The 119,701-nt window shown below is 42.3% G+C and overlaps 1 protein-coding gene across 12 annotated transcripts; it reads right to left on the minus strand.

Annotated features, from left to right (window-relative positions):
• Window positions 1–9,822: 9,822 nt before the first annotated feature.
• Window positions 9,823–108,659, minus strand: LOC121294709 (myocyte-specific enhancer factor 2A-like). Of its 12 annotated transcripts, XM_041218735.1 has the most exons (13): window positions 108,564–108,659; window positions 105,885–106,091; window positions 93,922–94,030; window positions 63,672–63,850; window positions 55,068–55,271; window positions 31,440–31,571; window positions 31,234–31,368; window positions 29,473–29,689; window positions 19,626–19,810; window positions 17,098–17,157; window positions 13,727–13,850; window positions 12,277–12,403; window positions 9,823–11,704 (listed from the first exon to the last, which is right to left on the minus strand). In XM_041218735.1, exons 4-13 carry the CDS (start codon window positions 63,723–63,725, stop codon window positions 11,380–11,382), a joined length of 1,563 nt encoding a protein of 520 aa, XP_041074669.1. In that variant the 5' UTR covers window positions 63,726–63,850; window positions 93,922–94,030; window positions 105,885–106,091; window positions 108,564–108,659; the 3' UTR covers window positions 9,823–11,379. The 12 variants fall into 12 exon arrangements, with proteins under 12 accessions (XP_041074669.1, XP_041074668.1, XP_041074670.1 ...); XM_041218734.1 differs by lacking the exons at window positions 105,885–106,091; window positions 108,564–108,659 and adding an exon at window positions 103,525–103,693; XM_041218736.1 differs by lacking the exons at window positions 93,922–94,030; window positions 105,885–106,091; window positions 108,564–108,659 and adding an exon at window positions 103,525–103,693.
• Between the last annotated feature and the right edge of the window lie 11,042 nt (window positions 108,660–119,701).

Raw genomic sequence — 119,701 nt, forward strand, 5'->3', positions numbered from 1 at the left:
TTGTCTGATCAGAGTGATTCTCTCATGGTGATCGCAGTGGTTCAGTGTGTGCAGTTTTGTCTGATCAGATTGATTCTCTCATGGTGATCGCAGTGGTTCAGAGTGTGCAGTTTTGTCTGATCAGGTTGATTCTCTCATGGTGATCGCAGTGGTTCAGAGTGTGCAGTTTTGTCTGATCAGATTGATTCTCTCATGGTGATCGCAGTGGTTCAGAGTGTGCAGTTTTGTCTGATCAGATTGATTCTCTCATGGTGATCGCAGTGGTTCAGAGTGTGCAGTTTTGTCTGATCAGATTGATTCTCTCATGGTGATCGCAGTGGTTCAGAGTGTGCAGTTTTGTCTGATCAGATTGATTCTCTCATGGTGATCGCAGTGGTTCAGAGTGTGCAGTTTTGTCTGATCAGATTGATTCTCTCATGGTGATCGCAGTGGTTCAGAGTGTGCAGTTTTGTCTGATCAGATTGATTCTCTCATGGTGATCGCAGTGGTTCAGAGTGTGCAGTTTTGTCTGATCAGGTTGATTCTCTCATGGTGATCGCAGTGGTTCAGAGTGTGCAGTTTTGTCTGATCAGATTGATTCTCTCATGGTGATCGCAGTGGTTCAGAGTGTGCAGTTTTGTCTGATCAGGTTGATTCTCTCATGGTGATCGCAGTGGTTCAGAGTGTGCAGTTTTGTCTGATCAGATTGATTCTCTCATGGTGATCGCAGTGGTTCAGAGTGTGCAGTTTTGTCTGATCAGGTTGATTCTCTCATGGTGATCGCAGTGGTTCAGAGTGTGCAGTTTTGTCTGATCAGATTGATTCTCTCATGGTGATCGCAGTGGTTCAGAGTGTGCAGTTTTGTCTGATCAGATTGATTCTCTCATGGTGATCGCAGTGGTTCAGAGTGTGCAGTTTTGTCTGATCAGATTGATTCTCTCATGGTGATCGCAGTGGTTCAGCGTGTGCAGTTTTGTCTGATCAGGTTCTTTCTCATGGTGGTCGCAGTGGTTCAGAATGTGCAGTTTTGTCAGATCAGATTGATTCTCTCATGGTGATCGCAGTGGTTCAGAGTGTGCAGTTTTGTCTGATCAGATTGATTCTCTCATGGTGATCGCAGTGGTTCAGAGTGTGCAGTTTTGTCTGATCAGGTTGATTCTCTCATGGTGATCGCAGTGGTTCAGAGTGTGCAGTTTTGTCTGATCAGATTGATTCTCTCATGGTGATCGCAGTGGTTCAGAGTGTGCAGTTTTGTCTGATCAGGTTGATTCTCTCATGGTGATCGCAGTGGTTCAGAGTGTGCAGTTTTGTCTGATCAGGTTGATTCTCTCATGGTGATCGCAGTGGTTCAGAGTGTGCAGTTTTGTCTGATCAGGTTGATTCTCTCATGGTGATCGCAGTGGTTCAGAGTGTGCAGTTTTGTCTGATCAGATTGATTCTCTCATGGTGATCGCAGTGGTTCAGAGTGTGCAGTTTTGTCTGATCAGATTGATTCTCTCATGGTGATCGCAGTGGTTCAGAGTGTGCAGTTTTGTCTGATCAGATTGATTCTCTCATGGTGATCGCAGTGGTTCAGAGTGTGCAGTTTTGTCTGATCAGATTGATTCTCTCATGGTGATCGCAGTGGTTCAGCGTGTGCAGTTTTGTCTGATCAGGTTCTTTCTCATGGTGATCGCAGTGGTTCAGAATGTGCAGTTTTGTCAGATCAGATTGATTCTCTCATGGTGATCGCAGTGGTTCAGAGTGTGCAGTTTTGTCTGATCAGATTGATTCTCTCATGGTGATCGCAGTGGTTCAGAGTGTGCAGTTTTGTCTGATCAGATTGATTCTCTCATGGTGATCGCAGTGGTTCAGAGTGTGCAGTTTTGTCTGATCAGGTTGATTCTCTCATGGTGATCGCAGTGGTTCAGAGTGTGCAGTTTTGTCTGATCAGATTGATTCTCTCATGGTGATCGCAGTGGTTCAGAGTGTGCGGTTTTGTCTGATCAGGTTGATTCTCTCATGGTGATCGCAGTGGTTCAGAGTGTGCAGTTTTGTCTGATCAGATTGATTCTCTCATGGTGATCGCAGTGGTTCAGAGTGTGCAGTTTTGTCTGATCAGATTGATTCTCTCATGGTGATCGCAGTGGTTCAGAGTGTGCAGTTTTGTCTGATCAGATTGATTCTCTCATGGTGATCGCAGTGGTTCAGAGTGTGCAGTTTTGTCTGATCAGGTTGATTCTCTCATGGTGATCGCAGTGGTTCAGAGTGTGCAGTTTTGTCTGATCAGATTGATTCTCTCATGGTGATCGCAGTGGTTCAGAGTGTGCAGTTTTGTCTGATCAGATTGATTCTCTCATGGTGATCGCAGTGGTTCAGAGTGTGCAGTTTTGTCTGATCAGATTGATTCTCTCATGGTGATCGCAGTGGTTCAGAGTGTGCAGTTTTGTCTGATCAGATTGATTCTCTCATGGTGATCGCAGTGGTTCAGAGTGTGCAGTTTTGTCTGATCAGGTTGATTCTCTCATGGTGATCGCAGTGGTTCAGAGTGTGCAGTTTTGTCTGATCAGATTGATTCTCTCATGGTGATCGCAGTGGTTCAGAGTGTGCAGTTTTGTCTGATCAGGTTGATTCTCTCATGGTGATCGCAGTGGTTCAGAGTGTGCAGTTTTGTCTGATCAGATTGATTCTCTCATGGTGATCGCAGTGGTTCAGAGTGTGCAGTTTTGTCTGATCAGATTGATTCTCTCATGGTGATCGCAGTGGTTCAGAGTGTGCAGTTTTGTCTGATCAGGTTGATTCTCTCATGGTGATCGCAGTGGTTCAGAGTGTGCAGTTTTGTCTGATCAGGTTGATTCTCTCATGGTGATCGCAGTGGTTCAGAGTGTGCAGTTTTGTCTGATCAGATTGATTCTCTCATGGTGATCGCAGTGGTTCAGAGTGTGCAGTTTTGTCTGATCAGATTGATTCTCTCATGGTGATCGCAGTGGTTCAGAGTGTGCAGTTTTGTCTGATCAGATTGATTCTCTCATGGTGATCGCAGTGGTTCAGAGTGTGCAGTTTTGTCTGATCAGATTGATTCTCTCATGGTGATCGCAGTGGTTCAGAGTGTGCAGTTTTGTCTGATCAGATTGATTCTCTCATGGTGATCGCAGTGGTTCAGAGTGTGCAGTTTTGTCTGATCAGGTTGATTCTCTCATGGTGATCGCAGTGGTTCAGAGTGTGCAGTTTTGTCTGATCAGGTTGATTCTCTCATGGTGATCGCAGTGGTTCAGAGTGTGCAGTTTTGTCTGATCAGGTTGATTCTCTCATGGTGATCGCAGTGGTTCAGAGTGTGCAGTTTTGTCTGATCAGATTGATTCTCTCATGGTGATCGCAGTGGTTCAGAGTGTGCAGTTTTGTCTGATCAGATTGATTCTCTCATGGTGATCGCAGTGGTTCAGAGTGTGCAGTTTTGTCTGATCAGATTGATTCTCTCATGGTGATCGTAGTGGTTCAGCGTGTGCAGTTTTGTCTGATCAGATTGATTCTCTCATGGTGATCGCAGTGGTTCAGAGTGTGCAGTTTTGTCTGATCAGGTTGATTCTCTCATGGTGATCGCAGTGGTTCAGAGTGTGCAGTTTTGTCTGATCAGATTGATTCTCTCATGGTGATCGCAGTGGTTCAGAGTGTGCAGTTTTGTCTGATCAGATTGATTCTCTCATGGTGATCGCAGTGGTTCAGCGTGTGCAGTTTTGTCTGATCAGATTGATTCTCTCATGGTGATCGCAGTGGTTCAGCGTGTGCAGTTTTGTCTGATCAGATTGATTCTCTCATGGTGATCGCAGTGGTTCAGAGTGTGCAGTTTTGTCTGATCAGATTGATTCTCTCATGGTGATCGCAGTGGTTCAGAGTGTGCAGTTTTGTCTGATCAGATTGATTCTCTCATGGTGATCGCAGTGGTTCAGAGTGTGCAGTTTTGTCTGATCAGATTGATTCTCTCATGGTGATCGCAGTGGTTCAGAGTGTGCAGTTTTTTCTGATCAGGTTGGCTTTCCAGACACTTCGTCCTCGTATCCACAGCTCTTTGTAGGACGGATCCCTTCTTCTCATGCCAGTCTCAGAAGGTACCCAGAGCCTTTCAACATTTACTGGCACAGGAACACGCATGTCGTGCAAAGTCTCATACCCACTGAAAACACTGACAGAAAATAAACAGTTCCTGATCTCCCGGACAAAGGGCGTACTTTATTTGAAAGCCTTTCAGATCATTTGTTTGACGAGCGACTGCCAAATACTACCTGTGTACAAATGTAACCTTCTTGTTGTGAAAGGACGGAGTGTTCACTTGCCAGTAAATAACTGCTGGATAAAGCGATAAGTTCAAAGTGGGCCAAAAGATATCTCTTTTTCCAAGGTTTCCATTGTTTACACATGAAACAACTGCTTCAGTCACTGACAACACATTCCAGTCCTCGGGTCTGGATTCGTTTAGTTTTTTCTGCCTTTTTTAAATGATTAGATTTATTTGAATAATCCATTTAAAAGCAACAGAAACAGTGACTTTGCACATGTGTACTCGCCGAATGAGATGTAGTAGACATGTCACGGAAAACCTTGTAGAAACAGCACTCCATCAGTCTCTTGAATTAACTTGTGTGGAGCGAACTCAGATAATGAAAGTCTCCTCTTTCTTGTGTCCTGGGCTGGGTTATCAGTTGTACACTTGGACAGATTGGGACAGGTCAGGCTTTTCAACTCACATCACAGTGCATTCTGGTACATTTTACCTGTCTCAGGTACCTTTCACTGCAAAACTACACTTACCAGAATGCATTGGGGTGTGCATTGAAAAGTCTCAAACTGTCCTAGTGTGTATGGAGTCATGTGGTAACCCTAGTCCCAGGTGCAGCAGGAAGCAGATCACTCACGTGTTGCGTACTCGTTTTTATCATGCAGCTTCTTTAAAAGGTTTGTGAGAAAGAAGTGGATGTGATCTGGGTTAACAATTATTGAATTTGGGGCATGCATTCAGTAACCACTCAGTAATGCTGCAATTTTAAACACAATACTGTGCTCTCTACTGGCACCCTATGGAAGACTGGAGCTCTGCCTGTGTTGATAGATTTTACGCAATCTGCACTTCTGATCTGGCTGCTGTTACATGTTTCTTGACGTCAGACTCAGGAATCCTAAATACAGAACTAACTTTGACTCCCAGTGTTGTTCCTGAACAACTTCATTTCTGGTCACATTTCAGGACGTACCTACAAACCTCAGTCAGATCATTGTCTCAAAGCTTATTTTTCATGCCGTTGTGGGACATTGTACCCGATTAAATAATCATTAAAGACTAATTAAAAATGAGTGTCTGTGCTCCTGTTGTCGTGGCAATGCCTGCATACAAACCCCCTCAGATCCCACTCATTTGCTAATGAAAGGATTGATTACTACACACACACACAGACCCCATCATTTACACAGCATCCATCCTCCCTGATCCACTCCAGTTTCTTCTGGGTGTCGGCATTCACTCCCTGATCCACTGTAGTCTCTTCTGGGTGTCTGCGTTTACACCCTGCACCAGGGTACCTCGTATAGTGCCAACAACATTAAATTCTGGCACCCACCAGTAGACGTTTTTAACAAGAATGTTTCATGTGTTCAAAAGAATGTAGTACAATTTTAAATGGGCACGTCTTTGTGCACCAGGTAAAGCGTGTGGCCTGTCTTACTGCACCTCTGCCCTGATCGTTTACAGGTTAGGGCAGCTCTTCCTCATTACCTGTTCTGCTTCCTCCAGACTGTGCCCCATGCAGAAAAGCTAATACCCCTGCAGAAACTGCCCTGGTGCTCAGTAATCAAGACGGCACAGGCATGGGAGCCCTATTATAACCTTATCAGTCCTCGTCTCCATTGAATAATAATACTAATCTTTATTTTTATATAGCGCCTTTCATAGTAGACCACCATCACAAAGCGCTTTACAAGATACGAGACGAGGGTGTGTGAGCTATGCATCAGCTGCAGAGTCACTTACAATAACGTCTCACCCCAAAGACGGAGAACAAGGAGGTTCAGTGACTTGCTCAGGGTCACACAGTGAGTCAGTGGCTGAGCTGGGATTTGAACCCGTGACCGCCTGTTTTCAAGCCCATTTCTTTAACCATTTGGTATAAAAAGGGAACTTGCTATTTCATTATACTGCAAGTAATGCACTTCAGGATTTGGGAGCAGGGAGCTAGGCTGCACTTATGCAGAAGATATACACACCTTCTAGCTTAATCATCCAAACTACTACAGTGTAGGATTGGGTAGGCAGGTTTCATTGGGTTACATGCACGCTGGAAGCCCTGCAGTATAAGCATCCTCTGATATTATTCCATTCACAGCCAGTGCTGGTCGATGATCAGCCCACAGCACTGCACCCCCTGGCAGCTTCTGCTGCTGCTGCTGGACTCCACCAAATAAGACACCAATGAACTGCCCTGATCAGGAACAAGAGGGCATTGTTTTCACAAGCTGCTAAATGGATTTTGGAGTAAATGCATTCCCTTTTTAATCTTAGTTGAAACTACCAATCTGCATTCCTTTTGTATTACAGTTTAAATGCATGTTTTGTCCTGTCCTGCTAAGTAGCAGCAGCGCTGCATTGACTGAGACAGAATGTGACCCTACTTGATATCTGGGTGTTACTGTGTTAATAGTGTTTCAGGTGTCATGTGTGCAAGTGACCGTTCCCTCCCATCCCATCCCATCTCACCCCATCCCATCCTATCCTTTATGGCTCTTGTAGCTGGAGTTCAGGTACCCAATCCTCAAAGCTATAGGGCTGTTTTTAAATTGATCATTACAGGTAAGATATTAGTTATGTCTTACTCCTAATGATCGTCTTGGGTCTATCACACCTGAATCCACGGTGCTGTGAATAATTGAAGGGAGCCCCAAGTACACAGTAAAAGCCAATATCTTTACTTTAGTGAATGCAGGATACAAATTTGTACAACAATCTCTAGCATAATATCTTAGTCATTCGATAAAAAGTTCACTAGAATATTTATTGTATAATGAAGATAAAACAACACATTCAGGGAAAATAAAACGCAGGTTAACTTAATATTCTCTCTTGAATCTGAAACGTCTTGTTTCATCGCCATGGCAACAAAGTCCAGCTTGTGCCGCCAAACGGTCTGAGCCTTCAAACCGCAAACAGCTTTCCGAGTGAACTATTAACTACAAACACTTACCGAATACATAGTTCTGTTTGAAAAGATCCATGAGCAAAGCAGTGTACTCTTGCACAGCAAAGTGAAGAAAGACCTCTACAAACGTCTCTTTCTTCCAGATCCCTTTCTTTCACATTCATTGTTTGATGCACTTTTTATTTCTCCATAAAGAGCATCCAGACCTATGGAGCTTTAGTTCTCTAGCTCTATATATTTCTTTATATTTACTATGTATTTCTTGTGTGCACACAACACAGTAAGAAGGGAAGGGGGAGGGCTACCTGTATTCTGTGCACTTAGCAGATCCTTGAAAAACAGGTCACTATTACAATATAACAACTGATTTTAACAGGGGCTGCCTTGTCCATTAGAAAGCCTTATTGCAATTCAGTTGCTGTTTTTGAAGCTTATATCATAGATGGGTTTTCTTTTTTTTTTTTTAAATGCTTACTGGTACATATGTTCCAACAATGAGGTCTGGCATGAGTGCTGTATAAGCCGAGGACATTTTGCTGGTGGAACTGTATGAAACTAAAGGCAGTTCCACAGTCCTGAGCAACAGTCAGCTTTAATTGAAGCTGCAGTAACTAGCAGAGCTCTGCAGCTTCAAGGACTATAAAGAACAGTATTACTGGGGCACTGCATATCTCAAGAGGCTATACTGTACATGTGTTTGGCTACCAAGGGGGTAATAGAGGGCAAACGAAATGGCTAAAACGCAGCTTTCCAGCGGGCTCGTTCATAAAGCCCTCAAAACAATTTTGCAAGGTATGTCATAGGTTAGTGTTTCTTGTGCTTAACTGCTGCAGTGGCTGTCATGTATTGCAGTTCAAAACTACATCTACAGGCATCCCAGTCCAATAAACACTGGTGAGCACTTCAGGGTTAACAGTCATAATATAAATTCCCTAAGAACTGAGTAAACTTGGAATGATGTGCTGTGTGTGTGTGTGAGGGGGTCTGTGATGTGCTGATCAGTATTGTGCGTTATACACTACAGTGTGTGTCTGTGATGTGCTGATCAGTATTGTGTGTCTCATACACTACAGTGTGTGTGTGTGTGAGGGGGTCTGTGATGTGCTGATCAGTATTGTGTGTTTTACACTACAGTGTGTGTGTGTGTGTGAGGGTGTCTGTGATGTGCTGATCAGTATTGTGCGTTATACACTACAGTGTGTGTCTGTGATGTGCTGATCAGTATTGTGTGTTCTCGTACACTACAGTGTGTGTGTGTGTGTGTGTGTGAGGGTGTGTGTGATGTCAGTAATGTGTGTTTAGTCATAACACTGTGTGTGTGTGTGTGAGGGTGTCTGTGATGTGCTGATCAGTATTGTGTGTTATACACTACAGTGTGTGTGTGTGTGTGAGGGTGTCTGTGATGTGCTGATCAGTATTGTGTGTTCTCCTACACTACAGTGCTGTGTGTGTGTGAGGGGGTCTGATGTGATGATCAGTATTGTGTGTTCTCCTACACTGCAGTGCTGTGTGTGTGTGTGAGGGGGTCTGATGTGATGATCAGTATTGTGTGTTCTCCTACACTGCAGTGCTGTGTGTGTGTGTGAGGGGGTCTGATGTGATGATCAGTATTGTGTGTTCTCCTACACTGCAGTGCTGTGTGTGTGTGTGAGGGGGTCTGATGTGATGATCAGTATTGTGTGTTCTCCTACACTGCAGTGCTGTGTGTGTGTGTGTGAGGGGGTCTGTGATGTGATGATCAGTATTGTGTGTTCTCCTACACTGCAGTGCTGTGTGTGTGTGTGAGGGGGTCTGATGTGATGATCAGTATTGTGTGTTCTTCTACACTGCAGTGCTGTGTGTGTGTGTGAGGGGGTCTGATGTGATGATCAGTATTGTGTGTTCTCCTACACTGCAGTGCTGTGTGTGTGTGTGAGGGGGTCTGATGTGATGATCAGTATTGTGTGTTCTCCTACACTGCAGTGTGTGTGTGTGTGAGGGGGTCTGATGTGATGATCAGTATTGTGTGTTCTCCTACACTGCAGTGCTGTGTGTGTGTGAGGGGGTCTGATGTGATGATCAGTATTGTGTGTTCTCCTACACTGCAGTGCAATTGTTCGGGGAATGGATGGTCTTTAGTGCACTATCTGGACACTGCATAGATTATTAGTTTAGAGTCACCTTCAGTGGCCTGGAGGAGCGATGCCTATGGATCTTGAAAAAGGCACACAAGGAAATAGACAGCAAATGCAAAGGGGAACCTCCTTCAAAAAGTTGTACAGCAAACCTCACGTACAGGTCCATGCGAAATCCAGAAATGAATTCACTTTTTTTTTTTTAAATGCCACTGAAGTTGCTGCTACTTTATCACCTTAAAAGGGACTTGATGTGATTTTTTTTTTAAAGACAGAAGCAAAAGATTTAAAACTATTACTATTAAATAGTTAAAAAACTAAAAAAAAAAAAAAAAAAAAAAAAAAAAAAAAAAAGGGGGGTTTCAATAAAAGGATTACTCAAGGTTTTAAAGCAGACAGCTTGTTCAGCAGCTTCATCTCAATGCTCCAGCGACTGTGTGTGTGTGTGTGTGTGTGTATATATATATATATACATACATACCCATACACACACACACACACAAACACACACATACATACATGTACACACATGCACATGACAGAATTCCACAGTTGGAACTGGAACCAGATTTTCTTTTGCTTTGCATTTTTTTCTTTACAAAAAGATACAGTGAAGCTTTACCATACAGCACTGTTTTACAAATTTTAAAGGACACACATTCACCACCATTAAAGGGAGAACGACCCAGAAACTACCTTCTTAAAACTCTGGATATTAACAAGAAGAAGAAGAAGAAGAAGAAGAAGAAGAAGAAGAATTCCAATTTGAAGAAAGTACAGCATATTTAACAAAATAGTAAATATTAACCAGTGAATACTCTACTTAATAAGGACTTCGCCTTGTCAACTTGGCGCTAATCCACAAAAATAGACTTTTTTTTTTTTTTTTTTTTTCTGGTGAAGGTACAATACATACGTACTTACACCAAAGGTGATATATATTAAAGTTGCTATGTACACAAACAAAAAAACGTTTGGCTCAAATATCAATTTACAAACAGAACAGCGAGTGTTCATGGCTTTTGTCTTCGTTTCAAGGACTTGCTTGCATTTAGTTTTTCCTTTAAAAAAAAAAAAAAAAGTTCAAAAGTTCCAAATAACAAATTAAAACTCATACCTAGAAAATCAAAACATCAACATACAGCTTTGGCTTGTATAAATAATTCCTAGATGAAAGTGTTTAGAAGTATTTCAATTCATATATATTGTTATCAATTAAAATGGGCGCTACCACTGTAGGTCTCACTTAATAAAAATATATGTCTTACTATTTCATTTTTTAATATAATTTTAAGGTATGAACTTCTTTTTCATCCATATTTCCAATTATAACTCAATATATTATTTCTCTTAACCCTTTATTTTCCTAAGCTAATATATTCATGTGACTCATGTCGCTTCCTTGTGCATCTTTCTCTGACTGGATGAAGCACGTATGAATAGTTTTATTCTTCTGCACATGCATCCCCAAAACATGGCGACACCAGCCGTATCCAAACTGAGGAAACCCATTCCTTTAGGGAAATGAACCCCCTAACCCTTTTTATCTTCTATATACAGTATTGCTCAATCCCCTGTCTAGTCATTTTGGTAGTTCCAAAACTCAAAGCATTACTACTAAATAACAAATGTATAACTTGCCTTTCCAAAACAAATTCTGGGACAGCACCAAATTTTGCAGGGTGACCCCACTGTTGGTTTCAGCAAGCAACAGCAATCAGGTTGTGGGTGTCCCTATTCTTCTGTGTGTGTTGGTTTCTCTTACAAACAGCTAACAGAAGTAATACAAAAACAGCAAGAACAGGCAAGTGCCAAACTGCACCAGTGACTACAATTATCTAGTTTGTTTTGTTTGTTTGTTTTTTTTTTTTTGTTTGTTTTTTTTTAAACATGGGACTTCTGCAAATGTTCAATTAATTTGCACCAAGTACCTGATAACATTTGTATATCACTCATGTATAATTTCAAGTCCTCTGCATTTTTTGTTGTGTGTGTGTGAAAATTTATTTAGATATGTCAGGACATTTTCTCTCGCCCTCCACCTCGCTCTCTCTCTAGTTACAAAATAAAATAAAGCCCCTGAACCCCCCCCCCCCCGTATGGAGCAGCGGGGCAGATCCTCGGTTTTATGTCACCCAGTTCTCCATGCGCATGCGCTTCACTGAGGGGCTCTCGCGGTCCTCCCCGCCAGCAGGAGGCCTCCCCAGCCCCAGGGACGCCTGGAAGTCGGTGCGCAGGTCCTCACGGTCGCTGCCGTCGTACGAGCTGCTGGAGGAGCTGAGGCTGTCGGCGGGTGAGCGGCCCATGTCCTGGCGCACTGGAGGCTGCTGCGGCCCGAAGCCCGACGGGGGGACGCGGTCCCGAGGGGGGGAGATGGGCTCAGACTTGATGTTGATGTTCTGGTTGGTGTTGATGGAGAGGTTGGAACCCTGAGGTAAGTGGCTGCCAGACCTGCGGGGAAGATGCATTCATTTTTCAGTTTAAGGAACACTTATAAAGGAGTGAGTCACAATAGTAACACGGCATATCAGTGCTCATCATTCTTATAAGAACATGCAATAAGATGGAAATAAGACTCCCATTGTATAGCAGTTTCACCCATTCCAGGTTTTATTACAAGCTTATTTAGCTACAGTGTATAGGTAACAAGCTCAGGTGTGTCTGATTCAACTCATAGTGAAACCAGGAAGCTGCTATGCAATGGGAGTCTTACTTCCTTTCCTGTTATATCAGGCCCAACTTCCAAGAATGCCTTTGCTCTTCTATTTGCGATTGTTGCATTGTTTATTTTATTATTGTTACTCTCCTGAGCAACAGCAGTCATTACATTCACAACGAGTTAACATGCAAGAACTTCTATCTGTATTATTGGATTATGAAAACGTTTCACTGCAACAGTACATGTGCAGTACAGTCTGTTCCCAGCTCGTAGTCTTTCTTTATGCTTTGCTGTACAATAGCAGGCTGCCCTACAGAGAGCAGCTGGAAGCAGTGGCTGGGAACTTCAGTGCTTCAGTACTTACGCCAGTGAGCTGAGAGTCGCCTGTCCCAGGTGGTGGTGCTGCCAGGCGGAGACAGAGTTGAGAGACAGCCCCCCCTGGGAACTGAACCCCTGCAAGACAGACAGGTCTGCACTGCTCAGCGAGTAATCTGAAAAACAACAAGGACATCTTTCTTTTAGTCTTCAAAGGCACTTCAATGCACAGCTGTGAATGTGGTGCTCTTTAACTCTGCGCTGGCAGATTTATCGATCTCTTGATTACATTTCTAATCAACCGCATAAAGAAGAGCTTTGAGACGGAGCATTCATTTCTTTAGTTTTACTGAAACTTTTAGATAACTAATCCTGACTAAGACATACTGTCCCGGTCCAGTACATCACTGGGAGAACAGCTCACACTGTCCCGGTCCAGTACATCACTGGGAGAACAGCTCACACTGTCCCGGTCCAGTACATCACTGGGAGTAGGGCTCACACTGTCCCGGTCCAGTACATCACTAGGAGTACACCTCACACTGTCCCGGTCCAGTACATCACTGGGAGTATAGCTCACACTGTCCCGGTCCAGTACATCACTAGGAGTACACCTCACACTGTCCCGGTCCAGTACATCACTGGGAGTAGAGCTCACACTGTCCCGGTCCAGTACATCACTGGGAGTAGGGCTCACACTGTCCCGGTCCAGTACATCACTGGGAGTAGGGCTCACACTGTCCCGGTCCAGTACATCACTGGGAGTAGGGCTCACACTGTCCCGGTCCAGTACATCACTGGGAGAACAGCTCACACTGTCCCGGTCCAGTACATCACTGGGAGTAGAGCTCACACTGTCCCGGTCCAGTACATCACTGGGAGTAGGGCTCACACTGTCCCGGTCCAGTACATCACTGGGAGTAGAGCTCACACTGTCCCGGTCCAGTACATCACTGGGAGTAGAGCTCACACTGTCCCGGTCCAGTACATCACTGGGAGTAGGGCTCACACTGTCCCGGTCCAGTACATCACTGGGAGTAGAGCTCACACTGTCCCGGTCCAGTACATCACTGGGAGTAGAGCTCACACTGTCCCGGTCCAGTACATCACTGGGAGTAGAGCTCACACTGTCCCGGTCCAGTACATCACTGGGAGTAGAGCTCACACTGTCCCGGTCCAGTACATCACTGGGAGTAGAGCCGCACAAACAGACTACTCGATTACTGCAGTCAAGCTCCCCATAGATGAGGGTCCTTTCTGTTGATCACGCTGATTCACCATTCAGCATATAACGAGTGAAGAAACAGCTGCTTGACTTTGTGTGGATTGTTCTTCTTCACAGAGGGTCTAAGAAAAGCAGCAATTGTCACAAACCCAAGTTTCCAATCAACACCAATGACCCTCGCTTGACTGTTAGCACCCAGTTTCTGTAGAGAGATAAATCCTAGGGATGGAATAAGTGGCTGGTGCAGCACTAATGGGAGGCTGCAGACACTTACCAGTGTTGTATGCAGTAGGCATGGCTGAGTAGACCAGACCTTGAGGGGGCAGGCTGGGGGTGGTGACTGACACCACCGGGGTGGCAAGCGGCTGCGACTGGGAGCTGCTTATCCTCTGGGCATTCTGGAAAAAGGTGAAATAACTAGAGATTAGACAACTACAGGTAACCCCTTCATCTGCCATTGCTGAAACACACCAGGGTGCACAGATACCTTTCTACAGGTAACCCCTTCATCTGCCATTGCTGAAACACACCAGGGTGCACAGATACCTTTCTACAGGTAACCCCTTCACCTGCCATTGCAGAAACACACCGGGGTGCACAGATACCTTTCTACAGGTAATCCCTTCACCTGCCATTGCTGAAACACACCAGGGTGCACAGATACCTTTCTACAGGTAACCCCTTCACCTGCCATTGCAGAAACACACCGGGGTGCACAGATACCTTTCTACAGGTAATCCCTTCACCTGCCATTGCTGAAACACACCAGGGTGCACAGATACCTTTCCAGCTGCACCGCAGAAAGGGGAAAAAAATACAAATAATTGTGTTAATATAGAAAGACGATCCCTAGAAATGAATCTCCATTGAACTGCCTGTTCCAACTAGATCCCTCCTGATGCCAAAAAAAGAAAATAAAAGATAATAAAATCAACATAAGTACAGATTCTTTTAGACACTAAACTAAAAGGCAAAACGCATAATTGTACATCTCCAATATAAAATGTTTCTTTGCCACTCAACAGATCTAGAGCAGAGCTTCTCATATGGGTTTTTTTATCCAATGGTGTGTTTCTCCATTCTGCCACTGGGTGTCACTGTGACTATATCATTATTGAGTTTCACAGAACAGCTAGTCCGATGTTGAACCACACCTCATCTCTTTGAAGCATGTGCAGCTGAATAACAGCCCACTTGTCTATTTAACGCTATTCATATGGAAATTATTTTCCATCTGCTTTAAATACCAAGCTATGAAAGACACACCAGACTGGAGCATCCCAATTCTGAAATTACACTAATTTGGATAATAAGACACTCATTTAAAATGAGTATTCAAATCCAGGTTGCCTTTGCAATGTGATTCGGAGAGCAAAGCACAGAACTCAGGGACCTCAGAATATATATCTCATGCTCCTCACATTTATAAATTACTAAGCAGACGAGAGAAAGTATGATGAATCCAATTATGGATGATCGGGGAAACTCTTTGACATTGCTGGAATTGGAATTCTATAAAGCTCTACTAAGCTGTTCTTTGATGCCATGCCCCTTTACTGCACACTATGAACCAGGCTGCACTAATACAACACCTACTGTAAGACAGTCAAGCCCCCAGTGCAAACCAGCCCAGCATGCAGACACACACTGTCATCGTACACCCATGCAACACAACATTGAACCAGAGTAACAGGACCAGCAGCAACACTAATGCAGTGCTTATGGAATCTCAGTTGCTTAGACTGCCTGACAGGTAAATTGCAGTGCGGTCTCCCACTGTATTTCCTTGTTGATTCCTGCTGTTGTAGAATAGCCCATTTTGTGTGCATCTGTGTCTGTCTGTCTGTCTGCATAAACCCAATAAAATGATACAGAAAAGAATCCAAGCTCTACGTGCTGATGGTTTACATTACTGTAAGAGCCGGCATTGGCATGCTTGGATCAATAAACAGCTAATGTACATTATCATGAAACACAGCCCTCTAAAACAGGGAGCTCCCCCTCCCCATACACAAGCACGCAGAGACAAAGACACAGAGACATGCACACACACAGACACACAAACACACTCACAGAGACACACACTCACAGAGGCACACACAGAGACACACACTCACAGAGGCACACACAGAGACACACACTCACAGAGACACACGCACACACTTCTCGCTCTCAGGCGAGATGAACTCATTCAGTCCAGGGAGGATGACATCACCCTATATGAAGTCATCTTCTTCGCTTTAAAAAAAATAATAAAGTAAAAGGAGAAATAGAGCTTTTTGTGGTATTTTTTGAGGAACTTCACATATGATCATGTTTCTCCCCAGTATTGCAGAGACAGCTTACCAACACAAACAGTGCAGCGTTTTACATATATTATCTGTATGAGGGGGCTGTGCAGGGATGGAAATAAGGCCCCCATTGTATAGCAGTTTGAACCATTCCTGGTTTTACTATAAGTGGAATCAGACACACCTGAGCTTGTTACCCATACACATGATGGAGCTCCCAGTATAACCTGGAATGGGCTGATGGAGCTCCCAGTATAACCTGGAATGGGCTGATGGAGCTCCCAGTATAACCTGGAATAGGCTGATGGAGCTCCCAGTATAACCTGGAATGGGTTGATGGAGCTCCCAGTATAACATGGAATGGGTGACACTCCTATCCAATAGAGCCACAACACGATCTAAAGAGCCCAGTGGAATGAGAGTGAAGGCTGCTGTGTAGCTCTGGCATGCATCTCCTCTGTTATTCTAACCCTGTGCTGCTGAACACCGTGCGAATACAAGGAGACAGACTGGAGCCAATCAAAACTGTACCTGTTGTTACTGTTTCTTTATTTAGTACATGTCGGCTAGTTACTCTGGTTCAAGGCATTATAATTTATGCATTGTAGGTCACTGTTCACCTCTATTTAACATAACACACACACACACATACATACATAATAGCGGCTGTCAAAGAGATACAATTAAAAGTAATTCACTATCTGTTTTTTGTTTGTTTTTTATTACTGGCAGCAGATGCCCTCCCTCAGAGCCTGTTCCAAATTCAGCCATATGTTTTTCTGCATCTAGCAAGGGGCATGTTGAGTTCAGGTTTCAAACTAAGTAGAACTAGAATGCAAAAGACGATAATATATCTCTAGCAAGAGAGCCATTTGTGCACGGCAATGGTTAATATTGAAGAGCTGCTGACCAGTATGAGGTAATTGTACGACGTGAAGGTACAGTCTCTACGGTAATACAAAAGTTAAAAAGTCTTTGAGCCAAGTATTCAGTTTTAATAATGTGAGCCTGATAAAGAAACGTTTGTGTCAAAATGCAGTGTTTGTTTGTCTGTCTGACGACCATGTTTTTAAATACAGATTTTTTTTTGATGAATAAGCAGGAGTAAAGTATTAAATCCTTCTTTTTAACTTTTGTATTTGCTTGTGTGTGTGTGTGTGTGTGTGTGTGTGTGTGTGTGTGTGTGTGTGTGTATATATGACACACACAACACACACACAACACACACACAATCAAATTAAAAACAGGCAGACTGCTTGGTCCACTCCTGGCTATGTATAATGTATCTTCTGCTATCTATAACTATGTATTTAATAGAGGGAACAGTGCCTTTGTTACAGTACTTGTGTCTCACATTCTCTCTCTCTCTCCAAGCGCTTTCCAGACTCACCAAATCCATTTCCTCCTCCTCAGACTGCTCTCCGCAGAAAACAAGAGAAGAAAACAGCAGAGTTACAAAGGCCAGGGAACCCCCCTGCCTCCTCCCCGCCTCCCCAGAAAAACAAGACAGCAAGCCTTTACTCCAGCGCATTAGAGGACCAAAGCAGCATGTGACAGGCCAGGGTTCCTCCAGGCTGGGCATTCACTGGAGAGCAGCTTGGGTGCCCTGGGCTAAGGAGGCAGCGCTTAAACATCGTTGGTGCTGAGTAATAAAGCATTGGAAGGACCAGAGCTTGTTCAACCAGTGCCCCTGATACAAAGACAAGGGGTGATACTGTACCAGTGCCCCTGAATCACAGGGGGGACAGGAGAGAGAAGCAAAGATCCATTGCATGTAAACTCAAATGAATATGTTTAACAGTCATGCCAATAGCTGGACTGATTCAATACCCTGCCACTTAATTACCAATACCACCCCTTACTCTAATTGGGAATCTCACATAGGTTTTATTCTGCTGACGTTAAAGATTTCAAACTAAGCTGGCTTTTCATTGGACTCCCTCGGATACTGGCTGAAAACACAACAGATCGACTCACAGCTGCCGGGGATTAGACACTGTGCAGCTGCAGCAAGTTCTCCTTCCTTTAGGGATCACTGTGTGCCCGGTGCACCCGGCACCAGCAGGTTATGCTGCAATATTGCAGGGGAGCGAAGGGATCTGAGGGCAGCGTCTTGGTATGGAGCTGCACTGCTGCAGAAACACATCTGTCACCCTCTTATAAGGCTGGGGACAGTCTGGGACTTTCTTAATACCCACACTCAGGGAATAAGGTGAAGCAGACATGACAAGGGTGACAAGATATTATCTAGCTAGCATTTCAGGTTCCTAATAACCAGTCATCCGATTCTGCCAGAGATAGACTTGATTAATTTAATCCCATCATGATCTAATGAAAGGCTGTCAACATGCTCTCACTTTGACAGACAGCGCTGGACCACCATACATTTCCTTCTCCTTTTAATAATAATATTTTAAGGCTGCACCAGCAGCAGTTTCATAAAAGCTTAAAACAGCAGGAGCAGAAATAACTATGTACTGTGCATGCAGCTAAAAATAATCACCATCATCTAACTGCGACACCAACTGCACACTGAAAGCTGCGTTTTTATTTGCATCAGCACGGCTGTGTTTTAATGTTGTTGCTTGCTTGATGAAGGCTGGCAATCACGAAGGACGTTGTAATCCACATCATTACTTTAGTTTAAGACTCTTCCACTCCATCCACAATGATCAGGCTGTGTCATAAGTGTCAGGCTGTTCTTGCTTCCGTTCTGACAAGAGGCCCTTGTATTAAATGTGTTTTCCTCTTTCAGGCTTAATGAGGTGCCACATACAGCAAGCCTGCATGTACAGTATCACCGTGTACAATAAGCTGTGATACACTTGAATCTGAACATTGAGTCTATTTCCAGTGACGGGTTTCATGCTTTATATTCATACATAATCCAATTCTGTCTATTGCATTATTATTATTTATGCTGCATTAGTCTAAACAGTAGAGGGACAGTGCATCTGCCATATTCATACCCAAACAATGCAGATTAAAAAAAACAACCCCAATAATCTATCAAATGTGCAGTTTTTAAAGCAGCACATGGTATAGCACACATGTATTTGAATTTATTACATGACATCTGCTGGTCTTTAGCTTTTAGGCTTTTTAGGCTATCTGCATTTGTACTCCCTGGGTCACAGCATGTCACTGGCTGAAAGCATGCAAGTGTAGGGGAAGCAGCTACTGATAGGAAGGAGGCCAGTGAAAGGGGGGGGGGGGGGGGGGGGGGGGGGGGGGGGGCAATTTCACTCTGCAGGTGACCCAGGAAGTACAAGGCAGTCTAAAAGCATGGCTTCCAAACAGATTTTTTTACCCTAGCGTAGTACCACATATCATCTTTTAAAATGAAGACTTACATGTTTGCTGTAACATTTGTTTCTTTCAACTCTGCCCATTTGAGACCTATAAAATGAACAGATGTGCATGGCAGAGAAATGTTCTGGAACTATTTTGTTAGCTTCAGTGATTTTCTGGCTTTCCATGCCAGAGGTGAACTTTCTACCAAATGAACCAGCAGCACCCGGGAGAAGAGGAAGAACATGATGATCCTAAGCAGCCTGGAGCGTTAAATGCGGTCTGCTATCCTGCCACTTTAATTGCAACAATTAGACAAACCCTCATATTTAAATTGTAATAATTAACTGGTAAATCACCTGGGCCCCCAGGATACTGTTATTGGTGACATTTCACATGCATAGCAGCAGCAGCAGTAGATTTCAATCTAGGGGGTTGAAGTGACTCCAGCTGCACCAGTACGAAACTCTGCAAGGCAACGCAGGAACTAGCAGGAGTAGTTCTAAAACAACAGCAGGTACGGCTTCAGCTTTAAAGTGTTATCAAGCCAGTGTGAGGGGCCGGCATGGAGGCTGCTGCTCCCACACTCACCAGTGGGGGCATCATGCCCTTGCTGGACGGAGGGATGACCACATGCAGGTCCGGCTTGCGGCTGCCCATGCCCAGGTTCCCCCCGGGAGGGGGCGGAGACTTCGCGGGCATGACCTTGCCGAGCCCGTTCCCGCTCGGGCTGCCCATGAGGCCGGGAGAGCCACGCGAGTTCACATAGCCGTTACCTGCAGAAACAGAATCGAGAAGCACACTTAGCAACTAACCTGCATCCACAGTCTGGAGCCTTGCTAATGAGGCAGATGCTACTGGTACTTTATCCCTCGGTACTCAAGGGGTTTTTGTCTTTAGTGTTTCACTTTCAGACCACGTTTGCACCTCTTGTACCACCGCCCATGGCCTGTGCAATACTGAACTTACTTTTCAAAGGGGCCATTTGAAATTTCTTCAGGGGAATAGTCAGGAGCCTATCTCAGGTTAATGTGGACTAGTGTGGAGGGAGAAAACGGCACGTTTCAGTGACACCGGGTATCCTGTCTGCAGGTATGCACACACATGTCTGCTTGTGTACAGCATGTACATGTGGACCCTTATGAAAGTTTACCACTGTAATGTTGCACTTTTACTCTGGTAAACATTTCATAAGGTTATGTGTAAGTGTCTTTAAATGTGCAGTTCATCTGACAGTAGAAACACACGGCAGTGTTAACCTCTAAAACCACCAGCACAACAGGTGCTAACAGTTCTAAAACCAGACAATAGCATATTTCAATTGAAATTGAATGAAGGATTGTTTCAAATCTATATGTATTAAATGCAATTCTATTGAAAGGTCATTTGTTTTTCTTTGGGTTTAACCCTAAGCGGATAGTATTGTTCTTCACGCAGCTGCAGCGAATGCTCTCGGAGGGAAGCTGCCTTGTCACCACAGTCCTGATGCCATATCCTCTGTATTTATTACAAGTGTTAATAGGGCTCTGTGAATGCCTGGTGAAGTGCCAGACAGCACTCCATCACCCCCATAGTTACTTAGATAAAAAGATGTTGTGTCGCCATCTGATTGCTGGTATTGTTTGAAGTTCCTCTAGGCTGCGCTGGCTGTACGCTGCATTCATTATGAACGGACTCCTTCCGTTTCCCTTGCTGTTGCTGCTTGAAATCCAGCAGTCGAGCAGAAGGGAATGTAAAATGTAAAAAAAGGGAATGTAAAACCCAAGGCAGGCTCTGAAACATGCTTTAACACTGATGAAACAAACAGGAAGTGCCTTTTCATTGAGCTTGCCCACTTACCTAAAAAACAATAGGGATGTTCTTAACACTAATATCTAAAACATATGCTCTGCATCTTAAAATGACAAGAAAACAGCCCCTCCCCCTCACACTCCTCCTCCTTCTCTACCCATATTTATAAAGACAAAAACAGATGAACTGATGAAAGGTCTTTGGTCTTCAAAGGCTTCTTCGAGTCTAATAAGCCAGCATTCCTTTAAATGTCTTTTAAACGTGGTCTCAAGCCTGTACACAGTCTGTCCTCTACAATCATACAGAGTTAAATATGAAGGGTTTTTTCATCCCCTCCCAATGCAGTCATTTCCTGCAGCCTTTGGAGTCGGACAGAAGAAGATGTTTTGGCTGCCAAGGGGTAGAGAGAACATTCCAGTCTCCCAAACAGCGGGTCACAAGTCATCTCTCTCTCTCTCTCTGGGCTGCACTCACAACTTCATGTCCTGCACTATTAAGGGTTACATATCTCCTGGCAAACCAGGGGAGAACACAATCTGCACACCTCTCCCTGTTTTAGCAGACTTTTTAATATCAGTCAAACAGTATTGCTAGCCTGACAGATTCAAAATCCATATAAGCTGTTCATGTACAATGAATGCATTCCATTCTGTAAAGTTGCAGCACCTTCGGAAAGACACTCTACTGACCGAAGATACCCAGTGATCTGTTACAACAGTTAAAGCATAGCACAGATCTCTCCTTTACATCCAGGCCAGTGCAGTAACGCGGGAAGGGCTTAAGAAAACACCATCACTGTACTATTTGTTCCTTTTACATCACAGCAAAGCAAAACCTAATCTTTCACTTATGGAGAACAGAAAAAAAAAAACAACACGGTCTGTCAGCTTTAAACCCACAGAAATGCCTGTGCCCAACTCAACATGTAAAAGAGACAAAACAGAGAAGCTCTGTTACTGAATCACAGTTCTGTCAAAGGGAGGTAGTCTGCTCAGCTGGGCGAGATCAGCAGATGCGTGACTGCGTGACCCACAGACAAGCACCTGACCTCCTCGTGCTTCAGTCTTACCTGCCATTGCTTTTCACTCTGAACAATGAAGTCTCAGACACATCCCATAACTGACTCAGAGGAATGTTTATATAACTAGTGCACTGTACAATAGCATGCACCTTTTATACACAGCAGTGAATCACAGTGGCACATGGCATATCTCTGCACAGGCACACTGGCTCTCCCTTGATTTGTGTGCTGGATTGGATAAATATCACCTACTTCGTGCACCCAGCTTGATTTCAGACCTATCCACCGTGTTCTTACTGACAGCATCAGACAGTTCCCTGTAATCTGGCCTGTCACAGTCTTACCAATGAAGGAACATTTACGAATTGTGACAAACCAGACGCCAAACAGACTCAGCTACCGGGGCAGTACCGTGCCGCACAGCTGCACCCTGCTGCTACTCTGACAGAGAGACATCCTTACTGGAACTGCAGTGTCTAAAAAAGGTGCTACAAATAATTGAAGCTTGTTACCTTGAAGCACATTGCTGCAATGTTGCAGTGCATTAATAATAATACGCAATTGCTAACGCTGGTATTAATCTCTTCTGCTGCCCTCTATTTAAAGGTTACAGCTTCACTTCCTGTCCTCGATGAAATCATTATCTGACTTTTAGGAACTATCAGTTACAGAGTGCAAGGAAGCAGCTTAGTCAGCGCTCAGGGAGGATCAAAAGGAAAAAGGACAAACTGTTAACCCTTTGCATACAGTAAAAATACAAGTTTCCCAAACATGCACTCACATCCACAATGAAGACTGAATTCATTGGAGAGTGCATCAAGTAAAGGGACAACCTGTGGTGAGGCAAGCAGGGGCTTGAACCTGGTGAACATTTCTACATAGTTTTATATAACACAGATTTTGCTATTCTTCCGAGATAAAAGAAACAAATAGTAGGCTCACTGCCATACACTAGTAACCACTGAGGAGTGCATTAAATAAACACAGATTTAAAAAAAAAAGAACTATTCAAATTACTCAAGATATGAAAGGCTTGCCTTGTTCAAAAAACAAATGATTTAAACAGGCAAACATGACCTCCTGTACTACACTACACCCAAATCCCATAACACCATGAATCCAAGTTCAAATAACGTAACTAGGGTGTATAGTTACCCTAGAATTCTTAAAGAATAAAATAAGCAATCTGCCCCTTGCAGAGCCAAAGCTAAAGATATGGAAGGTAAGGGTGCTAAGAGTTAGACCTGCTGCATGAGGCTCTCAGGCTGATAATGATCGGAGGAGCATGATGTCATTGCATGGCAGTCGTCCAAAGTGAAACCTGGCAAAGGAGCCTCAGAGAGAGTGCAGCCGCACTGCTGAGTGAACAGGCTGGTACTGGAGCACACTGCAGCCCTGGGCCTGCAGAGAGACTGTCAACCCTCCCCCTGCCTCAAGCCTTCATGCTGTCCAAGACTGGACAGCACACATATCAAGGTGCACAGGTTCTGCAAGGACAGGAGTCAGCGGTTCCATCCTGGTGTCACAGGCAGCAAAGCCTTCATCGGATGGGAACACGAAGAAAAGCCAATAGTTTAGACCCCCCCACATGACATCACATCAAATGCTCGCTGACATACTGCAGAGTTAAGAGATGCAGAATTTTCTTACGGCACAAGTCAATAATGAAAAATGAATCTGCTCTTTGCAATTCATTTAAAAAAATGGTTATTTAAAAAAAATGTAAAAAGTGACATTGCTGTGCTTTTTGTTTCAATCATTACAAAAGATTCCCAAGGGTCAGCCTGACATTAAGAGGCAGTAGGGTACATCGTGGAGCATTTCAAATCATGCATTTTTAAAAGAGAGCACAATAGCAAGATGAGTAAAAAATGTGTATCTACAAACATTCAACATGAAAATCATACTTCTTGTTTTCCTTGAATGATAAATATTTAATACACAGTACTGTACTTTAGTTTTTGTGCCGCAATATACTCCAGATCATCTGGCAGCACACTGCGGATTGTTTCCTACAGCAGAACGTCAGCAGCTGCCACCTACAGGGCTTGCTTTAGTGAGACTGTATTTGGGACGTCAAACTACTGAATAAGGATCTGGAACATGTGACAGTGTTTCAAGCTGTGTGGCCATGCACACATTATAGTGCAGAATGATATGAAGAAAATGATCGGCTTCTAATAATAAATCTCATTAAAAAGGGCAGAGCAGTTATGATGCAGCTAGCTCACGTTGGCTGGAGAATAATACTGGGATAGCTTGCCAGGATTATTCAATCTTATTTTACTTGGACAGCTCATACAAAACTAAATCTCATTTAAAATGTGTCACTGGATATTACAAAACCCAGCTTCAATTATATATATATATATATATATATATATATATATATATATATATATATATATATATATATCTGTAAAACACAGCCTGTGTCAATATCCAGGTCGGACAGACAAGGGGTAAATTATGTGTAAGAATAGAAATTACGTGGGGTTTTTTTTGTGTCAATTTGCTTACTTGTAATTCTTATTATTTAAACATTATTGCTCTCTAAATAAACAGACAGTGAGTATTAGTGTCAAACACCCTTTGAGAGTCAAACACCCTTTGAGCCTCTGATCTATCTAATTAGGCTTGACTCTTCAAAACTGCAGTCTGGTCCACCTTTACTGCACATCCCCTTACCCTCAGCATATGGTTTAGCTCATCTTTGCTACAAGCCAAGTGAAGCAGGTTTGAAAGGACCACTACTACAGAGGGGCACTAATATAACAACCATCCATGAGAAGCCTGAGATTCACAAAGCCTTGCGGCTGTCTGCTGTCAGCTGTTGGTCTTATTAAAAGAAAACCTCACCTCAAACCCCATCACTAATCCCAACCACAATCCCCATCCCAAATCCTCATCCCCACTCCCACACCTCAATTCTCATCCTCAATCCTCAACACCAATCCTCATCCCCCATCCACATCCCCATCTCAATCCCCATCCACAATCCTCACCCCCATCCTCACCCTCATTCCCCATCCTCTATCATCACCCCAATACCCAATCCAAATCCCCATCCCCAATCCTCACCTCGATCCTCAACTCAATCCCCATCCCCATCCTCAATCCCCACCATCAATCCACATCCCCAATCCAAATCCCCATCTTCAATCCCCATCCCCAATCCTCACCTCAATCACCATCCCCAACCACCATCCCCAATCCTCATCCCCAATCCCCAATCCAAATCCCCATCTTCAATCCTCATCTTCAATCCCCATCCCCAATCCTCACCTCAATCACCATCCCCAATCACCATCCCCAATACCCACCTCAATCACCATCCCCAATACCCACCTCAATCCTCACCTCAATCAACTCAATCCCTATGCTCAATCCTCACCTCAATCCCCATCCCCATCCTCAATCCACATCCCCAATCCAAATCCCCAATCCAAATACCCATCTTCAATCCCCATCCCCAATCCTCACCTCAATCCCCAATCCCCACCTCAATCCTCACCTCAATTAACTCAATCACTATCCTCAATCCCCATCCCAATCCCCAGTCCCAATCTCCATCCCCACCTCAATCCAATCCTCACCTTAATCCCCATCCCCAATCTTCACCTCAATCCCCACCCCCACCTAAATCCCTATCCCAAATAGGCATTCCTCCCCAGCAATACTGCACTCAGATGACAAACAAACCTCTGCAGTGACAATGCATGCAGGAAACACTCCCTGAGCAGAGCAGCAAATCCTACCCCTTTCCTGTCTGACCTCTGTTTACAGATCTGATTCAGGGAAGCAGCCCGTTTCTAAACCAGCTCCTAAACCAGATTCCCAGTGCTTCAAAGCATGAGTACAATAAATGGAGGGTTGTGGAAAGGGGTCTGCATAAGAGTTTAAGATTAAAATGGTTCAAAGACCTCTGCCAATACCATAAAGAAACAAAACCAGCACACTTTTAATGATACATAATAACACTGTTAAGCACTTAATAAAAAAACATGTCCCCTCTGTTACTTATCTATTTTTGAACAATGCACACCCACACAACAGAATAACCATTTCATTATTTTTTTTTTTTGTTAAGCATGCTTTTACTTACCGATGCAGAAGCTATTTATTTATCTATGTTGAAAACACACTACAAGCGAGAGGACTATAAAATAATCTGCACCACAAGCAAGAACAAAGAAGGCACGAAAACCCCTACAGCTCTCCACACAGCCACTCCTTCATGGCAACATCTCAGCCCTCCATACTAAATGTGATTTTAAAATACGAATACGCCTGGCATTGTAGTTCTGTATGAATTTTGAATGGGTTTTAGGAACTGCTGTGTGACCTTAATGCAGCCTTCCTGGACAAACTATAGAATGTAATTTTACTTAAATGCCATTTCTGGTAAATCCATTACATGAATGTATCTGTCAATAATGTACTGGGTTGAGTGGGCTAAGACTGATCTTTAATAACCTGTGAACAGGTAAACATGCCTTTGAGGGACAGGGGGTACATGTTTATACTGATGCTGCTGATATGTAGACTAGTGAATCTGATCTGAGCTAGTGAATAAAAAGGGCTTAATGGTATGAATTATCCCTATCACTATGAGTGAAAGCCACTTCCATGTTAACTTACACTAAAAGTAGGTAATACTGAACACACTGAAAACATATTAACACTTACAGATCAAAAAAGGGTAAATGTGCTTTGTATGTGAACAGCAGGTAAACTGCAGTTTGTATTTCACAAATGACAGACATTTGTTTCAAGTCATGAAATTACATGATGTTAAAGAACTACAAGCAGTAGTGGAAGAGAGTCTTCAGATACATCTGACAACAAATATATTTTAATAGCACCAGCTTTTCACTCGCATGGCAGCTTGATTCGTGCTGGTAAGGATCCCGTCAGGCCAGCTAGTCTCAGCCTGACTTGCACAGTTCTAGTCTTAGTGAAGCGGAGGGTCCCTGGCAAGGACAGGGTTAATCACACCTGCCATCCCGCTTCACTGACACAAGGACAATGTGTGCACAGGACTTAGAAGCACATCGTCGTCCAAATAGTTTGAGAGTTCTGCTGGGATAGGCATGTTGCAGACTCACCCGGCCATATAAGGGCTGCTGTGGTACCACATGAACAGACACACCTGTCAATTGAGGGCAGGGAATGCCTGGGGGGCTGTGGAGGGAGGAGGGGGGATTCCATCTTAAAGGAAAAGCACCCATTCATTAAACAATACAGGGCCATTTGAGTTTATTTTATTTTTAAAATCTTGAGTTTTAAAAGTTCCCTCTTAACTCTTTCCCTTCTTTCGTCACATGTTCTCGAGTAGCACAATCCACAATGTCTCTCAGCAGCAGTCTTGCTTTATATACAAACTATAGCACCCAGCACAACTGTATGGGATGCCACTATTCTATGTTACCACTTATAATGGGGGAAAAGCGAACTTGTGAACATGTTTACACGGTAAAGCATGTCCTGCCGTTTCAGTTACTGCAACTGAAGCATCAGTGAAAATGCATTACTCATAATCTTTGGGGAGTAACTTGCCAACACAACCCCAGGCCTCCTACCAACCCATTCCTTTTCTCTGTCCACTGGTCCACAGCGCCAGATAAAAAGGGCAGATTGCTAAGATAACTGGATATTGTAATATGGGCAGCCTGGTCTCACGCTTCTGTCATGTGCAGCCTTAAGCTGACCAGTTGGGTCCCCAGCGCTGGCCGAGCGCAGCGATGACCTGTGGAAGAACACGGAGAGCCGTGGCATTTGTTACTGTCAAAAAGGAACAGTCAGTGGCACAACCTTGGGAGTCTCCTTGGTGCTTTTGGCGACGTGAACTCAGCAGCACCAGGAACGAATCAAAAGCCGATAATTCTCAGTCTCTCTGTAGTTCCCTGTTAAACGTTTAGCAGAATTTTGAAAAACTACAAACTCATGCAAACCATTAATGCTAATGTGTTATCAGGTCAGTGTTTTTTTTTTTTTTTCATTGCATTTGCAGGACTCCTGTTTCATTACTCCTAGTCATGGAATGGGAAACATGTTCAGGCCCAATAATAAACATGCAACCGCTGCAAGAAATTAAAGTAGGAATATTGTATTTCAGATTCTGTTTTGTTATTTTTTCTTGAGTACATTCACTGCCAGTAGATGAATACAAGCAATTATAAAACACCCATTCCTAAATGATAGTCACGTGAATCCAGCAACAGCATTGGAGTGTTATTGCACAGAACTAGAAAGCTTCCTCCAAGACTTATTCAGCGGGCTCAATCCTGTGCTGTTTGTCAATGTGAGGTCTGCGCTACCCAGCATGTTGCCTAATGAGATGCACAAAATGACAAGATTAACCACCTGCATCTTTTTACCCCCCCCCCATATGTGAAAGAACTTTGAGATCAAAGACATGTTGTTTATCAGATATCCTCTTCACCCTGAAAGATATGCAAGAGCTTTGTTGGTAGAGTTACTGGTAAAGAAGTTTTGTCACACTAGCTTTCATTCAGTCAATACACTTTAAGATTATACTTATGAAAAAAAATATTATTATTATTATTATTTATTTTTTTTTTTTTTTTATTTATTTTTTTATATTACATTGTATTATTACTAACCCTAATATCACTATTTGTATTACTGAACTCTATGGGTTCTATTATTCTACTCTATTATTATTAAAAAGTCTATGGCTAGATTTTGTCAGATGAGAAAAAAAAACAAAACATTTCCATTTCTAAAAGGAATAAGAATCAACTACTCACAAGCCCTGGCATCAGATGTCTGAGTGGTTTATTTCTCGTTTGGTAACTTTATTCGGTGGGGTGTTATTTTGTGAAAATATCACGCTAATGATGTTTTGAAGTAAACAGCTTACAGAATCCAGCCCTTTGTCTTTTTTTTATTTTCTGGTAAGCCACACAGAATCAGAGGGGCAGGTTGAAGAGAATGCGTGTGCTGAAGTGAAGTGAAGCGTGGGTCTAGCTGTGGTTGTATGGAAAGACCACACTGCTGTTTTGCAGAAGTGCTGCATTAGAAGGAGGTTTTGCTTCTGATTCTGCAGCCTGCATGAACTGAACTCCTTCCTTCCTTTCCCTGGTGCACTTACAGAGAGAAAAGCAAATCTGTGGCCTTCAGAGTTACACAGTGTCGCGTTAAACACCACTTGGGCAGACAACAGCATGGAGATGTTGCAATACAAAAAATGTTTCAGCTCTATTTTCAAATTAAATAACTGATCCACATGCAGTAAGTGGCTCCATACACACACATAAACACACACCCCCCCCCCCCCCCCCCAAAAAAAATGAAAAAATAAAAAAACATCTATAGTGCTGACATGATGGTTTGTCACAAACATGTGAAAACTCACAGTGATCAGACACTAGCTATTCCCAAGAATCAAGGAGTGTGAACAGCAAGGACGAGCTGAATAACATTGAGAATCAGTGATGTTTTACTCGCCACACACACAGCGGCATGAGCATGAAATGTAGCATTGTATCTCTTTTGAAGTTTCCAATTGAAGGTTTTAAATGGGTTTGGAAGTTTCATGTTCTAGGGGGAGCGGGCTATGCATGTACCGCATGTCATGTGAGTGGCTGCATCAGTACTGACCTGCACTGCCAGTGCTGGGGGGTCTCTGAGGGGCTCCTTGAGGCACGACATTCCTGTGCAGTGACCCCTGGGGAGGAGACAGCATGCCGCTGTCAGCTAGCGATACGGGGGCCTGGCTTCCTAGGGAGATTCCAGGGTTGCTGTAGGACAAGATGTTGGGGTTCGTCACTGGCACGGCCACGTGCATGGAGAAATTCTGCTGCGGCAAAGCAGACGGCTAGGGGAGCAAGCACAGAAACACAGACAATTACTGGAGGGGGCTTGAAAGAGCTGCAGGATAGTTACCCAGATCATCAGAGTGGATCCACAGTACCAAATCTGAAAAACCTGCAAATTATTAAAGCAGGGGCCAGCTTCAAACTGACCTTCACATCTGTTTGCCAACAATATAATTTGTTTTATACATTTCATAGACTTACACATGCTTAAAAATCATTTTAAAAGGGAATGTTGCTGTGTGTGGATAATGTCAAAACAAATTGCACTTAGACAGGCCAACAAATCCCTGCCAACACAAAGAAAAGAACTTGCTTTGGCTTTCTCAGTCCTGTGCGTGCTTGTTTCTGAGGAACAAACATGTCTCTGGATTCCTTTTCTCTTGCAGGGCAGTCTTGTGCTTTATAAAATCTCTATAGACTCCGCAGTACTAGAGAAGACGAGACGGTAATAATCTTGCAGAATGTTTTTATTCAATTTGAATTCAGTCTTGCTGTTTAAATACACTGCGGTCGGCATTCTATAGAGATCTTCAGAGTGTTTTGATAAGGGTGGGGATGTGACCAGGGTAGACTGCTCTCCATCACTACCCAATGCAGTGCTATCTAACCCAAGCTGTAGTGAGTGCACCTGTGGGCTGGTGCTGGGCAAGCCATTCCATTATCAGCACAATACAGTGAAGTGGTTAGTGATATATTAGTACATTAGAAAGTTCATGGAAGTGACAGTGAGAAGTCACAATAAGGTCAGCGTTAATTGTATATGTCTGCTATATTTTTTTTTAAATTATTATTACTATTATTATTATTTTGAAAGTGCAACTGTTAATATTGCACACCAGGATAAGATCACGATTGTCCAAAGCCTAAAAGTTGCAAATGAATTGTTTTTGGTTTCATTTTCAAATCGCTGTAGCCTTGGCGCAGGTTATCCAAAAGAGAACGATTTTAAGACACTGCTGGCTGCTGGCTGAATCAACACAGACACAGTGCTGTTAATCTCCCCCACTCATCAGATCAATGGTAAGGGGCTGCCGGGTAGGTTGAAGGAAACTAAATGTGGTTTACACCTCCAAACAGAGGTGTGAAAAACAACTTTAATGAAACCACTGGTGAGCACTGCCACACTGCAGCCTCTCCTCAGAGAACAATGTCAAAGAAGATTGAAGAGAACATGAAGATTCAGCTTCAAACATCTACACCCCTGCTGTAATCAACAAGCCCCCACTCTATGCAAATGCAAACTTGTTTTCATATTTGTGGCTTGCTTTGGACGGCAGTGGAGGAAACCGCCCGATTGTCAGATATCGTCCACTTGAGTTGCGTTTGGGGGCTTTGGTGATGGGTAAAGAATCTCGTTGCACCCTATCCCACACAATGTGATCTTATCAGGGTGAGACTTTGTCAGTTAATTGAAAAAAAAAAATTACTTTAAAAACAAAAAAAGTTATGAAATACTTCCACAGTGGTTTTAGGTGGGTTTTTTTTTTTTTTAATTTCAAAAATCGTTGCCACAAAGCCAAGCAAAAATATTGCATTTACTTACGATTTTATGATTTCTCATCATATTATCAAACTCCTCATTAATTTTTTTATATTTTTCTTCTGTGTGGGGGGTGAGGACATATGAAGCATCGGGGTCCGGGCTATCACAGCCTCTGTGTTCTTTCTTGTTTAGCGCCTGCAGTGAACATCAACATAAAAAAAAGGAATCAACACAAAAAGGCAAGGGAGAAGTGAAAAAGTACTTACAGCACAGCGCTTGTACATTAAACCAGTCTCTTCGTTAAGTTTGCTGTATCGGTCGTCCACGAGGGGGCTGTGCCCAAAACAGTCTTCGGGGTCTGGACTGGCACAGTCACTAAGGCCTTTGTTTCTTAATTTCTGAAATACAATTGAAGAATTCACACATACACACGCGGTAAAACAATCCTCTTGTCTAGATTATACTTTAAGGAAATGCTGCTGGGCTTCTGCGGAGCTGAGGACTAGGAGCCAGGTGATCCTGGTTCAATACCAGCTCAGCCACTTGCCTGATTGCTGTTGGACCTTGTAGGAGCAAGTCGTGTGATGTTCCTGTGCATTAGTGGCCCCCTGCCCTCCACAGAATCAAAAGCACAACCCTACTGCTGCATGCATGTGAAAACAACAACCAATGCAGAAGGCGAGGTTTCTGCCACACTAACCCTGCTGTTCTTAATTTGCTCTGTACTTCTTTTAAAAGAATGTAACCGCAATCTTGTACTTTCAATGTCGCAGCATGGCATCAACCTAGTCTTGTTGCTTTGTGACATGTGCAGTACATGATGTGCATTGTCTCGTTATTCAATTATCTTCAGAAGCCCCACAGCTGGAGGCACGAGCGGCTCCCTGCAGCTCTGCAGGTTGAAATGCTTCTCGGGTTAATTCAGCATGGCTCACGCTCAGAGGTGTCATTACTGTTTCCCAGGTTTTTGTTCTGATTGCTTTGTGCTTAATAAAGACACTGGCCCATTAAACCAACCCATTAAACCAGCCCCAGTGCTTCACACACAGGCACTGCAGCTTATAACAGCTTGGGGCAGTGCTGGCTAAGTGTTTATTTTTTTCTCTTATGAATGCCATACAAGCAGCTAAGCAAGATTAAGAACTGAGAGACAGTCTACTGCCAAGAGACAGAACCAGCTATACATTATACATTACTGTAGTACACATTTTACACGATACATGCATACACATACAAAAATTGAATTATACAATTATAAATAAATTTTTCTCAAGTGACATTGGAAGACATTGTAAAATAAAATACAAATCGCTGAATGTCTTGCATTGTATGGCTAGACTGGCAAAGCTTCAGGACTATGAAAGCACAGTGACATGACAATGTAACAAGTAGCTTACATCCCTAGAACAGCTCCAAGCTTTCCAACCACCAAGGTGAGCACTGCTGGATCTATAACTAAGATATCATACGACGCTTCCTAAGAGATAACAGGCAGATTGCTCTGGGTTCTTGTAGGAAATGCAATAAACAGTTTTTCTAGGAAACCTTTCCTAGACGGGGAGGGTGTTCCCAGTTTTCCAGGACTAGCTGGAGCAGTAGCCTTGCACATGAAATTATAAAAGAGTTTCTGTTTCTATAGAAAATTATAAATAAACTGGTCAATCCAATAGAACTCAAAACAATTGTCTTGAGGTCACATTCACTTTGATCCTTGTGTGCTCACATGGTTTACTTTGTAACCAATCCTAACACTGCATTCCAGCCTCCGCCTCGCTCTGTTTATTTCCTGTTTTTAGTTGAGTGACTAGCTCCTGCTCGAGTCAAAAACAGGCAGGGTCCCTCCAGAAAAAGAGAGAGAAAGTCATGTTTACGTGTTTCTGTGTGTTTTATACTTTCCCTGATGCACTGTCTTTTTTTTTTCTCATTCTAGTTTTATTTTTTTTGTTTATTTTAATATGGTTAAAACACCCTCCCGGGTCATTTCCTGTTTACTGAATGCAGGGTTTACTTTGGGCCCCATAAACCACCTTGTTTATCACGCAGCTATGTGCTCTCCCTGCCAGAGTGCTGCAGATTCGATCGGAACTACAAATTAAACGGCCACAGTGGTTATTATCTTAAATTGCTTGCCAGCCAGGCTAGGCAAGGCTCTTGTAGCAAGACAGAGCTGCGGGTTACTCAGTGCTCCATCTCATCACTCGCTCTGCCATCGGAGAGGCTGAGCTGAGAACTGGAGAGCCAAGACTGGAGCCAGCCCTTCACTGTCCCTGAACCCCCTGGGAACTTGGAGCCAGGACTGAAGCTGGCCCTTCACTCTCCCAGAACCTCCTGAGAACTTGGAGCCAGGTCTGGAGCCAGCCCTTCACTCTCCCAGAACCTCCTGAGAACTGGAATCAGACTGGAGCCGGCCCTTCACTGTCCCAGAACCCCCTGAGAACTGGAGTCACGACTGGAGCCGCCCCTTCACTGTCCCAGAACCCCCTGAGAACTGGAGTCAGGACTGGAGCCGCCCCTTCACTGTCCCAGAACCCCGAGAAATGGAATCAGGACTGGAGCCGGCCCTTCACTGTCCCACAGCCCCCTGAGAACTGGAGTCAGGATGGAGCCGGCCCTTCACTGTCCCAGAACCCCCTGAGAACTGGAGCCAGGACTGGAGCCGGCCCTTCACCGTCCCAGAACCCCCTGAGAACTGGAGCCAGGACTGGAGCCGGCCCTTCACCGTCCCAGAACCCCCTGAGAACTGGAGCCAGGACTGGAGCCAGGACTGGAGCCGGCCCTTCACCGTCCCAGAACCCCCTGAGAACTGGAGCCAGGACTGGAGCCGGCCCTTCACCATCCCAGAACCCCCTGAGAACTGGAGCCAGGACTGGAGCCGGCTCTTCACTGTCCCAGAACCCCCTGAGAACTGGAGCCAGGACTGGAGCCAACCCTTCACTGTCCCAGAACCCCCTGAGAACTGGAGCCAGGACTGGAGCCAACCCTTCACTGTCCCAGAACCCTCAGCACGGCTGGGAGAGAGACCATTAGATTTCTAAACCATAACATGCACAAATAGGCACATCTCTCCAGCAGTGGGACTAAGCTGGTAATTCTGAATGTCATTACCAACGTTGATTTCCTCCATCTACAGACCCTCACTCAGGACTTACAGCTGCAATAAGCTTTCCAGAAAAAAAATATTATTAAAGAAAGTTTTTGGAATTGCAAAACCAGTAATATACTGTAGATTTCCGGTGAACTGCAACAAAGAAGCCTTGCATTTACTAGAAAAAAAAGTATATATAAAAGTATATACATATATATATATATATATATATATATATATATATATATATATATATATATATATATATATCTAATATATATATATATATATTTTTTCTTTTGTGTTGAAAAGAAAAACAAACTGATGTACAGGAAAAAAAAAAAAAAAAAAAAAAAACCCTTAACTGAGTTTCCTACTTGTTCCAATCCAGTCCTGGAACTATAGTTGGGGTGAAAGTCAGCTGACCTCTGTGTTGGTCTCATGACAGCCTGAACCACATCGGAGATGAAACCCTAACAAGGAAATGTGTCTGGCTGCAGCTGTTCTGAAGCAATGAGCTCACAACTTCCCTGTCTCTCTTACTCCTTTCTCGAAGAAACTGTGAACTGCACTTGAAAACATGCTTTCAATGAAGCCCCAGAGGCTTCTGAACAAAACCATCCCCTCGCTGTAGTTTTAATCTGCTTTATTAAGCCTTGTGTTATCATGACCCCTGAAAGAACCAAGCAGAAGCATTTGAACGGAACCCTTTTTTAATGCTCATAATGGACCTCAGCAGACTGCCGGAGTGTTTTCTCATATTTATTGCTTGTGAACCGTTAAAACGGCAAATCTTAAAAACCTGATCAATGAAGTGGCTATTCAAACTCTATGCAACAGTCCATTTACAGCTCCCTGCTGTTGTTTCAGCTTGAGAGGCACATGTTCATTATGGAAAACCAAGACTAACACCCATTAATGAAGAAATAATTAATTTTTAAATGAATAAGCAAATATAGTAAATTCATGTTAAATAGCACACAAGTGCAAGGATCCCAGGTCATCATCAGCCTGGTTATAATTCCTTCCTAAATGACACATGTGCTGTGTGTCCCACGGATTCTGTCCGTGGCTCCCAGTAAACAGAACACTAAAATCAGCACATGGTGGAACAGGTGTGTCCCTCGCTCTAACACCTGCCAGCCCCCTCGCTCCCCGGCCAGGGCCAATCAGGTGGACACATGCCCTGCCATGGCCATACATGGTCCTGTTGTTGGAGACCCTGAAGGTCATTCTGTGTGACCCATCCGAGGTGTGCTGTCAATGCCAAGGCTAGAGACTTCACAGACTCGAAGAGACATCACTTCCAATTCCCCTTCCCCCTCAGACTCTCATAGGTACAGTAGATGAAGTTCAATCTCCCTGTGCATACTGTACCTATCAGAGTCTATCAGTCTCCCTGTGAATGCTGTACCTATCAGAGTCTATCAGTGTCCCTGTGAATGCTGTACCTATCAGAGTCTATCAGTCTCCCTGTGCATGCTTTACCTATGAGAGTCTATCAGTCTCCTTGTGAATGCTGTACCTATGAAAGTCTATCAGTCTCCCTGTGCATACTGTACCTATGAGAGTCTATCAGTCTCCATGTACCTGTCAGAGTCTATCAGTCTCCCTGTGAATGCTGTACCTATGAGAGTCTATCAGTCTCCATGTACCTATCAGTCTATCAGTCTCCCTGTGAATGCTTTATCTATGAGAGTCTATCAGTCTCCATGTACCTATCAGAGTCTATCAGTCTCATTGTGAATACTGTACCTAGAGAATGCTGTACCTCGAGCCCCAGCGCTGGTTTTGTCTTGCTTAGGAAATATTTCCTTGAAACATTTAAGATAACAGCAATACAGCAAAACCAGTGTTAAGACACGGTAAGCAGAATATTCAGAGGACAACAACAAAATTTGCTGTAAACTATCAAAATGCAACAAATACACCAGAGGACATCAGTGGCAGAAAACAGGACTCTGTCTGTCTAAGGGCCATCTGGATCCCAGAGGTACTGGTATAAAAATCAATATGCATTAAATATGATAAAACAAGCAGCCACTTCTGAAGAGAAAATAAATCCCACAATCTTAATGCAAATACCACATATACCAAATACTACGGTCGAAAGGTTAAAAAATACAATTAAACTGTAATATTAACAAGGTAATAATGTGCATATAATTATACCATGCACTATAATGTCAGTGTCAATGCCTGCCAAATTATACATTTACAGTATATCAGTACTAGTAGTTGAACTGAAAAAAAGCAGAATTGTTAATGAAATATACACAGTGTACAGGTAAGATAAGTTTATAACCATCATTGAAACTAATTTTTATCAAGATCACGCTACATCAATGTCGACAGGGTCCCGAGTCTCTCTCTCTCCTTGTTTAGTCAATAGCGAGTGTGCTTTCTGTCTATCTGAATAGCGGGGTCTCTCAAACAAGAGCTGCTGCCATCGTGCTATCTCAGAGCAACAGCAGACTACAGTCAGATAACCAGCAGAAACCAGCGTTATCTGCTTGCTGTCACCTTATCACTGCAACACGAGCTGCCACACACAATACCGAGGTACAATAGCCAAAAACAAGCGGGGGGGGGGGGATAAAGAATGTGAGACAGAGAGGGAGAGAGAGAGAGAGACAGAGAGAGAGAGAGGCAGAGAGAGGAAAGGAGAGACAGAGGCAGAGAGGCAGAGAGAAAGAGAGAGAGCAGTTTCTGTTTTCTCACAGGGAGAGAGACCCTGAGACTTGAGATTGATAAGAGCTAACGTTCAATAACATTTTTTAAAACAGGGTTATTTTTTCCCCGGTCACAGCTGCTGTGTGTTTGTGTGTCTGTGTGTGTGTGTGTGTCTGTGTGTCTGTGCATGTGTGCAATAACAGAAGAAAGTTCCAGTCAATTCCAGACATGATACAGCCCAGGACAGAGCCTGTAGGACTTGCCAGCACTCAGGTGATATTCCACCCCCACGTTAACAATAACATCCTATGTCTGCTTGGCTGGACCGTACAAAGTATGAATTATTTAATTGAGATGAAATCCAGTAAATGAGGGTTCTACTGTATGCTGGCCAGTTGTAATGTTTTGCAGTGGGAGCTACAGTAGTGTGCCAAACCTGGAGGACTGTGTGAATCTTCGAAATGACTCATCATGACAGATCAACCTACTGGTACCAATGACACAGCTACAGTAAAGGGGGAATATCCCACATAGCAATACACACTAGCAGCACACCACTGCAGAGCACAAGCCTACAGCTTCATTCCATTGCTTCAGTGCTGCAACAACAGGCAGGATCCTGACACTGCTGCAAATCAGGAAAGCAAGAGCACTTCCAAGCAGAGCCCATCCACAGCGACCCGTGACCTGACCTGCTAAACAGCTCAGTCTCGTCTCTACCTTGTTTCCAGTGTGACTGGGGGAATTCCAGCCACGGCTTCTTGTATACAAGACGGCTTATCATAAAGACAACAATTACCCAACATCCGTCCTTTCTATCCGGACTGTCGGGCTCAACCCATTCAGATCCTGCTGCCTGGTCTCATGAGAATTTAGCAGAGAAGAAAAGACATGTGAGTACACAAATCAGACAGGCAGACACAGAGACAGTTTTATGGCAATGGGATTAAAACCTGACTCTCTCTCCACTCAACCTCCCAAAGTTACAACCTGAAAGCATGGATAATTTAATACACAGAGTTCTGTATAGAAGACAGGCACGACTCAAACTGAAAGACATGTGTATCTGATGTCTTTACAGATAAAAGCTTTCCCATCAAGCTAACTCAAAGGATGCCTTTGACGAGCCCATTACATGGAACGGATCGAACACAATGGTGCCTCGCACAGCAGGGGGTGAGGCAGATTCAGAAAAGAAATGGGAGAGAAGAAAAAGAGGGAAAACGGTCAGAAAGACACAAGCACTGTCCGGAGCAATAAACTATCACAACCAGACCCCCTACAAAAATCAATGATACACTACACTGACTGATGATCACATCATAATCTCACAGCACCCAAGAGTTTATCAGAATACAGCCAAATGCAATCCATAACCGTCTATAGGAGGCTGGGAATGTGTTTGCCAATTTCCCCATGTAGAGTGGGATGGACAGAGGGACAAGGGTCCCCGGTTTAAAACACTCATGCAATTAACAGGAAAGAAATAGGTCGGCCAGGGTGTCCTCAGCTCACCGCGCACCAGCGATCCCTGTAGTCTGGCCGGGCGCCTGTGGGCTTGCTTGTTAGCTGCCAGGGAGCTGCGTTGTCCTCTTACGCTGTAGCTCCTGGGCGGCTGCATGGTGAATCCGCAGTGTGTAAAGAAACGGTCGGCTGACGGCACACGCTTTGGGGGACAGCGTGTGTGTTCGTCTTCGCCGCTTCCGAGTCAGCACAGGGGTGGTAGTGGTAAACCAAGCATAAATGAATAATAATTGGCCATTTCAAATTGGGAGAAAATAAAAAAATATTTGGCAACGACTACATTTTTTATAAAAAAATTTTAAAAAGGCAAGAATGAATCAGTTCAGGGTCACATTCACGCACCTCTTCAATGAAACAATGATATCAGCTTTGGTGTTGATAGCTAGTATCTGAATGCTTTTGATCGCTTGTTTAACTTGTGCACAGTCAATGTGCCTTTAACACAATCCTTGATATTGTGCTAAGAAAAAAAACAAAACACAATAAGAGCTTTGTTCCACATTCTCAGCAGTACTGTTATGCCTGTTATTTCAAATTATAAACTTAATAATACAACTGAGATGAAGTATGAAAAAGTAAAGTAGAAGCCATGTTTTGTATGTTGCTAATGTTTAAAGCACTGTTAAAAAAATTAAAAAAACAAAGAAAGAAAGAAAAAAACTCCTCTTCCTGACATTAACACAAAAGCATGTGGACATTTTATTTTTGGGCTCACACATTCACACATTCGGATCAAGTACCAAATTCACTTGCACAGAGAATGCATGCAGTACAGTATAAGTACTCTACATATGTAAATATTCAATGCATAGAGTACACACACACGTACAGACACACCAAATCTAAAATCGGTTGTACTGAACTGTACATTTAAAGCAGTGGATTGTAAAATCCACCCTGTGCATGTGTGACATTGCACTGCTTTTCCAGACTGTGTCCGGTCTGTCAGAGCCCCCCCCCCCCCCCCCCCCCCCCCCCCCACCCCCCCCCCCCCCCCCCCCCCCCCCCCCCCCCCATTCTCGCTCTCCTCTAAAATATTCATAAGTGCAACGAGAGTTCCGATAAGGCACGATGAAAGCAGAGAGGGCAGGCTGTACCAGCAGGACGTTTAGCCAGAGACACTCTATATCCCCTGTGCAGGCAGCCTCTCATTAATCTGTGGCTCGGCCGTGGCAGGGAGATCTATGGCGCGGAAGCTTATCGCTGTCCCCCTGCCTCTCCACTGTCTGGCAGAGCACTGAGGAACCAGACACGTGTATACCTGCCCCCTGCACTCTCCCACAGGAGCAAGAGCTGAATCTGTAGCCCGAGCTCTCATGTGCTGGAAGACAAAGAGAAAGAAAGGAAGAACTGAGATAACGAGAGAGAGGGGTGGAGAAAGAGAGCGAGAAGGAGCGAGAGATAAAACATTGCTTTTAGAGGAAGAAGAGGAGAAAGATTACCAGGGAAAATGCAGGGAAATCGAAAAAGTGTTGTGAAAGTGTGAACATATTTTGGGGACTAATAAATAAAAATGCTTTTCCTCTCTCCAAGGTTTCATTTATGATTGCATTTGATGTACTGATCAAGTGTTCCTAAAGCTTATTCTCCCAGATATTTGAGATGAAGAAAATTTATATTAAATCAGGGTTACTATATACATGTAGGGAAACAATGCTGTCTTAATTTGCATCATAAACACCCAATTTGTGATCTATTCAGGACAAACAGGAACTGACTAGTTGAGGAAAGCGTAATTCAAGGCACAAGATTAAGTGTCGCTTGTACTGGAGAACGCTGCAGGTTCGCTGTGGGTTCTGGGAATAACAGCACGCTGAAAATTGATGGGCCTTTTCAAAAGCTTGACCCACATTTATTCTTCACACCCAATCAAATTGCACTTCCCTGGCAAGCACTTGAGCCTAAGGCTGTCCACGTTATGTATTAGCGGGTCTTCTCTGTGTGATAGAGATTTACAGAAGTAGCACAGATACAGCAGAGTAGTAACCCAGTGGTTAGAGCCCAGGGACTGGGGCAGCCAGTGGAACGTATCAACCCACTATCAGCTCAGACACTAAACTAACTAGCCCTGCATGACCTTGAGCAACTCACCTGCACACATGCACAAAGGAAAAACATCTTTTGACATTAAAATGGGGACTTTTCCCTCCACAAAAACACCCATTCTCACTGTTGGCAATATTACAGCACATGTAGTCACCTGACCTTCTAGCGGTAACCCTGGGTATAACCAGGAGCCCTGCAGAAACACAGTGGGGCAGCTCTGTGTACTGATCACGGGGAATACTACCATTTCTAAGAAAGAAAAATAAGAATTATTCTTAAAAATCCTGCTCTATGTTCTCATGGGAAACTGCATGGCCAACATGCTCTACGTACCCTTCACGAGGGAGGCAGTACAATACTATTCTTTTCCATGGAACAGATCACACACAGACTTGTACCAGTACAGTCACACACAACTGAGAAGCTATGAGCAATGGAAACACTCAACCCTGTCCTTTCCCATGACTGCAATCGAAGGAGGCAGGTGCCTACATACTGTACAGCTATTTAAACACTGATTAGTAAAAACTGGAGCACATTTGCTTGTTGAGCGAGTGTGGGCACTGCAGCACAACTGGGAATCAGGATTACACTGAGCAAGAGGATACAGTGCTTTAGCACTCGCATGGCAGCAGAAAAGTGACATGCGCAAATTATCCTGTTCACCTCAATGCTGCTTTTAAGGGTCAGTGCCAACCCATAATTGTCAACTTGTGATGCAGCATTGTGACACAAATGTAATTTTATTCAGAACACCTTTTTAAATGTTGAATTGTACATGATGGAATCTGCATGTTCCAACGAGATTAGAGCTTCAGGTTCAAAGCCTGGGGGCTTGTTCCAATTTCAAGAGAGAAGTTTCTATTTCTGAAGCTTTAAGAAAATCATATGTACTGTGCTCCACCCCAATCAACGTTCACTGGGAGAAGCATTGCTGAAGTGCTGCTTTACACACAACAGAGACGGTATTTTTGCATCGCTGTATTTCATACTGTATTCTGCAGTAACCGTCAATGAATGAAACAATCAACACATTCCTGTCATCTGTTCAGGGTTCTGCTCCAATGGTTAATGAGGAACTTGAGTTAGTTTTGTTGTTCAGTAATGAACGATACCCTTTTCACACTTACCCGAATAACATGAATTTAAAACTTGTTAAAAACCGCACTGCGGATTGACAAGGCGTTGCTTAGGGAGTGAAGAGTGTGTAATGGATCATTAATTCATGTTTACTTCCTATGAATCAAGCTAGTTACTAAGTAATTACGGTGTTGAAGCTGGGGTCTTCATCACTGAATAATAAAGATGTACAGCGTCTGCCAATAATAGGACTTCAATCCAAGAGGTTCTGAACATGCTCTGACCCAACTTGCTACTCTTGCCTCCTGCATCTACAAATCATTATTTTTTTTTTTTTAAAGACTGAAGTCTAGGGACAATGTTCCTCAGTGACAGAGCCAGTATCATCTCCTGTTGTAATGATATCCGTCTTGCTTCAGATGTAATTTTAGCTGCTTTTAAAACACACTTGGCTCTCCGATGTTCTGCCAGCATATCTTTACTATTTCCAAGGCAATGCCACAAAGATTCAAGGCATTAAAACCTTACAACCTTGTGCCAGACACCCTTTAACACAGACAGGGGTGAGTGTAGAGAACAGGAAAGATGGATCAATACGCAGATCACAGAATGGCTTGATTGATTACGGTGAGAAATGGATGCTGCCGACAGCAATAATTAAACTGATTCCAGCTTCAGGTTATACATTTGTTTTGCTACAGAGTCAGGTAACCCTGAAACAGGCCAGGATCTGCATTCAGCCAAGAGATATGGATGAGAAAACTGGCAGCATGAGCAGCTGCACTGAAAAAACACACTGAGCCTAATGTATAAAAACTCAAAGAGCATGCGCAGCTAAGAGACACATGCTTCTGCGAGCTTGGAATGAAAGGAATAGAAAAATGAATTTCATTACTTGAAAAAAAAAAAAGGGTGCATTCTAGGTCTAAACAAGGACCCTTCATGAGGAACAGAACGTGTCACACCGCAAAACAGAGAGAGAAAAAAAAACAACCTAAAATAGCATTGTACTTCCTCAACTATTTCAACAAATGCAAAAATAGCAAGCCTGCTTCCAGCTTTCTTCAAGAACTTCCTGCCAGGCTTCTAAACTGATCATCTCATCTCTGGGAAGACGCTACGCTTGCCTGTTCTTAATAAGGGCCCTGATTTCAGTGCCCTCGAGCATCGGGAGACGAGGGACTTTCAGTTTCGCTGGTCTGACCAATGGAAATTGGTTCAGCAGTGGGAATGTAGCAGCACCGCGGCAGTGGAATTAGAGGGGATCCGCAGTGCTGTAGCCATCACAGTAAACAGAGAGGGTTATTTTAATAAACAGACCCAATTCCAATGCTACCCTCATGTGTACCCTCATGCCCTTACACGCTGCAGCACCGTCAGGCTTGCTCTGTCTGTCTCTGTAGCAGTTGTCAGCTTCATGATCGACACACACGACAAGGGGTTAACTGTTAATGCAACTAAAAGGTGCTGTCATACCACTGTGTCTGTAAGCAGTATGAAGAGGCCACACAAATTCCTGAAAGTTTAATTGCGAGTGTTTTATGGATCGTCCACAGTCTAGAGTCTCGGCTCTTACTGTTAGTACATAATGTGCTTTTGTGACCTGAATTGCAAGTACAGGAAAACAACAAACAAACACACTGTTATGAAAGCTGTTGAAAAAAATATGATTAATGAGTTTGCTGAGCACTTGCGTTAGCTGCATAAAAGCACTTTGATAAGAAGCCTATTCTTAACACGACGACAGTAATCATCATTAATGTTTACATGGACCAGCAAGCTGGACTGCAACAAAACAACTTGAAAATGAGACAGAAAAACAGCACTGACATCAAAGTATATATTATATTAGCTATATTAATATACTGTATTTAATAATAATAATAATAATAATAATAAATAATCTCTTAGCGGTAACCAGGTAACCAACAGCTCTGATTCAACAAGAGAAGAACACAGTGGAAAACCACAGCAACTGTGCAGGAGAGAGGGTTTGTATTCCAGCTCTATTCACAAACACAACCTTGCAGTCACAACAGAGCTGTGTGTGTGTGTGTGAGTTAGTAATTCTGAATTAAAACCATTACATCACTTGATGCCGTAACTGTACATTACGGCCACACCCCCATTCTAGCTTGCAGGCACAGCTACAGACCTCCTAGAAAGAAGCAGCGCCTCTTGTATTGAACTATGGGCCCTATTCACAAAGCTTTCACTCGTTGGTTGTTTAAAGTCTGTTCATGAATATTACAGACTGCTGTTGACTTCTTTAACAACACTCCAGTATAGTCTTCAGAGCATCGAACTTTCTTCTGATTCATAAAAAAACATCATTTAAAGCATTGTGAATAGGGCTCATGAGGTTACAGAGAAGCAACTGAAATGAACTGACAGCCTCCACATCAACCTATAAATCAAAATCAGAAGCCTGTGCCCTTGCCCATGCCAGAGCCCATGCTCGCATCGGTCTCTGCACACTCCAGCTCCACAACAGAGCGGGTTCATCAAAACATAAATGAAAACCTCACGTAATACGTGGTTTATTCCTTTTTTTTCCACTGGCTGCATGGTGTCCTAAAGAGCAACATATTATTCAAGATGTCAGCTGGGCTAGAAAAGCCACAATCAAGGCACAACTTCCAGACTGACCAAAAGCCACCAGCTGCATGAGCCAAGGTTAGGTAACTATCATAGCAGAACAATGACACACCTCAGACACTGAAGAGCAAAAGCCGATCCCTAAAGATTGTATATATATAATGAAAAGAAACTAAATACTGCTGATCATTTATTTAGAGGCAGTCTGCATTCTCAGACATTTTGATGGACACAGATATAATCTGAATTCAATCACTGTTCTTAACTTATTCAATTACAGATGAAACAGATGGCCTGACATCATACGTCTAGAGAGGAGGAGCTTACTTGGGCAGCCCCACAGCGGAATGTCCCCTTGCACCAGACTAAGAACTAGCAGCATAGCCTCAACCATGTGATCTCCCATATACAGCAGTGTGGATGCCTAAAGCCATGATTCTGATAGACCTGAAACACCTCCTGTGTTAGAAGCTGTCTGCATGACTCCAGCATAATCATGTGACATGCAGGGATGTAATAAAAAAATATTTTTGAAATATAACTTGCGACAAGATCTTGATACGTGCATGGGGGGAAAAAAAGTATTTATCAGATCCGGTCACAATACAAAGGCTGGCTAATTAACTAAAAAAAGAAAAATGCTTTTAAATGGAAACTCCCCAGGCAGCTGCCTCAAACCGCTTACAATAGCAGCGTAACTAACCGTGTGCACCCTTCATCCACCTCAAATGTTAAACACGGCTTTACTGGATCAGGGGAGGAATCTGGCCTCTCGCCAGCTGAAGTCAAGTCTCCAAGTTAAGCATTTCCCAATTAAAATGTAATCTTTTCTGCGTGTTGTCATTTGTGCATATTAAACACAAATTAGGCCTTTGCCCTTTTATAGATGAATCTTTCAAAGTTGGTTAATCACCCAGAATTGGAAAGCCTTTAACAGCAGCGGAGCGTTGCGCGAGAGCTACACTCCGTTTCCTTTCTAATAGATTAGAATGGACTTTAGGGGCTGCAGCATGCCATGGCAACACTGTTTATTGCCCTTTTTCGTATGACCAGTGGCAAACAGGCTGTGGCTTTTAGTAAAAAGAAACTGCTTAGTAATCTGCTAAGACTCTAGAGTAGTTTGGAGTAGAGACAGGTGATAATTAGGGGAAGCAAGACATTTCCTAAGAATTAAGACGAAGATGACTTCCAGAAGCTACAATTCTGGAGTCTTGGGTTCCAGGCACAAGGAACAACTGAGTAAGGAGAGGAGGACTGCGACTGCAGGAATCTGTGATAAAACCAATCCCTAAATCTGAGCCCAAAGCACTGCAAGCATGGAGACAGAGGAGATCAAATAAACAAAAACTCCAACTTTACTTGTCCCCTGCAGATTTAAGATCCCAAACAGGCACACATTTGCCAGTTTGTTACTAGACTGCCCAAGCTCATTGCTCTTCAGCCTGTGATCATCACAGGGGATTTGTTAGGCTGCACTGAACAGTTCTGAACAGTAGAACTATTCTGCTGAACTCTTAAAGCCCTTCAAAACACACTTCCAGCAAGCTGACCAGCACCAAAATGAGGTCTGTTCAACTGATCATGCAGAGGAAGGAAGGGTTCTTTTACCACAGAAAGCTGTTATAATTGACATTTTAGCACCACAAAAATGACACAGTTTTACATGCTGCTGAATATAAGCTCTCAAAAAAATTATGTGACGTACAATATATTACTTAGTGTGCATGATAAATATGAAGTTGAGGTTTATCTAATGTTTTGCGTAAGGTTAAGCGATGAGTCAGAAAAAAAGGTTAATAAACTTAATTCAGTACATCAGATAATACTTGCATAAACCCACCAGTCTGTTTAAACAATTAGATGACTAGTTTTCTATATGCAGTGTGTCCCATCATCAGGGGATAATGAGCTATATTTAAAAGGGAATGAAAGGGATAGGTGTATTTTTTTTATTTCTTTTTTTTTTTTAATGGGACAGCGCAGGCATCTGAGTAAATTCCACTTTAGAATGCAATTCTGCAATCGCTGCACCTTTCAACTTCATTCAAGTCATTTGGAGGAGTGTAATTAATCAATCACGCTAATTGAACATTCTGGACGGTTTGTTCACAGCAGCAGATGTGCCCAATTGGCATTCATTAAGACAGAGCTGTGTGCTGTTCTTGCTTGGAGATTCTTGACAGGTTTTCTTTTATTTTTCATACAAAAGTTAAAAAGGGAAAAATAATCTAGACAGAATACAACAGGGAGAAAAACAATATTATACTCCTAAAAGGAGTGCACTGTGCTTCCCTGGCTTATTTAGCATAACGCATGCCTAACTTGGCATTACTCACAACTGAATAGGGATGAGCTAGTATGGTAATGCACACAATGTCTCAAATCAAATGCTCAATGCTTGGAGCGATAGGACTATGTTTCGTTATTAGGTTCTAAAAGTAGTTCAGTATGTTGCTAAACAGAGGAGATAGAGAATATCACTCCCTACTGAGTTACATACTGAAAAATGCCAGAATTACCTGGAATTGGGTCAACACTGAATGTGTATGTAATTCATCAGAACCAGTAAAAATAACTCGAAGAACATTATAAATCTAGACTACTTTATTTCCACTGGCACAGTGAGCATTTAAGCCAGCAATACAAAACAAAAGGATGCTCTACTAGGAACAAGAGTAAAGGTGTACAGTAACCAGTGCAGGTCTAGTAGATTTTAAAGACACAGATTACTGTTTAAAATAAATCAAACCGTTTTTCTTTTGTTTTCAAACTACCTTTCTTCCTATGCAATTCCCTAAAGGTTCCTGAGAAGGACACTGCCGGGCACATTCAAGAAATCACAATCGCCTTCCTTCCCACCCACCTCCACATGCTCCAGCCATAGAGAAAATAATCAGGGGCAGGGCGATTTGAAACAAATGAACAGAAAACCCTGGGTGGGCAGAGGGGCGGCCCCAGGGGACAGGAGGAAGGGCAGAAAATCACCACGGTAACAGAGAAACAGTGACTGACAGTCTGACAGCAGGTAGGTGCAAACAATTTGTTACAGCATCCCACAAATCAACAGCTAGCAAGACTTCTTCCAGGATAAGATCAGCCCATCCTTATACCTTTTTAGATCTCCCTCTCACTCAAAGTATACAAATACAGTAAGAGAAAGCGTCACAGGCATGACATCTATTCACTTGGATGACAGAAAGTTCAATTAAAATCTGTTGCATGGGCAACATCTAAAACTTGTAGTTTCTGGCGATCTTCCTTCGTGTTATATTTTGTTAAAACATTCTGCAGTGGATATAGTGTGTTCCTGGAAGCACCATGTGTATATATCTATGCAAATAATAATCATGTTACCCATGCAAATTACCCATGATTCGAATTGTTTTCTTATTTCAATACATTAGATATCTATACAAATAGTTAAAAACTTACTTCCACCTGGTAAGACCTCCCTCCGATTCCTATAAAACATGCTCCGTTTGCAAAACTGTGATTAAAAGTTAAGCGCAGTTTCTTTTTCTCCGTATGACAGCAGTGCCAGAGATACAGAACCGTCCCTTTCTGGTATATTTGAGTAATATTCTCATACTACATAAGCAGCATCAGTTATTCTCCTGGCAGGGTGCTGTCTTTCCTGCGTTTAATATTATGCCACCACTGACTTACTGGCAGCCAAGCTTCTCTTCTGGCAGTGTCACATTTCTACAACCTGCAATCTCAAGAACTGTGCTAAGAAACAGAGCCCAACACAAAATTTTAAAAAAGTGCAACAAATACATGTGTCACTTACAGTACTATCAGAATTTGTCTTCTGCTCTTAGCATCTCACATGGCTGTCTGTCTTTAGGAGCGGACCATTGACAGCTCTCTAGCATGATCTTATTTACAGTGCATTATTTCCAACCACTAATGGAAGATATCGTAACCATGCAGGATTCACCTACTGCTCCCAGAATGTTACCTCCTGACTTCAGCTCCCTTTCCACATGCTTTTCCCATGGTTATACTATGCATTTACGGTTTGCAATGTGTTTTAATCTGCTTTATCCTATATCTTGGGTATTTACAATGCTAAACCTGTGCTTTACCATGCTTTCACTGTGCTTTATCACACTTTGCTGCACTTTTAATAAGGTACATTTTCATAAGGGCTGAGGATCTGTTGAACTGAAGCCCGTGTCCACATTCTTTCTGCATGCATTTTATCACAACTGTCCAGCTCTAGCATTCACTTTGCAGGACACATACCAAGAAAAGCCCTCGTTGGAATGAGGTTCTGAATGGAGCCATACACACTATAGGACTGAGCAAGATGCAAACTACAATGAACCGAACATTTCCACTGTAACAAAGTCTCATTTTTCTATTTCTCGTCATAAAAGCTGGGGCGCCAATTGCTTAACCACGTACATTATGCTAGTTATAATGAAAGAAACAGGAGGGTCCGTAAAGTATTCACTCGATGAGTGTTTGAACTGTTTAACACAGGACTGTCTCACATGATGGTTTCCATGTTGGCAAAGCTCTAGACTGATAGCAAATGACCACTAATGCATATTTCCTGATTCTCTGTCACAATCCATTAGGGTTGGGGGGGGGGGGGGGGGGGGGGGGGGGGGAGTTCGTTTTGTTTAAAGAGAAATGTCTCTTATCTGTGTGTAAAACAATCAAACATGCTAAGTTTATTTAAGATTATTTAAAGTTGAAATGCCTTATGAATTGATCTCACATTCAATTTTTTCTTTCCAGGTTTGCAAGTTGCAATCCTCAAAAGAAAAAAAAAAAAAAGACCTACTTTACTGTAAATCTTAACCTAATTGTGCGGCCCTGTGAAAGAAAGCATATTCTCCTGGCAGGGTGCTGAGTTCACCCCTGTTCAATACAAATCATAATGGGGCTGGTTTTCCTAAACTGTTTGCCCAAGCTTCCCTGATAATAAACCAACAATAGGGTGTGTCTGTACAGTAGCCACCCACCAGAAAGCCATCTGGCTGCATGACTAAAAAGTACCCTGGAATTTGGCCAAGGTGATGTTCTTTTTTTTTTTTTTTTTTAATAAAAGCCCACCCATCAGAAAATCTTACTGTTCCAGCCAGCTGGGCCAGGCTGATTTCTTTTCCATTTTCTTTGGTCTCCACAGCATCAGCTTTAATATAGTGACTCAAAACTTTCCAGTTCAACTGCTCTGAGTAACTAGCAGTGGCACACCAACCTACAGGTTGTACTGTGGTGGGTGATCTAGGAATCGTTAATGTCTATCGCTTCATAGTTATTCTTTTTATTTTGTGCCAAACCATGGAATCCGTTGTTAGACAAATACAGCCTCTCAAAGTCAAAAGATGGAGCTATTAGACAGACTTAACTGTTAGCTGGTCGCAAGCAGCAAAAAAGGAAAGTGTTCAAATACATGTGTTATCCAAAGATCAAGAGGGTAAGCAGGATTGAGCTGTGAGATTGGGCAGGTTAAGAGGGAGCGGCAGGTTAGGAGTGAATTCACGCACACTCTTCGATGGGTTACTGAAATGCACGACTGCAGAGGTTCTACGAGATTCCACCTTGCCGTGTGCGAGAGTCACAAGGGTGCAGGAGTAGTCTCCAGAAATCAGACCCCACTGTGACCTCTTTAAAATATCAAGCGCTGCCTGTTGAATAAGGCTGAGTGAGTGTCATGACTGGTTGAGTACTTCAGAGGATTTGGATATGAAATTAAACAATTACCCTTATTAAAATTTATATTTCCAGTAATCCTCCATGGCTTCAGATGACTACACACATTAAGTTATTAAAAGGTTTGTCCCATGTATTTTTTACGAAGGTAAATGTGCACTGTACATTTTGCAGTTTACTATGCATTTACCATAGTTTAGCATGGTGTGCCTCACTGTGCTATATTACACTTTGCTATGCTTCTACTATAGGGATATGTTATATAGGGTCTACTGCTTTTAAGATCCCAGCTAGTATTTGCAGACGGTCTTGCTTTATTAGTTATTGATTTGCACCTACTCAGAACCATTATTCATGGATATGTAAATGTTGGAGCTGTGTGTGAGTGACTGTCTGCAGCCCTGCAAGACCACAATGAAAAAGCTGATGCAAATCAAACGGCAAACCGCCAGCGAAACAAAAACAAATCCATGTACACTGGTATCTCTTTGAAGAGGCAGAGCAATGGAGCTGGAAAGTAAAATTGTACTTCGGCTGAACATCAGGGCACCACACTGCACAGCGTTTCTCTCAAATATGCTGCCACTTAAACCGAAGTAAAAGTAAAAGATCAGTATGTACTGTTGCTAAGCATTCCACATTAAAGATGAAATTACATTTCACTTCAACACTGACAGAAAGAGGAACCGATACAGGATTGCTGCCTAGAAAAATCAAACCAGGAAATCACCCGGAATGCCTGTGGTTTGTGGTACGACACCCAAACTGCATTAGCCATTAGCTGAGGGGTGAATTTGCCCATTTTAGGGCTGTGTTTGAAGGTTCGAAGGTTTGTTCATTAGGAATTCGAAGGTAGTTTTAAACCTTTGAAAGATTCCTCAGGTGGCGTTCGCGCACTGTATGGTGTTTTTTGTTTGTTTGTTTGTTACAGAAAGCTGTTGACAATGTGTGAATACTATAAAATCACACATTAAATGTCACTCGCATGCAAAATTCGACCTTTTGATTTGTGTAATGCATATTATATAAACAAAAGTTGTTGCATCAAAATCCACTAGCAAACCCTTATACATAGCAACTCTATATGGCGCTGCTGCAGTGCTGAAAGCAAACTGTGCAAGCGACTATTGATGTATCATGGAGGCACAATCAATCTCTGGGGTCACATGACAAGAGTAAATTATTAAATAAATACATTATTATTAATAAATTAGTAGTAGTAGTAGTAGTAAAATGTGACTGTGTCTGATAACCTGCATGGCAGGGTGACTGTTAAATACAGCTTTGTTTTGCCCAAGTCCTCTACACTTGGTGCTGCAGCAATGCAAGCTTACTGTATATATTGCAAGCAGCATCAACTCCAGGTACATAAACAACATGCAGTTTATTTAAAATTATAAAAACAGAATTACTATTCTATAACATATTTTTAAACTACATGTGAATGTTTTATTCCATTTATATGGATTACCTGTAAAATAATAGGATTTTCAAACAAATATAAACAAGTCGCTATGGCGACGTCACCAGTAAATTATGCAAACTAGTACCACTGAAGGTTCGAGCCTTCCTTCGGTAATGTGTTCAGAACCATCGCAGTTCAAAATGTACCCTTCATTGCAGCCCTAGTCTACTTCAGCTCCTGCTTTGTTTGTTCTGGTAGTTTAGCACAGGAAAAGACAAACTCTTTCCTAAAGAAAGTGCCAGTAAACCGAGATGCACACCATTTTGCATATCAGCAGGGGTATTTGCAACTTGCAGGCACGATATTGAAATAGCATCAAGTTTAAATTTGTGTACAGCAACATGGCTTTGTGCACAGACAACGGGAAGAGTCATGCATGCTTTCATTCCACTTGAGCACAGACCAGCCAGAAAAGCAAATGAAAACAACACAGCAGTGTGTGTAACTCTGCAGAAACAAGGACGTCTAACGTTAACGAAGCCAAACAGGTGTATTCCAGACTGTATAGACACACTGAATAGAAAGATGTGTCTTTATATGGATCGCATTCTGCAATAAAACTGTACATATCGAATGGGGTGCTGATTCAATAGAAAACAGCTGCAAAATTTGAATGATTAGGCAACCAGCCAAGGAGCCCGTTACTACCCAACTTTAAACAATCATCCGGCTGTTTGAGGCAAAGGAAACTGCATCTACCACTCATGCACTACTGTTTGGTAACTACAACCTTCCAGTAAAATGTAGCCCTCGGACCCGAGACGCAGATGGGATCACACCACCTTTTAATCATGGTGTGTTACCCGGAGGGGAAGAGGACAGGACATCACAGGTAAGAGTTCACCTGTCACCTGAAAAGTGTGCTCTACAAATCGATATAGTCCCTGCCCATTCAGCAGTGTTTATCTTCATTGTGTTCCTCCCAAACGCAATCCAAAACCCAAGACAAATGCCGAGCTCTGCGCAGGTTACTGGGCTGTGCCCTAGGCAGGGCCATCTGTGGACAGCACTCCACCTGCTGTCCCCAACTGCAAGGCCAGCCCAGGAACCACAGATGGTACAAACAAGTTGGAATGTGACCTTTGATTTGTCATCTCGCATGGAACAAAAGCGTATGCAGCATAATGCAGCTATGAAGGGAGGGCTGCTGTCTTTAAACAAGGCATGAGGCTTTCTTTTTGGTATCATGTTAAATGAGATCCGGGGATATCTGAAATCTCTTTCGTGCTATTCAGAATCTTATCATTATAATTTTTTTAATAGATCGTCATTTTACTTTATTATTTTTGTCTTCAGAATAATGAAAAACCAGAAGTGAAGTCAATAAAAGATGTCATGCTCTCTGTTCAGTTCATTGCGGTTCTGTGCATGCAGGCTGGCACTACAAGGCAAAGCTGTTTGTTAATGGTATATGTCAAAATACATCAGATTTTTCCCCACATGGTGTGGTGCCAGGGGGTTGGGCTGGCATCATATACATTATACCCACACCCAATCTGTGTCTGTTTCGTTAATGAAAAATGCTACAAGCTTTGCCTGCCTGTTAGTTCTGCCCTGCTGGCCGACTTACAACCCTTCTCTGAAGCGAGTATCTGTGGTGCTGCTGTTTGGAGAAGCATGAACAGACCCTCATTGTTCCCCTGTGCACAGAGAGCTGTACCTCTGTGAATGGGAAGGAAGGCTACGTGGGGAAGCACAGCACCAACCCTTACTGTGCTGCCCCTGCCAGACAGTAAGCCTGGCCCTTCAGTGCTTTCCGCACAGGGAACACAGGGAAACGTGCTTTTGCCTGTGTTGCCGCTGATGGGGTGAACAAGTTGTCTGATCTCTTAAAACAACCGTCAACACTAAAAAGCTTCAAGAATCATAGCCTATATAGAAACTGTCACAAGCATTAACTTAAAACCTCAAAGTGTTCAAATGACGTTACAACCTGTAAACACGGCTGAAAGAGAGGTTTGTCTTCAGACAAGGCAAGCGAATCCATGAGGGGAACGGAACGGAACACAAACACCATTAGAATCTGCTCTTCCAGCTACGTTTGCACAGGGAAAACAACAACACAGGGCTCCCTTGCCTGTAAAAATCCTCCTCAACAATTTAAAAACAAGATACAAGTTTCAAGGAGTTTCTGCTGAGTTCATTTCTACAGAAAACCAACAACAAGTAAACAGCATGTGACAGGAGGCCTCCCTCGGCTTTCAGCAAACACAAACACGGGGATGCTGTCATGCAAGCCACAGCGCAGCGCAGACATGAGCTGTTAATGCAGGTGGGGCTCCGTTCCAAATGGAGGGCAGCAGAGGGAGGGCAGGGGGGCTGCAGTGTGCTGTTTGAAACGCCGTTGAGAAGGTACTGTAACGCAGCAGCATCAGCAATAACACAAAGCAAGGCAAAAGCAGAACAACCAACTGGAGGGCTCTCAAGACACTAGAGGAAGGTCTGATCTTTGTAGTGTGTTTTATGCAACAGTACTAACTCACGGATCATAAACAGAGGGGAAATAATAACCCTCCCAACGCAATGCTGTCAGGACTCCCATAACTGACAGATCAATTTCCATACCTTTATTTAAAACTTTTTTTTTTTAAAAAGTAATAACAGCATCCTCGCAAATATCTTTCATCTTATAAAAAAAACATGTATTAATAAAGCCAGAAGAATGAGTTTCGCTTTTTTGCCAGCCTGTGCTAAATGACAGTATTTGTTTGTTTTAACAAAGAAGACCCACCAGCTTTAGAAAGAGTCGAGTATTCTCTAAAACCACAAGTGCGTCACTGAGAGGTATTAGGATCCATTAAAAGATTGTAGTCACCATCCCTGTGACGTTTTTGGCAACAAGTTTTGTTGTAACTAATTGAACAGATGTTTCATTCTGCAAGTGTGTGTGTGTGTGTGTGTGTGTGTGTGTGTGTGTGAGCGAGCGTGTGAGTGACGTGCCTGTGCCAGGGATGGGAACAGTGTGCTGCTGCACACACATCAGGGAGACCGTTCTGGGACAGTAAACCACACTGCAGTGAATGCAAGCTACTCAACCTTCACTCTTTTCTTCGCATGACTTTCTTGTTATCATTCTGGGTGATGAATTTAGTGCCCACTAGATAAGATGATAGACTGACCACCACCACCACAATGTATCCACAGGAAAGTAAACCACACTAAGCCCTGTCAGCATACCTTCCAGCCCAGCCTTATGCAAAAATGCAACGGCACTAAAGTGGGTTAGTGAGGGCTTAGGTATTTAGTGACTACTGGGTACTGGGCTGAGGCAAATGAACTTGGTTATGAAGCGGATCACTACTCCTGAGCAGCCATGGGATGGAAACAACATTAGAACACTTCCCACTGAACTGTGCTGTAACTGAACTGGTGAACCAGAGCGGGACTTCTGTTACATCCAGTGACTCTGACCATTAGAACATGTGGAGGCGCATTAGCCCTCAGCAAGTCGGAACGCACCAACACCTAGCAGGTCTGACTGTACAGCCCCTCCATTCACCATTACAGTTAATGAGAAGGATCCCTTTTTAATGGCAACTAGGTCAAACTTCACAGCATGCTAATGACAACTCCATCAAGCACTGGAGTACAGTACTGTCTTCCCATCCCATTTCTTCCAAGTCGTTTGCTTTATCTAGCACGGACGGAAAAAACAGTGCTGCATTACATGTGCAAGCCAGAAGTCACTGAAAATATTCCCAGAAGGCAGATATTTCTCTGAAGCGCCACGCTGCTTGTTAAAAGCCAGTCTCTTACCTCCACGATGTCGGAGTTGGTCCTGCTCTCGTGTGGCTCGTTGTACTCTGTGTATTTCAGTAGGACTTTGTCCATGTCAGTGCTTGCATACTGAAAGAGTTTGTTCGAACTGTTAAAAATGATCAGCGCGATCTCACAGTCACACAGTACGCTCAGTTCATAAGCCTTCTTCATTAACCCAAACTTCCTCTTCGTAAACGTCACCTGCAAGAAATCAAGAAACAAGAGAGAGTGTAAGAGAATACTACACTATAATAATTACTAAATACATTTAAAAAATACATGCGGAGAGCAGGAACAAGCAGTAACAAAAACAGTTTGAGATGCGTGATTCCTACTACAGAACTGAATGACTGAGATCTTGGGTAAAAACAAATGGCTGTATGCAGTGAATGGGTCCCTGCTGAGCAGAAAGGGTCCAGGTCTCCCTGTTCAACTGAATAAGCACTTTCGGTGGTAGCATTGAAAAGGTCTATCTATGGCTGGGTCTCATTAAAATTGAGACTGAAGATCTTCATATAGTAAACTAGCATCACGTCAAAGAATGAGGAGTGTGAGACAGGAATAATGTGCTGAGCTAGCACTGACTGTCATGCTGGTGTATAACTGGTCACAGTCAGCTGCCCCCTTGATCTAAAACCATCAACAAAATGTGTACCATGAGTTTTAAAGGTAGAACCAGTCTGCTCCTGTAATAATCAACGCTGTGACAGGACTGCAGCTGCATGAAGTGTTGTCGTGTGCTTGCTCGTAATGAAAAGGAATGGAACGGCTAACTCCTCCCCTGGGAGACTCCTTCAAGACATGCAAGCAGGGTCGGGCTCAACTCCTGTTTTTCAATTCCAATTCCAATTCTGAAAAACGACGCTTCAGTGCATCAGAAAGTGCAACAGAAATATGAGATTAGGATTTAAAATTCTCTACCCAACTGTCTGTGCCTAACCACTATACAACATGGCTGGCTTCAGGAACAAAGGGAAAAGTAGGCTGTAAACAAAAAACTGGTGTAAATAAATGTCTATGGTCTCACTCAAGTACAGTATGCTAATTCCCAAAGAATGCTGTGTTAAAGCAAGTACAGTATGCTAATTCCCAAAGAATGCTGTGTTAAAGCAAGTACAGTATGCTAATTCCCAAAGAATGCTGTGTTAAAGCAAGTACAGTATGCTAATTCCCAAAGAATGCTGTGTTAAAGCAAGTACAGTATGCTAATTCCCAAAGAATGCTGTGTTAAAGCAAGTACAGTATGCTAATTCCCAAAGAATGCTGTGTTAAAGCAAGTACAGTATGCTAATTCCCAAAGAATGCTGTGTTAAAGCAAGTGAACGCACAGGGTAACAGTGTTCATTCTGGGCAGTGCTAAAAGTTTCTGGAAATGAGGTCAGAAACTGAATGGCGTTTGATATTTTTATCAAAATCAAGAGACGAAAATGTTTTTTAAAAAATAAAAATAAAAAATAAAAATCGACAGCTGAATTCTCAGAACAAAGTGAGTGTTTTGAATGGAAACAGAGAAAAATAAAACACAGGAAAGATTTTGAGCTGAAGGTACTTTGAATTTCTGTCAAGAATGATTTTAAAAATGGTTTGCTCTTTAGCTTCCTGCCCTGTCAACAGGAAGCTGCGACGATGAACTAAACTACACGGAAGTATGCAAGTGACGAGGGCACAGACCTGCTTGTACTATTGACAGGTTCAATTCCACACTTCATTAAATTCACTTCAATGTGCATGACCTCCATTCTGGAAGCTGGAGGCTTTTTCGTGAACTTTAAAAACAAAACAAAACCAAAAAAAACCTGCTTGTGTGTGCGCGTGAGACTGAGATCATCCGAAGTGCAACTGACTACAGGAAGAGACAGCAGCGGGGCATTGACGTCAATCAGCCCTTAGCAGCAAGCTCCACTTTGCATCCAAGTGGTACTCTGAGAATAATGAGCTACTCTAGATAGTATTGCGCTTTCTTCCCAAACTGTCCCTCGTCTGCAGAATGACACTCTGCTAGCTTTCATTGGGGCTGGCTACGTACTGTTTCAGCACAAATGAACTACTGTCTGAAAGGCCAAGGATAACGCTGCCTGCCGCTGCCCCCTCCTCCTCCTCCTCCTCTATGCAATAAGTGTCCTGTTCTTCATCTTTCACATTGTTTATTAGGCTGGAACACAGCTCTGCCATGCAGGACGTTATTAACACAACAGAATATTCAGATTTGTTATTATCATTTTTTTTTTTTTTTATGGCTGCTAAACTGCTGAGATCTCTCCTTTCAGCAGGAACCCCACTGAAGGCTGACATTCCCGCACTTGGGTGGGTTCTTCCTGACCCTTGCTATTGTTCACACATGTTTCACATCAGGCTTTGCCAGCCTGCATCACGAGGGTCACGTTGATGTCTCTTGGCTCTTAAAGGTAGGGAGCAATCTGTATGTTTCCTGTTTGGAGCACTATTTAATATCAACAAATGCAGACAGGTGTCAGTTTTTCCTCTTGAGAACACAAAATCTCAGTTCATCAGTAGGACAGCCTCACAGAGCTAGAGGTGAGAAAGGAAGAGCAGATTGTCTCCCTCGGGTACATCTATACAGGGGAGCCAGTGTGGTTTGGGGCGCTGAGGGAGTTGAGGAGAGGGGAGGGGGTGAGGGAGCAGAGGAGAGGGGAGGGGATGGGAGGTGAGAGGAAGGAGGGAGCAGAGGGGAGGGACTGAGGGAGCAGAGGAGAGGGGAGGAGGGTGAAGTGATGGTTCAGGTGGTTTGTTTGTACTGCAGTTACAGGTTTTGTTTTATTCCCCCTCGACACTTATGCCCCTGGTAACCCAGCAACAGCAATCCCACCGTGGTGGTAAATGGGGAAGCGAAGGAGAGAAGGTCTTCCAGAGCTCTTTGGACAAGATTATAGTGCTGCAAGCACAGTTTCTAAACACTTAGCCTTAATCCTGGAAAGGTCTGGTCTCTTATCACCGCAGGCACTTTGCCTGGCTTCAGGAAGGCAGGTGGGTCTCAGGCTGGACAGAGATGCACACAGCCTACTCTGCTGTCATCACAGCTTGCTTATTTTTCTTAGAAACAGCATCCCTCTGTTGTTCTATAGAAGAGTAGAGTTATATAGTATAAGAATGACATTATGCCCACGAGAATCCAAGTGCTTATTTAACTAAGCAGTCACTCTGTTCCTGTTTTTAACTATTTATAGCTGGGAGAACATGCTTGGAAGTTCCAAAACTAGCAAACGCAGCCCTATTTCTTCCTTATATCTTTGCAGGATTAAATGTATTAAAATCATGCGACTCTCTCCCAGGCAGTAATGTTTTGAGAAGCTCAAGGGTTTGTTCAAACTCAGAATTTCCCACATAACCCCATAACTAGAGATGTTTAGCATTAGTCAGCGCTAGACTGGAAGTACCTTGAGTGGGGAGAACAAGGGAGAGAGAGATAGATTCTTAACTCGTAGCACAGTACCACCTGCTATTTCAGTCCAACCCAAACAGACGGTCCAGGCCCAGGTGTAGAGTTGCAAGGCAATTCAAACAGCCCTGTGAACATCAGTGTGATCGTACTAGATTGCAAAGGCACACCATCAGTATTCCAAATGCCAAATCTTTTAGAAGACAAAGCACAGCATATTAAACACTTACTATTGATCTGGTTGAGATGTTAAACGTCTTGTATAGCCTAAATAAATCCCATGGAAAACTTCAGACAAGTGTTCCTGTGGAGGATCGATATGTCTTCGTTGAACTCAAAAATGGGTGCCTGTCAAAGGTTGCGTCCCCGATAACAGCTGTCAGTAACTGAGTGGTTCAGACTGAGATATCAGTCTAGATGACTCGAATCTCCTCTTGGGAAGCAAAGCAAGCTGATCGCTGGGGACTTAGGGGGACAAGCACTAAATGATGGTAGGTTCTGTTCTGTTTCCCCCATCTGCGTTCTGCCTGAGAATGAAACAAGCGGGAGCAGACCAGGGGCCCAGCTGGCTCTCGAGCCCAGGCCCCCTGGCTCCAGCCCAAGCCATGCACCAGCTGAGTCCTGAGGCCGGACAGAGAGCCGCTGTCCCTGCCGGTCTCTCTGCGTTTCTCTGAGAGGAACTCGAAGCTGAGGGGGAAGCATTGCTGGAGGGACGGAGAGACAGAGACACCGCTCTTGACAGCCCAGGCCATAGCTAATTGACCCTGGTGTCCCGGCATGTTTTAGTTTTTAATCCCTTTAACTATTTAAGAGCCAGGCTTTCTGGTCTTTCAGAGGCTTTAAAACAAACATGTTTGCTCGCACACACTGCCCACTCCCGAAAATATAAAGAATGTTCCAAGTAGTAATTAGTTGATTAACGGTTCTATATATTCACAGCAGCTCTCCGCTAAATTGCAGTCTTGCACAGTATACTTCTTTTTACTAGTTAAAAACCACATGCTCATTTAATGCATCTCTCTCTCTCTGAAATTCAGAACTCAGACAACATGCTCTGTAGTTTTCTGGGAAGTCAGAGCAGTGCTGTGCCCATAACAGAATAGTGTGCCGATCTTAGTCTCTAGCGAGGGAGTACTGAGGCAAAGCAATGCCTAGAAATAAACTATTAAACTTGTAATGACTTGTGCAATTACTAGTAGTAACTCGCTCAATGACATACAGAGCAAATTATTAGAAATGAAAATCTACAGATTAATCATCAAATACGCAGTGTAAAATGAGGTCAGCATGTACCTCCAGTGTTCTCTGATAGCAATCTACATTTACTGAAAATATTCAGCACTGTTAACCTGACAGACTGTTACCCACACCCACCTTACTGGATGGGTTTCATTAGGTTTTAATAAAGGAGCAGCACTTCTTAGCACCGCTCCATGTTACTGGTTGCCCTATGAACACTGAGCTTCCCCTGTCCCCAATCTTTCATTTCATATATAGTAGATATGACTAATTCACACTCATTAATACTGAACTATCTGAATAGCATTGACATGCAGACAGAAACTATGCATTGCGTTTGTTTGATTATTAGACTCACAAATGCATGCTGCGCCTGCCTCAACATCTAGACCCTGCATCCATCCTCTTCAAGCTCACAAAAACGCAGGCAGGCGGAGGCCTGGACAGGTGATTCTTTACTAGCATCAGTGCATCTCAGATGGATATCTAGGTGTTGTGCATGCTCTTGCTGATCCGCACTTGGTAAATTAGTGCTCTGTTGGTATCTGGTACTATTTTCACATTCACTCCTACACAGGTTTGCAATTAGGATGTCAGACTGCACAGAGAAGCTCACTGAATCCAACAGCCCTACTCTGTTCTACGATGACAGGTGTTGCACAATCTCAACAAAAAGAGTGCAAGCACACACACACACACACTGACACACACACACACGCACACGCACACGTCTGCCTTCATCTGGTATGTGTTTTTTATTATTATTTTGCATGACAAAACTCCTGATGACTGTGATTATGCTGACTCCTTCCAAGCAGGAAGCACTGAACAAAGATATTACATGAGAGGGGCAGACCCATTCAAAAAGGACAGGATTCAGTTGTTTTTGTTTAAATAAAGGTTTGTTCTCAGACAAGAGAAATAAAAAACTAAAATGACAGCAGGCATTTCCATCCCCCATTTTCAGGACTGTAGGCAGTACGTCCCGTCCCCCCCCCACCCCCCCCCCCCCCCCCCCCCCCCCCCCCCCCCCCCCCCCCCCCCCTTGAATCTAATCAATCCGTTTTGATAGATCCTGTATTTACAAACCTGAAAAGGTCAATGGCTTCTTGGAAGAAAGCAATTCTAGCAATGATGCAAGAAGGACGATGTGCCAATGTGGAATGCCATTTAATTAGAACACTTGAAGTATTCTTTCATTTAATGTCATGAACACAAATTGCCTGCAGTGCGGGCGTGCAGATAGAGATTCTAACTGTCGCGACAATGGGACTCGCTGGCTCATTATTACTCTGGTGGGTAACGAGCGCACTCCAGAGAGAGAGAGAGAGAGAGAGAGAGAGAGAGAGAGAGAGAGAGAGAGAGAAAGAGAGAGAGAAAGGAGAGTAAGAGAGAGAGAGAGAGAGATCTCAACGTGAAGTTTGTGATACGACGGGAGTGCAGATGCACATTAGAATCAAGACACAGGTCACGAGACGAGGCATGACTGCAGATCAGAGTGGACAGTCAGGATCGCATGAAACTGACAGCCAGCAGAATATACCCATTGTTAACTCATAGGTCTCCTCGTGGAATCTATTAGCTAACAATGGGTACGTTCCACATGGAACCAAGATTCCATGAGGAAACCTAATAGCTAACAATGGGTACGTTCCACATGAAACCAATGTGATGTATGAAGAATAAAACCCATAATCTATAATCTGCATTGGTCTTGAAGGGAAGCAACTGAAGTCATTTTGAAAGTCGAAAACGTTTGTCACTGAACTCATTATATTTCTTCCACTATTTCTGATAAGGGTAACCTAACATGAAGAGTCAAGAACCACAGTGGTGCATTCAGTGTGAAATTGAGAAACAGATTTTATTTATTTTTTTGTTTGTTCTTGTAAGATTTTGGATTCAAGAGTTAACGATGCTGGCTCCCTTGCTGTTAACATGCCCTGTGACTGTCACTCAATGGAGCTGATTTGCTCACAGGTTGCACAAACAGTATATCACCCCTGTTCTCTTGGCAGAGTATGTGTCCCTGCCTGCTCTCTCATTTGGGTCACACCCAAAACCTGGTGGCATACCGATAATGAGTCCATCATGTACACTGTGCTTCTCACTTCGGCAAATTGCTACCCACACAATGAAGGTAAAAAATAGAACGTGTGTGTGTGTGTGTGTGTGTGTGTGTGTGTGTGTTTGTGGGGGGAGGTGTTCAAGTAATTAAAAAAAATATTTCACAAAGTTTCAATTTCAATTAGCATTCCCTGTGTAGCTCCGCACAACAGTTTTAACTAGAATGAACACACATTGTAATTTCTTTCTCCAATTCAAAAACTGTATTATGCTGTTATAGTGTTAGCAGTAAAAGGGTCAGTTTTGTTGTTACTGAACTACATTACCATTACAAAATCAATGCCTTTTTTATTTAACCTATGAGCACAATTGTACAAATGTGCTACTGTATCAAATTATTACATTACAGTGGGCACACTGACTGTGATTAAATTAAAGCCCTTTCAGTTCCCACTGTGCTTACTGCTCTTCTTGTATTCACTGTTGGATGGTGTTTATTATGTATCTAACAGAGATTCATATCTATCTATCTATTAATAAATGCGATGTATATCACAACCCTGATACAAGTTTAACGCTATACATTTGCACAGTAATTCTGCAGTTTTCACAAGTTTTTTTTTTTTCATAGCTTTACCATACCTCTTTGGGCTTTGCCAGTTTACATACACTTACCTATGCTTTGCTATGCTTTATTACACTTTGCTACGCTCTTACTGTGGTAAACCTTTAGTAGAAAGCACTACTTTAGTGAACGCATAGCTTCTATGACAATATTATACTATGCATTTCCTAAAGGCAATACTTGTAAACATAACAGTAACTAAATAAATTATAGGTAGGGTAAAGCTGACTGGTGTGTCTGTATTGATGACAGTTAAAACAACAAAATAAATAAATAAATCTTAAACAGAGGTGCCAAAGTGAATCATACCAATTTTACCCAGACAGTAGCACTTGCCTTTTTAAGCCAGAAAAAAATACCCAACATGAATATGAAGAGCAATTGTAGGGTAAGTTTCTTTTAATTGATGTTTGTCCAAGTCCAGTCCCATCCAAATGAAACCCTAGGACTGTCGTGACGACAAGCTCCTAATTCCTATGTGGTTTCTATTAGGCACGACGGTCGCAGAAAGAAGGGCATGTCCTGCTGACCCAGCCCTTGTAACGAGACGGTACAAGCTGCCGGCTGTCCCAGATTATTATTAGCAGCCAGACTGAACCACAGGGAAAGTAGAGCACAGTACAGAGGGACAGGAGTAAACCGATCCCTTCGCAAGGGGAAGTGCATTGGAAGAACAAAAAACTAATCAATTCTGGAGATAAAACAGAAATGGAGAACCCATCACTCAGTATCAGAAACAGCGAGGAAGTGCTGTGTAATGTTTGAAAGGCACGAGGAACACGTAATGATAATTCTGACAGCAGCCTCTGTTTGAATGAAGGAGATCTCACTGGTATTATAATCCAGTAGATTCAATCCACTGGATTTTAACATTGTCACAAGATCCTTTGGAATCTGAAACACTTTCATTGTACTTTTACACGAAAAAAAATAAAACCATTGAGCTGATCAGAGCACTGTGATAGATTTGGGTGTGGCACACTAACACCCACAAAACACATTGCTGTGTAAAGACTTTGAAAATGTGTTCCAACACCAGCAGAATGTAGTTACACAAAGTGTTGACTGAAACAAAACATGCAGCTTTAACTTGTTACAATACAGTAGCAATGACCTCGTCTCACTGCACAGTGAAGGTCTATCGCAGTGAAACAGGCAGCTGCTGTTTGTGTCAGTTTCCTGAACTCTTAAATAAAGGGGTAGTGCTGTTAGGACATGGCAGGGGGATTCACTTCATCAGAAGGGCTCCTCCTCCTCCTTCTCCTCCACCTACCTGTCTGTTCCGTTCATCCATGATCCGCGTGATCTGTATCTTCTTCCGCCCCATTTTCACTTTCCTCTTCTCACTCTGACACTCCGCTACAGCAGAAATAAACCTAAACTTGTCTGTCTTCGCTCTCCTAGCACATTGTACACACTCCTCTCGGCTGTCCCAGTTTACCACTCCAAGATCTAGAGAGAGAGAGAGAGAGCGTTAGTACTGTACTGCGTGTTGGTTACTGATGCACATCAAAGCTACTGAGCGCTTCTTTTTATTTCCATTCCCCAGCACATTTAGAAAGGATGCAAGTCAGGGTGCTTTCTAATCTTCCCACCTGCAGCACAGCAGCAGCTGTGTGTGACCCATGTGAGGGAGGAACCCAAGACCTGACGCAGTCAGTAGTTCAGTTTCAGACTCAACTGTTTGTTACATAAAACAACTTGCAAACAAGTAATAAAAAATTCATATAAATTTTAACAGTTCATCAAAATTTAAAGCCAGAACGGCAATACCATCACTAGCTCACATGCATCTTGACATGAGAGTCAGTAAAATAAATATGTTTTATTTATTTAGATAGCTAGATAGCTAGATAGCTAGATAGCTAGATAGACACAGAGATAGATAGAGAGATAGAGAGATAGATAGATAACTAGATAGATAGCTAAATAGATGCCAACAATCCTGGTTTCCTAGAAAATGTCCCACATCCCGATGCATAAGAAGAAAGTCCCGATATTTACACATAGAAAAAAAATCATTTATTCTGCACAGTAGAGTTAGTGAAAAACCACACGCTGTGCTCTTCGTGCAGCTGACACACCTGCTCATATACTTACCGGTATACAAAGGTAAGAACGCTTCATTTTGTCTGTGTTTACTGTCATGCTGGTCATGTGTTGTTGAGTTGAGGGGATACGTCTGTTATTATATGATAGATAGAGTGTTTTTTGCGTATGACCCCTCCTGTGTGTGCACGTCGCGATCCATTCACCCCAGGAGTGGAGCTACAGAGATGCAGAGCAGATTCTGAAGGGCATCATTCGAGTGAAGGAGACAACCTTTGCTGTTCTTTAACATTAAATGCCCATTGCTGCTACACTCAGAAAAGAATAAGTTCCAGCTAGACAAGAAAACTCAATTTTGCACCATCGAGAGAAAAAATATAGTTCTGCCCCCACCCAACCACACACACCTGATTAAAACAATCAGGTAAGATGCTTCTACTCAAAAGGAAATTAAAAGCAATTCTTAGATAAATAGAAATCTGCCCCCAGCAACCATAGCAACAGCCAAGTTTACTCATTACTTGACTGAAGTTCCTTGAGAGAAAAGGAATATCACACCTTGCACTGCAAGGTTAACAAAGCCTGGCATTTAAAACTGATGACGTTCACCCCCTCCACTTGAACACAGATCAAAATGAGCATTGACCAGCCCAGGAGACAGAACGGCAGCAATACTGACTCCAGCAGCAGCGCCCCCCGCAGGCCAGGAGGATGAGGCTGCACACTTAGGGTGTTGGGGGCAGAGTGGGCAGCGGGTCACTACAACGAATCCAAGTGAGAGACCACCTGGCAACACTGCATGTACTGCACTGCGTGTGTGAGGTGCTAGTTGTATATGTGTGCAGTGGTGTACCTTCTTTCTAAGGGAAACGCTTCACCTCAGCGTTATAGATCAACGCATGACCTTTACGAGCTTCAGGTGCCCTTTCGCATCGCTTGTGTAATGAAACAGCCATGGCTGGACTGACACCACCGAAGACCTGTTCCCTTCATTTAATCCACTGACTAGGTGAAGGAATGACAGGGACTCCCAAGCGTCCCTCATCCCTGCCCTACAGCAAGGCAGCGAGTAGTCCCTGATTCTCACACTACAGTGCCACCAAAGTGGGTAGCACCGTCTATGCTGTTCTGCAACAACGTAGAGTTTATATAACCACAGGGATTCTCTGTGTTTCCAAGTGGGAGGAAGATTAAAGGGCAGCCAGAGTCTCCAAATATCAGATTCAAGTGAAACTTCATTACATATGAAAAGCAGCAGCAGCTGGGTTTTTTGTACATATTATTGCTATTAGTATTATTACTACTATGAGGTCAGCCTAAGGGAATTCACTGAAAGGAAAGTACACTAAGGAAATTCTCACCCCCAAGCGCAGAATTTACTGAAAACCACATCAGAACGCACCTGTGAAAATTCATATTTAATTTTGCCACCATTCAGAACATCCCCACCCTGCCCAGGCTGTTGGCGTTCATAGACAGACTAACACCCCGAAGAGACTACTTCTCGAAGCTCTCTACTACACGCTGCCATGATGAAATGGAGACACTTGTGTTGCTAGTGTTTCCGGAGTAGCATGCTGCTTTACACCCCTTATTGAATTATATACTATAGAAATATCAAAGTGCTCATCCGCAACATACAAACAGAATTCATTCATAAATTTGCAGACGACACAAAAGTAGGAGGAGTGGCAAACACTGTTGCAGCAGCAAAGGTCATTCAAAATGATCTAGACAAGATTCAGAACTGGGCAGACACATGGCAAATGACATTTAATAGAGAAAAGTGTAAGGTACTGCACGCAGGAAATAAAAATGTACATTATAAATATCATATGGGAGATATTGAAATTGGAGAAGGAATCTATGAAAAAGACCTAGGAGTTTTTGTTGACTCAGAAATGTCTTCATCTAGACAATGTGGGGAAGCTATAAAAAAGGCTAACAAGATGCTCGGATACATTGTGAAAAGTGTTGAATTTAAATCAAGGGAAGTAATGTTAAAACTGTACAATGCACTAGTAAGACCTCATCTTGAATATTGTGTTCAGTTCTGGTCACCTCGCTATAAAAAACATATTGCTGCTCTAGAAAGAGTGCAAAGAAGAGCGACCAGAATTATTCCGGGCTTAAAAGGCATGTCATATGCAGACAGGCTAAAAGAATTGAATCTGTTCAGTCTTGAACAAAGAAGACTACGTGGCGACCTAATTCAAGCATTCAAAATTCTAAAAGGTATTGACAGTGTCGACCCAAGGGACTTTTTCAGCCTGAAAAAAGAAACAAGGACCAGGGGTCACAAATGGAGTTTAGAAAAAGGGGCATTCAGAACAGAAAATAGGAGACACTTTTTTACACAGAGAATTGTGAGGGTCTGGAATCAACTCCCCAGTAATATTGTTGAAGCTGACACCCTGGGATCCTTCAAGAAGCTGCTTGATGAGATTTTGGGATCAATAAGCTACTAACAACCAAACGAGCAAGATGGGCCGAATGGCCTCCTCTCGTTTGTAAACTTTCTTATGTTCTTATGTTCTTATGTACTTGTTTTATTTTATATTTTGCTGATTTCAGGGTGTTCACTTTGTGGCAGGAGTGATTAGAGAGCTCAACAAAGTCCTTGTTTTTTTGAAGTGCCACAACAAAAAATAAAATAAATTCCACATACTTTTTTACTATAAAAACCACATGCTTTTTTACTATCAAACTGCATGAGCTTGTGCCATCTGGCTGGCATGAAATAAAAACTAGCTTCGTCTCTCTGACTGACTGCATCTGTCATTAACCCTCGAACTGTCAGATTGCATTATTTTAATGTGTGACTACCCCAGCTAATTAGCATGCATTTACTAATTGCCAAGATCTGAGTTTTCAGAAGCTTCATTGAGAAGTCTGGCAGCGTACGTCACATATCTGTTAACAAATGCAATAGCAGTATGCTGAAGTTATGTTCTTGTAATATGCAGGATCATCAGGTTACTTGTGATTCTGCACTTGCCAATAGTTGAAAGATCACAGGTGCAATGATGCACAGCATGGTGATGAATATCCTGTTCAATGAAGCTCTGAATAGTAAGCCCGTTACTCACTGGAAACTATACCCCCTTATGCCTTCAGCATTTCCTGAGCTGCACAAGGTCGCAAGTCAGGATGAGTGGTTGCTTATACATATTGCCCAGGTAGAATCTGCTCTCATGACCTTCCCAAAGGAATACAGCCTGTAATGAAGATAACTAGATCTTAACTATTACACTAGTTAAAGGTATCTGGTAGTTAACTGGAACTGCAAATCATTTTCTAACAGTAGCCTGCTGTTAGAAGAGACTGCAGTTCTGAGAAGCAGTGTGGCTTCCACCTTAAGCAGGGATGTAAGATCACTCTTAATCCCTGTGGGTCACAGGATCTCAAGCGACACAGCACTGCAGAGAGACCAGTTTATCCTAAAGCCTGCTGGACTGGCATGGCACCCAAGGGTGCTGAGTCCCACGCTGGCACAGCCTGTCAGGAAACAAAGCCAGGGCAACACGTAGCACGACGGTTAGTACTTGAGGGAAGGTTGCTGTGCAGTCCCATAGGACCTGCCAGGGAAAGGGGGTGGGCACAGGCAGCAGTTAAGCACCTTCAAAACTCAACGTGTAAAATGCTGCAGTTCTCCTTGAATGGGATCAGATCAAATAGCTCTCCCCTCCCCTTGTCTGCAAAAACATCCTTACTGCACTGCACTGAGAGGAGAATTAAACAAGCCCAAGGGACGAATCTGGTCCTGGAGGCTGTACACAACGTAGATTAGGACCAAGGCATTTTTTATACCATGTAAAGCAAACAAAATAAAAAGGAACGTTCCAAAAACCAAAACTGCTGTAATTACCCAAGGCCCACAGCGACAGACCTGCAAATGACTTGTTGCTAACTCTCCCACACTTACTCTGTGGACCCGGAAAAGCTCTCTGAATGCACGTTATTTAAACATTCGGCTGCGCCCGAGCAGGAACTACGAGGAGCCTCTAACCTCCCTATTAAAACCCACCTCAAGGGTTTCCTAGCACTTGTACTCTTCCCTGCCAGTCGCAGTCCCTCCTTCTTGTTGTTTTGCTTGGGTTTTTATTGCAGGCTGCAGTCGCAGGCTATTCAGAATGATTAACCCACCAAGCTGCGTTTTCCCCACATGTTCTGTATTACTCATCTTTATAAGCAAGCCTGTGTCTGTCTCTCTCCCTTGCTGTTATTTACATGACAAGATCCTGTATAACAGTATATTTGCACTAGATTCTCACACTTTGCACCACGCGTTTCCCATGCACTTGCAGTGCTTCATCAGGGTTAACTCTTTTCTACCATTCTGCTGCATACCACATTAAATCAAACAGCTCCAAAACATCACGTTTTTTTACACCTAGCTAAATTCAAGCGAAGCACTAGGAATCTAACTTTCCCCTAAAGGTGTTTAGCATACCATTGTACAAAAGCAATTGATGCAGACACAATATGTCACGAAGGGAGAAGCAAAATGAAGTTGACATGAAAATTGTTGGGGCTGCATGTACTGTCAGACTGCTACAGGAGTTCTACAGGGATGCTGTCAACGAGCGTTTCTACACGTCTTTGAAACCAGGCAGCTTCATTACACCACAAACGCAGGGCTTCATTGGAGACAATTTGAATATTCAGTACAGGCAAAAGGTACTGAACTGCAAGCACATCGATCTTCCAGATTTCCAAGGAGGTGGTGTTATTATTACAAATGCAGGAGCTAAACGAGGCACTGGGTTTACATCTCAAAATCAGCAGCATTAGTTTGGGTGCGACTTAGTTTTAAATCATATAACAACATGCACTGTGAGGTTACCAACACAGAGCTGTAGGGAGGGGGTTTGCAAATAATACAATTGGACATGGATCACTGCTAGAGCAGTGAAACAACCTGCCTGAGCTCTGTTCTGATCCAAGTGCTCTTGGGTTCCCTGTCCTCGATGGGAACCAATGAGCAACAGTGGAACCTAGCTGTGACTCTGCAGAATTCGGCCAACCTATTCAAGGGTAAGAATGGAATCTGTACTGTCTTAATTCAAGCATTAAAAGACTCAGACAGCAAGACCCTCTCCTTCACTCCTGGTTCGTGTGGTGACGCGAGTGTAGGAGGGAGTGTGATGAGGTCAGTCATTCCAGGCTTGATAAATTACACCAAACTCCCACCTAATTGCAACACAAGACATCACTTCCTCTGAGCAGGAAAATAAAACACACCCACGCACATGGCCCCCACACAAATAACAGCTCAAGCTGCTTGCAAGTGCCCAGCAGGTACTACATCTCCAATTATAGGCATTTAACACAAGTGCTGGCATTTTTTTCTTTTTTTTCTTTTACAGTTATCCAGCCACTTTCTGACCTTAGGTATTTTAGTTAGGAGCAGAACTGCAGCAATGGTCTGAGACCTACCATGAGAGCAATGCTTGCTGTTCTTTTTTTATCAGTATATATACAGCACATGTGATGTAGAAGAGGGGGGGCAGAGGACAGGAAGATGCAGATGATGTCATCTGTTTAAATTCAGCCCAAATTGATCTAGGGAATTATTTTGTTTTCTTGGTGCTCAAACTAACATGCATTTTTGCAGCACCATCGAACGCTTGGCAATGGCTGAATGAAACTTGGTCATTCTAAAGAGTTGTCTTTCTGTAGCCAAAGAAAAAGAAGACAACCAAGGGCGCATGCGTGTCAACTTTAAGACCACACCCCTCCACCCCCCCACCCTTCCTCAGTGACTCAGAGCCTGCAGGACAACACACAGAATCCTGTGCGCATCCATGACAGCACTACTTCCTGTCAACGCCAGCCCTGGCCTGTGCATCCTACCACAGCCGCGGGCCGCCCAGTACTCCCCACTTCCTGCTTTCACTCGTCCTACTCTTCCTGTTTTTCAGGCCCTGAGTAATGACCATTCTGTTGGGAGAACATCTGCTCCCAGCCCAGGGGACTCGACACACTCAAGACTTCTTCTTTCCTTCTTATTTTCTTGCCAGTTAAAGAAAAACAAAAACACAAGCCGAAACACTGCATATTCATCACTGCATATTAATTTCTTTGTTCGTTAGTATTATTATTATTATTGACTGACTTACAGTAGAGATGCCTCATCTCGTTGTTATGCTAAGGGCACTGGGGTTTGACCACATTGAGTCATGTTCCACTCTCCCTTTGACTGGGTTAAAAAAGTGAGCTTCTCTTGTAACAAGCCTACTGTACATGTTGAACGAAGGTGTTCTTTTTCCCTGACCCATAGGACATCCATCCCCCCCCCCCCCCCCCCCCCCCCCCCCCCATGTTGCTGGATGAATTTTCTTCTGAAACCAGGAAGCAACTGATACACCAGCAGAGCCACACTAACACAAAAAACAAACATAATCAAAACCAGGCTGCTCAGTTTTGCATTGGTTGTGTGCTTGAACTATTGTGCAAGGAATTGTGGGTTCGTGGGAAAGCCTTTGTAAGCAAGCTAAACCAGGGCGGAGTGGGGAGCACATCTGTGTTCACACTGAGGATGTGCACACGGTTCTGTGAGTCCGGTCACAGTACTTAGCACCTGGGAGCATTCTGCCAGACAGTCAGCTTTTACACGTCAAGAAAGAAAACCACACCAGGAAAAAAGCACATGCCTGCTTATACAATTCACTTCAAAAACCCAGAAATATAGCGGCTCAGCTGATTAAATGAATAGACCTAGCACACCAACAATTCTCACCTGCAACTACTGCCTAGCATCAGTGCCAGCCCCCTTTGATAAACCGTGTTTATCTCAAGCCCCTGATTCTGCTCCTCCCGCTGAGAAGGATATGTTTCATGCCTCAACATCAAGTTTTAAAGTCTCCTGATGTTAATCTGACACTTGGCTGATCCTGGAGGAGCTACCTTCTCCCTCCCTCCCTCACTCTCTCACACACACTCTCCCTTCTATTGCTTCTGTTTCCAAGGCAACTAATGGGGTATAATTAATAAGGTCTGGCGAAGGGTTTGTGTGGATAACTGGGGAGGGAGTCAAGGGGGAAGATAGAGAAAGAGCCTAGCAAAAGAAAGGACATAATTGAAAATAGAAGGGGAAATAACTTAACGTTTCACGGTTCTCCCAAGTATGACGGCATCTTGAGTCAGGTTTAAAGGGTTCATCTTTCCAGACCCTTTAACGTGTGGATCAAGAAAGTTTGTGACCATTAGTTGTTTGGAGACGTAGAGGGGCTGGGAACGGACCCAGGGAATAATTAGGAATAGGGTTTCTGCATCATAGATGAAGATGGCAAGATTAAGCACAAAGTGCAGAAGATAACAAGAAAGTGGTGAAACCAACGTGTTACTGCCAGTCTACCCTAAAAGCAGCGATTACTGCTACATGCGTTCTGAGTATTAGTGGAATATAGTGAACCCTATCTGATCATCTCCTTCCCAGTCACCAGCTCCAAGTCTGATACCAAGATAAGGTTTGTGCAATGCAGCGGCGCAGCAGCTTGAAGTGTGTGCAACACGTCGTTTTTGCAAATGCCAGGTTCCTGCCACAGCAAAGCAACATGAAAAAAAACAAAAAAACATGGGTCTATGTGCGACTGTGTCACTATGCCAAACCCACATCTTCCTTTTGGATAAGGAAATAAATACAGGGCTGTAAAAACCACACAGCATCCCGTCCCTTACTGGCTTGAGCGTTTTCAAGAGCTTCTCATCGACACGTCTGAACAACGCTTGATGGGACCGTGTGAGACACTGCACAACTGACTAACAACCATTCCTCTGTATCCGCTTGGCTTGTAGCTTGAAGGAGGTGTGACACAGCACACCAGCCACAATATAACCACATAGGGTTCTTAACCACAAGAGTGGCGTGGAACTAATTAATATCATGTTGCTATTCATGGCAAAAAAAAAATAAACTTGTTAATCACCCATATTGAAAAAATGCCATCATCATCAGCCACAGTCAATTAAACAGCAGTCATGTCTTTTAAAAGCATTTTAAAACAAAAGCTTTACTGCACTTCACAACATGAAACAATACCACACTGGATTGACTGTGCATTTCTATGGGAGACTCAGTTCTCCTGCCATTTACACAAGCTGTAACAATGCATACTTGACTTTCAAAAATCAGGGAAAAAAACTTTAAAAAGATTTAAGTTATAATAAGAAATGCCATATGATCTTGTTTAATATTCTATTTTACTCCAGGTAAAAAAAACTAAGAAAATGGGGTTCAGGCAAGGGTGGATTCTATATACTCACTGACGTGCAGTTATAGCACTGGTTAACACAACACCAGGCACCTTACAAAGATGAGGGTTACTTGTCAGAAGCACAGCCACAAGACAAATGAATTTGATTTCAGGCAGTGCTTTAATTACAGACGGTTATTATCATTTCTTACAGAGGGTTAAATAATATTATGAATGCATGTAGATGTTTAAAGATATTAGTCATTTGATTAGACAAATCCAATGCAAACTGGTGAAAGATGGTAAACAGCAGAGAGAAGAGTATACACTGGAGACCAAGCGAGGGATTCGGAAAGGTACAGCCTTCCTATGTGAAATCATAAATCCAAATCTGAGCATCAAGCAAGGGATTCGGAAAGCTATAGCTCTCCTATGAGAAATCATTCAAATAAACCAGGATCGTCTCATTGTCATATCTAAATGATACAGACTCAGTTTGGTACATATCTGAGTATTGAGCATGCATAAGGGTGCCCACCTTAACCTATAAAAAGTACCTCATCATCTTGCTGGTTCTATACAGCATGTTCTACATCTTCACTATTGTCTGATCTGTAGTTACAGTGTGTGGTGTCTTTCTCTCCCTGATCTGTAGTTACAATATATGCAGTCTTTCTTTCCCTGTTGTCCCCAGGGGTTGTCATGTGGGTTTCCTGGAATCACACTCACATGGTCTGTTCATTGAGAGGCTAAGATAAGAGAGATACATTTTTACACTATCTTCAACTTGTGTCAGTCTATCGTTACATATAGAGTATGCAGATTGTTGTGTTTAAGTGTTTTCAATGAGTAAACCGGGGTGGAAAGCCTGTATCTGCTTCTCTCTGTTCAAGATATTTAAAAAGCATGAGTCTGTTTCACCTTTTCATTTACAACAGTGAAATGTCACCGACACCATTCCCCAGAGCTTCCCATTAAGGGTGCTGTGAGGACTCATAGAACAGAGAGCTGTTTATTGTCGGTAGAACAATAACCAAACAGATACGTACGCCTGATTACAGAGCTGCTGTCAAAAAGGAACTGGCACAAAACAAGCGGCTCCTTTTCCACAGGTATCTGCCTATCTATCTCCCCATCTAAAGACAGTATCTGCGTGCGCTAGCAGTGCTAATTTACATCTCATCTGATGATGAATGCACCATGTGTGACAGAGTGAGTGAGAGAGAGAGAGTGAACAACTGTTGGTAACAATGTGGCATTGGAGATGACTCGCATACTGTGGAATTTATCATAAATGTGTGCCTTTGAAATAGCAGCTTTTGCAAAACGTTTGAACTCTGGTTATTCAAGTCGCTAAGCAAAAATAGGTCACCCTTTTTCTTCTGTGCTGCCTGTGCACAGTTGTGTTTGTTGTAAACCTTGCTAGCATGTCTGCATGTTAATTTCTAATTTATGCAATATAAAGTATACACCAGTCTGGCACTGATGCACAAATTGCCTATTCAGGTACATGCAGTCTTTCGGTTTTCCATTTTATCACCATCATGCACTTTTGTAAAAACGAGCACGGTCCGCGCTTATCTCTTGGCCTTCCTTCATGTCAGACTATCCCAGAGCACAGGCACTAACCCTAGAAGAATCCGGTTGGTCTTGCACGAAATATACAATTAAATCATTTTTAAGCAGGAGGCAATCAAGAAGTGAAGTGATTGTTTAAATGGAAAAAAACCTCTTCCATTATCGAAACAATGCTAAATCATCCTTGGAACTAATTCTTATCTAAACTATGATTCATGTGTCCAATCTGGAAACACCCTGACAAAAGAACGGAGTTCCTTATCTAAAAAGAAGTTAATTTCACAATGAAGGCACACTCAGGAGAAATCTCTCGTGGCCGAGATGTGATCCCATGCTGAATCAATGCGAGTTCAGACAATCACCAGACCTGGTTACATTGTAACATTATCCAGGAATGGAGCTGCGGAATGCCACTTATCAGTTCCCGATGACATCACAGTGAAAACCTCAGCAGCAGAACCTGATCTGACAGCACTCTACGGAACAGGAGCGATGGCACACCCTGGACAACATAAATAAAAACATCTCAATATTCACTGAGCCACGCCGGCAGTTTTGCTTAGGGCAGTGCATTACTGGTATTGAACAGCCCCTTTAGTTAATTAAAAGGGAAACGATCGACTTTAATTGGTGTACTCATTAGAGATATGGAGAGGCTAGGAAGGCTTTTAGAAAGGACTTGAAAAAAACATTTGAGATACAGAGATTGAAATGGTGCAATGTCTGGCAGTACAGCTGATGGTATTCATATAATACAGTATTGTCCAGGTTGGCTTTATGTCTATCACAACAGACAAGGGTACAGTCCTCTGCTGCTTGGAACAGAAGAGCCCAGCTTGGCCAAAAATCACTCATCCTGGCGTGACCCAATTTCCTCTTTGAATCACTAACAATGCTAGGGCTCAGTCATCTACCAAAGCATGCTCTGCAACTGCTACATCCAAAACAACTGTCCAAACTGTGCTGTACCTGCCAGCAACATTCAACTATTAATGTGAAGAAGTAACACTCGAGTGAAAGTGCACTGAACATTGCACAATACCTCACCAGTGTTAAGTTGCTATATATATATATATATAAAACACAGTGAGACACTAGCATACTGTCTCCTCCAAGAAAATGCCAGCAGGGAAGATGCATGTTTAGTCTTTAATTAGGTTCAAACAACGGTTTTAATTTTAGCATCAGACAAAATAAACCCTGGCTCCAGCTAAGCAGAGTCCTGCCCACTTGTGCTCACATGTGATGCACTTCATCCGCGTTTAACAGTGTGACCCGTCTCCTATTTTATGACTGGCAGCCGTATGCACCCACAGACAGAGAGAGAGAGAGAGAGAGAGAGAGAGAGAGAGAGAGAGAGAGAGAGAGAATGTGGTGGGTGTTGCAAGACAGTCAATTCAGAAAGGCTCTGGGATCAGCCAGACACACTAACACACAAGCACGCACACACTCACAGTACAGACTCTCACACGCACACATGGACACTCGTGTGCACACACACAGGCACTCACTGCAAGGTGACTTTGACATTCAGCCTTGGGGGCTATAGATGGTGTTGCATTCTAGTCCATATCCAATGGTTATTTCGCCTCCTCGCGTCTACTGCTCTCTCTTCCACCACCCTACAACGTTCGTCAGTAAGTCTTTCCGAGACACCTAGTCGGTCTTTGCGTGATTGGTGTGTTCGTACGCGTGTGATGAGTTGTCATGCTTGAGCCATTGTGCGTGGTGTTACCTGTGAGCACAACGGTGTGTTGTCCGTGGTGCGTTCCACTGAACTGTAAGTCGGAAACCCCCATATCCTACCACACTAAGTCAGTATAGGTATCCAATTTAACTCCTCCATAGATCTATTTTATTTTGTTATATTTAAGATAGATAGATAGATAGATAGATAGATAGATAGATAGATAGATAGATAGATAGATAGATAGATAGATAGATTTTTCAAAGAAAGCTGTTTTCATTCAATATAATAATAATGCCATTCTTACATATCAAGTGCATAGAAAAAAATAAGTAGTAGTTATGGGTTCATGCATTTCACTGGAATGACAAACCTAGGAATCCAAGCTGGAGAATGAAGCAGAGCGTCTTACAGTGGCTGTAATGTAATATGTAATGTAATTGCTGCTGGGACAATCGTATTCCCAATGATCCATTTGCATCAGACATGTTGGAGCACTAACGCTGATCTGAGTCTCTATTTCTCAAGGATGAAACAAGAACCCTCTCCCTTCCATTGGAACCCGCACACGCACACACATTGTCCAAACCACTAGGCTAATGTCTTGTTATGTCTAGCCCCCCATTCCCTGGTTTGACAATGTAAAAGACTGAATCAATGCAAGGCAATCCCACACTCTTCAGACTGACCCTGCCCTGTACTCACCTAAATGGTTATCTGCAATAAATACAGTTTGATGCTAGAATGTCAGTGGAATATAAATATATTCAGAAAGCCTTACAATCCACTTCCTACATGTGGTGTGGGGGGTTCTCAGCACGGATGGTTTCCTTTTCTACGCAAAGTGTTTTTTTCTTTTTTTTTCTTTTCTATTTTTTTCTTTTTAATAGCCTCAACTCACCTGAGACTAACCCTGCCCTTGTGCTTTTAAAAACAACACACGTACATAATGGTGTTTCCTCAATCTGACTAGAGAGATTTAGAGAGCCAAATCAGCCTCGATGTCTCTGGCTGTGCTAATCACTGAGCACCATTGGGGTCTGCACACCACAGCATTGAGGGACTGTAGTGAAGCTGCACAGATACCATGTAGGAATTCTCCTGCAAGCATCTGTATCCCCCCTGGCACACTGCTCTTTATAAGCCTGCCATGCCTCTGTCTGGAATGTCTGGTACCCAGGCTTTGCAAACCACACCACACCTTTCTTTCAACTGCTACTCTACTCTTAATAAGAAAACACACTACAGCTTAAGCCTTCTTATCCTGGATAGACCTGCAGGTGCGGCTACTTATTTATTTTATTAAATTTAAAAAAAAATTAAACTATCTGCATCCAGCTAAAAACATAAATGAGTTCATACATTTTTTCTGATCCCAGGAATATAGATATCGGGCATGAATTATATCAGCGATTAATTTAAATGCTCTTGTCAGGAGCAATAAATAAGGTGCAGTCGTACTCATTCAAGTAAAATGATGTTTGCATTGTGGTTGATCGGAGTTTCTTTTGTGACGCACTAAAACTTTTATCCTACCCTGCTTACTGAGTGTTAATAAAACACACGATTATCTTTGCCTACGCTGAATTCCAAAACAGAACCAAAAATCACACAGTACGTCAATGTCTATATTATACAGTCACTAGGGAATTCTAGAGGGGGATTGTTGGCCATGTTCTTGAATAAATTGTTTAGTTTTTGTAACCCCGCACACTTTTTTAAAGGGTAAGACATGGGATGGGTTCAAATGTATTGGTACCGTTAAAGTTTGTAACCAAAACAAAAGTCAAAGCCATTGCTTCCTGTTAATCACAGTTTTCTTGCACTATTCAAAATAAGAACCTGACGCTGTGTAACACAGGGAAATGAGCCCGAGCCATGGTAAATGGGTATTGGTGTGGGAAGATTAAGTTTTATCAATTGTATTTTATCTTCACAGGCTATCATTCCATCATGTGCTGCTAGTCTCACTGCCTTTACAACACGCTGTAGATTCACATGGTTAACACCAGTGGAAAATCTGAATTAAAAAATAACAATTATATAATACTGTTCGACAGCTATGAAAGATTAAAGGAGTCAAATCAAGCCTTTTATAATAAAATTAAAAAAAATACGATCTATCCTTCCTGCCAGGTCCCAGGCTTCGGACAGCGTTGTGCTCACGTTGCTTTATTTAGCACTTCTGGCTCCCTCGTGCTGGAAAATGAGACGCCTGTGAGGTTTTGCACATCTCCAGAATGTGCGTTACTATCCGTCAACACAAAACCCACCGCTGCCACCAACACCAAGCACCACCTGACAATGCTGCAACAGGGTTTTCATTGCACATAGATTGCAGCGTACATGCAGCACGCCAACCCCCAGGGGGATAAACCTGGAGAGCTCCACCCAAACTGTCTCTGCTGCTACATTAGTACAGTCTGTACTTTCCAACTCTTACCCTACTACAAGCCCAGAACATAACGAGGGGGCGGGGTTATAAAGTTATTTGGCTCCGAGGCAGCTGCTGTGGAAACGTAATGGTGACCAAAACTAAGGGAGTCACCCTGCACCCTCCAAACAGGAAAAACACATTCTTCTATTTTTAATGTAACCAATACAATGGATGCCTTTATAAAAAAATATCCTACAGTAAAGGTCCAGAGAGGTATGGTAAATCATATTACAAAAGATAAGTTATGGTAAATGCATGGGGAAAACTGCAAAATGACGGCATATTTGTCATGCTAAACTTTAATAAGGGATCCCTTCTCAAGGCAGGTGGTGTCGTTATTAAGCAGTAAATGCAAAAACGCTGAGTTGGCTGGACCACCTCCTGTGACCACACATAGTGACAGTGCTTGAATCACTGTCTAGGGCCTCCATCTGTTGACCACAGCAATGTGGTAGACAGAGTTTATATACATACAGGGCTTAAACACTTTGCTTTTAGAAGTAGGTTAGTGAGCTGTCCCCTTGCGATACCCTGCGATATCTTGAGCACTGTTTAGAAATAAATTCTCAAACAGTAAAGCAGACTGCCAGACTTGTGCAATCTAATGTCCTGATGGCTAAATAAAGCAGTCATTGAAATGGCAAAGAATCAATATTACTAAGTAGCCACAAGCTATCTGATTCAGTTTGTTGATCACTTGCTGTTTATCAACCTGAATTTAACAGCATAAACTGTGTGACCTAGACACAGTATACTGCATTCACACTCACTGCACATAGCCCCTACATTAAAACATACAGCCCACTGTGAAAGTGCTGTACAGACAAGACATGCTGAACGATAGATACACACAGAGACAACGTGTACACTGAGTGCATCTGGCTTCTTTGAAAGTATGCATACAGAACTACACAGCTGCCCACTCAGAAACGCACAACACTGCTAACGTTTTGCAGAAGTGTTTTTGTTTTTTTTTGGAGGGGACAATTTCGTTTTAAATTTGAGCCCGGGCAGTGCAGAACTGCTCACTTGCTCCAGGGCTTCCTTTGTGCTGCTGACACTGGTAAAGTGTTAGAAGCTTTCTCTTTCATCTGGAGGACACCAAGGAGCTGGTCTGCTCACTGCTTTTTGATTGCTCACAAACCCTTTCGGGCACCCTTTGAAAAGATTTGAATGGAGACACCTTGAAGGAATGTTTAGGGCTTCACACCTTCTCTATCCCTTCCAAGGACATCTGCCAGTCATTCATCACGAGTCTGCAAGCAGGTAAGGTCCGGTATTTTGCAGCAGAGAGGCACACAGGCACACAGGCTGCCTTTCTCCCTTTGAATCAATCAATCTCTCTCTCTGATAATCCACAGAGCACTAAAACAACATTAAAAAATGGCCATCATTAAATATTTAAAAGCACTCTTTCTCTCTCTTTCTTATATTCTCTTCCATAGTACAACAAGGACAGCTATTTAAACTCAAAGCATTAACCTGTATAGTGTCTGCATTAGATCAAAACACTGCACTCTTAAAAACGGGTCATACATAAAATAATAAAAAAAAAAACAAGAACATGCGGTCATGGTTTTAAGTCTGTAGTAAATCACCCAAATAGTGCAATGTCTACTCAGGATTGAAGCGCTGTTTAGAAGCACAGTTTATCCCCCACTATGCCTGTGCATACAAAATGAGAGCTGTTGGAATCACGATAAGCTGTGTCACCATGACCCACATCCACTGCTCAGGCAGGCAGGCAGACATGGAAGTGGGGCAGGCAGGCATGGAAGAGTGGCAGACAGGCAGGCAGGCAGGCAGGCAGGTTCCTCCGAGATTCTTAATAACATGTGGTAAATAATGCTGTAGCCTAGTTTTACACCATTGGACAACTGGTTCTCTAGATACAAATAAGTATTTAACTATTAGTTTTTTATCCTCCTGCATTAACTGATACTATCATTTTGCACAGAGTAAAATTCAGATAGTCTACATCTTTGCAAGCAAAATTAAAATATACAGTGTTTATTAAATAAAAAAAAAAAACTGTCAAATCTTTTGGACTAGCTGTTACATTTCCTCTCAAGTGCCAAGAAAAAAACACCTATTCTGTTTAAAATGATGCACAAGTTCATGATCGCTGACAAGCGTTTGGCTACACTGAAGAAGACGCTCATTACCTGAAACATTCATCTACTTTGCGTAGTTTCTTTTAGTTTGAGCTGTGTTTAAAACTCCATGTGTCAGCTGTGTACTGTAGCATGAATAAATACATACATGTCAAAAAACATCAAGTAAAAAAAAAGAAAGGAGCAGCTTCTTAATGAAGAGCCGAACCCAATAAAACACGTCTTATAACTTTAACAAGGCAGGGTTACTGAATCCTCCTCCAGTGTATTAAAAATCAAAGCCATGAGGACCTCTCTAAATGACACGACTGCAATCCAAGCCACATCCGTCATCTTACTGATGATCAGAAAACACAGAAACACCGGCCCGGGCAAAAGCTGCAATTTTATGAAACTTTATCATGAGCTTGAAAGCTTCCATCTTCTGTTAAGAGTTTGCTGCCTAATCCTCTGTTTTTAGTGGAAGGATGCTCTGTAAACAAGGTCTAGGAAATGCACCAATGAATTAAATAAATCTGTTTCTTAGTCTGGGAAGGATGCTCTGTAACAAGGTCTAGGACAATGTCACCAATGAATTAAATAAAAGCATGTTGCAATTCCCTATGTGAGTAGCCCAATATAATCACTGCATAATCCTCTAAAAAAATACCCGAAATTAGCTCCCAATAAAATATATATTTATATTATTATTAAATATATATATATATATAAATATTATATATATATATATATATATATATATATATATATATATATATATATATATATATATATAATATATATATATATGTTGCTTCAGTGGGAAAAAAAGGGAAATAAAACGTTGTTTATTTATAGTTATAATAACTCTTGACTCATACAATTAAGAGTATTACCCCTAATGCAAAAGTAGACAACACTAAACATTTTCTTTCTTTTACAAACAGTGCAAATGCTTTGGCAAAGATATGTACAAATAAACCTCCCATTCTTAGTCTGTATTGTTTTCATGAGTTCTACCTGCACTGCAAATTACAGAGAAGCCCAATTGTAAATCCATGCATTTTAAATGAACCACCAATACAGCAGACCCCCCTAACTGAACTGCCCTCCTATCCATCTGGAGGACTAGGACCATTTACTTTGCTCTGAGTAAAAGGGTGCAGCTGTGCTTTACTGTATGTAAGGACTGTAAGTAAGGGTTTGCCACTAACAGGCTCTTCCTAACACTGTCCTGTCCTATTGATTTGAGGAGTGTGTCCGAGCACCACCGCCTCACGAAACCCGAGACACGAGAGACGCTTCTCTCTGTAAAGATTTCCAATCCAGACCTGCTTTTCAGTAGCCCTGACTTTCAGTTTCACTGTGATACAGCTTCGCATCTGAAAGGGAAGCATCTCCTGCACACAAACTCTTTAGCAGACCCATGCCTGCAAGAGGATGATGGGAAGACACATCACTGACACCGTTTTGTTAAACAGTAGGCTATTCTTTTTCTTTTCTCAATGACATTGTATTATCATTAGAATACTAGACAGACAGTTTCGTTTTTCCACAAAAAGGCGAACCTTCACAAACAGGAAATGGTTTGATTTGTTGGTATGTTTTGTACCATTTCTATACCCCCCCCCCCCCCCCCCCCCCCCCCCCCATATATTTCCAAAGAAGCAAAAAGTAAAAAGTTGCCCTCAAAGCGCTCCGGTCTTTAGTGCACAGCCCTATCGCTAAAGCAATTAAACCAATTCTTTTAACTGAACCCTCACACCTACCAACTGCAGGTAACGGTAACTGCTGCACCTGCAGCTGTTCTGAGATACTGTTGCACACATTACAATGCACTTAATCATGCAATAACAAACACAGCATTACAATACACATTAAAACACACCAATCTGAATGTGTTTGCAGATTAAGGCATGATGTTTTTTTTAGATGCTGCAATTACACAAGAAATGATCCTTTTCTATAAGCAGAGCTCTCCAATGCAAACCCAGCATGGTGCAGCACACACTGGACAGTGACTGGTACTGGAGGTAACAGCACTAGAAATAGCTTTTCAGTTTTTGTAACACAAGCGAATGCTGCGTAATTCTTATGAACTTCTTAACTATAATACCAGCCTGCTTTTTACTATTGTTTGTATCTAATTGGTTTTGTTTAGCTGCAAATAAAGATGTGTTTCACATTAATAGAAATGAGAAAGTGGCGACAACAGCAGTGTAAATGGTTTAACATTCAAAGATTATAATAGCAGTCCTAATCTACACAGGGCAAGGAGTCTAATTAAAAGGAGCTATACGTTAAAAGATAAAAACAAATAGTATCTTTCTAATTTAAAAAAAAATAAAATAAATATTGACAATTTTCCTTCTTTCTTTCATTTAATTTGATTCACTCCATGCCTGCCGCAACCCAGTGCATACAAGAGAGAGAGAAAGATTAAATAGGCGCAGATAGTGAATGTGATGGATAAAAGAGTACATACCGATTTCAGTCTGATGTTGAAGATGTTGAAGACACATGTACACCCTGCCTGCCTTTCCAGGAGTCCTTTCAGAACAACTGCTCTCTAACACACTTTGGCCCAGCTGAAGCTCAAGTGCTGCTGCTCGCTGGCACAGGAAGACAGAGTGAGAGGCAGCACTGCAAGCCCTCACCACACTGAGGACACTTTTCCATCTGCCTGTTTATGAAGAGTGCTGGCAGCTGGGAAAGGGAGGGGGTGAGAAGAGAAGGTGGTGGTGGAGGGAGCAGGGTGAATATCGATGGCTGCTGGGACTGCTGGCAGGACAACAGCTGAGATACCAGTGTCCCCTGGTCTACTATTTCAGCAGCATCAGCAAGGCCAAGGCAAGGCATGGCACAGCAAGGCATGGAAGGAGGCCTAGGAGGGACAGCTAGAGGCAACTGGCTGCCTTTACAAGCACTCAGAAACAAATGCCCCCTTCTGCTACGGCTGCTGCCCCTGCGCCTCTTCTTTCAATAACAACAAAACATATCTACAGGATATCCAAAGTACAATTTGAACTCCACCCCTCCAAAGGATTTTTTTTAATAATCATGCCGTCAGATACACTTCTTTTAAACTGTATGTATTTTTTTACCTTCCCAAACTATTCAACCCTAAACTCCCACATTCAATAGAGGAGAGCAGCATCTAATCACCAGCAAACAGTCACAAGAGCCTCACTTTAAACTAACTCTTAAGCAGTAGTAACATTAGCCTCTCGCCCCACTTGACAAGCGGCTGGCACACTGCCACGACCTTTCCTACTTGGAACAGCAAGCCCCATTTGTACCACAACCAAAAATCTCTATAATAGTAAATCCAAGGCAAATGAATGAGCTCCAGTTTCCGCTGAATCTTAACCTCACTGGTCAGTGTTTGGGGGTTGGCTGGGAGTGTATTAGAAGGCAATCCCTGCTGCCCCAATATCAACGGCATTCCGGACATTTAAAGCATTCCTGTTCCAATATAATTTTGTAATTGTATCTGTTTTGTTAGGAAGCAATGTAATATTTTCCCCTGTTGACGGCCGCCAGGATTCTTTAACACAAAGAGGGTGATGTCATGCCCAGCAAATTGAAAGACAAGATGCCCTATTAAATCTGATATTTCTCTGTCCTTGGGCTCCTCTCCTGTAGCGGTAGCATTGCCAGCATTGCATTCAGAGGAGTCTCCTCAACTAGGAGTGATTCATTAATACAGTAAACACATGACCTTATCCTTATCTAATGTTGTACACGTTGCGTTGTAGATTTTTCAACACAATCATGATTATTATTTTTTTATTATTTTATTCACACATCCTGATTATTATTTAGCTGTGAAGCAATATATCTTTTTTTTTTTTTTTTTTTTTTTTTTTTTTTTTTTTTGGTAGTTTTACAAATTATCCTGGGCAGTTTTTGTTAAGAGAAGAATGAAAACATTTGCCTGTTGCCCATCACTGACTCCAGTTTTAGTATCGAGATCAATGCTCACTCCTGCAACAACTCTGAAGCTGTTTTTCAGTTCCTGCCATTCACTTGTCAATCAGAGCATTCATAAAATAACTTCAAAGAGCACTCCCTCCATCACACAGCAGTTGTAACCTTACGTTAAAATGTTACAAAGTAGCTGTCTGATTGGGTAGATTGGGGTCATTATAAACTCTCGGCTCCCTCAGTTAAATATGAGTGAATGCCTTTATAGTCTTAGTTTCAGCACATTGCAGCTGGTAAGGTTGACCAAGGGGTTATTAACCAAATAACTGGTGGATTCTTAGGCATTTACAAGCTAAAAATGATAATTTATACACGTTTTTGCATGCCTGTACAGTTTTATTTTTACACTTCTACAAAGCAATGTTTCTTAATATTGTTTATTTCGTTGCTACTTTCAGGTCTAAGTTTTATACCACTGACCCTGCCAAAAATCTGCTAAATAACAAAAGGGTCCATTTAGAAGCTGTTATAACCACAGGAAAATGAACACGACACATAAACAGGACATGCCTCTTAAGCTATCTCTGTTTACAATCAGAATGGTCTTAGTCATAAATGAAAGCCATCCAAAAACGTACCAAAAAAGAAAAAAAAAACACCCAGTTCCACCACTCTGTCAGTCGTTTTACTCCACAGCATTCAATGGAAAAGAATTTGAATACCAAAGCCATCATTAGCTTGCTGACCTGTCTTGATCTGCATCTTTCAGAATTACCGTTTAGTCAAGCATTAAACAACCGAAACTTTAAACACAGAGGTTTGGATCAAAGCATGCATTTCCAGTGACTGATTAGTAAAAGATTGCTGTTTTACTGCTATTCCTGTAGGAACCCCTCGTGGGCTCTGTCTCCTTGTTTTATCAGATACAGCATGTGGCTCCAAGGTGAGTCCGAGGAAGGCAGTGATGCTGCTGCATCGCTGTGTACTGCAGTGTGGTGTTGCTTGCCTTTGGCGACTGGCTTAACAGAGGAGAGACCACCTCCCCCCAATGTGAACCCAGCTGCTGATCTACAGCCTCACCACCCCCCAGCAGGGGTCACTGTAGCACATTAAAGAGGTCACAGACAGGCACACAGTATTGTCTACTGTCTAAAGACTGGAGCCCCTGAATTAAGATGTAGCAGAGCAGAATAATGTGATTGAAGCCTTTTAAGTGTTGTTTGAGAAGGAATCTGGAAGTGTGCTTGCCAGCATGCACAAAAGCAGCAGATCAGATCTTTAACACACTACTATAGTATCTATAAAGTATCCGTGAAGCTATAGTTTAATCTTTCCTGTTGTGCTATGGTTGTAATGAAGTTATAAACATGCCACTGCACATCATCATGTTCAGATAAGTGCATGCACACAATACTAATAAAACAATACAAGAGTAAATAAAAAGTGTAAAGTAACAACAGGTGTTATGAACGGAAGCGTCGAGTGTCAGGAGAACAGTGCATTCCAAACACAAGGTCTCGGTTTCATCAGTGTCATTTCAAGTATTGTGTGCAAAAGGTTGCCATTTATTTCAATTCACCCTACAGGGACTGTATTTTACAGGGTTTACAGGAGGGGTTCCCGAGTAACTGTCATCCAGAACTTGTCTTCTCAGAAACCATATACAAGCGAAATCACTTGAGATGAGTGTGTCCCAGAACAGGTTCTTACAAAAAAAAAAAAAAAAAAAATGGGAAGATGTTCCTCCCAAAATCAGATGCATGCAAATAAGTGTTGGAACTTGACGGCAGCATTTAGCCCCAACTGAATGAAAGATTCAGTCAGCTTTGGAAAGATTGTGAACTGCATTAGTGGCTTCTCTATTAGAGTGGCAGACTGTGGGTTTTGAGGTTACCTGACTGGTGCTTTCTGTGTATTTCATTACGAGAAACCTCTGTCACATATAAAAAAACAACATTCCAGCAAGGAAACGTCAGACAGGAAAACAAGCAGGATTGGAAGGCTGTTCCTGCTCTCACACGCCGATAGAGCCACACAGCAGCTAAGGCTTGGCTCTGTTGTGTCAATCATCTTTAATTTCCAGTAATAAATCTACAATCCAGAACTGATAGGAGGTTCATAAATCAACTTCAGAATTACCCTTGATAACTTTTCAACAAATACAAAATTAAAATGAACAGTCAGCTAGTGAAACACTCACGTCTTGCAACCAAAATAAGCCCCTTTCTAAAAATAGTGTCTGTGGTTTTCTAGCAATGTACTCAATGATTTAAAACACAGCAAGATATATTTTTAAATGTATTATAACACAATTAAGTTCTCACCATCTAAAAGGTCTGAAAGAACTGGGATCAAGACAAAATTAAACCTCTCTTTGAAATAAATCCTAATATTATTTAAAAAATACACACATTTTTCTATAGCTATTGTAGATTTTTCAAGTATGGAAATAAGACCTATTGCATAGGAGCTTGGGACACTCCAGTCATTCCAATCTCAGCTTCCCAGACACACCTGTGCATTTTACAAACAGATTCGACCCATAGAAACCGCGCACCTGGGACGGCTCCCACTGTGTGTTTGGAGTCTCATTTCCATCCCTGTTTCATATTTCTATGAGACGGGGGTACAAACCCACTCTGTCTACAGCACTTGGCTCAGTCCCTCTCACTCTCATTAGGAACTAACCTGTATCCCCTAACAAGCTGTGTTTGGCCCTGTCTCATAACTCAAAAGGCAGGACTGGCATAGTTTTAAAGCACACTTTGTGCCAGTGCATTTCCGCCTTCCAGTAACTGCAGTTCAATAACCCGGGACTCGCATTCCCTAGTATCACTTGCTTCTTGTAAGCTATATATGAAAAATAAACCCTGTTAGGAAGCATGGCATTTAAAAGCAGACATAACTACAATGCCAGGTGTATAAAGCTGTGATTTACGATACCACAAGGAAGAGCTAGTCAAGCCTTGGTTGAGTTCCCTCTGTTTTTTCCCCCCACTTGCTGTGCACCAGCATAATCACAGTGAGCAGCTCAAGGTTCACTGCCAGCTCAGATAGCATGCATCTCGACTCCCTCTAAAACAACACCAGATGAACAGGAACTAAACAAGCATATCTATATTGCAATGGTTAATAGGGTCACAAAATATGAAAATCATTTATTCTGGTTTCAAGCAATGAGTACATTGTTAAACAGCTCTTAATTAGCCCCTCTTAGTTGTGTCTCTTCTCACGCATGTGGTAAGAGCAGAATAACCCCAGTGCAGACTCCCGAGGGCTTTGCAAGTCATGCATACTTTTCAGGTTTTGCCTTTGTCCCGCACCGCCAGACTCATGCATTTGTGTATTTATGGATTTAATTTGAAATGGGCTACGCAGGTCTAGCAGTATATAGACAGCAGAGAAAGAGTGTGTTTGTGCATGTGCATTAGTGTGTGCGAGAGAAAGAAAGAACGGTCAAGAACATTTATTACACAGCACAAGAAAACACGCCCACTTATCTGAAAATAAAATATTATATTTTTTAATAGAAATAGCTCTTTGAAGTTCAGTGTTAAGCCATAGAAGTTTGTTCCACTCTTTTTCACACCCTTTAGTTATCCTTTTACTGCTCTGCTTTTGTACACAATCGTACCATTTTCACTTACAGGACTGTGTGACTCTCAATCCAGTCCATTTGAAGCCATTCCATCTTGAATTACCTTTGCATGCATGTGTTTAGGGTTAAACAACACAAGTCATTTATTTTCACATGTTTCTTTAGTTTATTTCTTTATTACAAAATTGAAAGTAGGTTAAATGTTTTTTCTTGGGTGTTTCAGACTTCCGTTCTCAGTCTTTTTGGTGCTACAACGACGGCTTTGCAAAATGATTCAAAAGAAAGCAGTCATTTTTATAGGATTGTTATTTCACACATTGGAAAAACAGTAAAAGCCGGCCGCATGATGCAGTGCCTGATTTCAAAGAAAAAATTAGCTGTCAGATTCCTTTAACAGAAAGAAAAAAAAAAAAGACAAAAAGTAAACCGGAGACATTTTTTATTGCCCAACATAAAATATATATTAATATATTCCATGTTGTTGCAATTAAGGTCAACAGTGATTCAGTAAGGAGAAGCATTACAGCCAAATGATTCAAATCTCTTTTGCAGTATGAAGTAACTTTAACATTGCACAAACGCACAGGACAACTGTAACAGACATTTAACATTGGGTTGGTAGACCCATTCAAATGTTAATATTACATACAAATATTAATGAAAACAATTATAATTTACTAGGCCTATATGTACCACAATATATAATAATATATATATACATAGAGAGAGAGAGAGAGAGAGAGAGAGAGAGAGAGAGAGAGAGAGAGAGAGAGAGAGAGAGAGATACACACACACACACACACACACACAGTAGAATGGCTACCATCTATAAAGGTAAACATATTATAAAGAGATATTCACAAAGGAAATTAATATATTATCGAAATACAGCCTTCAGATTCTGACTAAACAAAACAAATAAAATAACACTCAAATATCTCTATATATGAAATCCCCTACCAGCAAAATGATTCACCTGTCAGGTTCATATTGCAGCCTTTATTCAATATCGGTGACAGGGATATGTAAACTTCAATAACTATAAAACCAGGCTGCTATTGACTTCAGCTTGAGCAGCAGCCCCGACCCCAGTACTGTCATATAAGAGGATTAGACAGACTCTGAATCTCACCTGGGTGTTTATTAAATTACAGGAGCCTCATGCAAACCACAGTTCTTTTATGAAGGGTTTTTCCTATTTTATATGCAGACTTCAATTCAGGATTATTACTTATTTATTTATTTTTTTTACTTTTTTTTTTTTTTGTCCTTTCTGGGGCTGATCGAAAATGATAAGTGACCAGGAACATAATGCACAGCATGACAAGCGTGTAGCGAGTGCTTTACATGTGAAGTGTGGATCCTGCAAGTCAAGCAGCAAGCCCATTACTGGAGCTCACTGAAAACCCTGAATCACAGAAATGAACTCCATGTGGCCTTAAAAGAAAAAAGAAAAATTCTGCACAGTAACATAGTTTTTTGATGTCATCATCTCTCTCATCTACACATACACCTATCTGACCAAGCTGAGTGCACAGCTGTTACTGTGTACTGATATCTCACGTACCCCCGAAGTGCAGCACCACAGAAAGACAACCGTTTTGACAAAAAAAAGATAATTTTTCCTCAACAAACACACCAATAAACAAATTCAAGTGCTGTGCGTATGAGGCATGTATACAGTGTGAAGGCTTCTCCATATCTAAAGCAAACATCACCTGGTAAAAAATAATAACTCCCAGCCCAAGTGCCAGACTAGTGTGAAACAAATTGGGTTTTCCACACCAATTTTTTTTCCAGTAGTGTAGTAGTAATCATAATAATAATAATAATAATAATAATAATAATAATAATAAACAGTGATTATGACAATGCTCATCAAAGATCAAATGAGGGATCACATAACTATTAACAGTACACACAGACATGGTTACAAATGTACACCTGCCATAAGTTATAACCTCAAATTTTTTCTTTACACAAGAAAATGTCTACTATTTACAACCCTTTTCAGTGAACGTGTTTTTTTTTTTTTTTTTTTTTTTTTACATACAGCGTGTCTCCGTTCAGCAGAATGACTTCCACAACTCGTTTCCTCAAATCTGTGGCAGGAACGTCTGTTTCTCTTTAATTTAACAGAGGTTCCTGCAAAAGGAAAAACAGCTGTAAAGACGTCATTCTGCGTGCGCGTGTCTCTGTTTGTACTGTACACCGATACGTCTAAATTCAGAAATACATCACATTCTAAAACATCTAAATACATGAACTGCTCATGACTCAGCAGCTAGTATTTATTAATGTTGATAAGAAAAAAGATTATATTAAAAAAAATCTGTTATATCAGGATGTTTCCTTCAGCTGGATGAAAAAGGCAGAGAGAGAGAGACAGAGCAAATGAATCTATTATTGGGTTTTTTAGTGTGAGAATTGGCACTGCTATTAAGTGAAACAAAAAAAAAGAAGAACTTAACTGCCTGCCTCATCCTGAACTCAAACTAAAACAGGAATTAACAGCTAAAACCCACATGTGAACTTACACAAAACCTGCTGCTGTGTACCATGCAGGTGTGGAGCGCGGAGCAAACAGGCTGCTGCATTTGTATTCTTCTGACTGTCTATAGTTCAAGATTTCTCTCTTAGTCAGAGAGTGCACAGGGTATTTACTGACCACTCTGCTGCAGTCTAGAAAGCTGTGTCTGTAATATAAGAAACATTTTGGGTAACAAAATATACACTGAATAGCTAAAGCCCTATAGATAAAAAATACTGAAGTATTTACGGTCGTAATAGGAGGAATGGTTACTTCATTAGCAAGCCATTGCTTGCCATTGCTAGGAAAGATATAGTTATTATGCCTGCAGGCTATAGTTAGCTCTTAGAAAAAAAAAACTGATTCCCAGGCCAGGACATTCTGGGACAGTCTGCCCAGCCCCATAGATTTACACTCTGATAAATAGAAACAGCCAGCAACACTTTCTGCTCTGGACTGCGTTATTTCCACCACAACCCTGGTGACTGTTAGCTCCGTTCAGTATTTTAAACACTGAAATCATAAGATATTAGCAAGACTGATCAAAACAAAAAACAAAAAAAAAGTACAGGCTTAAAAATTTAAAACCAGATTGAACTTTTGGCTTAGCTTGCGCGGATGGTCTGTAAAAAATAAATAAACAAATAAATAAATAAGAGACTTTGCCACGAAGAGTCAAAACAGGTAGAGGAGTCAAGGACGACAAAAGAGGATCAGCAGTAGCTTTAGGCCGATACCCTGGGCTGAGGACCTTACTGCTGATCTACAGGACAGTGCAGGAAACACAGAGGGGTGGGAGGGGCCTCACAGCAACGCTGCAGTGCGCTGACAGGCAATACGAGAGACAGAGAGAGAGACATTCAAAGAGAGAGAGACAGGGAGTGAACGCAGCTACTGGTGTTACTGTTGGGAGTTTTTACATATATTATATTACATATTATATATCTATATATTAAAGAGTAAACAGGGGTTTCCGAAAAATGCTGTGTTACACGTCCCCACGTGTTGCTACAAATGTTTAAATGACGTACCTGTAATTTCTCTTTTCATTGTAACATCCTAGACAGCATTTTACACTTAAAGCTTTAAAGTCTGTTTCAAAGCTTTTCAAAATATCCGCTCTGGTGCACTGACAGTGTCAGGATTACTGCCCACACTGTCAAACTGAACGGAACAGAAAAGCTAGAGCACTATCCCTATTAATGCATCGCTCCTGCTGCAGTGATTAGAGGACAGACCTTAAACCCTGGTGCATTAGAATGGCCATACTGAAAAATACTTTAACAATGAAAAGAACGATGACAGGTCTGTTATTGAAACAGTTGTAGCAACACGTGGGGGCGTGCAATGCTAGATTTTTCAGGAACACACTGCTTACTCTAAGCATCCGTTTGTTTATATTGGGATATGTTAGTGTGTGTGTTGTTTTCTAGAGAGAGAAACAAAAAGAGACAGAGAGTCCTTTCGGGAAAAGGGGAATTCAGCATTCCACATGGCTTTGTCCTTTAAAGGGACGAGAGCTGGATTCCTCTAAGTGAGATATTAGAAGAGCCACCTCCCTTGTAAGGAGCCAGGAATTAGAGAGGCAGCTGTCCCTGGGATGCAATAATGCAAGGCTAAGTGTGAGCCTGCTGACCTCTAGAGTGTAGAGGCTACTGTGTGCGTCTGTGTGTGTGCGTCTGTGTGTGTGTGTAGGTATTACTATCAATGTACTGACAAAATTTGAGAAAATGTCCCCACAAAGACAGCAACTCCTGAAAAACGACGTTGTGGGGACGTCCCCACTTTGTAAAACATGTTTTTAAGAACTAAATATGCCTTTAAAAAACCAATAATAATAATAATTTGCCAACATATTTAGTTTGTTGTCGATTTTCACCCTGTGTGGAGTTTTGTCTGAAAATACAGAAATAGTAAATAAAAATATAATGAGAGTTAATGAGAAGTCCCCACAAATATAGGACTGCAAACGTGTGTGCGTGCGAACATGTGTGCGTGTGCATGTGTGTGTGTGTTTTACTATATGCTTAACTGGCATTCCTTTTGAAAATGTTCAGTTAATAAGCTGAGACAGACAGATGCATCCTCCTAATAGCTACGCGCCCTGAATTTATCCACGTCCTCCTCTATGTCTTGTACACAGACGGTGTCCACGGTTCACTATTCAGTGACAGCAAACCCTCCACAGTTTCCACTGCTTCGATAACCAATATTTACTCAAGCACTTGTACGTCTGTGGCGTGCTTTCTCAAGCCTCCCACTGCATGATCTGAAGCTATCTTGCACAGCCACATGCTTCTGTGTGTACTGGTGGATTCTGAAGATTTTAAAAACAAAGTAATGTAATAATTTGCTGGCAGAAAGGTATTTAAAAGACAGCATGGGGAAGGAGGAATGGGTGGGGAACAGTTTTTCTTCTAACTGTTTCATTTGAAAAGGATGATATAAATGGCTGGACAAGACAGATGCCCGTCACTGCTAGGAAAACGGTTTTCCTAGCAGTGAGAAACGATAGCAAAAATAAATTCAGCTGGCGTTTGTCTAGCCAGATAATGCCTGGTCCTAATACCCTCAGGGTTAATTATAACTATATTACAACATGTGTATAAACACACTGGGAATAACTACCAAAACACGGGTTAGTCAATATTCACTTTGAAATCTTATCCTAATGTCAGTGCTGTTTGCTATACTGGATGCTAGGACTTGATTCAATTCCCCTGCGTTTTGGTCTGGAAAGCATCATGATGTATTAAAAGAAAGTTTAATCAAGTTAAACAGTGCAGCTGATATAGAAAATATACACACAAAGAGAAAAATACTAATAAAAGGCCTGATTTGGCAGGTCATCTGTACTTTTAGAACATTTTGTGTAAATTCAAACAGAAAATGTATTTTAGGCAGAACGTTTTGTTTGTTCAGAATAGTTTTTCAGGATCTTAGGAAAGACAATGTGGCACAGCAGTTAAGCACTCTGGTTTTGAAATGTGGCTCAGAACAGGCTTACTCGGTGATCCCTTGAGGCCTGGAGCATACCGCTCGGAGCCTTATTTCCAAATCCACAGACGCTAGCCTGGTCTTCTTGACATATATGACCAAGCTGGGTCCAAGCTTAACGACGAGGACACACAGCAGAGTTTAAACCTTTACACATGAGACTCGAGATTCTGCATGCAGCCTCCACCTGTCACGAGAGGCTGCTGGAATCCCCAGCGCAATGCAGATGGAGCTGCCCTGGGCAATGAATCATACTGGTGAGGCCGCAATGAGGATTCAACAGAGGCTTCACTCAACGCAGTGCTGTGTGGACACATGGCCCCCCCTCCCCTTCTCACACCCAATCCAGATGAGCTGAGCAAGCACCTTATTCACTGTGCTGGTAGTCCCCCCCCCCACCCCCCACATTAAACAAATTGTAGTTCTTACCCAGCAACGAAGACAACCAAATCCTTTGCGCGGGATCAGACGTGTCCAGCAGCCTGCCTCTTCCTTCTCTATTCTCTCCTTATTCCCAAACTGCCTCAGAACGACACTCCTGAAAGAGAAACAGAGCAGTCAGAATGCAAAGGCTTCGCCTGTCTGTCTCCTCGCCTGACAGCCTGGGCTCATTACAGATCAGTCCACGTGGAAGTACGATCGTTCCAAGGTATATTAATATATATATATATATATATATATATATATATATATATATATATATATATAATATATAATATATATAGATATAAGATATATATAGTTATATATATATATATATATATATATATATATATATATATATATATATATATTATATATATATATATACACACACACACATACCACACACACACAATGTGGGTATGTATATAAACACACACACAACTATATAACTATTTTTTAAGACCTCAAAGGTTGCCTCAGTCAATGGAGATCACATTGTAGACAGCCACTATAGAAAACAGGTCTACCTAATCTTAAGAAATCTCCCACCAACAAGTTTAAACAAAGCCTAGTGAAATCAATTAGAAAAAAAAACTCACACTTGCCAGATACATGACCTTGGATCCCACAGGAAGAGAAATACTGGCTATATAAAACAAGGAACTGACGAACACATAAACATACTCCAGTGGTGTGTAATTCATCTTAACTCCTCCTCACTCATAATAAAAGCTTTGTTCTGCATCTCACAGGCCGCGCAACAGATTAAACGATGCATCAATGTACAGTACAAATAGACACTCACACACACACCTGTTTTATTTATTAAGAGATCATCGGATCCTTTCCTAAATAGCACAGTCTAAGGATTCCTATCCACTTTAATGAAGTTGTGGAACAACAACACTGCAAGGGCATGCCCTACCTGTCACATTGGAGCTTGGCTATGATACTATACTGTGCACATTACCATGGCAATTCTGCGCAGATGTTCTGCTATGTAGCGTGTTTATACTATGTATGCACCACAGTTTTCCTGAAGTTTTTACAGTGCTTTTACTGAACTCCTCTCATTGGAGAACACAGCTTTTCTGGCAGGTACAGTGGGTCTGATTGAGCGAACAGCACAGGATTTAGCTTATGGAGCTCAAAGGGTGTACACTGTGTGCAGCGGTGCACATTGTTTGTTAATCCATTGCTTCACAGCAGTTAACGGAGGAGGCTCTGGAGCGCTGCGCTCCTCGGCGAGTGCAGGCAGGATCATTTCACTCGGTTAGAATGCAATGCAATTGACTAGAAAATGCTCTTGTGGAGACCAGAAATAGGCATTCAATAAAAACACACACAGAGCTGCTCGATTTCCCTGCCAAGAGTTGCTAAAAAGGGCGTCTGTCCCTGAGAACTGTTGCTATTTATATTTACCACCAGTCCAGGAATACTCTGCCGGTAGGAAACCAGAAAGAACATATAAATCAATCAATCAGACTGCATCTCCCTTGCTCACTGCTTCTTTAATTCCACATCTACGTGGACTTTGAGACAATAAAATATTCAAGGACTGAAGAAACCAAAAGCCTTCCCCCCCAAAGCTGTGGTGAACTGTGCCACTGAATCATTTTCTATTCCCTACAGCACAGCAGGATTTTAATATTACCTTTAACAGCGTCTCAGCTTTTTAAGGTAAACTTCCTGTCCTATCATTAATAAACACACTCAGTATTGAGACCTCAGGAGACATTGGTACTGTAAGAAGTACTGTAGCTGCTAGTCTAACCACATGGCCATACTGGTTTCAAATTGTTTTACTGACTTAACAAATGGTTTAAACAGCCACTATTAATAGATGCATAGTTTTACTACATTTTCAATAGTTTTTAAGCTATTAAGAAAACAAGTGCCATGTATAACCCCCCACTGCTTCAAGTAGACCAGGAACATGGCTATTGGGCTCAAGCATGGAGCAGCGGCACACTGTACAGGTTTTATAGTATAGAAACTGGCCTTTGGCTACCTTTGGGGTAGCCTGCACAGAAGGAGGTGATGTCGAATGTGCAGTGACTTGCCCGCCTCAACTTCAAAACATTAAGACATTTGCTGCACAGGCACTGGTAAATATAATTAGCGACAGGATCTTCACAGTTCCCAGTCCTTCGCTCAAAGTCACAAGCTTGCTCTGCTTTTCACTGTGATGTTAATGATGGAGCCCTGGTGATGGAATGTGCTGGGGTCTCACGCTGTAACAGGTACCAGCACACAACTAACCCAACCCTAATCCTCCACAGTGTGCCTCATCCCAACCGCAAGCTTCAGCCCTCTCCTGTACTTCTCACCTCTGCGACCTCAACACCTCTCATGAAATAAGTAGCTGACAAAGCGCCCGTCAGTTGTGGTTGAGATGTCGCTACCACAAACCCGAAACTGTGCGTCAGACTCCTTAGGGAAGAAACGAGGGCATTTCTTCTTTTCATCTTGATCTACTGTCTTTCCACCCACAGTGCTGTAGGAGTTCATTTTTTTTCTTTTAAATGTTTAAGGTAAGTGATTGTAAATGATAGAACCCGATTCCTAGCTAAGGTCTTAAATCTTGGAAAGCTTCAGTAAAATGAATTATTTGTATTTAATTATTTATTTTTAGTCCAGAGCAGATGTTGTTTAATTCAGTTAGGCACTGCCAGGTGTGATCAAGACATCTTGCAGTGAAAGCTGGTCTCAGAATGCTGCCCCTGGGACCAAGTACAAAGCCAATAGGTACAAAGTTTGGAATTAATCAATCGCTCCAATAGGAGAATATCTTGGAAAAGTTCCACCACCACAACCAACTGACTTGAACTCTGGACAGCAAGGGTCTGAAGGCTGTACTTTCCCTGCGCTCAGGGGAACATCCTCCCTGTGGATAGATGATAAAACAACACCCTTTGAGAGTTCAGAGCTGTAAGTAGAGCAGGATTCCCTGATTATATACCAGGAAGTGGGGGGCTCACTGTAGCACAACTAGAATTACTTATTCACTTCACAGACAGACAGAAATGCAGAGACCAGTCTTGGAGACCATAATTTAGCCAGAGATCCTTCAACTCCTGGTTATTTTCCTTGGCTTTAAGAGGAATCCTAGCAGACAGCAGCAGCACACATGTGCTTTGAGTTACAAAAGCAAGTGTAGATCCTGCTGCAAAACAAAAGCTGCTACAAATGTGTTTACTAGGTGTGCAGAGCTATAAAAGATGTGAGGATTCCGGACTATAAAAAACAACCCACTGTGCAAGAGAGCGACCCACTGTGCAAGAGAGCGACCCACTGTGCAAGAAAGCGACCCACTGTGCAAGAGAGCGACCCACTGTGCAAGAGAGCGACCCACTGTGCAAGAGAGCGACCCACTGTGCAAGAGAGCGACCCACTGTGCAACACAGCGACCCACTGTGCAACACAGCGACCCACTGTGCAACAGAGCGACCCACTGTGCAAGAGAGCGACCCACGAGCAACCCACTGTGCAAGACAGCGACCCACTGTGCAAGACAGCGACTCACTGTGCAAGAGAGCAACCCACGAGCGACCCACTGTGCAAGAGAGCAACCCAAGAGCGACCCACTGTGCAAGAGAGCGACCCACTGTGCAAGAGAGCGACATTCACAAACCTGCTCTTCCAAGGATATCCTTGCACAGGATTTTCTATGGTCTGCGTTTTTTTGTTGTTGTTGTTGTTTTTGTTTTGTTAAGTAAGCGAGTCTAATCATTCCCAGTGGACACCAGCAGGATTAATAAAGCATGGTGCTATTAAGACACACAGTTTAGATCATTAAAATAGACCAACACAATCTACTATTTTTTATTTATTTATTTTAAGAGCTGTGAAAATGTTTTTGCTGCTGTTTTTTTTTTTTTTTTTTTTTTTTTTTTTTTTTTAAACCAGGACGTCCTCAACACCTTCTACCACAATTCTCACATTTGGCCGAGACTTTCAGCCAGATACCAGGTAACACCTCCTTCACACTGATCTCCCACCTGCTGCCCACACCAGAGTTCTCACCAACGCTAGACCAGGCTCCAACCCACAGCTGAGCTCAGCTATAGTCAAGCACAATGCCACAATGTAAAAACAAAGGCTGCAACTTGTAGGAGACCTTGGCTTGACAGCTCCTCCCTCCTTCAATTTAAAGAGCTGCCTGTTCCCCAGGTGGGTCCTGCACATTTAGAAACTCTACTGCGTTCACATGTAGGTTTGTGTCATTTCTTCCTAAATAAAGCTGAACCAGGATTGACACACGAAAGACGAAGGCTGCAAGTTGCATGCAAATCAGATTCGTCAAAGAATGCCAGTCTCCATTTTTGTTAACATTATTTCTCAATATGCATCACAACAATAAAAAATAATTTAAAAGATTTTGCAAGATGTTTAGTATTTAATGGCAAACATAAACACAAAACATATTTACAACCTTGTACAGCACCAGACATTTTTGTGAATTCCTGTCAGCAGTGCGAGGTACAGTAAATGTTATTTTTAGCAGAAGCAGTTCATGCAATCTACAGCCATTAGCAATAATAAAAATCAGTATATAATTCCCAGATCACAGAGAAAGCTGGAGTTTAACTGACTGTGCTGTGTTTTCATGGCACTATTCCCCAATGCATGAGTGGTAATCAAGCAAGCTGGCTGAGCCTCACTCGTGGGGCGCTATAGCTGGATAATTAACACAGCTCTAAACCATTGCCTTCCCTGACAGTTACTTAAAGTTTGTAGCCATCCGACAAATGTCTGAAAAGAAAAAAGAAGAGAAAGACACTCCCAACAGTTTAATCAATTACATGCATGTTAAAATAGGCTTTGTGGGGCTATTCATTGCACGCACTGAGCAAGCATTTTGGTGCCAGAGCAGGCTCTGCTATGCAATAACAGCAAACAGATTATTCACATCCTTCTCCTTCAATGGCAGGCATGCTGAAAAGTGAGGCACAAAAGGGCCCGAACAGAAAATAAAAGCGTTTTAATAAAATGGTAAAAGGGTTTTTAAAATGTAGTCACATTCTGCATGAAGAAGGGTAATGCCATGAAATGTCTGTTCTGATCTGTTTTCACTGTGTGTTTTTAAAACAGGCACACTGAAAAAAGACAGAATTACATTTAGTAAACTCAGATCCCATGTATCAAATAAAAACAACAACAGCCATTTCATTCAGCGGCTTCTGATGTTTGTTCTTTTGGCAAAACAGAGGGACTTGTGAACACACAATACGTAAGGTTTAGAAATTAAAAAGCAAGCTCACTTCAAGGCCACACTCTTCATGTCCACTGACCTAAACATTGTTACCTCCTTTATTTATGAATTATTTATTCCCTTGATTGTGGAATACAGAATTCCAGTACTCAACACTATTTAACCTCATGCAAAACAGGTCAGCAACCACAATGTGAGCCTGCCACTGTGTCAGGGACAGCAACAGGGAGTCTAACTAGCATGCCTTCTTCCGCACTGACAGAGAGTCTAACTAACATGCCTTCCTCTGCACTGACAGAGAGTCTAACTAACATGCCTTCCTCTGCACTGACAGAGAGTCTAACTAACATGCCTTCCTATGAGACCTATGCCTTCCTATTTTAATCTTTTAGACTTCATAGAATAGAAGACTCTTGTTGCATGGCAATTTCACCCATTCCAGGTTTTAATATGTGCTCGACGAGCCCCAGTGTACAGGTAACAAGCTCAGGTGTGTCTTATTAAACTCAGCAAAACCAGGAATGGATCAAACTGCTGTGCAATGTTGGAGTCTTATTTCCATCCCTGGGCTTGCACGTTATGTGAAGGCCAGCTCTTCTGAATTTAATCCACCCCTTTCTATTTACTGATTGACTGGCTGATTGCTATTTAGTAAGGCTGATGGTCACCCTGCAGGAGGACTCCAATCTAAAGAAGGTAACACACCTGGTGTAACCACCATTAACAATCTAACAGATATTCATTATTACCTAGAATAATGCAAAACGCAACTCTGCATTCCACAGGCAGCGTGACATTGTATTGCATCTTCAGTGCCAGGCCAACACATTGTTCAGTACAGAATGAATCACTTATTAATTCATATGATTCACTAAATCCTACGGCCATACCTCCAACTTAGTCAAGCTGTGAAATGGTAATACCTGTAATGTAAACACATATGTCTATAACTGACAAATAGGTAGCAAGGTAGATTTATTCAATTTTTTTTTTTTCTGTGTCAATGCTTAATACAAGTCAAGGTGTATAGATTGATAAACAAACACAATCCATTTTTGTTTGTCCTATCCTTGGTGATCGGATATCTGATTGCTTAAGCTTAGTCTGTTCTGTCCCTTAGCTATAAGATGCAATACACTGCACACTAACCTTAAGTATTATCTATCATGGGTACCTACCACAGACATAAAGTCTCGTTTGTGTACCCCTGTGCATTAGATCAGCATAGCTGGGAATTTGTTGCGAGCGGCTTTATTACGGCTACAAGCTATTCACACCACCAGGCTAGTGCGTCACCTACCACTGAACTAAAATCTCTTAAATTCATTGAGGAAGATTTGTTTAAGAACAAAAACATGAAAAAGAAAAACAGTTGGTTCCACAAATTTGTTCAGAAAGACAGGCTTAACATCATCTTGCTGCAAGACAGAACGCAGTTGCAGAAAGCCCAGTGTCTCTGTGGAACTTGGATTCAGGTGTTCATTATTAGGGTTATTAGTGGTAGTAGCAGGGTGGGTGAGCCCAGCATGATCAGGTTCATTTCCTATGAGAAGGACAGCGCGCGCGTATCATCAATTCAGCAGTTTGAAATCGATGCAAGACTGGGACAGTCTACCACTATTTAAAAATGTGTTGTACTAAACATTTTGAGAAGATCATTTTTATACCATGAACCTAAGGTGCTGGTGTTTAGCTCCATTCGTAGACTATAAAGCCCTCTCTCTACACACCGGACGCGATGCCACAAGCGAATGTGTCATATGACTCATCACATCATGACAATAAAATATATATATATATTTTGATTTGATATGAGCCGTTCACACTGCCTGCGATGCAACAAGTGACACTGAAAAGACAGGATTGGTGTCTATTTGTGTGATTTTGCCATGCAGCAACTAGTGAACTAGGGAGCTTAGGTCTGCCAGGGTGTCCTTGGCTCACCGCACGCCAGCGACCCCTGTAGTCTGGCCGGGCACGTTCTGCCCAGAGCTGCGTTGTCCTCCGATGCTGTAGCTCTGAGGTGGCTGCATGGTGGGCCTGCAGTGTGTAAAAAAGTGGTCGGCTGACGGCACACACTTCGGAGGACAGCGTGTGTTCATCACTGGCGCTCCCGAGTCAGCGCGGGGGTGGGAGCAGTGAGCCGAGCCCAAAAATAATTGGCTATTCCAAATTGAGGAGAAAATGAAAAAAAAAAAAAAAAAAAAAAAATGGTGACTACAAAATTTAAAAAAAAAAAAAGTTTGGGGGGTTTTGGTGGGCACATGAGGCAGGCTGCACAGCCAGTGTTTCAACACAGCCTCAGAACTTTGTGGTAACCCAGTTAAAGAAAGCTGTAATATCTCAGCAAGTCACGCAAGGCAAAACTGGGACTCAGACGCACACATTTAAATACCCTCCAGTATTTTAATATTAATTAGGTTGTTTGCATTTGGAAGGAGAATTTCTCAGGCTAGAAGAAAACCACATGGAAACGTACACAACCTGAAAGCACTACAAGCAGAGTGAGGAAAAGATGAGGCTTCTTTTTTCCATTATTAATTGCACTGCCACTATAAAGCAGGCTGCCCATTGACAGCACCTACACATAGATGGCTGTGTGTGAGCTCAGCTAGATGAATAATGCTTTCTTCTAGACAGCTGAAAGCATGTGCTTCTTCACAGCTGAGGCAGCTGGCAATAGAAAAAAAGGCATTGCAGTCTCACCTTCCATTAATATTGCAGAAAGGGCCATACCTGGACTCTCTACTGCAAATGATATTCTAGAAGAGATTTACTGGAAACCACAACACCACATGGAAATGACCGGAAACTGACTGAAAGCAGATCGGATTCTGAAATGTTGCTTTCTGTAATACCTTGCAAGTATCTGTACCCAGTTTGTTTGCCTGTTTATATATATATATATCATATTGGCACATACAATAGAGCAAGTGATTAACACGGTTTAGTGTCAGCATGGAGCTGTCACTTGCAGAAGTGTGCGGGTGATCGCCGAGACACTTCAATTGGGGGATTGAGAAGGCAACGAAAAAGGTTGTCTTAGTTCCCACGATCAACTATACTATATAGCTCTATATATAGATATATATATATATATATAGTATATATATATATCTATATATATAATTACTATTACGGATTACATTACAGCTCGTGTGTTAGCTTACAACACATGTATTATTAGTATTCATGTGTGACCTAACTTTGTTGTAAATAGTATTTCAGTACATTGAGAGATAGAGAAGGAGGGGTCATTATTAATCATATTCTGTTTACATATTAAAGAAGCAAATTGGGTACAACTATTTTTTTTTCTTTTACTTTATTAAGCAGGTTTGTGGGGAGCTTCCTTGAGGTACAGTATGTAAACACAGACACACGGGTAGCAAAAAAGCAACTCATCTATTTAACACACCCAATACTGTAGAGCAGCTGTCTATTTAAGACATCCAATAAAAAAAAAAAAAAACGAAAACAAAAATGGACAACAGTACTTCTATTAAGTTGCTAGTAGCGTCATCAAAAAAAAAGTCAAAATGATGCTGGAAACATCACGTCACCGTACAGTGTACACAGTAACTAGGACTCTGGATGCACTATTGTTAATAAGATGGGCACATGCCATTTCTAATTGTTTAACGCGCACGCAGACTCAGAAACTTATTTCAATAGGGTACTCGTGTAATTATAAACGGGCAGGGTGGAATCATAAGAAGAAACAGACTCTGACCTCACTCAAGCCACTACTGACACCGCCATACCACTACTCGTAAGAGACTAAAGCACATCGGTGATGATGATGATGATGATTATTATTATTATTATTATTATTATTATTATTATTATTATTATTATTATTATACGCATGCCAGTCCTTAAATACACCGACCAATCACCCGTCATGACAACACACAGTAACTAAACACTGTAGCGCCTACCTGACACCGACAGAAAAGAAGGAAAAAAAACAAAACAGTTAAAGCTCTCGTTATCGCCACAGAAAATAAGTTTTTAAAATGTTTGTATATACATCCTAGAATGGTAACCAGACATAAATATACCAACTAAAATGTTTTTTGTTTGTTCGTTTTGTTTTTTTTTGTTTGTTTTTTGTTTTTGTTTGTTTGTTTTTTAAAGTCAATATTGCCAACTCTCCCAATAAACAACCCACGCTAGTCCTTAAGGCAGGTGTCGCTCAGCCTGCATCTCAATGCGCTCACTGATTCAGGGCAACACATGCCGTGTATGTGAGTTAACAAGAATACACTGACTGTGCTTATTATTGGGTGTCTCGGTTTCACACTCCCTCTCTCCTTCCTTCCTTCCCTCCCTCTCTCCCTTCTCCCGTATGCAGCAGCATTCATCATCCTTCTGTTTTGGTTACTCACCCGTTTCTCTCCCCCGATCCCTTGCTCGCTATAGATGCACTGTATCAATGGCTCCTATAGATACACTGTGACATTAACGCGCTCTCACTCACGTTGATACACTGTTGCTATTTTTAGGAAACTGACAACCTCGCAGGCAGCTGGCAGGAGGAACGGGAAAGGAGGACCAGCCCCTTGTCACAGCGTGACTCCGCCCCCTCCCCTTCGCCGCGCACTGCCTGGATCCTTCCGCCGCAGCGCCCGATTACTCACACACAGCCAATGTCACCCAGCTTCATCCGAGCTGGCTTCGCAGGAGCTAGAACCCAAGCCGCAGGTCGAGCAGATTAAAAACAAGTACAATGTTCCCTGGCTTTCTGGACATTGTGGGAGGGGGCACTATTATTACTTTTACAATTCCCCTTGTAATTAAAGGATGTATTTTTACTTATTTATTTATTTTTTTTTGTAAAAGAGCGGCCCGCGTATGAATAATACCAAAGAAAGTCTACTTCATAGCTATCAAATGACGTCAGTCACTCGGTAAAGAGGTTCCTGTGGAACGGTCAAGTTTGGTTGTGTCTGACGAAAATCTAAACTTTATCGTTTTTTTTTTTTTGTTTGTTTGTTTTTTGTTTTCATTTCCAAGTTATGAAACCAAACCAGAATGCGGACAGTACAGCGTGCGCTGTTTCTTTCTCTTTGTTTAAGTTTAAAAGTCACACACCCATTTATACTGTTAATAAGTGCACTATTTTTTTCTTTTTTGGCTGGCACTATATATATTTTTTTTATTTCTGTAAGGCGAATACAACAACAGGAGCTTGAGCAGTAGACAGACAGCAAGAAAAGCCAATCAAGGTTCCCGGAGAGATGACGCTACCCAATGAGGGACTCGAAGAGGCAGACCCATAACTCACACGTGGCTGCATCACGTGGTGTTGCTGTTGCTCCTGTCTGATTTTAGGAGGGGTTGTGGTGACGTGTGTGGGATTGTTTTTACTGTGATTTAAAGGGATAAGGTCCATTTATTTGATTTTAAATATTGTAAATAAATTAATTTAAAAAAAGTGAAATAAAAATAATGTAATTGCCCTTGCACTGCTGTAGTTTTAAAGTCAATAAAAACAAACGAAATGGAACTGTAATAGACATGAGCAATATGTATATATATATATATAGACACACACACACACACACTCTCACCACCACAAAAACATGTGTGGGACCCGACTGGCAGGCGCGGTTAGTATCGAGTATTGCCAGGTGTCTTCAAAGTATTTACACAGCATCTGCTTGTACTTGTGCGTCAGTAATAAAAGAGAAGTGAAATTACCACATATTTTAGTTTTAACACCATCCTATCAATGCTTATATATATATATATATATATATATATATATATATAGATATATATATATATATATATATATATATATATAGCGCCTTTCATAGTGGCCCACCATCACAAAGCACTTTACAGAGGTAGGCTGTGAACTGTGCATTATATGCAGAGTCACTTACAAGAGGACATTGTGTATATATATATATATATATATATATATATATATATATATATATATATATATATATATATATATATATATATATAATGTACAATGTATACATTGCAGGATGAGATGTGTGAGAGGGATGAAGATGGTAGTGTTAACTCATTGGATGCTAGTATGGGGCTGGCAAAAAAACAAAAACGAAAAAGCCATGTATTTTATTTATGCGTGTATGTTTATAGAAAGCAGAGAACAGCAGTAGACAGAAAACAGAGCATAACCCAAATAGTAAGTGATGAACAGCTGATCCACTTTCTATAACGACATGATGGTTATTTGTGAAGATGCCAGAAGCTGAATTGCATCGGACTGTGATGGGTTTATCTCATTATCGGTTACAGTTCAGATTGGATTATGCACAGACAGCGAGATGGATGGGACCATGGAAAATTATTTTTATGGTAGCAAGCATTCTTCTCTGATTATTACATTTCTAAGCTTATACGGTAATGCAATTCTAATTTTTATAAATCCAACCCTAACCATAGCCCAGATTTGAATGCGTTTGATACTGGGGGCCTAACCCAGTGCCAGAAGAAAAAACAGCTACAGCTGGAACAGACAACAGCAGATCAGCACCTATCAGTGCCTACAACAGTCCCAGCAGTGTCAGGTGGATCTCTACCATGTTTGGGTCTTGTTCCAACTAGAGGAAAGGACCTTTTAGTCCTGCCAGTTGTTTTATCTCATTCAGTCTACACACGGAGTCAATCACGTGAAAAGGAAAATCGTACGGATTCTTGTTAAAGAAATTAATTGTGTCAGGAGTGACACACATGGTACTTTCCTCTTAGTAGGGGCTCGTCTTACCAGTGTCACGCCCCTCTACCCGGGCCACGCAGGTGATGACCGCTCAGAATCGAACCTCTTCAGCCTGGCTGGCACCTCCTCTACCTGCAGGGGCACTGAAGAGCGGTGTGTTCTTTCTCAGAATGACAGGCTGTAGCTCTGCATGGAATGCACACAGTCCTGCAGGAGCCGCGCGGCCGTCTCGGTGGTGATAACACGACCCAACAGCTGTGCATGAGCAGACATGTATAAATAGCAGCACAATACGACAGGCATGCGCAAGGGAAACTGAAGGGAATTAAATAATTAGGATTGCCATTGGCTGGGCTCTTTCTTACATTGCAAAACTATCATGCAGTTTTATTTTCTGCTAAACCCAGAATAGCAAATAAATAAATATATAAAAAATAAAACAGTAAAGTTTCGTTAGACTGCTGCTGTTGAGCTGCATTGATCCTGCATGCATGTAATATAGAGTGCAGCTGCACTGCTGCTTCACTGCAGTCTAACAGCACGCCAGTGACCCCCACTGAAGGGTTACTGGAGTGGATTCTCAGGTGGGGTGTGTTAGTAGCGGTACCCAGGGAGCTCAACAAGGGCTGCCAATTGGAAGTGTCGTTGATTCATCCAGACCCCATGTTTCTCTTCATGTACCTGTTTTCCTTTGGGTTTTTTTTTTTAAATAAAAGTGTAATTATCACCTCTTGCTGGCACCACAAATGTGTTAACCGTGCTCTTCACTTGCTGAAATTGCAAAGCGTTGACGCCAACTTGCGCATGTATACAATCGTTAAAGAACAGCTATAGCGCAAGTGTGTGAATATACCACCATGCAAAAGGAGGGTTTGTACAGTGCATTCACTGTCACCACACTAGCTGTTGAGATCTCCAGTGGGTTATTTCTAAGTTATTCAAGGAGCCAGAGATGTGCCCTACAGATCACAGTCATAATTGTTGTTTCACGTGCCTGTAAGGTGTTTCCTGATTAGCGTTTCTTGGTAATAGCAGCGCTGCAGTGTATGCCTGTGTTGCTCTCAGTGGTTTAATCGTATCATGAATGCATTTGCTGCTAAACAGAGTTGCAGTTCTTCAATCCAACTTGATCTGGACTCTAAATGAGTTCATGCCACGAGTCCCATTATAAATGTTTCCCACAGTCAAAGCACAACAAAGTGTAACAAAGCACAGTGAAAGCAGGGCAAAGCATAGACAAGCATTGTAAAACACAGAGAGGTCTGGTAAAGCATAGGGAAGCATTGTAAAGCACAGAGAGGTCTGGTAAAGCATAGGGAAGCATTGTAAAGCACAGAGAGGTCTGGTAAAGCATAGGGAAGCATTGTAAAACACAGAGAGGTCTGGTAAAGCATAGGGAAGCATTGTAAAACACAGAGAGGTCTGGTAAAGCATAGGGAAGCATTGTAAAGCACAGAGAGGTCTGGTAAAGCATAGGGAAGCATTGTAAAGCACAGAGAGGTCTGGTAAAGCATAGGGAAGCATTGTAAAGCACAGAGAGGTCTGGTAAAGCATAGAGAAGCATTGTAAAGCACAGAGAGGTCTGGTAAAGCATAGGGAAGCATTGTAAAGCACAGAGAGTTTTGATTAAGCATATTAAAAAACATGGCAAACCTCAGTAAAGTATGGTAAATGCATAGTACAACCACAGGAAAAGCATGGTAAAAGTGCAAGAATACTGTGCAAAAATACAGTGGTAAACTTCTATGAAGGTCAGTGTGATGAACCAAGAATTGCATGGAGACTATAGGGGCATGGTTCATATCTATCGCACACAGTATTCAGTAAACAATACGATTCAGTGTTTTGAGAGGTTAGATGCCAGTGTGATTGGTGATGATATAGTATAGGGTAAATGCACATGCCATACATTCAGACTGGGTTATATAGCAGAATTTTTTTTCATTGTTTTTATCTAACAGTTAATAAAACTTTATGAACAACAATTATGACTTGTTTGTTATCACTTTGTGTCAATAGGGGCTCCAAAGCCATTCTTAGCACTATAAACAGCTTGAGACGAGAATCTTCTCTTATCAGAAATCCATGCGAGCTAATAACTGTACATTCTGTGCTAGCTGTACATTGGGGCACTGGGGACTGTACCAGCTGCTTCTCCCTGTACTCTACAACACACAGCCGCGTGTCAGTGCTGTACTGCACAGCCATGCACAGCCATGCCATCCAGACCCATGTTCCCTATACTCTACAACACACAGCCGCGTGTCAGTGCTGTACTGCACAGCCATGCACAGCCATGCCATCCAGACCCATGTTCCCTATACTCTACAACACACAGCCGCGTGTCAGTGCTGTACTGCACAGCCATGCACAGCCATGCCATCCAGACCCATGTTCCCTATACTCTACAACACACAGCCGCGTGTCAGTGCTGTACTGCCCAGCCATTCACAGCCATGCCATCCAGACCCATGTTCCCTATACTCTACAACCCACAGCCACGTGTCAGTGCTGTACTGCCCAGTGATGCACAGCAATGCACAGCGATGCCGCCCAGACCCATGCTCCCCGTACTGTACAACACTGTACTGCCCAGCCATGTTCAGCCACAGTTCTCCCTGTGTTTACTGGTCCCAGTTAACGCAACAAGCTCCAAACCCTTTTTAGCTTGTTTTGTTTTTAATTCACATGCATGCCTCCTCCTCCTCCTGGTGCAAAGTGTCTCACCTGTTTCTCTGGTCGTACAAATGCCTTCACAGAACCTGCTGGTATTGATGGAGCTCTCAGTGCTGTGTTAGTGGCTTCCAGCTCTCTCTCTCTCTCTCTCTCTCTCTCTCTCTCTCTCTCTCTCTCTCTCTCTCTCTCTCTCTCTCTCTCTCTCTCTTTTTTTTTTTTTACTTCAAAGCCAGACCAGCTGGCTTTGGACAGCTTCCTTCTCTCCCCTCAGAGCCTGACTTCACACCCTGTGCCTCCTCTCTCTTTGCTCTGTCTCTTGTCAGAGGAATAAGGGTGACAGTAGTTTGAAGGATCAGATCCCAGATGCACGTAGACATTCTGGGCATGCGTTGTGTGACAGCCTCTGGCTCAGGGGCTTGCTGGACCAGCCACAGCTGTCACTCATCTGATGGAAGTTTTTTTAAATTTTTTTATTATTATTAATATTAGACAGAGATGGAAGCAACGGAGGGCAAATATCAGATGACATTTCATATTTGATTGACGGATCAGCCTCAGAGCTGGGAAACCCATCTCTTTTCTAGTCTATCTGCGGTCGGGAGTTTGTTTGCTGATTTGAATGGTTTTTTTGCACAGATCAAGGATCTGGATATTATAATCACCATAAATCCTAAATATGAAGACGCAAGCCCATCGAGTGAAGATGGTGGCTGAGTCTTGAGTACAATTCAGAGAAGTGAAAGCTGTGTAAAGCATAGACACACATGATAAAAGTATAGTATTGTAAACCTGATAAAGAATGGTACAAAAAACATGGTTAGACATTAGAAATGTACACACATATTCTCTCCTGGCTGTATTCCGATCGCGTTCTCAACCCGTGTCATCTCCGCATTTTATTATTTATTTTTCAAGAAGCCAACTGATCCAATTCACTTCATCTTTACAGGTCTTATTAATATAATAAATCAGAACCAGAATTCGTGTGTTTTTAAAGTGCAGGTGCATCACAGGGAGTAAAGAAAGCTTTGAGATGTACAATTCGGTGAAACGGAAAAGACAAATGTGCAAATTTGGGGAATAGTATATATTTTTTCTCCTCAATTATTGTAGTTAATTACGATTCTAATTTGACTTCTTTTTATTTATTTTTCTAAATAACTGAAGTGTGGAATTAACTGCATTGGGAAATGAACAGAGAATACAGAGCTTGGAAAATACCAAGTTGTCGCTGTGCACATTTCAACACAGCATTAAATGTCTGTACCAGAGCTAAAAATAACAGCAGTGTCTAACGCAGCAGGGCACAGCTCTCTCATTACTGAGGGTAATTAACATTAACCATGCTCTGCCAGCTTCGGGTGGCACAGGATTGGTACAGTCTTTTGTCACTGGCGTGCTTTTTCAAGGTGTTGTATGTGTGTGTGGTGGTGGGGGGGCGGGGGGGGTACAAACTGACTGAGAGGTTGTCAAGTTACTGCATCGAGGGGTCAGTTCAATCCCTCTAAACAGTTTAACCTTAAACATGACATTTCGTAAGAGAAGTCTGTATCTTCTGGTAAATCATAATCCTCCTTTTAAACAGGAGAAGTTTGACTTTTACCATATCGAGCTCATTAAAAATTTAACGAGGTCAGAAATGATCTACTTTCTCTTCATTATTCATCGTGCCCTTAGTTTCAAGTATTATTTCATTAATCTTATATACAGTAAGATGGCCTGTTTAATAATTCACCCTGCCGTTTTTATTTATTTTTTGTCAGGTAATGTCATATTTCTGTATGGCTGAATGCCAATTAAAATGACCCAAGACTGAGTTAATATAACGCTGGTATGCTCCTGTGCTTCCAGGCTACAATGGCTGTTAGAGCCAGCCTGTTTTCTCCTGGGCCCACACTGCCTTCTCCCAGCTAGCACAGACAATGAATTCCTGAGAGAAGGAGCTCATACTTCCTGACAGAGCTCAGCTGGGGTCCTTGTGTTTAAGATATAACCTCTGGAATTATTCTTCTGCTGTCTCTTTGGTTGTGCCACATACAGTATAACCTGCTGCTGTTGTTTGATTGTAATATTATAGGAATAACCCTAACAGCGGTATGAAGTGGTTTTATGCAGTAGATACAGAGAGCAAGCATTCAGTCCACATGTGCAGAACTCTGTAGTAGTGCTGCCACCACCATGCCATCCACGCCACAGATTTCAGGAGTAAGTGCAAGCCGTTTCCATGGTGTCACACTGTGTTTTCTTGCAAAGGCCTTGTGCATGTTGATCGGTGTATTGCGATGGGCACGTTTGTAATGACACATATTACACAAATCAATAGCTTCATGTGTTTTACCTTGGCTTAGCCGAGGAGCCGGGGAGTGCAGATCCCCGAAGCATATCAGCAGATCCCTGCCGCTGCGCAGGTAACCGAAGACCCTTTTCATTCCCAGTGTAATTTCCACTCCAACTACGAACACCACGTGCTGTCAGATTGCCTTGTAAGGAAAATGGCGACGATCGTCTCCTGCATAGCAGTGGTAAGAATCGTAGAGTTTTTGCATTCTGGTCAATCAGCATGTGACAGACTCACCCTAGGGTCAAGTGCTCCAGCACCTCCACAAATCAGCTGCTAATAACACAAAAAACAGGTATAACAACACAACAACAACAGGCTGCCCTGGTCTTCAGTAACTTCTGCTAGACCGAAGGACTGTGTGAATACCAGCTTCAGTCACCTCTTACACTTGGCATTGATAGTGAGTTCAAACCATGAGATCCCCAGTGCAAGATGTCAGTAGTTCACCTCAATATGGTGGTAGGGTGGGATGCTTACCCTATTAGTAGTGAAGGTAGATTCCCTCTTCAGCAGGGGATGTGAAAGGGGTTCTCTCATAAGGAGAGGGGTATGTAACTGTCAGTATAATGTGTGCTGCTTTCTCAGATCACCCATTAAAGTCACAGCTTAGTTAAGCAGAGGCCAGTGCTGTAGCATCATGACACATTCCTGTCTTAGTCAGAAGCTTATAGAAGAGGTTATAGACCTTTGCCATTAAACTACAGAGAGAATTGTACCAGAACGTTAGCAGCAAACATCCAGGTACGAGCCCCATACTATAACTAACTAGCTTTGGATTCATTTATCAGATAAGATCCCACATAAACACCAATCTGAGGTGTCTGTACACACGATTCTTATTCTGAGGCTCTGAACACACAGGACTCTCACTCTGAGGCTCTGTACACACAGGACTCTCATTCTGAGGCTCTGAACACACAGGACTCTCATTCTGAGGCTCTGAACACACAGGACTCTCATTCTGAGGCTCTGAACACACAGGACTCTCATTCTGAGGCTCTGTACACACAGGACTCTCATTCTGAGGCTCTGTACACACAGGACTCTCATTCTGAGGCTCTGTACACACGATTCTTATTCTGAGGCTCTGTACACACATGATTCTTATTCTGAGGCTCTGTACACACAGGACTCATATTCTGACACATAGGATTCTGTAAATTGTGAAGCTGGATTGCACAGGAATGACTCGTATAATGTAGCAGCAGGATTAGTTGGCAGAGCAGTCCAGATTTATTTAGATTTTGAATTTAATTCCAGGTTCTCGCTGGCACCTTATTTTAACACCATGCCTCTGCCAGGTGTCAAGGCCTTTGAAATGTAAGCCAATCAGTTCAAATAACTGTACATGCCAGGTGAGTCTGTTTGGCAACCTTTCTTTGCTGTTGGCATAACAGTTTTCCGTTACTGTAGCAATGCGGCAGCTGGAGCTTATTTAACATTTCTGGATTATTCTTGTAGATTCACACATTGAAAAGTACTGCAGTTTAACAACAGCAAAAAGGGTCTTTACCTAAGTGAGCAGTATAGCACAATAAGCACAGGTGCAGTTTAGTTCAGATTCGCTCATTCTAGTTGCAGTGCGATTCTGTATAATCTCATATTTCAGCTGCTGTAATGAACTGCACTCTGCTGTTTTGTTTTTGTCTGTGATGAATGCAGTTTCAATCGGTCTTCTGTGCATCAGCGTACAAAACCAATACAACACCTAGACTAGTGTGTGAGTTTAAGGAGGCAGTGTGGTCCAGTGGTTAAAGCCCAGGGGCTTGTAACTAGAAAGTCATTGGTTCAAATCCCAGCACTGCCATTGACTGACTCACAATGTGACCCCGAGCAAGTCGCTTGTGTGCTGTCCTGCGGATGAGATGTTAAATCAATGTCCTATTGTAAGTGACTCTGCATATAATGCACAGTTCACAGCCTACCTCTGTAAAGTGCTTTGTGATTGTGGTCCACTATGAAGGGTGCTATGTAGATATATTATCATTACTAACAGTATGCAGAGCACATGCAACACAAAGATACTGTTAGTTCCTATTCCTTTTCTGCCTGAAGTTACAGCATAAAAACACACACCTAAACCACTAACTAAATGTGAAAGAGTCTCAAATCACAGGCAAATGACAAACTGGACTAGACAGCGGTGGTGGGGAGGAGATCAAAGATATCAACCTGAATACAATCCTTTTTATCAATGCAAGCACGTTCACTTTTAAAGAAGAGATTGAGACTACTGGGGGAATGGTTTGGAATGATGACAAGCCTGGCATCACTGAAAAGGAAACACTGATGGAACAGCAGGTGGGGCGAGGCTGTGCTGGCCAGGCACTGTAAATACCACTCCACTTTTATACCCTGCTATAAAAGAACTTCCAGACAGCCACTGGGCAGGGTCCTGCCAGGGTAACAGCGCTCTTTCCCGTCTCTCTTTGGAACTGAACTCATAGCAGGATGTTGTCCTCAGAAGAAGAAAGAATAACGATGCACTGGATTTGCACCCTGCCTGATTTGTTTAATTCATGTTTGTAGAACATTACAACAGCAGCTTCCATTGCTGTGTAAATGTTACTGTAACTGTGCACTCTTACCATGGTTATAATGTGCATTTAGCATGCTTTGCCAATCTTTGGTAAACTATTATAAGGGTAGATTATTATTGTGTTCCCTTGCAGTTTGAGTAGCGTGTGTCTGGTGCTCCCGCGCCCCTCCCTCAGTCGGCGATGCTGATCCCAGGCTGTGGAGAGCTGTCTTCCCAAGGTCTTACACTGCAGCTCAGGATGATTTTCACTCTGCTTCTTCCAGAAGTCTTACACTGCAGGTCTGATCTTAGGATGGTCTTCACTTTGCACGGTCCAGTCCTGAGATTAGATTGGATTTTGGGAGCCTGTAGGCTGAAATCATTGAGTTGAAAAGGACAATAGAAAAAATCCTCAATAGGTGTTGTTTAAGGATAAGAGTGTTAAAAAACTCAAAGATAAATAATAATAATAATAATAATAATAATAATAATAATAATAATAATAATAATAATAAACACTGCAGCAATGAAAGTGTCTTAACGTCAAGTTTAAGGATTTATATAACTTGCATGCAATAGTTACCACAAGTACATTTGTTTAAGTATACAGTTTTTCAAAACTGTGTTTAATAAAGTAATAAATAATAATAATATAATAATAATAATAATAATATAATAATAATAATAATAATAATAATAATAATAATAATAACACTGTAACTCAACTGCAACTGCAGTTTAACTGAACCACTACTAAAGTTAGAAAGTAATCATATTGAATTTCATGCAACTACAGTGAAGTCAAACTTTTAATTACAATCGGCCATTGTTCGTATCTATTTGGTACATGTTCACTGCAGACCTACCCAAACAGTGAAGACAATGTCATTATTTAGAAATTAGCCACAATGTTACGTTTGTTATCCCATCTTCCCAGTCTCTCCCGATCTGGCAGGCTTTGCTTCTTATCTGCAGTTCTTGTTTATTTCAAGTCATCTTCTCCTTGCCCAGTTTTCTTTTCTTCTTTTCACACAGGTAAACAAAAGGCTGACTCCAGGGATTTAAGCAGCATCTGTGTTCCTGGCACAGGTAATGAATCTGCACGTCAGGCAAGCATGTTGCGGATTCAAAATGTTTTGTTTCCGATGATTTATGGAGCCCCCTGAAGTCTCCTCGAGCGGGACTTGGCAGGGGTTGGGGGATGGTGGGCGGAGGTACAGGACTGGGGGGTTTTGTACAGAAGGACTAATCTGTACTTACTCTGCTAAAATACATTTTCATCCCATTAATCAATGCGGGGGAGCGATGTGAAAGCTGGCTGAAGGAGTCAAACTTTCCCTGTTTTTTTTTTGTTTGTTTTTTTCTTCTTGCTAAGCGGTGAGCTCAGGAAGCCGACTGCTTTCTCTTTTCAGTGCCTACCGTCCAACTACCAGAGCAGCGGCAGCTTCTCTTTCTGTGCCAAGCCTGCTGCATGCACTGGAGACACAGGGGTCCTGTGGGTGAAGACAGCTTCTTCACAACGCCCTGGGCTACAGGTGTGCATTGAGAGTGCTCCCTCTACAGGGGGGCAGTGTAGCGCAACCCTTTGGCCAGACAGTTTATTTCACTTTGAGACAGGCTCCCTACCATAGCAAATAGATTTGTGTCACAAAGAGAACTTCCCGGCACATCTTTGTTCGGGCTTAGTGTTGAATTGCATCAGTCAATACTCTGTACTGTATCTTCTGCAAGCAGAAACATTCTAGTAAAGGGCTGGAGTCTATCACAAAGCAATGAAAATGCAGTGAAACTGTTCACCTGCAAAAATGTAAGTTGAGAGTGGATGAGAATTTTTTTTTTTTTTTTTTTTTTTGTAGTTCTGCTTCATTTCCAAGAAGTTCTCTGTCCTGAAATAGAGGAATAGAGGTGTTTTTTATGTTGAATACAGTATATAAGAAAACACCCTCTTGCCCCAATATACTGCTGGTAAGAGCTGATTTCATGCTGTAATGAGATCAAGCTAATGCCGAGATGTACATGATGTGTCCTTTCCATTGTGCGCTTGTGGTCTGTATCATTTTTGGATGAGTCTAATCTCTCTTATTCTTCTGGGGTTTTTGAGACTGGCGCTCTTATCTCATGTGAGCTGGGAACCTATTTCATGCAGCCTGTTACTACACAAGCAGGCTGAGTTGAGGTGGTGTCCACTAGGAATCGGGCTTCTAGCAGTGGAAAAGAAATGCTTTATGATGCCGTGAGAAACGCATACATGCTCCCTTGTTAAAAGGCAGCCCTTTATACCCTGGAACATCAATCCCATTCCGTCAGTGCTTGCATTCTCATTATAATAGCGAGGTCTCCTAACTATGACTCCGGCTACAAAGGAAGAGCACTGCAATACTGAGCACAACTACAGCATGACTGGGCTGGACTTACTACAATAGAAACCAATTAGGGTTCTATTCTGACGGGTAGTTTGTTATTTATATTTTTGCATTGAAGACACAGCTGAAAATTCACAAAGCCTTTTGCTCCAAGTGTCATTGTATTGTGCAGAAAGCCAGACCGTGCCACCTACTATACATGCACTGATGTCATCATGTGCAGGTGTTGCATGTTCCTGATGTCATCATGTGCAGGTGTTGCATGTTCCTGATGTCATCATGTGCCGGTGTTGCAGGGTTCTGATGTCATCATGTGCCGGTGTTGCAGGGTTCTGATGTCATCATGTGCCGGTGTTGCAGGTTTCTGATGTCATCATGTACCGGTGTTGCGGGTTCCGGCGACTGCCTCGAGGCTCAATGCAACAAGCCTGGACCTTGTTCCTATCCTCTGGGAGCAGAGTGACCATGGAGAGTGCCTTTGGCTGCTGCTGCTCAGACAGCACGTGGCTGTGCTCTGCACCGCCAGGGTTAACTGTTGAGACAGTCCCTGGTCCCTGTGTGTTTCTTTATCTAAAGTAGTGAGAATGTCCTTGGGGTTGACATTGAGCACATTCACAATGAAGGAAGGGACTGTTTGGCCTTGATAGGAGCTCAGCTTTCACATGATAAGCAACACTGGCTTTTAACTGGCTCAGTGCCGTGTGACATTTACTGTTACACCAGTGCCCAGCTGGGATCTGATTTGGGAACATTTTAACACGAGAGCATTAGCAAACCAGAATCATTTAAGCAAAATGAACGCCCTGTTCAGAGTTCTATTTCAAGGTCTGGGTTTTTTTTTTATGAATACAATAAAGTTTGTTACTCATAAAACTGTTCTAGGTTGTTTCTCTCTTGAATGTAAAAGGGTGATGATTTATATACAGAACTGTATTACCAAAGAAAATGTCCTACTCGGGGAAACTAGTGTTTGTGAAAGATTTGGAAGCGTTGCTTTCCTGTCGCCAGCTTCTGAATAATGGGCACAATTTAAACACCTGGAGCAGATTTATATTTGCTTATAAAGAATTCATGATATAAAATGGGTATTATATTTAAACAAAACGTTTCAGCAAAACATGCAAGAATAACAGTGATCTTTATGAAACTGTTAATCCATGACAAGAAAAAAACAACTGCACAGAAACCAAAAGCATGTCCTGCATTGCATGTATAGTTATTCTGTCTCAATTTCAAATTAGACTGAAAGCATCTGTGCTCAATTAACGCTCTTTAATTGCAAATCTTCAAATGGCATAAGTCTTGAAAGTACGGTCCTGTGTGCTGCAACTCATGCTGTACAAAACGTTTCTGAGTATTTCAGGTTTCAGCGTGGCCCCCTGCAGGCGAGAGGTTGAAAGTCGCTTTGGTGGCTGCCCTGTGCTTCTTTAATCCAGCACTGGCAGTCTCTATTGCTGCTGCTCAGCCAGTATCAGCATGTTATCAGGGTTATGTGAAGAATGCAGAGGGATGCTGCTGCTGAATCACAGGACAATGGGACATGTTAAATGTTTTCATCTCAGTAAGAAATACTATGCTGCGTTGAGACAGGGCTGGGCTGCTGGGAAAGAAGGGAGAAAACGTGGGGCTGGGGCGTCTGCTTCTCCAAGCCTGAGGGGTTCAGGGGTCTGTCAGGGGCCAGTGGATTTGTTGCATGCCCTCTTTGGAAGGTGACTCAGTCCAGCTTTACCAGTACAGCACGTCAGACAGCTGTTTGCATCCCACTGCAGCCACATTTAGCACCAGAGTAAACATCCAAGTACTGGGCAGAGCCAGGGAGTTTAGAGTTTAGAGTGCTTACCATTAGTCCTGTCAGTAGTTCTCATTTTGTTAGTACTTCAGATACCCTGTATTGCTTAAAACTCAATTAAGATCTTAATAAATAAATGAAGGTCTGGTTTGGAGTACTAAGTTCTAAGAAGTTTGTAAGTTCAAATGTCATTTTACCTTGTGCCTTGAACTCCATGTCCCTCAGTCCCATTAAAACTTACTGGCAGCTTGTGAATGGGTGGTGCAGCTCAGCTGCTTTGGTGCAAAATATCAGGGTTTTCCCTTGTGGATCATTTCTGCAATTACACCATGTGGCCACCTGTGGCAGAAACCACAGTTAAACATTCAAAGATGTCACTGTGTGCTATGCTATGCTGTGTGTAAGTCCCCCTACATGTTACACAGCTGCATTATATAACAATGATAAATAGAAACAGCAGGTTTACTGCCTCCTTGCATCATTTTATAGTAAATGTTCATTGTAAACTACAACTAATTAGGATTTAACAGTGCACGTTCTAACGTGTATTTTTTTTTGTTTATGACACTAGTTTAATAGTGAAAGTTTTAAGTCAGAAGAGTATTAAGTCAAGGGTCTGTTAAACTAAGCAGCAGGTTATTGACACTATGAAGGTTGCTGTTAATCACACAATCTATTTTGAGAGTACAGCTCTTTGCCACTAGCGCTGAGAGATTTAATGTTTTATTTATCTTTCACACTTAACTCAGTCTCTTTTCATTCACCTTGTATTTTTATTGACGTTGCTGTCAAAGAGCTGGCACTCTAATCAAACAGCAATTCAGGTGTTTAATTGAGGGGGATGTGACCTCAGTGATTCTACTTCTAATACTGGATATAACTCGTAATGCCTTCAGGGGAGAAATACCTGTGTGTGTGTGTGTTAGCTATGACAGGCACTTCCTTCTTGCTTATGAAGAAGAAGACAAGTAAACTTGTAGGAGTTGGTACTGCTTCGCTTTGCAGGCATCTGAATTATCAGTGAAATGTGCTTCTCCCTTCTTCCCATGGCTTGAGTTAATGTACTCTGCTTGTTCCGCATTGAGTTGCCACCTCTGGGACCTGGCTTGGATTGCTGCCTGGATCTCAGTTAGTTAATTCTAACCTGGCAGTCTGGCAGCTGGGAAAGGTCAGAGGTAAAGTCAGTTCAGGCGGTGCTGAAGCAGCTCCTCCGAGCTCCAGGACCTGTGTGTGTTTGGTGGGCTTGCTCGGGAGGACCAGGCTGCTTCAGGTCCAGGTTTGTTTGAGGAGGCTCTGGAAGGAGATTTGACTCATCCCACTTCCCTGTCCCTGAAGGTTTCTGTTTCCCTCCATAGTCTGCTCCAGCCCTCCCCAACGCTATGTCTTTAATAATCACTCACTTGACGTTCTCTGGACCTCATGTATTTTAACGTCACCTCGTATTGTATCCTCCTCGTCAGGTATCAGCCTATCTAATCCTCGGCCAGACATTTGTGATTCATATTAAGTGAGCTCACTGGCTCCAGTTTGCAGCTCGTCTAGCGTACGTTTGGATTTCTTTTCCATATTGTCTTCTCCCTGGGCTACATTCATCAGTATTCTAGCGTTTCCACCTCATTTCCACATCTGATTCCCAATTTCCACTTCCATGTACACTGGTTCCATTCTGAGACCACAGAGGTTCAATCAGCTGGCAAAATGACCAACGCCGTATGCTGATGACACGACAGTGAGGTATAATTTGGGATTGATTTATTTAGTGTACAGTAGATGGGAACGCAGCCTTGATAGTAGCCTGGTAGCAGACAAAATACAGGGTATGTAAGAATTCCTTTAAATTGTGAATGTAAAGAACATTTCAGCTGGGGGCCATATCAGCGCCACAGAGGAATATCTGAGAGCTTTTATCAGCGCTATTATAGACTGCTGCCTGAAAAGAATCATCCCAGTGTACATTTTAACATTGACACAACACACACACACACACATATATATATATATATATATATATATAGAGACACACACACACACTGTATGTGTGTGTATATATGTTTACTTTTTTTCAGGAGTGTGCACGAAGGTGAAACCCACACCATGAACCATGCCGAAAGGGGTATGCTGGCAGGACATTGCATGCCTGTTACACACCTTTGACAGTCTACAAAACTAAAGGTAACA

The sequence above is a fragment of the Polyodon spathula genome, chromosome 19 (genome assembly GCF_017654505.1).
Source record: "Polyodon spathula isolate WHYD16114869_AA chromosome 19, ASM1765450v1, whole genome shotgun sequence".
NCBI classification, from domain to species: Eukaryota; Metazoa; Chordata; class Actinopteri; order Acipenseriformes; family Polyodontidae; genus Polyodon; species Polyodon spathula.

Excerpts from the sequence above, each read along its gene's own strand:
- LOC121294709 (XM_041218729.1), bottom strand. The coding sequence starts at position 82,962 with ATGTGTCTTCAACATCTTCAACATCAGACTGAAATCG. Across the intron at positions 13,851-17,097 it reads CTTGGAGAGAGAGAGAGAAT|AATGCCCAGAGGATAAGCAG; the intron begins GTGAGACACAAG and ends ACCTTTTTCCAG. Across the intron at positions 12,404-13,726 it reads GCCTACTGCATACAACACTG|ATTACTCGCTGAGCAGTGCA; the intron begins GTAAGTGTCTGC and ends GTTGTTTTTCAG.